The 143,609-nt window shown below is 45.3% G+C and overlaps 1 protein-coding gene across 4 annotated transcripts; it reads left to right on the forward strand.

The window, feature by feature from the left end:
* The first annotated feature begins 2,938 nt into the window (after window positions 1-2,938).
* FOXO3 (forkhead box O3) lies at window positions 2,939-117,724 on the forward strand. Of its 4 annotated transcripts, none has more exons than XM_055134327.1 (4): window positions 2,939-3,078; window positions 5,968-6,767; window positions 100,261-101,697; window positions 113,321-117,724. In XM_055134327.1, exons 2-3 carry the CDS (start codon window positions 6,135-6,137, stop codon window positions 101,659-101,661), a joined length of 2,034 nt encoding a protein of 677 aa, XP_054990302.1. In that variant the 5' UTR covers window positions 2,939-3,078; window positions 5,968-6,134; the 3' UTR covers window positions 101,662-101,697; window positions 113,321-117,724. The 4 variants fall into 4 exon arrangements, with proteins under 4 accessions (XP_054990302.1, XP_054990301.1, XP_054990303.1 ...); XM_055134326.1 differs by lacking the exon at window positions 2,939-3,078 and adding an exon at window positions 4,656-4,836; XM_055134328.1 differs by lacking the exon at window positions 2,939-3,078 and adding an exon at window positions 5,639-5,845.
* The last annotated feature ends 25,885 nt before the right edge of the window (window positions 117,725-143,609 follow it).

Here is a 143,609-nt window from a genome sequence, read left to right on the forward strand (position 1 = left end):
AGAGAGCTTGGAGGGCTGGAGCTCAGGCCTTGCAAGCAGGAGGCCTGGGTTCCATCCCTGCCACCACTTGGTCCCTTGTTGGGTGTGGGCCCCCTTTCCTTAGTGGTCTTTCTCTTTTGGATTCTACTCCTAAATGCTTTAGATTCATCATCTCCTTTAAAACAAGCCTTCCATCAAACCTCAAGGTTTTCTTGTCCTCCTGTGGTTGAGGCAGGAAGCTCAGAAGTAACAACTCAAGGCCACACAGTTGATCAGTGAAGCCATGTGACTCCCCCTCATATGGTCTTTGGTGGCTGAAACCAAACATCAAAAAGAAGTACTTCTTCAGGGTCTGCATGGTAAGTGACAACTCATAATAAGAAAATAGAGTCCTTTCCACTTTCTCTTGCCTGTGCAAATCTGAGTCAGGTGTATTTTTACTCTTTTATGGGTGGTGGTGGTGGGGATCCCTTCTTTTCCTTCTACCCCAAATGAACTGTGGAGCAATCTCTCTGGTGACTTGGGGAGACCATACCAGAAAGAGGTGAAGGGGAAGGGAGCTCCTGGAGTGGGTGGTAATGAAACATGTCTGGTGTGATGCCCCAAAGGACAAGCCAAAGATCAACTAGTACTTCGTGTTCAACAAATGTTTTCCATGTAGTAGCACAGTTCACAACAGGGAAGGCAGAGGAAGGAGGCAGAGGAAGGGACTAATGAGGTTATTAGAAGACAGGGACTAGCTACTAACCCAAATTGGCTTCTTTTTTCTTCCCTAACGCGCCACAGATTTGTGAGGAGCTTATATTGTGTGTTTCCATCCCACATTGTTCAGAGCTGCAGAGCCAAGCAAAGAGGGAAGTGAGCATCCACAGGCAGTGGGCTCAGGACCTAGGGTTTAGGGTCAGGTCAGGGGTCAGCATATGCAGTGCACCTGGGTGCAGGTAAGCTGGGTAAGGACCCAGGTGCTGAGTGTGGAACTTCAAAGGAGAGCCCTGCTGTCTCCCACCAAGCCCTGATCCTGGGATGTTTGTAGTGGGGGATCAACTTAGCTTATGATATAAACATTTTTTTAAATTAAAAAAATTGTTCCTTCAGACATGGAACAAAAATGGAGCAGTCACTCCTAATTTATCTATAGAAAAAATAATAAATGAGGACAATGTTGACCAAAACCTCTTGCAAAAAATAATGCTTTCCTTTTCCTTTTCTAACTGTCACATCTTCAGTTTTCCTCTGTTAAAAAGCCGAAATGGTGGGGAGAATAGAGAAAAATCAAGAAGTGTACAGGGGGATGGCAATGGTTCAAGTCAAGCAATTTCAGGCCAAAAGGGAACAATCATGAGGTCCAATTTGCATTTTCAAAGTTTTGCCCAGAGACAGATGGCAAAGGTAAATTCTTTGGATACTGCATACACTTACCAAGATGAATATTCAATTTTGAGAAAAAAATTGAAAAGTAATTTTTTTTGTGGGATCCATATGTGGTGCTGGGTACCTAACACTTGGTCTGATGCATGCAAGGCACATGCTTTTTTTAAAAAAAAGTTTTGGTCCTCCCTTAACTTATTTGAAGCTTACTCAACTCTCTCTCTCTCTCCATATACATGTACTTTGCATGTTTTCAAACTCTTAAATAAGGAAAAATACTGACTTCTTATACATTTTATCCGAACTTTTCTTTTTTGCAAATATTTGGACCATGTTGCCCCCCATTTCCCCACATGTTTGTTACCAAAAGGGTCACAAAGAGCTCGATTAATCCGCTGGCTCTTCCATTTCTTGGAATGCCTTTGGGATATGCTTTCTGTAAATGGACACTCAACATGTTTATAGTAAAATCTGAGGGCCCAGAGCCCAGATTCTGTAAACACATTCTTCCTGCTTCTGCAGGTCAGCCTTTAATGACAAAAGATTACTTAGAGAAAAAAAAAAGATGAATTTTTTTCAGCGTGCCATGAACGTTAAGAAACAAGCAACTGAATGTTCCTTGGCTTTTTTGCCGTCTGTCTCTTCCAGGGTGATCTGGCTTTCCCGCTGCTCTTGCAAAGCGGAGCACACACCAGGGTTCGGACTAAGCTCTACAGCCCCCTTCTCCTCCTCAGGCTCTTTAGAGAAAAGGGGTCCTCGATGACGGTCCATGCTGCCAGGCTATGAACCAACTCTGAGGTTCTCCATTAGGAGAGGAGCATGCCCAGGAAGCAGGCGCAGAGCTCCCTTGCCCAGACTTCCTCCTTCCAAAGACAACCCGAGGTAGCAGGAGCCATTTCTGATGGGCAGAGCTGTGTGCCCAGGAGACCGAGACTCAGGGCCGGGCGACGTCGGAGGGAGGGAGGGAAGGAGGGCACGAACCATGCAGGAGAGCGATGAAAGCCCACCTCGCGGCCAGGTGTGCGTGCGTGTGTGTGTGTGTATGTGTGTGTGTGTGTGGGTGTGCGCGCGCGCCAGTGAGTACGTGAGCAACGTGAAATCTGCTCCCGAGCCTCCAAGGCGGAGAGAAGCAGGTGGCTTTGTTCCCGGGATGTGACATGGGAGAGAGCGCCAGGCCGGGGCCAAAGAAGGTGGCACGCCGTGGCGGGAACCTGTCTTCGCCATTCAGGCTGGAGAGCGCGAAATTCGCCAGCGGGGTCTCGGTCCGAGACGCGCGCCGCGCAGGAAGGCCGCAGTGGAGGGGGTGGGAACGAGACAACCCCTGTGGCCAGCGATCGGCAGCTAGAAGAGAGGCCGGCCGTGGCGCAGGACCCGCCGCGTCCCCCAGCCGGCGCGGGCAGCCCCACGCGCCAGCCACTCAGCCGAGCCTCCAGCACAACATTCCATTTAAAAATAACACCCACGTGCGCTGGTAAACAAGCGCGCGCCGCAGCTGCTGCCGCCGCGCGCCCGGGGCGAGCCAGAGCCGCGCGCGCCCGCCCGCCTCCCGCACGTGTCGGCCGGCTCCGCCCGCCGCGCCCCTGCGCGCCTCAGTCTCCGCCCCTCCGACGGGCCGCCCGCTGCGCCCCCGGAGCCCGGCGGCCTCGGGGCCCTAGCGCACCCCCGGAGTGGCCGGAGCGCCCTGCGGAGCGCTCTCCAACTTTGCTCTCGCGGCGGGACTATCGCCCCAAGGTCTGCCCCCTGCCGCCCTTCCCTGTCCTCTCCCGTCCCCCTCCTCCCTGCCCCGCTTTAACTCTCCCACCGTCTGCGCGCGAAGGACGGGCTTCGGGATGGATCTCTCTCCCTCCTCGCTTCCCTTCCCTCCTTCCTGCCTTAGAATTTTACTCGATTGTTTATTATTTGCGGCGGGGCGGGGGCGGTGGGCGGAGAGGGGCGTCTGGGGCTTGGAGACTGCTGGCCGCGGCCAGTCAGCGCGCGGCGTGCCTTGACGTGTCAGCGGCGCAGCGAATGGCCGCGCGGCGCAGCGCTCCCGGGTCACGCGCGTGTGGACACAATGACATCATCTGTTTGTACGCGTCGAACTAGCTTGGTGCGGGGGCGGGGCCGTGCGTCACTTGAGTGACGGGCTCTGCGCAAAGCCCGGAGCCTGGAGTCGGGCTGTTCGGGAGGACTCCTGCAAAACGTTCTGTTGGACCTTTTTGGGTTGTGGGGGCAGTCGCGGAGCCCACTTTGGACTAAAATAGGGCCAGTAACTCGACAGGATTGAAGGAGTGGTCGGAGGAGTTATTTATGAATCAGAGCCCCGAGAGACTTCCCTGTTGCGTGTGGCATGTACTCTTTTCTCGCGCACACACGCACAGATCGTAGACGGAGGACTTGTTAAAGAGACTCCTTCTCCCCGGAACGGAGAGTCCTTTGTAAAGTTAAAAAAAAAAAGCACAACTAGCTGCTGCTATACTGTCACCAGCAGATTAGAAGTAATTTTCCATTCGGATTGTGAATTCCCGTTTCCAAAGTGTTCAAAGCCTGCTCCTGTGTTTGGGACTGGGGACTCGTGCTGTTTTGCTGAGTTAGTTGCACTCCCCAACCTCAGTGACCGTGAAATCCAGGAAAAGAGGAGCACGGTTGAGGTCGAGCGCCTAAGGCAAGAGACTCAGCGCCAAACCCTTTTGGTGCCCGATCAAAGTCCCGCGGGCACCAACATCCGTCGCGTGTCAGTAGCCCACGCCAAGGTAACCCTTGGTGGTCAGCAGCACATCGCGGGTGTGACTTGCTGTCCGGTTCTTAAGGGGGACCGGAGACACCAGGGCGGGCCCGGAGCCCGACTGCCTGGCGCGCAAGGCTTGGGGGACCCTCCCCCCTCGGGACGGCGGGGCGCCTTGCGCCGAGTTGGAGAGGCCACGCGGCTGCGCTCCGCCGGGCGTTTGAGGCGCTGCACCCCCTCGCCCCCTCTCCTCCGCCTTCCGCGCCGCGCTTTGTTGTCGTTTGGAGGCTCGCGGGAGGGAGGAGGAGCCCGGCGGCGACGGCTGCGGGAGCCCGCCGAGTCCGGCCCGCAGCCCCGCGGAGCCGGCCGCGCAGGCGCGCGTGTGAGCACATAAACACACGCGCCTACATTCACACACACACACACACAGACACACACACACACACAGACGCACGCACACCCGCTCGCTCGCTCGCTTGCCCAGGCCCGCCGCCCAGCCCTCCCCCTGGGCGGAGACCCGCCCGCCCGCCGTCAGCCTAGGTTGAGGCACCCTGCGTGTGTCTATAACTTTGTGCTGCTGCCGCGGCCGTCCTGCTCGTGGAAGGGAGGACGAGGAATGTGGAAGGCGGCGGCGGCGCGCAGGCTGACAGGCGGGTCCTCGCGCGGGCTGCGGCGGCCGGAGCGCCTCTCCTTCGCCCAGCTTGCGCGCCCCTTCTTCGCCGCGCCCCGGGCCCGAGCGGGATCGTGCGTCCTCCCGGCTCGTCCCTGAAGGGGAAGGAACCGAGGTAGGCGCCGGTGCTTGTGCAGCGAGCGGGGCGGCAGCCTTCCCCGGTGGTGACTCCGGATCTGCTTCCGAGCTGGCCCAGGCGCTTCCCTTTTTTCCCCTCCCCGTGACTCCGTGTGCGCGCCCTCCTTCTCTCCCGCTCGTGTTTTTAAAAAGGACTTGAGTGAAGGGGGGGAGGAAAAACTGTCAAGATGGCAGCAGCGGGTGCAAGGAGGTGATGAGCGTGCTGGCCGGGCTTTCCGGCGGCGGGGGAAGACTTGGCGCTGCCCGACCTGTTGGAAGATTTCTGTCCGACTTACCCCCTTCCCCCGGGCCTTCCAGGGAGAGGGCGAGAGCGGAGGGCGCCACAGCCGCGAGGGAAGCCCCCCCTGGACCTCCCCCTTCCGCCAGTGGCTACTCCTGCGGGACTCGCCCCTTGGCGACCCCGCCGAGCCCCCCGCCCCATCCCTTCTTCCCCGCCTGTCTTCCAGGCTGGTGGGTAAAGGAGGATCCGGCTGCACGGGAGCGCGTTTGCCCTCCCAGCCCGCGGGCGCAACCGGGAGGAGAGGGGCGCTTGCCCGCGCGGTACCCCGGGTCGCTCTGCAGCACTGGGGGTGGCCCGGGGAGCACTGAGGCTGCAGGGGTCGGGGAAGGGGCGAGGAGCCTGAGACGCCCCTGACTTTGGCGCCGCGGCGGGAAGCGCTGGAGCGGGCCGGAGCGAAACATAAACAAACGCACGTTCGGCTCGGGGCCCCCGCGGCGGAGCTGCGCCAGCCCGGCTGCGGCGCGTTTTAAAGGCGCGGCCCGCGCCCCTCCCCCGCCCCTCCCCCTGCCTCCCCGCCCCGCACCTCGCCCCGGGGAGACCTGCGGCCGGGGCGGCGGCAGCAGCGGCGGCGGCGACACGGAGGGGGGAGGGGGCTGCCCCGGGCCCGCCCGTCGATTCGCTCGCGGCTCCCCCACGGCCTGGCCAGGGGGCGGCGTCTGCTGCGCCAGGTTCGCGGGACGCACGTCTCCAGGTCTGCCTGCTCCGGGTAGGCGGGCGCGGTGCCGTAGGCAGCGGCGGCGGCGGCGGCGGGCGAGGACTGGCCGAGCGCGGGGCTCCAGCCCGCGGTAACCAACTCTCCTTCTCCCCCGTCTCGTGCTTCCCCCCCAGGCGGCGTCAGTAGCAGCGGCGGCGCCCCGGAGCCCCCACCCCGAGCCTTCGCGGCGCCCCCCCCGTCGCTCCCTTCCCCCCGCCGCACCCCACCCGGGCCCGAGAGGAGAGAGCGAGCGAGCCCGAGCCGCGGGCGGGCGAAGCGAGCGAGCGGGTGGGCGGCGAAGATGGCAGAGACGCCGGCCTCGCCGGCGCCGCTCTCGCCGCTCGAAGTGGAGCTGGACCCGGAGTTCGAGCCCCAGAGCCGGCCGCGCTCCTGTACGTGGCCCCTGCAGAGGCCGGAGCTCCAGGGGAGCCCGGCCAAGCCCTCGGGGGAGGCGGCCGCGGACTCCATGATCCCCGAGGAGGAGGACGATGAAGACGACGAGGACGGCGGCGGCGGCCGAGCGGGCTCGGCCATGGCGATCGGCGGCGGCGGCGGCGGCGGGAGCGTCGCGCTGAGCTGCCCCGGGTTGCTCCTGGAGGACTCGGCCCGCCTGCTGGCGCCTGGCGGCCAAGACCCCGGCGCGGGGCCAGCCTCGGCGGCGGGTGCGCTGGGCGGCGGGACACTGACGCCGCTGCAGCCCCAGCAGCCGCTGCCCCCACCGCAGCCGGGGGCGGCGGGGGGCTCGGGGCAGCCGAGGAAATGCTCGTCGCGGCGGAACGCCTGGGGAAACCTGTCCTACGCCGACCTCATCACTCGCGCCATCGAGAGCTCCCCGGACAAACGGCTCACCCTGTCCCAGATCTACGAGTGGATGGTCCGCTGCGTGCCCTACTTCAAGGATAAGGGCGACAGCAACAGCTCCGCCGGCTGGAAGGTGCGTACCCACCTGGGGCGGCCCGCCCGCCCGCCCGGCCGTTCGGGCCTCCTGCGCAGCGCGCGCCACGCGCCCCGGGATGCGTCGGAGCGCGCCCGCGGGCGCGGGGGACAGGGGCCTGGCAGCCAGGTTTCGGGGAGGCTCCTTACGACTCCCGGAGGAGGAGAACCTGGGGACTGCCTCGGGGAGCGAGGTGCCTCGGGGTGGAGTGGGAGCTTAGGTCATGGCTAGGAGAAGGGGCCGCGCGGGAAGGGAGGTAGGACGGGCGGGCCCAAGCGCGTTTGCTGGATTCTCAGGACCGCCCGGCGGAGGTAGGTACGCGGCCAACTTTGGAGTGGAAGTCTCCCAAGTGGGGGCGCGGCGGGGGGCGCTGCGGTGGACCGAGGAGGGGTGGGTCTCAGGGTGTGTTGGCTACTCGGTGCCCGGAGAAGGTGGTTGCGTGTGCTCGCGGAGCGCGGTACATTGGCACTCGCTGGAGGCGAACCACGGCCCTCGAGCCCCAAGTTTGGGGCGGGTCGCTTGTTCATTCCCAGCGGCACCCGGAGCCAGTTTGGAAGCAAGCAGCTTTGGCAAACCTTTGCCTCTTCTTCCCTGCCCGCGCTCACGTCTTTATTTCTTAGGAACGTGTTTCTGGTAAACCTGCCCCCCTGAGTTAGCCTTTCAGATATCCGGGAACCCAGAAGGACCACCTGAGTTGGTGGGGGCGGGGAGAGGGCGTGCCGGCACACCTGCTGCTCTGCGGAAGCCGGGCACTGGCTTTAGAGGGTCTGGAGAGCTTGGCGTTTCCTCCAGGCCCCTGGGAGGGAAGTTGGATAGCAGCGCCGGGGCACAATGGCTTCTCCCTACAAGTGAACCTGAGGAGAGGCGCTCTACCGGCCCATCTCCTCCTCCCCGGGCGCGGGACACGTGGTCAGGGAGAGGTGTGGAAAGGCCTATGATGTAATGACTTCCTTGCAGTTGGGCATCGGCAGAGATGAACTCCTCTGACCGTGCTGGGCTGCTGATACCCAACTGCTTCCTGGGTACCTCTTCCTCTTGGCCTCATCCCCTAAGACAGGAATGCCTCAGTACCAGGCCAGAGAGCCCTGCCAGGGGGAGATGCTATCTGTCACTTACCAGATGCTTCTACAGTGCAAGTTAGCCTTTTTCTGAGGTAGATGCTTCTTCTAACCTTTCCTTCATTGTCTTTGGGGGAGCCCTGTATCCATTCTGGATAACCAGAATCCATTCTGAGTTCCAGTATGGAATAAGAACACTTTAACCTCAGTGAGTGAACTGACCCATTGGAGAGGAACCGGTTTGTGAAAAAGCTAAAGAATTCATTGTAACTTGCTTTAGACTTCAATACTGCAAAGCACCTTTACAGACACTTTTATCATGGCCAGAATAAAATGGCCTTGGTCAGATTCTTAAGGAGTAAAATGCATGCATTGGTATTATTTCACAAATCTCAGTCATTTCCTTGAAGAAAGGTATGAACTTAATATTTGGCTTAATTTTATTGCTTTGCAAAGGAATGCCAGTTTTGTGATACGAGGACTTCTTACAGAAAGGATGAGACTTAAGTTCATTTCAGAGCAGTGCTAATATGTTACTGCACTAATGTAGTGACTTTAAAGTCTTTTTTTTTGCAGGTGATAGTGAGGGTTAGTTTATGTATAGTGTCAGGGAGGGATGAATTTATAGGATCTAAGATGATGGATATCGGTTTTGCAATATTTTTTGAGTTTTTTATGCTTGAAACTTAGTCCTGAATGTTTTGAATTTAATGCAGAGGTTCTGTTAAAAAGTTCTCTCAACTAAAAAGCTAGCAGAGGAAAGGTTTTCACTTTTTCTGGATCTTTTTTAAGATTATAAAAAAGTTCTCCGAATAACATTCTTTATGAAAATAATAAGGCTAATAAGGATTGTAACAGTTTAAGTGTTTGATTTTTCTTGAAGATTTGCTTGAGGAAGTGGTATTAACAAAAGTGTTCATGAACTGAGACTGGCTATAGCTATATTTTCATGTACGGTGTAAGACTTGAGATAGAAAATTTGGGCCCACTCACAAACTTTGTGGTGTTATGTTATAACCAGTTTTTGGTCTTAGGGGTTCCCGTTTCCTTCTCTAATTTCTCTTTAAAAATCTTAGGAAATATTGTAAATTGAAACTCTCAAGTTCTATATGTTTAATGTGGCGCACATAGTTTATGATTATTTTTACTTCAGATTTTACTCTGGTTTTGAATATCACATGGCAACTAATCCTCGAAGACAATAGAAATATAATCTAGTTAAAGGGTTTCTGTAAGATGACCTTCTTCAAAAGATGCAGCCATGCAGGAACTTCCAAATCTTTGATGATGAAGAAGGTCCTTTGAAACTGTGGCTAGTTTCATATTCTGATTATGACTAATAGCCAATCTTTTTGTGTGTCCGTGGTTAGTGGGGGTGGAAGAAGAGGGAAAAGGGAGAGGTCAGGAACTAATTGTGACCCATTTCCATGCGTCCAAGTTTCAGGAGCTGATTGCTATCATGATTAGTCATCTTGGAAGCGTGCATAAGCCTTGAAACCATGCTACTTTCATTCTGAGTTATGTATAAGGCTTTTTTAATTTCTGAAATTGCCTAGAATTCAGGATTTCCTTTTCTCACTTGTGCACCTAGACACAGTCTGTAGGGTTTACTTTGCTACTTGCATTTTGGGCCACTGCATTACGAGATATAACCACAATTTTGTAGCCCAAATTAACACTTTAATACCAGAATGAAAGAACTTAAAAAGAGGCTTAGAGAGCAGAATCACTTTCAGGGGTTTGAAGCTCTGATTGCACATTAGAATCTTCTAAAAGTTTAAAATACCAAAACCCAGGGTTTCTTAAGTGGAATAACATGTGGCTTTGCATTTTTATTTATTTATTTATTTATTTTTTAGTTCTCAGGTGATTCTGATATGCAGCCGGGTTGAGGTTTGTTTATCTAGTTCAACCCCCTCCCCCACCCCCCCTTTTTTTATAGTTGAAAAACCTAATTTTTCAAGATAATGACTTTTGTAACATCATGTGGCTAGTTGCTGTGGGATAATTAGCCTCAGTTCTAAGGTCTGTGTCCTTTATTACAGCATTTTTCTCTTTAAATTGATTTTTTTTTCACCCTCTTTTAGCAAGGAAGGAGTGGTTTTATATAAGCAGAAGTTGCTTTCCTGAAAAGCATGTTTGTCTCTCAGACTCAACTATCTTGGTGCTTTTAGCAGCAAATAGATGACTATTTCCAGACAGAGCCAGTGTAGCTCAGTTCCCACCTCTGTGAGTATTTGGGAAACAATGAAGTGATGAAGGTGGCAGGCAGTAACTACTTCAAAGCCCTAACATTGTTACAAAAAGTTAACTCTTGGTTAACTTAAATTTGTCACTTGCTGGTTGTGCCTAGGGGAAAAGTGATGGCTATCTTACAGGTTCCCTTACCTCAGGCACATTAGTAGAATTGTAGAGTCAGATGTGGTTAAAAGGGGAAAAGGTTACATTTCCTTTAACTCAGATTAAGCTTGCTTGCACTGCACCCGTGGTGGATGGTGGAACTGCTGAGTTCTCTTGGTTCCTCCTCTTCTGGGCAGACATTTGGGACTCCAGGGGTTTTGTGGTAAAGCCTGCATTTCCCCCACTTTCTTGCCTACACCCCCACACTGGCATTTCCTGTGGGTCAAAACACAATCACATTAGGTGGCCCTGAGTTTCTGTGGGCGCTTCAGAAATGTCTTGACTGTTCTGGTGCTTCACAGGCTCCTTTGGCGACCTTAATGCAGCTAGTGCCTTCTCTATACACTGCATCGAGAGGGCAGCGTTTTATCAGCAACTTTTACATTAACTTTAAAAAACATTCCTTTTTAAGTGACCAAGGCTGTTCCCTGCTGCCTTGTGATTTTGGAGCACCTTACTAAAGGGAGGAATCAGCCCTTTGCTGGGCCCAGGTTGCCAAAACACTGTTTTGTCATTTCCTTGAGCAGAACTGTCTTTGTCAGTGATTCTCAACTCATATAGTTCCCCTTTCTACAAGAGCAGTACACTAGGGGGACTGTCTTTCCTCTTTTTCAAAGCTTTGTCATCGCCCTGTGAAGTGAAGAAATTGGCCCTTTCAAAGTTTGATCTGTAAGCCCCGTGTAGATTTTTAAAAAAGAAGCAAAGTGTTTTGTTTCTGTAGGTTTATCTGCTTCTTAGAAAATGAAATGAAACTATAGCAGGCTTATTTTTAGAAGATTTTAGGAGGGTTCTATTTTAAGAGAATGACACCACAGAAGAACATTTTGTAGTTAAACTTTTTTTTAATACTCTGTGATTCTTCTGAAGACCCACAAGATGTTTTCATTTGGAAAATGTTAATGACAAAGCATTGTCTTACTGAAAAGTTGGTATTTTCTTTTGGTTTAGAAAAAGTTTAGCAGTTACCATCCACTCAGAATTAGGAAAAACGGAGAGTTAAGACTGAGGCCTTCTGGTGAGGTAGCCTACTCACCATGGCTGATAAATAAAGTTCCAGAATCTTGGAACTGGAGAGAATTGAGAAATTTATTTTGTTTCCATTGACACTCTTGCGTTCAGGGAGCAGACTTACCTATTCTTGATTCCTCATTTTTCTCAGTGCAGTCTCCTGTATCACAAACTGAGATACCTCGAGGACCCATTTTGGCTTCTTGCTACTGTGGAAGGAGCCGGGCTGCATGTCTGTAGGTGGGTTAGCTTCAATGGGTGTGAGGTGGCTTAGCTTCAGTGGGTGTGAGATGGGTTAGCGTTGGAGGATGTGAGGTGGGTTAGCATCAGAGGATGTGACAGCAAGCTGGTGCACAGCAAATGAGCAACACATCACTGAGAAATCCTTGACAGTCACTTATATCACATCTCATTTCATTCGCTCGTTGAATATTTACTGCGGACGAGCTGTGTGCAGGGCACTGACGGCAGGACTCCAGGCACGGCACTGTAACGCAGGCATATGAGAGTCCAGTTAGCCAGAGCTGACCTGCCACTGGGCGAAGACAAAAATGAACATGCAAAAATCTGTGCTTTGTGATCTCGTCCTTGTTCATGGTTTTTGCCTTTTTTTTTCCTCATCTGTACGTGTGCTTTCTTCTACGTTTTCAGCTTTCTGTAGAAAAGTTCCTGGCAAGTGGCAAAAAGTTGGTGTTGAGTTCTAGCTCGGAGCAGGTCTCTTACTTCTCTGTAGGTGGTTTTTAGCTTTCTCTGGAGGTAGAAGGTCAATGTATCCTGGCTCCTGTGGTTTCGGGCTGTTTGGGAGAAGCCGGGGCAATTGCAAATCCACCTGGATAAGCGCATCTGTGAGTACCTGGGATCGTGGGTTGTATCTCAGGTGGCCTAGATGAGGATCGGCTTCCCTCTTTGAGTGGCTGTGGTGCCTTGAGCTGTGCTGCCTCTTGCCTCATGTTTCTAAGTAAAATAGACTGTTGTCCAGCATATTAAACTGTTTCACTTTATAGGTAAGGCACAGGCCAGAAGCATGAGAGGGACTGGCTAGGGACCCTCAGCTTGAGCAGAACTAAGAATGTTGTCATCAGGAGGCCCGGCGCTGCTGCCTTCGCTGTCTGCTGCAGGCCCCTGCGGTTTCACAGCTCTTGGTGTCTGTGCTGTTGGCCTGCAGGTCTGCAAGCTCCCATTTCATTTACTCTTTCCTGCTGTTTCTTCCCTGCTTTCTAGACTGGCTCACACCAAAGTAAGGGTTAGCGTCATAGGGAAGCCTGAGGTTCAAGTGGCCTTTCATTAAGAGAAAGTTGAAAGTCTGCCCTCTGCATGCACCCTACTTTACAAAGTGGCGAGTTCTCTCTGGCAGAGTTTCCAGAGGGATTCTTCACTGTTCTTACCTACTTCTTACGGGAGCAGAGCTGCGGGTTGAAACCAGGTCTGAATGTTCTGCATTGTGTGCCATGAGCATTTAAAAAAAAAAATCTGTTCATAGGAAAATTAAAGTTATATGTGAAAGAATTAGCAAGCAGTCTTTCAGATGTCAGGGCCAGCCTGCGGGTCTGCTGGGTGTTACTGTGCCGTTAGGCTACCGATAACGTCTGTATAACCTTCCCATTCTGATGGCTTTGCTCCCTAGAGTTGGTATCTAACAATTTTATTTCTCAAACGACTTTCACCTCTGTCACAGTCTCCTCCGTTGAAAAAATTTAAGTACAATAAGCAGAGATTGAGAGAATATTGGGATGTCTTGCTCCTCTCTTGTGAAACTCGTGTGTGTGATTGGTATTTGATTTGACCTGGGCTGTTCTCACATCTACATTTTAGTCATATCTTTTGGAGGGACTTTGATTTTCATTCAGACTTTTCTCTGCAGCACGTCAGTTGTTATAGTGTAACTACACAAAGTGAAATTAATTTGGGGCTAGAGAGATAGTATAGCAAGGTTCTGTTCCCAGCATCCCAGATAGTCCCCTGAGCCTGCCAGGAGAAAACCCTGAGCACAGCTGGGTGTGGCCCCCCAAAACAAAACCAAAGTGAAACTAACTTCTTTGATAACTGTGGTCCTTTCAGTAACTTGCTGCTCCAGTGCTTGTGTGCTATGAATAAGAGAGGTGACTTTCTGAGGATTTGCCATGCCAGGATGTCCCACTGCTCTGTGGGGGGAGAGAGTTGAGTGCAGAGCAGGAGAATCTCGTGGCACATGACTGGACAAGACCACTATAGGAATCCCCTAAATGTTTTAGCTTTCCTCTCATTTGAACCCACAACACATCCACAAAGATAACTTTGGCAGTTTTCAGTAAGTAAATTTTTATGATATTTGTTTTTCCTTCAGTTACCCAGTGTAGTTTTTATTGAATGAAACTTATTGAGTGATAGTACAGCAGGCAGGGCACTTGCCTTGCACACAGCTGGCCCAGGTTCAATCTCTGGAACCCCATGTGGTCTCCCGAGTCTGCCAGGAGTGATCCTTGAGTGTAGAGCAGGAGTAAACCCTGAGCATCACCAGGTATGGCCCAAGGACAGAAACCAAAACAAAACTACACCAAACAAACCACCACCAACAAAAACCTGAAAAAAAAAAAACAACCGAAAGCAAAGAAAGATGGGGGCTGGGGACAAGGAATGAAATATGTGTTCAGGAGAGAACAGGAGCTTAAAAAGAGCAAGCTGCAAGCAGAGAGATGTAGAGGCAGGCCCGTGAGATTGTGGTCGAGAACACAGGTGTGAGTGGGCAAGCGGTTTTTATGACTTTTTGTTTATATCAAGATGTTTGCACATGTGTAGGAGAGAATTCGCATAATTTTTTTTCCTTTGCTTCTGATGTTTAGTGAAATTAATAACTGACTCCTGGAGCCGCGGAGAGTTTATTTTAAATCCAGAGCCAGCAGAGGGAGTACACAAGTCTTAAGCTCATTTTGAGTATTTCCCCCCACAAAGTTAAAGTAATACTTGACTTAACACAAAATAAAATAGATGTACAATGCTTATAAATTTTTTAGAAGGAAACTGATCTTCTAAGATACATGGACCATTTGCTATCCCCAAATGGTTCACTGTACAAAAGCACCTTTTTTTTCCCCCAAAAAAAGCACTTTTAACTGAAAGATGTCCCCTACTGATTTTCATTGTTTGGCTCCCCAGCACTAATGACATATTTATGTTTAACTTGACATAATACCACATTTTTTCTGAGTGAGTCAGGTGTCTGCTTCCATGGAAGGGTTCTGTGTTTTAGAACTGTTCTGTTTGGGATATTTGATATTGTCCTAGACTATAGTTACCCCATGGGGGAGGTTAAAAAAAAAAGAGAGAAAAATGACAACATTTTCCATTAGATTTAGTAGTCATGAATCCATTGAGAATTTTAGCTGAGGACATTTAAAATTACGTAATGCTGTGAGTTGTCATCTCCTGCCGCTTTGCCCCATATTTTGGTACTGGTGGTTTATCTTAACTTTGTTTTTCCTCCCTTCCTTTTGTTGCTGCTGTTGCAGTAACCAGGGAGCACCAGCGTGCGTTTCATTGCAGAGCTTCCCCAGGGTCCCACATCTGGTTGTGATGCTTGCACACGAGGGGTCCTACTCATTAGACTATGCTGCTCACACATGGCAGCTGACGTTCACACGCCTTCTGTTTGTTGGGGTTCCACTTCTGGCAGGGGTGCGTGCTGGGGGTCCCACACACACCTGACTGGAGATTGTACATTGTGTTGTGGCCCCTGGGTCCCAGGTAGCAGCACCAGTGGCACCTGAACTTGACACTACACATGTGGGTGGCACCACGAATGGAACTCAAGGTCTCATACTTGTATGGCAGGTGCTGTTTTGCCCTTGAGCCACTCCCAGGGTCCCATTTTTTATGGGAACTGTAGTGGGTTGGAAACTATTTCTCTAAAAGTTATGTCTTCCTAGAATCCCAGAAAGTGATCTTTTTGGAAAACCAGTTCTTTTATAGAGGTAGATAATGATCACTTGATGATGAAGGGCTAATGATTTCCTCACAAGGAGATGAGAGAACTCTCTAGATGCAAGGTGGGGAAACCTAGATAGAGGTTGAAGAAATGTAGGTTAAGTCACGGAACAGCAGGGTTTTTCCAGAAGCTTCCAGAAGGGGCCAGGCAAATTCTTTACCCAGGGCTTGGAGAGGAAGCCAGGGCCCTGCGGGCAACTTGATTTTGGACATGTAGCATCTGATTCTGTGGGAGAATGCACTTCCATTGTTTGCATCCCCTGAATTTGTGGTCATTTATTTTGGTAGCCCAAGGAAACAACATAGGTTGGAAGAGACAGGCTGGGTTGCAAATAGAGATACACCTGGTTGTGATGCTTGCAACACGTGGAGTCCTGCTCATTAGACAGGCTGTTATCGCTGAGAAATTTCTGTGTTTGGAGACAGGGTAATCAATGTGTTAGCTAGAGGAATACAGACAATGTCACTAAGAAAAATGAATTTCAGGGGGAAAAGAAGTAGAAATCTTACTTTCCTTGTCTACTTTTCAGCTATAATTGTCATTAGTGTTAAGTTCAGGTTTACAGTGTAAAGCTGTGTTGTTTTTGTACATTGAAGAATGGCCTCCAAAATAAGTCTTAACTTCCATCACCAAGGCATATTTTTCCCTTGTAATTTTTAATTTTATTTACATATGTAAATAAAAATATAAAAAAACAACTTTTAAATTTTATTTTACTCTTTGCACCCTATATGTCGGTGCTTAGGGATCACTCCTGGCAGGGATTGGGTGACCATCCATGATGCCTGGGAGTGAACCTTAATCCCTATACTATCTCTTGTATACTAATGAGGACTTTTAACATATGCTCTTTGTAACTTTAATATGTGACACAGTGTTGTTAACTGTAGTCACCATGCTTTACTTGACATTCCTGGAACTTAATTATTTTATGAGTCAAATTGGTACTTTCGTGGTTTGCCCACATCTTGCAAAGGTTTTATTTAATGAAATTAAAGTGATTAAAGTGATAATCATACAGAGACTGCTTTCTGGTCATGTTTTTTACTTCTTTTAAAAACCTGCTGAGTCCCATTCCTGAAAAGCCTAAATTCTCCTTTTGTTTCCCAGTTAGGATGCTGAACTCTCTCCCTCTCATTGCTAATGGCGTGTGTCTTGGACTTCCCCGCTTTCCATCCTTTGCCAGTATCCATTTTTTTTTTTTTAACATACATTTCCACTAATGCTTGCATTAACCCTTGCGAGTGCTGTCTGGTGTGCTTATCTTAGAGTTACAGCTGACTCAGGTGACAGCTTTGAGTGGGGTGGGAGTGGTCTTCCACCAGTGACCTCGGCTCCCTCCCTTGATTTTTGCATGAGCTCCTATTCACTTTGTAGAAATAGAATCTGTAGGTTGGAGAGATAATACAGGGATTATGGTGCTAGCCTTGCAAGGGCTTGGGTCTGATCCCCACATATGGTTGCCTAGCAAAGCCCAGAGGAATCTCTGAGCACAGAGCCAGGAGTAAACCCTGATTACCATTGAGTGTGGCTCCAAAACAAAAATAATTTTGTCATAAGCCTGTTGGTTTGGGCATTCTCATTTGATTACTGCCTCATGTGACCATCGCTTACTATGGGTCAGATACAAAGTGTACTATTTAGAACTTAATGGAGTGATAAATAGTATTTAGAAATCCTTTGGCTTGAACTGTTATCTCTGAGAAATTTCTGTGTTTGGAGACAAGGTAATCAATGTGTTAGCTAGATGAATACAGACAATGTCACTAAGAAAAATGAGTTTCAGGGGGAAAAAATTGCAAGGAATTCCTGGTAGAAGTTTGTCGGCCAAATCAGATATAGTGAAATATATTAAAAATATTTTTTGAGGTGTTTGACTTTTTGCAGTGCGGTAGCCTAAGGAGTTTAAAGGCAGACTGCCAAGACGGAAACAGAAAATGTTACATAATGCAGGTTGCTGGCCAGGTAAAATGTTTATAGGTGAAGACATTACTGCTTTTGTTTTCAAGGTAAAAAGTATGTATGAGTTCAACCTAAAATGATGATTTTAATTGGCTTTAGGAATGCAGTACTCATGTACCTTAAGATGAAATGTGGCCGGCAGGATACTAATCCTATGTGTTAGGAAACATTTCAGAACTCTCAGCTTCATATAAAGATAGGTGAGTGGGGGCTGGATAGTGTCCAGAGCAGAGGAGACTGAACCCCAGTGATAACTGTGGCCAGGCAGAGCTGGTCTGGCCGATGTTAAATGTTGCCAGGGTGGGGCCGGAGGCACTTGGCAGTAGAATGTGTCACTGGCCTCTGGGTGGGCTTTCAAAGGAGTGCTGCTCTGAGTATAAGCTTGAAGTCTAAGGAGGGCGTAGTGTTTTATTAAAAAGCTTGTTCCCATCATCTTGAAAATTGGTACTACATTAAAGAGATCAGGTGGCTAGTTGTCATTATTCATATAATTCATGTCTCAAAACTACTTTTTCTTGATGTGTCCTAATAATTGTTTTTAAAAAGATGCAGCTTTCATTATAAATTGCCTGGGTATTTTATGATGCCTGATTCCATATTTCATATTAAGCTGTGCTGATTGATAACTCGGGCTTCTTGTTCACATCCTCTCTTGCCCCCCCCCAATTGATTCAATTAAAAAAAACAAAAACTCTGATAGTTTTAATTTTCTTCTAATCCTGTAATAGTTTTATAAAATAAAGCATTTTTTTCTAGATCTTTCATAATTTAAAGCTGAGGTTTGCTATAGATATTTTAGAGTTTTTCTTTACTGTATCTGTACTGTTGTTTCTCCTGGCTTCTATTTCAAGTCAGGAATTTGTTCCTGTCAACCTTCAAGCATTTGTATCTCAGCCTATGTAGGCACTTTTTTGTAGTTGTTGTTCAGCTGTTAGAATCAGAAGAGAGTTTCTTTGTTCACTAAGTTTTTCAGTGGCACCGTAAGTACTTGCCAAGTATGTACCTATTCTGCAAGTTAACAGTACCCTAGACTAAATTTTAAGTAAAATACTTTTTTAAAGTGTTTTTTTCTTTTTAAGAAGTGAAAATTGGAGCTCTGAATTTAAGCATTCCTCTGACTTGCTTTAAAAGAGTAAGGAGTTGAGGCCAGAAAGATTGTACAGCAGGTAAGGCACTTGTGGGTTGGATCCCTGGGACTACATATGGTTGGTCCCTGAACACCACCAGGAATGAGCCAGATGTGGCCCAGATACCCTCCTCCCCAGTTAAAAAAAAATAGGGTCACTTTGATCGGGTACATCTGTGAACCTTTGTGTAACCCTGACAAACCTGGAATGGGACTTAGGAAAATGTGGACCTGATTGTTCTTGAGGTCTCCTTGCATTCCCATGGGTGTGAGTGTGCTTGCTTTGACACACTTAGACTTGGAGGCTCCTGATAGCTTCCTGGGTGAGCTTGTCTACTATTTCTTGAAATGAGTGACCTAGATCAGGCCTTCTATCTCTAACGCTGTCCAATAAAGATAGACTTACCGCCCTGTGTTGGAGTAGATGCATGTCCTCCACTGAACTGCATTGTCTCAACCAGTCCTTTTCAGTCTATCTCCCTTTCCAAGAAAGACCCTTCTTTCAGGCTGAAAGATGAGAATCTTTCCAATCCGGGGCATATTTAGGCTTTACTACACTCAATGGCATGTCACTTGCTAAGATTAAGTTCGACTGTAGGCATTTTACAGTAGCTGGCCTTTGGGGGGGGGATAGAAGGCATCTCTAAAATCAGGACTGCTTTGAGTTAATTTGTGGGCAGTTCCTACTGGATAAGGGAAATGCCATGTGTTAAATGTAGAAAGCTAATTTGTACCAGTGCAGACTAGGGTGCTTTTTATACAGATATTAAAATAACAACTTCTAAGTACTATTTGGATGGTTGGAATGTTTCCCTTTGAAGAGCAGGAGAGCTAGTCATCTGTAGGAAGGCCACCCACTGGGCGTAAATTAGGGAGGGGAACACTAGGACAAAGGTGGAGGGTGAAATGCCTCTGTTGGAAGTGGGGGAGGGGAGAGGAAATTGGGACATTGGTGGTGGGGTGGGGGTGGGGTGAGTGGGTTAGGGGACACTGTTGAAGGGATTCTTACTGGAACGTTGTAGGCCTGAAACTCAAATCACGAGTATCTTTGTAATTTAGTAACTCATGGTGATTCAATTAAAAAAAAAAAAGAAAGAAAAAAATTTTTGTCAAAACTACAGTTCTTATTTTTAAGTTGCACTTCATAATTTTCTAATCAGATTTAAAAAAGAAACTTTAGATGGAGAAATCAGTTAAAATAGTTAATGCGTCTACAATTGGCAGTCTGTTTTTTTCCTACAGTTTGCCCTGTTAAAATGAGCAAGAGAGATAATTGCATCCGGCATCTGTCTTTGTTACCTGCCCCAAGAATCCCTGCTCTGTTCATTGGCCACCAGAAAGCTGTCTTGTGTTCTTAGTGATCTGTTTTTAGTTCATCATTCTGCCTGTAGCAGTCATAAAACTGTCAAAAGTACCCTCATACCCTCCAGTTGTTACCCACATATCTGTGTTTCTCCGGAGGGAGAAAATAACTTGGTTTCGTCCCTCTGCATCACGTGATTTTTTAACTTTGAAGACTCATTTGTCAGCGTGGTTACTGGGAGGATTTTTCCAGTGACCAAGTCCTATGAGAGTTCCTTTTGAATCTCTTTCCTCCTGCCTCCTCTTTCAGAAAAACATTTACTTTTGCTCAGAGGTAAATTTTACTTTTCTAGTGCGTGTTTCCAGACTTTAAATTACTTGTCTGTGAAAAGTTAAAGCTCTCTGTTCCCAAATCCCTGTTAACTCTTTCAAAATAAATAGCACCCCTTGTTAAAAAGGCTTCCTGATAGATTCTTTGGATGGAGACCAAATCTTTGCTAAATAAGGACACTTCATTGCCCATCCAGCCCTTTCTGGGATTTGAACCTGCGGCAGCTAATAGTGGGGTAAGCTTTAGGTCACTCAGAAATGAAGAGTCTCACTTTTCGCTTTTCTAGTTGCTTCCAGGTAGTCTCACATCTTTTCTGGTAGGTCTGCTGTACATTATTGGAGGGATATGCTTCTCTTCTTTCTTTCATATTCTCTTGTGAGCTCTTTGGAACTTTCCTTGTAAGACTAGTGGTTCTCTACCCTGACCACGTTGGAGAATCACCTGGGAAACTTTGAGAATCTTTGTTCCATGTATATCCCATCATCTAGGTCAGAACCTATTTTCATGTGGGACCTGAGCATTTCTATTTTTCAAAAGTTTTAGGACATTGCAATGCACACTGGATTTGAGAATCACTGTCTTCTCTCCTCTATGGGAAGATTATAAGGTGGAGTTTGCTCCTTTGCAGTGTAGTTTGAAAGAGTACTGTCAAATTGGGTCTAAGAATATAGTTGGCTTCTAAGACAAGGGCATCATTACTTAACAGACTGTTCTAGGATCTCCTCCTCCAAATGCATGTGGTTTCTTTAAACTTTCCAGCTCCTCCACCCACCCCTTGTTTTTCTAGTCACTGCTAGACCCTAGTTAAACTTTTTTTAAAGTTTTAAGGAAATTGTAAGAAGAGATGGTGCTATTTCAAGTTTTACCTAAGACTTGAAAACTGGGATTCATATATTCCTTCTTTGTGCAACCTGATGCAGTCGAGTAGAGGGTTCCTCCATGTCTGGATGCTCTCAGCTACGAGGTCTGAAGGTATGGCCAGTAGTGAGCTTGGATAGTAGCATCGGTAGCACCTAGGAACTTGTAAGTGCAGACTTTTGGGCCCATCCCACACGTAGACCAAGTTACAAACTCTGGATCCCCAGCATTCTGGCCTCCAGGTGATTCCGTTGCAGGGCCAAGTTTGAAAACCGTGCCTGTAAGTCATTTGCTAAGCCTATGGGGATTCTCCTGGTGACAGACTGAGACTCAGTTATCAAAATTCTCATGCCATCTTGGCTTCAGAATCCTGACAAGAGTGGGAAAACACAAACAGATGTGGTATCTGTTGACATGGAACAAAGACCAGCCCCTGGAGTTTCTGGACTTCCCACAGACCCTGGTGGCAGAGAGGTGCTCTGACGAGACCCAGGCTCCATCTCCCTCCTGGAAGGCAGCAGAGAGAAGTCCCATGAGGAGGCGCAGTGGAAATCGCGTGCCTGTCCCCCAGTGTGGCAGTGGGGATCAAAGGACGCCTGTTGAGGTCGGGTTCTTAACTGCTTTGTGATCTTTCCCCAAGTTGATGCTGGTCTTTTGGGAATGCGCCTAGTTACCAGACTAGCTTCCAACAGGGGAGCAGTCACAGTGACTCACCCACAGACAGCTGTGGGACATGCGGGAGGAAGATAAGATTAAAAAGTGCTTGGTGTAATCGGTGCAAGCGGGCACGTGAACAGAGTGAGCAGAGGGGAAAGCCTGTCGTGCTGTGCCCAGAGATGAGGGTGGAGAGAGGCCGTAGGGGGAGGAGAGGGCCCCTGACCTAGCTCAGAGTCCTGGAGGCACACGGCCTTTCGGCCTCAAGGTGAAGCCAGGTAAAGATCAAAACAAGTGAGTGCAGCTTGTCATTGCATTCTGTAGTCCATTAGGCAGAGCCTCATGATCAGCTCTATCAAACATAGCTGATGGCTTTAGGAATATAAATAGTGCACAGAACAGTAGGTTGGCCAGGACTAAGAAGTTCATTTCAGGACCTCTCAGCAGCTGCTTCCAGAATGTTGCCTAAGATTCATAAATACACTTATATCTGACATTTTAAAACAAAAACAAACAAAACACCACCACCAGGAGTTGTTTGGATTACACATTCTTCCGCTGCTTGTCGAATACCTCTTGCTATAGGAAACTCTGTTTCAGATGCCAGGGTTGGGGTGCCCCCAGCTGCAGAGGGGCACACCAGTGATCTGGGCTCTTCTTGGGAGTGGGGAGGATGGGCAAGCCACTCGCCAAGATTCTGGAGAAGGATCAAGATCAAGCAGTCTCCCAGGAGCTGGAAGCTCAGAAAGTTCTCACAGTGGTGGGGGAAGTGGCACAGATGTGTCGAAGGGAACCTAAAGAGTAAGCCTTAAACACCAGAGGCAGCATTCAGAATCGGGCTCCGGGGTCTGGGGAGATGCTCCGGCTGCGGTAGATACTCTCCCTCTGGAGGGGCCTGGTTTTGCTCCTCAACACTTCGTGGGCCCCTGAGCACTGCCAAAGTGGTCCTGGTGGCTTCCAGACTTCTAGGCCTACGTGGAATCAAATCACCAGGCCCTATCTCGGGCTCAGTTGGCTGGGCATTGCAGGAATAGCCTCTAGGGCCCCCTGTGCACTGCATGGGATCCTCAGGCACCCTGAAGAATTGGACTTTGGGAGAGGCTTAGGAACTTTGAAGATCAGTGGTCAGATGTAACCTGTGAGAACTTTTGAAAACTGTGAGAAGTACCTGGATCTTGGGGGCTTTGCAAAACTGCCACTGCTCACGTGGGAAATGAACACTTGTCAGTTCACAAGCAAGAAGAGCTTGCCCACCAGCAGCCTAGGTTTGGCTGCCAGCTGAGGACCAGAGGGATTGAGTCCTTGATCCCTCTGGCCGCAGATCTGAGATAGGGGACATCAGGCTGTCTGCCTGGCTTGTCTCCTAAAGTTCCATATAGGAAAGGTGGCTTGGGTTTTTGAGTGCATGAAGCCTCAGCTCCGTCTGCAAGGGGAAAGCTTCGATGCCCTGTGCCCCTAAAAAGCAAACACTAGTAGGATGGATGTGAATGCAGGTGCTGTGTGCAGTCTAGCCTAAGGTTTGCGAAACTTTTATTTTCATGACCCAAACTAAAAGCTTCTAATAAATGTGCATTTATCATAGGTGAAGGCTTTGTGCATATTAGCTCTTCCTCTTACCAGTGAGAAAGCTGAGATACAGAGTGGGTAAATGAACTGGCCAAGACCATGTCATTGTAATCGAGCTTAGGTACCTGTCTGTGGTTACTAAATAAATCCCTCAACTGGTACACTTCTAAGTTCTAGAAGTATTATACACTGCACTGTCGTCCCATTGTTCATCGATTTTGCTCTAGCAGGCACCAATAACGTCTCCATTGTGAGACTTGTTACTGTTTTTGGCATATCGAATACGCCACCAGTAGCTTGCCAGGCTCTGCCGTGCAGGCAGGATACTCTTGGTAGCTTGCCAGACTCTCCGAGAGGGACAGAGGAATTGAATCCAGGTTGGCGTGTGCAAGGCAAACGTCCTACCCACTGTGCTATTGCTCCAGTCCAGAAGTATTATAAGTTCTAAATATTATAAGATCTAAGTTCAATCTTACAATACTGCCCCCAACCTCACTGGACTGCCATCCTATCATAATTCTTACTTTGGTTCAGAAGAAGAGAAAGGTAGAGTATTGGCCTAATTCATTAAAATAAGACTAGTAGTCTACCTGGCTTTCAGAACTCTTTCAGAACCAGTACCAGAGCATTAGTACAGTGGGTTGGTTTGATCCTTGGCATCCCCTATGGTCCCATGAGTTCTGTCAGGAGTGATTCCTGAATACAGAGTCAGGAGTAAGCCCTGAGCACCAATCGGTATGGCAAAAACCCCAAAAGCCAATAAAAACACCAAAAGCCTAAAACTATTTCAGAACCATAAGAGCAGCCTTGAGTGTTAAATTGTGGACAGGCATTCACAGTGAATATGGGGGGTGGGGGGCTTTTAAGTACTTCTGTGATGTGTAATTCTTGTTCGGGCTGGGACTCTCCAAACTGCCTGTTTTCTCCAAGGCTGCAAAGTAGATGTAAGTAATGCTCCAAGAAGAGTGACGCAGATCATATTTTGCAGATGTAGAAATGAGGCACAGAGACACTCTCACTCTGAACTGTGTCCAAACTTCCCTGCCCCTCTTTCCCCTCTGGAATTGGAGGCTTCCATCTGGTGGGCAGCCTTGTGGTGCTTCAGAAGTCCTTGGGTCATGTGGCTCTCGTTTTGTTCTTGTCCTTGAATCTGCTTCACCCTTTGGGGCCCAGGACGCTGGGTCTGATGGCTTAATCTGATCTGAAATGAGCGATGGATGTTGGGTGACAGAAGAAGGCGGCCACGTTGTGTAAGACTTGGGTTGTGCTTTGATTGGCAAAGGGCAACCTTCGAGCACAGGCCAGGGTCCAGTGAAAATATCTTGGCGGAAGCTGGAAGGTTGCGGTGTGTTGGTGACGGAACACTGGGGCAGTGGTTAGGTGGAGCCCTCACATAATTTCTTCAGCAAATATTGTTGTAGAACATGTATATGTTTTCAGTTAAGAGTAGTTAATAAGTTTGTTTTATAATGACATCAACAACAGATTCTCTTTCATTCTCCATCACAGGACAGGGCAGGAAAGGGCCGTCACAGTTCCTCACTCTGGGTGGATAAAGGAAAGCAAAGTTATGATGTGGTTCCATAGTAGTGGGCTTGGGAGGGAGGAAGTGTTTCGATGATGTCTTCTAAGGCATGCAGAATTAGAAATTTTTGCTTTGTTAGAGTGGGAGAAGAATTCAGTCTGTGACCAAAATCTTTCCCAGTCCCCAGGAATGAGAGAAAAGAAATAGGAAACTGTGTGCCATCTTTTCCCCATGATCACCCTTTCATGAAGAATGGTCTAAACCTTGCTGCCAAGACTTTTGAAAAAGAACAGGATTGTCTGGTATTTCTCATCTACATGAAAAACAAAAGCATCTCAATTTTTTTCTTTCTGGGATGAATAGTAAAGAAAAAACTCCTCAGTTCTTTAGAGAATGCACATATTCAAAATAAAAACCCAAGCCCAAACCAAACAACCAGAAACCTAAAAACAAAGGTGCTTGTATTTGGAATATTATAGGAGAGTTTTAACTATCATGTAGAGACAAAATGTTTTTTTTTTTTTTTCCACTCCTAACCTCACAGGAGAAAGAAGAAACCAGTCTTCTTTCTCTGGTGTAGCAGGGACCATTTCTTACCAAGTCACTGATCAGTGCCTAGCAGCCCAGAAGGATCATCTGGCACATCCGGTGTGGAAGCAGGCCCTGAGGGACATGATGGGTCTTGGACGACCACATGACTCCTGTGCTTAGCCAGAGATTCCCAGCCCCACACTGTCCACTGGGCTGGTTTTCATCAGGAACTCATGTGCAAATTTATATCTAGTTGAAACAACTCCGCAGCATCTCTTTCCTCAGTGATTGGCAATAATATTATTGAAAGGCTGGACGTTTTAAATGAAAGGTTTAAATTTTTAAATGAAAAATTTGTGTTTCACATGTAAACAGGACCCCTCCCCCAGCCCCTGAACTCCCCCAGCCCCCCCCACAAAAAAAAGGAATGTAAATGAGCTGTTTATAAGATAATGCATTTATGCTGCTTCCTACCTTTCTGGTAGAGTTTTGTCATACAGATGATCGTTGACTCTACTTGTAGATATGAAGGCCTGACCGGGGCTGCGTCTTTCCCTCGAGACTGTTATTGAGACATTTTCAGGCAGATTTGGGATGTATCTTAGTTCTTGCTTACAATGCAAACAAAGCAAGTCTGACTCAGAAAAAGTAGTTCAGTGCATCTCTTAAAATGTTACATGACCCCCTCCTTCCCTGCCTGCCTCCCCACCATCTGCTATGCGCTCTCTGTCAGGTGTAACTGCACACCAGGCATTCCAGTCCCTCTGCCTCTTGGCATCAGAGGCCCCCCCTAACCCCTTCAGTAACCCACTTTCCTGAACATTCTCTTGTCTGTCTCCTCTGGGCCTGAGGGATTTTTTTTCTGGGGAAGGACTAAGCCAAAGACTAAATTATTGTGCTGATAGCACGTTTGAGTTACTGAACTGAATTCTGAATGCCATCTGATTCCTTTGTTTTCTGGATGAGGACATTTATAAGGATAATAGAGAGGTAATGGACTTATCAGAAGGTACCCAGGAAGCTGGTTTTCTACCAATCATGATCTCAAGTGATACAGGACAGGCCTACATGGACCCTGGAGGATTTCTGCAGGTAATGTGACTGCACCCCATTATTGTCCTGGTCTCTTCCCTGAGGCCAGAGTGGAGATGATCTGTCCAGGGAGACTTTCCTGGGACCAGAATGCTGCCCTTGCAAACAATTGATCTTGAACTGATCAACTGATCTTGGAGGCAGCCAGATCTGGTGTGAGAGGGCCTGGGTTCACTTAAGTGCTTGTGACTTGAGGGTTCTGATTTTAACAAAGAGTTAAACTGTATGCGATGTTTTCAAGAATTAGTTCCTCTGTGCCAGAGGAGTGGGCACAGTAAACTGGATCAATGCCTTTAATTGGCAGCAATTTGCTGCTAGGGAAATTTGTAGTTCCGCCCTTCTTAATGCTGGGTAGTTAGCTTCTATGTTAGGTACCGCTTAGTAGATGTGGGTATCTTTCATTGGAAATGAAGTCCCCAAAGCAGCTTCTGTAACTGTTAAAGACAGATTGATGACGCTGAGCTCTTTTGTATGCATTGAAGAAATTTAGTGGTCTGTGCAGTTTCTTTAGCTTTGCCTCTTTCGAGTCACTTTTAATGTGACGAGATTTTAGAGTCTTGACTTGGATTATTGAGAGATTTGTGGCAAATGGGATGTCTAATGTTGTGGTGAAATAATCTGTGTGCTTTATTTTTGGCTTTTGGGCCACACCCAGTGATACCCAGAGATTACTCCAGGCTTTGCGCTCAGGAATTAACTCCTGGGATCCGTATGGGGTCTCAGGTACTAACCTCAGGTTGGTTGCATGCAAGGCAAGCGCCCACCCCTTCTACTATATAGCTTTGGCACCTGGTGCATGTTTTAAAGATAAGAGCTGTGAAAGCAAGTTACCATGGAATGAAGCTCACATGAACACAGCATTCTTGGACACATGCAGGGTTGGAAGTCAGGGTGTGGCTTGGTGGCCTCTGTGCCCTAGGACAGGGTCTGAGGCTCATCCCAGGGCTCACACCCTGTAGCCCTTTGAGAAGAGGCTGTGGCCTCATGCTGCCTGGGTCACAGTCATGACTGAGTCATTCATCTGCTTTCATCCGATCAGTATGGTGATGGTACACGGAAGACCAAGAAGGATATAGCAGTGGGCCATGACTGACTGTGTAGTGTAGCGAAAACATAGGGAGAGGCAAAAAAAAAAAAAGTTGCATTATTTCTTGGGGGAGTGTGTGCAGTTCCTGTGTACCAGTCTCCCTTGCTTGGCAGGGCCGCCTGCTGAGCTGGGTGTCCCAGCCGAGATTTCTGCCCCTTGTTATTTTTCCCTCTGATAATGAAATTTCAGACTGTACCCTGTGGTGTTGTAGTTCATCTCTTGTTGATAAAACTAATACAGTCATCAAAGAATTCCTTGCAGCCCTCAAGGAAAAGTGATTAAACATAGACCCCTCTTGATAGACTGCAGGGAACAGGGAGGAGGAATGTGCCCTTCCTTTCGCTTCGGCTTTGCTGTTTGTTCGTGGAACCATGAAAGGATACCGAGCCTGGTTTTTTTGCACCGGAGGTCACTTGGCTCTGACGTGCAGAGTGTTGCGCGAGTTCACAGTGTAGCACTGCATCAGATGGGGCACTTAGGTAGTGTTTTGATGATTTTTACCGAGAATCTTGCCATCTGGAAGAAAGTTGCATTTACTAGAATGCAGAGCCAATTTTGGATGCTACTGAGTCCAGTGTGTATTTTAAGTGGTTTAGATTTTCATTTCGCTAAAGCCTAGGAGGTTGTGGGACTAATAGAATAATAATAATGACAGCTTTTCCTGGAGGAGGCCTGAAGAGCCTTAGAAGCACACTAATGGAAGGTAAAAGGCAGGAATCTCGCTCTGCTTCATAAAGATGAAATTGAAACATGGTCGCTGGCACTGGGTCCCAAACTGTTGAAATGGGGAGTTGAACTTACCATCCATGGCTATGGTTCTTGCTTTTTCACCAAACTTTGTTCTAAGAGGCCCCCTGGCCATACAGTCTTTGCTCTTATTTCCCAGCACCCCACACCCCCGGGGGTAGGGTGGGGTGGGGCAGATTTCCTACCTGGAGTTTCAGTTCCACTGAATGTGTCCAGATCTGTGCCCGATAGATTCCACAGCTGGTCAGGGCTCACAAGGCCCCTTTGCCTGGGCTCCCGCAGCTGACCTTGGAGTTTGTAGCCCAGTGGGCAGCAGTCAGGGACCCTTACGCTTCTCACCACTTGATCAGAGTGAGGCTGGGATCTATCAGGTGAGACAGCTGAGAGCCTCTGCAAAGGCGTGTCCTGTACTTTTCTTCTGGGTTGGAAATGCCTTTTACCACCCATTGAGTGCTGCTGAGGCCATTCCGTGCACCAAGGAACATCAATTATCATATTAGTCTACAGTCTTCCAGGTTTAGCCAGAGGAATATCTAAACCACTTTATATCCACATTGGATTCAGTGTCATCACATTTGCCTTCTCCAGAGTGAGAGGTGTGCTGTTCCCGGCTTCTGTGCTTTTTGTTCTGGCACTACCCTTGCACATCCTTTAAGGAAGGGGCTTGGGAGAGGTAAGGGGCACCTGTCTAAGTTCTGCTTCCCGCGCCCTTTGCTTCCCACCTTCTCAGAAGGCCCCTCACTTTATTTTTGCTTCTAAAACCCAAAATAGATCTGCCATTCCTGGCTGGTCTCAAGCCAGCTTTCCTAAAGATGTTAATTTCAAATTTGTGTGTGTTTATGGGTCTCTTATGCCAGAGTGACAAATTACAGAAATATATGCAGCGTGAATGGAAGAAACCTCAGGGTAAAGGACAATATAGTACTTGACAGGTGCTCGAGTTAGGTCACAAATTTGGCTCTTGGGTTTCAGAGCAGCTGAAGCAAAAGGGACATAAGAACAGATTCCAGGTTTGTAATTGCTTTTAAGTTAAAACAGATTAGTTTTACAGTGGAAACATGGCCTTTTCTGTTACCGAGAGGCCATTTCTCTCAGGCCTGCGTAAAGAGAACACTGGTTTAATAGATAGCAGTCTCGTGCTTGACATTTGGTTCTCTTAAGGCCCACTTGTTGGAACTTTCTTAGTTTGATGTATTTGTGTCTGTCTAGCACTGCATATACTTCACTGACATACCAGGCATTTGGTGAGCTGTGAATGGTACCAGATTTCAGACATGACTGGGGCTGAAATCTCGACGTGGTAATAGCCAGGTTTCTTTGAAAGGTTTTTAGAACAGTCCATGGGAGAAGAGGGAGAAAGGTTGGAAAGCAGGAATGAGAAGAGGTTTGAGTAGCTTGTAGCAGCGCCTCAGCAGAAGTGTCTGTGGGCTGTGGCCAAGGCCAGGAGCTGCTTTGTAGTTGGCGTCAACCTATGTGCTGGGCATTCTCTAGCCTCCCGTAGCCCTGGGTCTCCCGAGGCAGGCACCGTGGAAGGGGCTCGGGAGTCACGCAGGGAGCTGTATTAACACTTAGTCAACACCATCCTCAGCAGTCTTAAAGGTAAGGACGATTCCTTTTCAGTTGCTGCAGAAATTAAGACTCAGCTGGATCTGGCTCCTGAGTGTGAGACTGTTGGTGCAACGGGCTCTTAGAGCTTCTACAGACCAGGTGTGCAGTGCCCACCCTCTGCCCACTTCCGCCTCTTGCCTAGATGAGGCACCCAGTTTTCAACAGTTGCCCATGGCCAGAGTAAGCTTTCAGGTGGCAGGTAAAGGAAGGGTTCCTGACACTGTGTGCTTGCAGCTCTGCGCAGAGCTGGTCTCAGAAGTGCTTAACAGAGCTGGTTACATGGAGCCCATTAGAGGTGGGATAGTTGGGGGTAGGGTGGTCAGATAGTACATGGGAGCTCTTTGCCCACCCATGGCACCTCTATGAAATCATTTCATACAACTGTGTGTGTGTATACACGCATGCATGTGCGTGAGCTGTGGGGTTCCCTTTGAGGTGGAAGCAGTGCTCTGTGCTCTGTGCTGTCCTTCTTGTTTTTTCTCCTCTCTCTGTTCGGCGTGTCCGAGTTTCTGCAGACAGATGAGGCATTGTTTGAAGTACAATGTACGCCTGCTTTTGCGTTGTCATCAGAAACCCTTGATGAAACATTTAGTTTCTCTCTGAAGTTCTCTGGACTTGGTCTACTTGCCTGCTGGTACATTTGGTTCTGGAGCCTAGGACACAGCTATTTTTATAGAAAACTTAAGCATTTAAGTTTGAGATGTACTTTGAGATGACTTGGTTTAGTATTTCTGATATTACAAATGGGCAGACAGGGCTCTGCCCTCCTCTCTTCTGATCTGTCCCACTGCCACCTGTTTGCTGTAAGGCAATAGGGAACCTGTCTTCTAAGTAAGGTTCTGCCTAAAACCAAATTTTTGGTTTCAGATCTCCCAAGCCATGGCTCAGGGGCTCCCAAGGCCACTCTGTGTGTTCCTTAACCAAGTGGGCCAGTGATTGTGCTGAGAGTGTAAGGGTGCAGTACCATGCAAGGCCTGGGGTGCCAGAGACCACCTGGGCCAACTCAGCAGTGCTCAGGGACCCCCAGGCTGCCCCTGGCGGCGCTTGGTGGAGTGAGTATGGGATGCCAGGGATTGAAATGGGCTCTGACACATGCCTTGCATATGCTTTATTTCTCAGACCCTAGAAGTTTTTCTCCTGCAGTACTAGGACTCTAACCCAGATCTCCTGTATGCAGGGCATGCACTTTACCGCTGAACCAGCAGCCCCTGAAAATAAGGTAATTTTTAGGGGTACTTTTGACAGAGTTCAAAGTATTTGTGTGGGACAGGAGGGATAGTGGGTAAAGGTGCTAGACTTGCACATGAATGACCTGGTCACTCCCCCGACATCCCGTCTGGTGCTCTGAGCACTATCAGGAGTAATTCCTGGAGCCCAGAGCCAGAAGTAACCCCTGAGCATCACCAGATTGGTCCCAAAACAAGACAAATAGTTTTTTGTGGCAGTGTGGTAACACATTAATTTACTCCATTACTACATTCTTAATGTGTTCTGTTTCATTCTTTGTAAATTCATCTGTCCAACAGAGGTAGAGATAATACGGTGTCTTGTTTTTTAAGTTAAATTTCTTTTGGTCTGTTCTTTGGAATACTTAAAATTCTTGTTTTCCTCTGCCCTTGGGCTTCTGTTTTGCTAGTGTACTCATTCATTTGACTGGACCAATGACTGATGCAACACTTTTTTTGAAGCTATACGAAAAATTAAGATCAACAAAAGGAAAGACAAAGTGAGGTGGTAGTTCTTGTCTAATGAGCTACCACATTTTTATAAGGAATAGCTCTCTGGGGCCCAAGTGATAGTACAGTGGGTGGGCATTTACCTTGTATGTGGCCGACCTGCATTTAATCCCTAGCATCCCATATGGTCCCTCAAACACCACCAGGAGTAATTCCTGTGTGCAGAGCCAGGAGTAACCCCTGAGCACTGCTGGGTGTGGCCCCAAAACAAAACAAAACCCTTTCAGAAATTTAGTCATTGTCCGAATGCATGCACATGCCAGAAAGCTTTCTAGAACCTATCTGGTGAACACTACTTCTACTTCTTATCTCATCCCTTGCTCCTCAAACTTCAGTTCCCCACCCCCAGCCATGGCAGGCGCTAAGAAGCAGCTTAAAATATCAAGACATTGAGCCTCTCTTTGTGGTGAGTCAAGATGCGGGGTCCTGCTGGCTGCGAAGCCATGTTCCAGGCCTCCCAGAGTGCGGTAGGCTGGGAAAACAAAATACAGCTTGACTGGGCCTTGCCCTCACACTCAAAGCCTCAGCAGGATGCTTTCTGCTGTGCTGGGATGATTTTCTGCATCTTGGAAAAAAATAAAAGCATGGTGTTTGTTCTGGTGCAACTAGAAAATGGGAAAGCTTGCAGGATTACCATGTTTGATAGGAAGTGATGATAACTATCTTAGTGCCTTAACATTGATTACATGATCTTAGCGCCATAGTAGAACATCTAAAACCTGACATTCCTGAGGTTCTCCCTGAGACAGACTTGTTGAACCCAGAGATACAGACTTTCAGTTATTCAGTCAATCAGCATGGGTTGCCATGTGTCGCTTAGATGTGATAGTCAGTAATTTTGTAAATCAACAAAAAGCTCATTTAAAGACAGTGGTGATGGTTGCAGAAAATTGCAATTAGCAGTTGCATAGTCAAAAATGATTAAAATGTATATTTTATGCATATTTTACCCTAATTAAAAAAATAAAAAAGCCAAACCTGTTTTGGTCTGTGGAAGTGGTGGGGGTAGTTTAATCCAGATCTGTTTGGGGGCCCCAAAGTGGATGGCATCATGGTGCCTACTATTCCCCATGCAACTCTTTCCTGTGAATTAGCCACATTTCTTCAGAAAATTAGGGTTCTTTTGGGGGGTGGGGTGGCGGAAAGGAAATCTTAATGGTAGTAAAAGAAATCAGGCTGTACTTAAATGGGCCTCTGTCAGGTTTCTCCTGGTCAAACACATCCCACATTTTGGAGCTCCGTGACCCAAGTGCTGTGGGCCTGAGTCAGCTGCTCTGGGGCACAGAGATGTGGGCAGGACCTGGACCCTGTTAACTTCCTCTCCCAGTGCCCAGGGCTGTTAGTACCAGGGAGGACCTTGTTCTGTACCAGCATTTCTGCCCGTGTCTCCTCTGGGCCCTTTCACTCCTGTCCTGGAAAATGCTTCTTGGGTGAGATGGGCTTTTGTTCTTAGAGTGCAGGCTGGATTCCCGACCATGCACACTTTCCCAGATTCCAGTGCAGGCTTGCAGGCCCATTCCCCTCCAGGCTCGCCCACCCAAGGAGGGGGAGCCTCCTGTCTGACTTTCCTTGGGCGGAGGCAAGTAGGAACTAGAGGAGGAGTTAGGCAGGGGGTGTGGTCTTGCCGGAGCTGGGTGCCTAAGAAGCTCAGTTTCTGCCTCGGATATTTGGGAAAGCTGGGCTTTCTTCAGATACAGGAAATTTCAGGGGCTTTTGGATTCCTTAATACTGTCGGATGCAGATTCTAAGGCTGTCTTCTAATTGCAAGTGTGTAAAAAAAAAAAACCAAAACTGTTTTGTACTGAATTTTTAGTCAAGCTTAAGTGACTTTGCATTTCCGTGTATGATCAAAACAAATGTTGTTGTCCAGGGTAAAACTTAAGCAAAAGCAGGCATTAATTTTTTTAGAAAAGCAGGTATTAAATTTTTTCAAGGGAACTTTTCATCTTCTAGAGAATATTCTTAATCAAAGGATTCCCCTCCTCCATATAATAAATTACAGTAGGGCTGGGAGAGAGCTCAGAGGCTCACGTGCGTGCTCTGCATTCAGGATCCTAGATTCAATCTTGAGCACCACATAGTTCCCTGAGCACCACCAAAAACCCACCCAGGAGCATCATGCTGGGAGTAACCCATGAAACCTCCGCTTCCAGGAGTGACCCAGACACCACACACAAAAGACAGAAACCCTTAAACAATAGTAGTTACTTAAAAACAGGAATGTAGTTGCATAAAAATAACTATAAAGACTAGAATCATGAACAGGATTTAATTTAAATCTTTTTCTTGGGTGGGTCATCATACTTGGTCATGCTCTCTACTTATTCCTGGTTCTGCACTCAGGAATTACTCCTGGCAGTGCTTGGGGACCAAATGGGATACCAGGGATGGAACCTGGGTCAGCCCCATTCCAGGCAAAAGCCCTATCTACTGTAGTATCTTTCTGCCCCTAAAACCTTTCTTTTTTTTTTTCTTTCCTTTTTTTTTTCTTTTAGGAGATAATAGAGGAGAAATAACACCCAAAAGAATTATTTAGTACCTGCAATGGTCAAGAATTAAGAATGAAGGGCGGGGGTGGGGTGGGGTGGGGGGATGGGAGGAATACTGGGACCATTGGTGGTGGAGAATAGGCACTGGTGGAGGGATGGGTACTCGATAATTGTATGACTGAAACATAAGCACAAAAGTTTGTAAGTCTGTAACTGTATCACAGTGATTCATTGGAAAAAAAATAAGAATGGAAAACTGAGTATTGTGCTCACAATTTCTTTTATGGTTAATTTTTTTTTCTTATTTTAGTTTTGGAATCCTCCTTTTCTAAGAGCTATCAGACAGGAAGGAATATTCGAGCTTGTTTTTGGCCTGCCACTTCATTTACTAGAAGGATAAACTGAGGTCCAGAACTTGTAATGGTCTCAGCTTAACCAAGTAGTTGGTTAAGGTTTGTAATGATTATTCTCAATAGAGGCTGCATTGTGCTGCCACATGCTTTGGACACGTTTATAAAGAATTGTTTGGGGCAAAGGTGGTATATTGGAGGCTGAGAATAAAAACTTTTTGGCTTCTGCGCTATCAATATTTCTCATTTCCCAGCATTTCCCAGCCGTGGTGTGGCAGGGACTGACCAGAAGTTCTGAACCTTAGCCTTCATCTTCCTTCCCAGCAGTGGGATAAGGATGGCCTCTGCGCCTCACAGAACACTGCCTCCTTGCTCCAGAGGAGCTGTTGTCTTGAAGCTAAGTTCCACCAAGGAGAAGGGGGACATACTTTAGATCTGTCAGTATTTCCCAAAGTGGGTTCCCTTGGGAACCGGAGTGATTTTTTTTTTTTGCATGGTTTGGACTATTAGATTAAATACAATTTATTTATTTATATATATGTGTGTATCTTTTTAAATTTTATATATGTATCTTTTTTAAAAAAAGCTGGTGTCTTCAAGGCAATCCCATCTAGGCTGCAATTCCATCTCATTACTTTGGTTGTTAGGTTGCTCAAGAGTCAGCACGAAATCCCAGATTCTGGCTAATTAGGCAAAAGCAGGGCCGGAGCGATAGCACAGCGGGTAGGGCGTTTGCCTTGCATGCGGCCGACCCGGGTTCGATCCCCGGCATCCCATATGGTCCCCCAAGCACTGCCAGGAGTAATTCCTGAGTGCAAAGCCAGGAGTAACCCCTGAGCATCGCTGGGTGTGACCCAAAAAGCAAAAATAAATAAATAAATAAATAAAGCAATATAAAAAATATATTAAAAATATTAAGAATATTTTAAAAAAATCAGGCAAAAGCAGAAGGATGGGAACCAAATTAAACCGTTCTCCTGAAGTTCACTTTTGGGTCAGGCGTTCAGGAAGCAGCACATAAAAATGTGCTTGGATACAGTTTCCTCATAGTTTTTCAGCAGCTTGAAATAACATCTTGAGCTGGCAGTAAACAAAAATCTCGGGTTATCGTTTTTCTTTCCATCTGACTGAACAAGTTATTGTATAGGAAGGTGAAACAAAATTAAACTTTGTGTTTCTGATTTTTTTTTGTTTGTTTTTGAGTCACACCCTGTGGTGCTCAAGGCTTACTCCTGGCTCTATGCTGAGGGGTCACTCCTGGCAGGCCTCTGGACCATATGGGGTACTGGGGATTGAACCTGGGTCAGATCTGTGCTAGACGAGCAACTTACCCGCCGTACCTGACATTTGGGACCCACACTTTCCACTTAAAATTTTAGTTACCTTGAAAGAAGAAATTATATTCTTAAATAGCTGAGTTTTAAGTTTAACCATTGTCACCTTAAAAAGTATGGAAAATCGTGCTTTCATACAAAGTGGATATTACTTAGCAAAATAAAAAAAGGAACTGGAGATATAGTATAGTGGGTAAGACAGCCGTTTCCTTACAAACCGCTGATCTTCGCACCACATATGGGTCACTGAGCAGAGAAGTAAGCCCTGAGCATGGCCAGGTATGGCCCCCAAATCAACAACCCCTCAATTCCTAAGACAGTAACACAACTTTGGGCCAAATAGATAGTATAGTGGGTAGGGAATTTGACTTGCAAGCAGCCATCCTGAGTTAGATCCCTGGCACCATATAAGCCAGTAAGTAGTAAGCCCTGAGCACTTCTGGGTTTGCTCCCTCTGCAACCCACCGACTCACCCAACCCCCCCAAATATAAAAAACCAATTGATTCGTGAATGAAATTCATAAAAATGCCAAATGCTGGAGAAAAGGACATGCTGTACAATTTACATTTTTTATGATGTTTTTAGAAAAGACCAAACGTTGGGGGTTAGAGCAATAGCACAGTGGGTAGGGCATTTGCCTTGCACGCGGCCGACCCAGGTTCGATTTCCAGCATCCCATATGGTCCCCTGAGCACTGCCAGGAGTAATTCCTGAGTGTAAAGCCAGGAGTAACGCCTGTGCGATGCCAGGTGTGACCCAAAAAAGGAAAAAAAAAAAAGACCAAACGAACCCCTGGTGACTGAAAGTAGACCAACAGCTGCCTGAGACTTAGGAGGTGGGAGATTAGCTGCAAAAAAGGGCACCAGGGACTAATGTTGGCTGGATGAAATGGTCTCTATTTGTTGTGGTAGTGGTTACCCTGGAATCTATATGGCTGGAGCCCATTTAATTGTGCTTTAAATGAGTACTTTTTGGGGCTGGGGTATGTAAATTGTACCCCTCTAGAGTTTATTTTAAAAGAAAAAAGCATTTCTAAAAGATGATGGTTGGAATTTCTTTGAGTAACTTGAGCAAATAGTACATTTTAGCCAGGTTTTAAGTAAACAAAGTCCTTTCACATTTCTTTGCTCCTTCCTTTAGTCAAGGAATTTACCCAAGAGCCTTTTCATCACCTCTGCTTTCCTTCTCATTTTAACAAGAGCAGTTCTTTCCTTCCAGGAACTTAGGTTCTTTGCTAGTGAAGCAAAGATGGATTTGAAATTTTTCCTAGATTATTTTTCAAGTAGGAATTCTGGAAGTGGGGGGCAGTGGGAGTGCAGTGAGAGATTGCGTGTGTGTGTGCGCGTGTGTGCATGCGTGTGTCTGTGTGTGTGTGTGTGTGTGTATTGGGGGGCATCTGTTCCCTAGGTCACTGTGCTGGGCTCCTCACACCTGCCTAATCTTCTGTGTGAAGATGAAAAGAAAGGATTGGATTTTGCTTTAGGCGTTTTCTAGTTGAGGCTTATGGGTGCACGCTTGTGGCTTTGGGAGCTCTGAGAAGCCTTTTTGTCAAGAGGGTGGTGAAAATGGTTGGTGCAGGCAGTATTTCAGCGGCTGTGGGAGGAGTAGGATTCTCAGCTTTCATTGCACTCTAGTTTTTAATCTCAGGCTCAATACCATTAGAAATGAGAGAGGCTATTTTCCTATATGTCCACAGAGAAATGGATGCATGCTTAGGAATGTATAATTCAGTGGGTCACTTGAACATCTAGATATTTGGGTATGTTGTTTGTGTTTAAAAAGTACAAGGCCTCCATGAACAAAGTTAGCTTCTAAGAAGGAACTGCGGGTCTGGAGCAATAGCACAGCGGCTAGGGCGTTTGCCTTGCACACGGCCGACCCGGGATCGATTCCCAGCATATCCCATATGGTCCCCTGAGTGCAAAGCCAGGAGTAACCCCTGTGTATCGCCAGGTGTGACCCCAAAAAAGCAAAACAAACAAACAAACAAACAAAAACAACAACAAAACCTAGCTTTCTCTTTATATACAGCTTCTGGCAGCTGGCTTTGGTACAAAACTTTTTTTTCTTAGAATGGATGATAACACATTATAGTAACAAGATGTTCTTTTATTTCCTAGTTTTATCAGAAGATGTTGATTGTGAAATAGGGTGTGCAGATATTTTAGCTCTTACTGTTTTTAAATAGATGAGCTTGAAAGAGTGAGAAAAGGTTATGTCATAAGATTAACTGTGCCTAAGGAAAACTAAATAATAGGAGTGGGGAGAGAGAAAAGTAAATATTTTTCTCTTTGCTGTGTATTTTCTTTGGACATATTGCTTTTATGTTTGTGTTGTGTTTTTTGCTAACTTTTGACGTATCTTAGAGCTATTTAAAATAGGGGAGTCAATGGCATGAGGGCTGGCAGTTCCTATTCTTCCCACTTTTGTTTTTCTCCTCCCCAAAAAGTTGTTGGCAGGTTAATTTCAAATGGTGGGAAGAGGGCAGCTCGGATTTTTAGATGGTTTGTTTTAGATGATTTTTAAGTTTGTTTGCAAATGAAGGACAGGTCATTTTTTAAGATCTTAGAGAAGAGCTTCTTTCTTTTCTCCTTCCTTTTCTCCGAGTTGTCAACTCTCTGAAACTCTCTCAGCGTCCTAAGATTTGTAAGTAGAATAAAACAAAACTGTTCGGTTGCTCAGGTTTTGGTTCTTGTTACCAGAATTGAGTGTGACCAGTCCACATTCTGTGTGGCCTTCTGCCTCCGAGGCCTTCAGCCCTCCCGGCCTTCAGCCCTCCCTTCCTTCCGCCCCACCTCTGCCTCCTTTGCTTCTGCTTCTCTCTAACATTGTTGCTCTTCTGTAGACTTGGACGAAGTCATTATGTATTCCTGCCTTTTAAGCTTCAAAAATATAAATGGCAGATCTAAGCTCTGCCTACCCAGGAGGTCCCTGGGCCCTGGGAGTTGCAGTGAGCAAGGCACTGTGGGTCTAGACCCCCAGAGCTGTCTTGGGTTTGTCCAGTCTGGCAGATCTTAAGTTTCTTGCTGGCTTCCTTGGAGAGCAAGAATGGGCTGTACCTGAGCAACGCATTGTGGGGAGGCGCACCACTCCTGTGCTTGCAGAACCTGTGTGTACTGGATCCATATGAGTGATTTAGGTGGAGATGTTTGGGATCTGGGATGTTCTCATGGTGCTTCCCTAAATGGCAATGGCAAGAACTAAAGGTTCAGTTTATCCTTTTGGTATTTTAATGTTGGACTCAAGGAGAGAATTTTTCTCCACTAGAGGTGTGCCTTGCACTCTTCCCAATTCCTCCCTCCCTGCATTTTTGCTGGGTTTTGCAAAAAAAAAAAAAAAAAAAATCCTTGTCAAGTCACACATCTTTTTGAGGCCACAAATCTCTAACTTATTTTGTGCTTTTATGAGAGGTATGAGCATACAGTGCTTTGAGGTAGTGATGTTGAATGGAAATTGAGTTTTCAGGAATCTTGGAAGGATATCTGAAGGTGGAGATGGCCTGGAAAATGCATTTTATTTTAATCACCCCCTTTCCAATTCCTTAATAACTTGAATATAACTAATGGCACAGAAAAACTTTGGTGCTTATTACACTGAATTCACTTGCCAAGTTGTGTTTTTTTATATATTTATATAAATGTAATTTTATAATTATACAAAATTACATTTTCATTACAAATTTAATAAAAACTGTGGGTGAATGGGTCCTTTCTGCATGTTGTGAAACATTCTCTGTCTTAGAAGTTTGTCTCTGTAGGGAAGGCAAGTTTGCTCAGACAAATCTTTAAGGTAGAAAGATCTTATTTACTTATTTACTCTGTAAGAGAAAGGACTAATGAAAGCAGAAAACTACAGAATTTACTTTTTTATGTCTCACGGCCTTTGTGTGTGTGTGTGTGTGTGTGTGTGTGTGTGTGTGTGTGTGTGTGTTTTGTGTTTGTTCTTGTTTTGAGGCCACACCCATCAGTGTCAGGGCTTACTCCTGAATTTTGGCAGGATTCAGGGAACCATATGGGATGCCGAGATTGAACCCAGGTCAGTCTCATGCAAGACAAACACCCTGCCTGCTATACTATTACTCCAACTCCTCGTGCCTAGTATTTTAAGATAAACCTTATTTTCTGTTTTAAATAATTGTTGCTTAAGGAACAATTATTTAAGTTTATAGGCAAACTATCATTTTATCTAGTTGGTGATGAGCTTCATAATCATTGTATCACTGTATTACTGTCATCCCGTTGCTCAGAGATTTGCTTGAGCGGGCACCAGTAATGTCTCCATTGTGAAATTGATTTTGAATTAATGGTCCCAATTAGAGATTATTATTATTATTTTTTTTTTGCTTTTTGGGTCACACCCAGCGATGCTCAGGGGTTACTCCTGGCTTTGCACTCAGGAATTGCTCCTGGCGGTGCTTGGGGGACCATATGGGATGCCGGGGATCAAACCCGGGTCGGCCGCATGCAAGGCAAACGCCCTACCCACCGTGATATCGCTCCGGCCCCAGAGATTATTTTTTGAGATTCAAAAAAAAAAAATTAACACTGGCAGCCTGGTCCCCATCATTCTGTCACTGTCTAGAGCCCATTTCTTTCTTCTGTCTTTCTTGTTTAAAATTAACATTTTTTTTCTACCCCAGATGTTCCCCTCCCCAGATTTACAGTGTCGGTATATATTAGCATAAAGGTCATATGCCTTTCATTCACTACATTTCTCTTCTCCAGTTTACTGTCCCTTAGCATTGAAAACATTTTTGTGATGTCATTTTGCTGTTATTTACCAGTGATTTTGAGGAGTGATGTATCCCTTTGAGAAAGTTGCCCTGCCTATCCGCAGAAAAATGTGGTTGCATAAGGCATTTTGCATGTGATTTACATATGATTTCAGAGACTTAACAGGCTTTTTTAATACCCTCAGTTTTATAAAAACATGCAAGGGGCCAGGGAGCTGGCTCAGAGGGCTAGAGTGCCTGTCAGCCCCGGTCCCTGGGCCTTCCTCCAACCCCACAGCCTTCCTGGTTCCACCAGACTGGTCCAGGGTGGTCCAGAGAAGTATCCACTCCTAAGTTTGGATATTGGACTGGCAGCCCTGTTGACCCAGTGTTGCCAGGAGTGTACCTCCTCTCCCCTCATAACATTACTTGGGCAGCCCCTCCCCGCTCCCCAAATGCTCAAGGGAAAAGGAGGACTATAGACCTGGAAATATGGGGGTGGGGTGGGGAATGGTAGGTTACTTGAAAAGTTATGCACTTGAGGTTGGAGAGATAGCACAGGGGTAAACACACTTGATTTGCATGTGGTCAGCCCAGGTTTGATCTTTGATACCTTGTATGGTCCCCCAAGTACTACCAGGAGTGATCCCTAAACATAGAGCCAGGAATAATCCCCAGTAAGGGTGTGGCCTTATTCCCTTCCACTCTCTCCCCTGAAAAAATTTATGGATGTAGGAGTGATGAATCTCTGATATTTATCGGACATAGAAATGGTGAGAAAATTTAGAGGAAAGAAGCAGTTAAGTGTGTACTTAGCATTGGTGATGTTCTGTATACGGGAACCTGTCACTGTCATCCTGTTGCTCATCGATTTGTTTGAGCGGGTACCAGTAACGTCTCTCATTGAGAGGCTTATTGTTATTATTTTTGGCATATCCAATACACACGGGTAGCTTGCCAGGCTGTGCCGAGAGGGCTCGATACTCTCAGTAGCTTGCCAGGCTCTCTGAGAGGGGCGGAGGAATAGAACTCGGGTCGGCTGCATGAAAGGCGAACGCCCAACCGCTGTGCTATCGCTCCAGCCCGCATTGGCGATACACTTTAAAAATATGAAGACTCTAGAACACTAACCTATTCACACATTCTATGTTTAAAAAGATCTGGGTTTAAATTAGTTAGAAAAAACTTAGTACACAGTCATTCTTAAGGCTTAATAATGTGTGTGTCCTAGAATTGAAATCCCTAAAAAATCCTGCAGTAAAGAAACGAATTTCACATTAGTCAAACCCAGCATCCAAAAAGGGATACGATTTTGAAAAATGTTATCAGAACACAGTTTTGGAAATGAAATGCTAAACTAGATAAACTAGTCCTTATCAGCTTTTAGAGTAGAACGTTTGGACCACAGCCTGACCTGCCAAAATCACAAATCCCAAAGTATTAGAAAAGTTCCCTCCGGAGCTGGTGGCAGCTCTGTGAGGACATAGCTTGGTCTTGCAGTTGTGTTGCCTTTCCTATCAAAGGGAAAGTACCTTAGCATGGGGGGTGTTTTTGGCCTGTGTGGAGGCACATCCAGTTTGAAGGTGACATTCTTTGTTTCCAGGAGAAAGAAAGTCTCCCACTGAGCCATTAGGAACAAGGTCACGCTGGAGATTTAGCCTTTGGATATCTCTGTCCCATTAAATCCATAAATCCACGCCATTTGGGAATAGGGAATAGGCTTGGTTACCTGAACAAAAGCATGATTTAGAATGTGAAAGCCATTTTTCTTTTCCGTTGTGTGTGAGGATACTCATCTAAGAGAAATTGCTTTCTGTTCTACAAGATGATTATGCAATTTTTAATTGGACCAGGAGATCTCTGTGCGCCTGTGGTATTCAGAACCATTCTGGATAATGACTAAGTGACATTATGGATTCCGTGGGCTAAATGGAGACTGGTAGCATAGGGCAATGGGGCACTTTAGTTTCACATTGAATTTTTATTAGTTTCTTGAACGCAGCCTTCTCTTGCCTAGATAGATAGACTATGTTTTAATACGTCTGAAGGATTTTTAGTTCATCTGGAAGATGGTTTGTACTTAGACTTGGTGTAACCAAGTCCAGCCACAGGGTGTATAGTAGCTAGAGAGCTATTTCAGGACTAAACCTTGTGTTTCCTCTAATTTTTAATAAGCACTTAGGGCTGCCTGACTCCTGAGACATATCACCGAGTCCGTCGCATGCCACCTACGAAAGAGCTACTAAAGAGCTACTAAAATTAGAATTCATGCTTTGGGTCTTTTAAATTAGTGATTTTCTTCCTTTTCTGAAACTACTTAACAGTCAGCCATATTTGTTAAATAATGGCCACTGTGCCCTTAAGTAGACTTTGTGAATGCTTAGACAACTGAAGGAAAAAAAAAAACAAACAAAAATCCAAATTCTCCTGATGAAGTTTGGAGTTTTCCCAGTCATTGGGTGGGATTCACATATTTTGCTTTAAATAGTTGATTCCTTGGCAGTTCATCCTATACAATATCATAGGTTTTCTGCTTTAATTCTTATCCTCTTTCCTGTGACTCTTCTCTCTGCTGCTGCCCCTAATTTAGGGAAGGACCCTATAATTTAGGAAAGAGTCCCTTCCCCCCATGCTCTCTTCTTGGTTGAAAGCAGTCCTTTGGCTTTAGAATTGTGTCCTTGGCTACTTTCTTCATGTTGTCTCATGCCTCCTTGGCCGCAGGAGAGAGAAATGGGGCGCTGAATTCTGCTGACTGGTTACCACCCAGCTCTGCTGATTGATATGGGCTTTTGTAGGGTGTGGGGTGACAGGGGATTACCAAGCAGTTGCAGAATGATAGACTGAACAGAGGCAACCACAAGCAGGATGCATCTCCTCAGAGGAGAGCTTTGGGCACTCGGACTGTCACTCCAAACCAGTCGTCCATGCTGGGGACAGGGACATGCTGGAGCTGTCTTGTGAACAGAGCCCCTGACTACAGTCAGAGAGAAGTTGGGTTCCGGATTTATTGTGATGTGGTGGAGGGAGGAGTGTTCCCCAGTTCATATTGATTGACTTACTGGAAATTCAACATCATGGAAACAAATTTAGGGAAAGAATTCTAAATATGTTCTGGGAATGCTCCCATTCATTGAATTGGTTTGGCAGACAGGCAGTGAGAAATGCCACCCAGATTTACGTAGCAAGAGGCTGACAGACGATTGTATGATTTCCTGGTACTGAGACCTGTGGTGATTGGAGATTTTCTACCTGTGGTAGGGCCCTCCTTCTCCAACCCTTTCCACAACCCCTAATTCTGCATTCTCATGATTTCCTGGAAGAGGTTTCTCTAATTCTTGTCTGTTCTTATTCTTCCTTTTTTCCTTTTCTTTATTATTATTTTTTCTTTTTGGGTCACACCTGGCAATGCACAGGGGTTACCTCCTGGCTTTGCACTCAGGAGTTACTCCTGGCGGTGCTCAGGGGACCATATGGGATGCTGAGAATCGAACCCGGGTCGGCCGTGTGCAAGGCAAATGCCCTACCCGCTGTGCTATTGCTCCAGCCCCCTTTTTTTTTTTTTACCTTTTCTTTACTTTTTTTTTTTTTTTTTAAGGATTGTTGGGCCCGAGAGAATTCAGTGGAATGAGCATGTACTTTTCCTGTGGGGGGCCTGGGTTCCAGCCCCAACACTGCACGGTCCCCTTACTGGCAACAGCTTCTAAGCAAAAAACCAGGACTAGCCCCTGAGTTCCACTAATAAGGAATGAATAAAAAAGATAAAGGATTACTAACATAAGAAAAGTGATATGAATCGAGTTTAGAAAATTGGGTGAGAGATACTTGCCTGTTTCTAGGTCAGAATAATTTTGAGAGAGTAGATTGTTTTTTTATTCCCTGCCCTTCATCTTCTGCTCTTATTCTATTTGATATGTCAGTGATTGTTCTGATTGAAATAGGTTTGAGAGTATACTTTAAGAACAAAACCTTTAAGGGATATACATGATAACCTTCCAGTACCTGTACTGCAGGCCATAACGCAAAAGGAAAGAGAGAGACAAAGAAAAGTGCCTGCCGTGGAGACAGGCTTGGGGTGGTGGTGGGAGAGAAACTGGGGACATTGGTGGTGGGAAATGTACCCTGGAGAAGTGATGGGTGTTGGAACGTTGTTTGACTGAAATAAAACCCAATCATGAAAAACTTTGCAACTGTGTATCTCATGGTGATTTGATTAAAAAGAAATTAAAACTTTTTGGATTGGGATGTTTGTGTAATCCAATTTTTAAGGAACAATAGTTTGTTTGGCTTAGATTTTGAGTACATTCAATTCTTACTTGACCCACACCCAGTGTTTGACCTGGGAAGTGGCAGACATTAAGATGATGAATTTTCATAATGCTTCCCATAACTCTGCACACAGCATGTCCTTATCCTAGGATTTGTTGGGAATATTGTGCTTCCACAAAGATACTTTGGATCTCTTCCCTCATCATCAGCCACAGAAGACTTTCCCAGGTTTGACATGCCAATCTTTGACTGCAGGTACATGGATTTCATCTTTCTAAAGCTCGTCTGCCATCCTTTAGAACAAACAGTACATTAAAATCTGACTCAGAAACTTCAAAGTGATGTAGAATAAGTATCTGAGAAACACAGTTCCCAGCCATCAGATGCAGACGTTTCTGTTAAGGGCTCTCTCATTTCTTCAGATATTAGCCATCTCTTTTCATTTACTCTTTACTGTGAATGTGGACTTGTCCTGTCTCAAATGTCCTTCCAGAATATGGAGCCGTATTTCGGCAAGAAAACAACCAGGTGGTTGGTTGTTGACTTGAAGATCCATCTGACTTTGTAACACCTCTCTCTCTCTCTGGGCAAGGTGGAGTTTCAGTTGAGTACCAGTTGCCCCTCGATAGTCCTGTCTTCCCAGATTTCTGAGGAGTAAGCCATTATAATTAGAGCACAACTGATGGGACTGGAGAGATACCACAGGGGTTAAGGTGCTTGCCTTGCATGTGGTTGACTCAGGTTCAGTACCTGGTACCACATCTGGTCCCCTGAGCCATCAGGAGTAAACTCCAAACAATACCAGGTGTGGCCCACCCCTTTCACCGGTAAATAAAACTTGAAGCCATCCTCTAACAAAGCATAGGAAGACAAAATTATTTCTTCTTTTTCTTTTTCTTCTTTTCTTTCTCTTCCTCCTCCTCTTCCTCTTCCTCCTCCTTTTCTTCCTCCTCTTCCTCCTCCTCTTCTCCTTCTTCTTCTTCCTCCTCCTCTTCTTCCCTTTCCTCCTTCCTCCCCCTCCTCCTTCCTCTCCTTCCTGCCTTCTCCTTTCTCCCTTCTCCTCCTCCTCCTCTCTATTTTCTGTTGTAAAAGTCTTTTAACTCAGAACCAGCAGTGTGTGAAAGTCGCCATTTCTGTTGACCTTGTCAAACACAGAGCATTGTTATGTTCTGAAAAGGAAGGAGGGGCAGTCAGGGAGCTCCCTTGAAGGGCTGAAGGGTGTGCCTTGCATGGGCATAGCCTAAGGTTTGATCCCTACCACAGCCTGGGCTTCTGAGCACTGCCATGGGTAGCCCTAGTGTCCACAGCATCACTAGGCTGACAGCACTGCACCACTAGACCCTGCAGTGAAGCAGCAGGCAAGATACTGCGATGAGACACCACTGGAGAGACCACCTCCTCTATCCATTTTCCCCCTTGGAAAATCTTCAAAAAAGGAAGATAATTATGAAGATCCTGTTTTTGCATGATGCTTGAGGACCTGCCGTGGTGGTTTGATTAGAGCCTTAGAGGATTTGGTATGAGATGACAGAGCTGCAAGAAGTAGTTATGAGTTTACCTGTTCTTATTTGCCATCTCTTTTAACATACCTCGTATTTATTGAGAGGAAGCAGACAAAAATGTTGTTGTGCTTTTTTTTTTTTTAATAGCTTTGCCCACACAGCCTTTCTTTAACCAAGTTTCCCTTCAGCAGTAGAATGGCCCTGGAATCTATTAACTTTATTGTAGCTCAGAGTTTTGTTCTATTTTTAAACTAAAAATTTCTCTGGTGCTCTTATTTTTTATTTAATAAGTAGTAGATTTGTAATTATCGTATAATACCTATTGGCCTGGGAACTCTTAGAATAGTTTTGTAAGTATAAAATGAACCAGGATTGGTAACTTAATCTACTTTAAAAGAATATAGTATTGAGGATGAGCAAATGCAGATAGTAGCATCAAACTTTGCAATGACTATGACTTAAATGGTCACATTTGATTCTGAGTCATGAGGAGACAAATAGCATCTTGTAAAATTAGTTTTTTGAGGAAATGGAAAGGTGCTTGGAGAGAGGAAACCATGTATTTCAAACAATCTAGACTTTTTTGCGTGTAAATGTTTTAGGAAAGATTTATTTAAGAAAATCTAGAATTATGGTTGGTATTAAGTAATAAAGAGAAACTAAAAGATAACCATTATCTAGTAGTATCTTATGTTCTTGGTGAAAATTGTTGGGTTCCTTTTCCCCTTTCAGTGACAGTTGCATTCTTGTGGCTTACTAAACTTTGTTGAGTGTAAGAACTTACCGTGTGTGTGTGTGTGTGTGTGTGTGTGTGTGTGTATTTCTGGATACTTGCTTTCATCTCAAGTTGGTGAATAGTCCTGTTCTAAAATTATTAAAGTGTGGAGGCTTTTAATTTTTTTGACACCGACCCATAATGGGGAAGGTAATATAGATTCTCATTTATTGTTCATTATTGTGTTAGATCAAAAAGAAATAATAATCATTTCTTGTTAGAACTGTAAGTTAGCCAAATGGCCTAGAACAGCCAGCTAGGATACCTCAGCCTCTTCCAAGTGTTTTAGGGCTGATTGTTGTTGCCTTTTTTGCTATTTAGGTTTGGACTTTAATTTTTTTTTTTTTTTTTTTTTTTAGTATCTGGAGATTTGTCTTAGCTATGTTTCCTTCTCTTGAAGATGCCCCCATTTGTCACATGTATCATGAACGAGTGATGATTTTGTGACAGGGCTCACCTTCAGTAGTTCAGTGAAGAAGAGGGTAAAAGGTATGAAAGAGAAACAATTCTTCTGTTTCACAGATTTTTCTTTCACATTATTCTATGCTTAATAACCTTCTGGCTATTCTAATCTTTATTAATATTTTTGTAATCTTAATTTTTTTCTTCCATTTTATTTATTGATCTAAATTTAATCACTGATTTACAAAGTCACAAAGTTATTCACGATTAGTTTTCAGGTGTACAGTGTTCCAACACTAATTCCTTCAATAGTGTGTCTGCTTCCTGGGGCTGGAGAAGTAGCACAGCGGGTAGGGCTATTGCCTTGCATGTGGCCGAGCCAGGTTTGATTCCCAGCATCCCATATGGTCCCCTGAACACTGCCAGGGGGTAATTCCTGAGTGCAGAGCCGGGAGTAACCCCTGTGCATTGCCGGGTGTGACCCAAAAAGCCAAAAATAAAAGGTGTGTCTGCTTCCCTTACACCAGTTCTCCCAGCAGCTCTCCACCCCCCACCCCCATCCCCTTACCAGCCTTCCTCTGCGGCAGGCCCTTTTTTCTTTTTTTCCTTTTAGGCACCTGGTTTATAATGCTGCCAATGATAGGACATCATGCATGACATGTTCCCTCCTTTTAGCACCCAATCTCCTCTATTTTTAAGCTTAAGATATTACATAGGCCCAAATAAAGTTTTCATGTAAGATGAAGTGTCCAGTCATTTTTTATTATGGCTATCCGTAGTAGGTTTACTGCTATTTGAAAACACTTATTGTATCAGGTACTGTACTCTAGCTCTGTTGTTCAGTGTTTCTAAACCTGCTAGAAGTTACTGTTTTCTCCAAAATAAATAAATAAGTAAAAGGAACCAGGCTTAGAATAAGTAAAATCTTGTAAGTTAGAGCAAGTAAAATTTTGCCCAAAATTTCTAGTTGATAGGAAAATGGGACTTCAAGTAAAATGATCACAGTTTCACAGGATAGTTCAGGGGTGATTAGAATTACCCATTAAGGAGAGGATTTGTTTTGAGTTTTTCTGTTTCAGCACAGTGACTCTTGGGACATTGGAAATGTTGCTTGAAATTGAGATAGAAGAGCAAATTAGAAAACTGGGTTGGAGGAAGAAGTCATAAAATGCAATTATTTTGTAAAATGTGATTTCACATCACTCAAAAGACTATAAACAAGAAAATTGTAATAGGATGAAGTGGGACTTATTTGATACCTTGTAAACTTGTCACTGGTAAAATTTCTTGAAAATTTTAATGTAAGAGTTTAAATCAAGACAATGTGTGTGCCACAAGATAACTTGAGTGTGGCACAAAATGATTGCATATTTAAAATCAGTGGGACAGAATCAGAAAACAACGGATGTGATACTATCAGTTAAAAGATTGGAGTTCTGTTCAGAGGAAGGCTAAACACTCTTTTTCTTGTTACTGGCAATGTTCTTCTAATAACTAATTGCTGCTCTTGCCTAGAAATTAAGAAATGCTGGAGATGAGGGAAGCTTTTTTAAAAAACAAATTCCCCAGTATATTCCCCCTTTGTTTTCACCACAAACTGGGCCCTGGCTCCTCTGCTCAAGGGCGGTACATTGGCACATCTTGTCTGGCGGGCAGTGTTTTCTGCATAGTAATCCAGTCTTGACCATCTTGACATTTCTTCCCTTGCCCTAAACTCTTAGGGTTCTTGACACACAGTGGCAGTGCCCCTGGGTAGGACAAATATCAAAATGTGAAAAGTGAGGGGCAGGGAACATCTCAATTTGATAGGTTACTTTTCTGCCTGCTGTGAATAAGGGAACCCTGTTAAAAACTTTGTTCTGAGGCTGCCTTGTACAGGGAGGTTCTGAAAGCCTGAGAGCCAGCCCACGTTTAGTCAGTGCTTCGCCAGCCTGGCCTACTTTGACTGTGGGCTTAGTGATGCCAAGGAAGAAGTTTTTATTTGTTCAGTGCTTCTTGATGCCTGCTATATGCCAGACACTGGAACATGTTTTCTTGAGCAGTGGATGATGCTGAAAGAACTAATCTTACTCATCCCCATTTCTCAGAGCAGCACCGCGGCATTTGGAGAGTTAGTAGCAGGTTAGCATTTTCCAAGGACCTTAGTTTATAGAATGCCAGAATAGAAAGTTAACGTAGAACTTTTGGTGTAGTTCCCTCATTTTCTTCCTTAGGCATATTGTAGAAATTCATCTGCGTGCTCTCGGCCTCAAGATAAACTCACATTTCTTTAGCTTCACCGTATCACTGTATCACTGTCGTTCTGTTGTTCATTGATTTGCTCGAGTGAGCTCCAGTAACATCTCCATTCATCCCTGTCTCGTTCAGGGTCAGGGGAATGAGGCCCATTATTGTTAACTCTTTTTGGCATATTGAATACACCATGGGTAGCTTATTATTCTTTAGCTTATTAATTTTTATTTTATTTAGTTATGTTTTGGGGACATTTTGGCGGTGCTCAGGGGTTACTCCTGACTCTGTGTTCAGGGGTCACCTGTGGGGGTATCTCTGGGAATCAGACCTGGTCCTCCTGTACCCAAAGCGTATGTTGCTCCAGTCCAGTGCTCCATCTGCACAGCCCAAATTTCTCTATTTCATACTTACATGTTTGTCCTCATATGCAGAATCATCTTTAGAATGTTCAAGTCAAAATTTCTACTTTAGTCCCCGGGAAAAGTGGTGCTTGGGTAAATTGACAGACCTCTTAAAGATGATTGAGAGCTGGCTCTCACAGATCTATTTTCTGGTGTTTTACTTCTCCCAGAGTCATATCCTAACTGGGAATTCTTCCCCCTCTCCTCCCTCCCCCCCCAGGGAAATGGAACATGGACTAGCTTAGAGACAAAGTCCACAAGGTACTCAAAGAACCTTTCAGAACTTGTTGGGTAAAAGAACCCCCAACCCTTTTCTGATGCCACTGTGGTTTCTCTATCAAATGGAATCCAGGAACAAGAATACCTTGGAAACCGAATCAGGAAACCAAAGACCTCACCTGCTAGCCAGTTCCATGGGCTCTGAACAAAGTGTGCCATCGGGGTACTTTTTAGCTGCCTTTGTATTTATTTGAAAACCATTACAGTGTATTTGTAAGCAGAGAACAATTTAAAAGTATTCTTTGGCCTTGATATTTGTATAGGGTTTAACATTTCTAATAGTTCTTCAAAAATTTTGAAGAGAAACATGTTATTCTCAGAAATATAAAAAGTCCAAAATTTTTCTTCACTCCTATTCTTCTTGGGTCATTAAATGCTCTGAATTCCCTGGATGGATTAGCTCCAACCTCTGGTTAGGTGCTTAAGCTGTTGTTAATGCTAGCAGTCCAGAGCCCTTCCTTCTGTTAAGACACAGACTTAGCTGAGTGCTTCTGCTGTTAGGAAGGTTAGTTAGCCAGACCTCAGAATTTTATATTACTTGGTTATAATCCAAATAGACCATCACTAGAGGCCATGCTACGAAAGAGGTTCTTGGAGGTTAGTGTTCAAACCTTAAATCTTTATGATCAGTCTGCTATCATTCATAATCAATAAAGTGATTGTAGGCCAAGTAAATGGATTATCTCTAAGCCTTCCTATTTTTATTCTTTCCCTGAACTGGATGGTGAATAGTCATGTCTGTTCCAAATGCTTTTGTTTCTGAGTCTTCTTAGGAATCAAAGAGATCCCAGGAGTTGTCTTCAGCGTAGGTAGGAATGGTTCTGCTGAGTGGCAGTAAATCTATATGGAGCACCCGTGGGACTGAGGTATTTGTGTTTCTAGGTCAGTCCCATGAGCCCATGGAGTGACCTCTCTGTTGAAGGCAATGGTGTTCATACCTGTGGCTTCCCACCCGCCCCTTCAGTGCCACTGTCCTTACTGGTCCTTCAGGTGTGCCGAGGAACCTTCGCTGCTGCCCCAGGGCTGCGTGCCACCTAGGTCACAGTCCTTCCATTAAACTCAGGAGGTGTGCCTGTTGAGTTTTACAAAAGAGCACATGTACACACCTATGTACATTTTGGGAAAGAAGAATATTGGGGAAACTTTATATGAGCTTCTTGCAGTTTTGATCATATACACTGGAGCTCTTTATTTTAGTGACATGTAGAGATTTTACTGGGGCTGAAATGATAGTACAGTGGATAGGGTCCTTCCTTGCCTGATTGTGGCTGACCTGGGTTCGATCCTGGCACCTATGTGGTCCCTTACGCCCACCAGGTGTGGTCCCTGAGTGCAGAGCCAGGAGTAAGCCCTGAACACTGCAGTGATTAACCCCCCAAGCAAAGCAAAACAAAAGCATTTTTCTGCTCTTTGTTTTGTGTGTTTGTTTACTATACATGTATAGATTCTGTAGCAAGTATTTTAAATAACTCCTTCCACAGCGCAGAAATTAGGTGGATTTGTAACTCATTTAACCATTTCCCTGCTGGGAGAGCCTTGGCTTTTTACCCTTTTAATATTCTTCTATTTGTATAGATAAGATTTTTGTACTATTAAAAGGATTAGCTCTTTGTACTTCTATAAGTCTCTGAGGTATTCTCACCATGGACTCTTGACCGAGAAATCACAGTAAACTCAGGGAGGTTTGCCCCACAAGGAACTGGATAGAATCAAGAGAGGAGAGGGAGGATTCAGTGTGCATAAGTCTGTACAAATGAGAGTCACGAGACAGCACTGTTCAGCCTTTTCACCTTTGTGCTCTGTGTCAAAGAGGAAAAAGAATAGAGAAAGATCTGGGATGTGTGTGTGTGTTGAGTGTTGAGAGAGAGAACACATTTGAATTCTGTGGCTTTTTCAAGTAGATTAAAGGGGTTGGGCAGAATTTGAAGCATAAAAGTATAAACTAGTCAGAAGACAATTGACAGGTTTTTCGAATTTTTTAATATTTTCTTTTTCTTGACCTTTATATTTCTTTGTACTGTTTGTTTCTGTCCCACTTCTCCCCACCTTCTCCCAATTTGTGACCTAGAAAGGATGGAGACTTTCTTTAAAGTTTTGCAGTTTAAGCATTTGGGTAGTTTTGCAGTGAAATAAAGTTCTCTCAGAAATTTTAAAAAAAAATTATCGTAACTACTTTGAGATTCACCTGTAGACAAAATGTAATAAAATGTCTTGAATTATCCCTCCCTCTCCTCTCCTCCTCTCCCCTTTTCATCCTCCCTTCATCCTTCCCTCTTTCTCTCTTTCCCCTAGCGGTAGTCAGGGGCTGCTTTTGGCTCTGTACTGGGGATTGTACCTGGGCCTCCTCATGCAAAACATGTAATCCAATTTAGTGAACTATCTCTTCAGCCTTGAGTTGTATAATTTGAATACAATTAAACTTATCAATTTAAATGTAAAATTTGAATTTTGATAAATGTCTACAGTTGTGTAGCTAATGCTGCTGTCAAGATATAAAGCATTTCAAATGTTCTCTTGGGTGCTTTTTCCTTTTACAAGCTTCCCCACCCACAACCACCACCCTTACTGGCCTGTGGCAGCGTCTGAGCTGCTTTTGCCTTTTCTAGAATTTCATATAAATGGAATCGTACTGTATGTGGTCCTTTGTGTTCGCTTTTTCACTTAGCACTTTCAGTTAGCATCTGTCTTTATCAGTGCTTTTAATTGCTAAGAAATAGTTCATTTTACCAATATTCTCTGATTTAAAAATAGCAATTATTTTATCCATTCACCTGTAGATCATTTGAGTTCTTATGACTGAATAGTCGCATTTAAAACTTGGGGGGAATATGTTTGTTTGGGAACCATAACATAGCAGCTGTGCTGGGACTTACTCTTACGTCTGAGCTCAGAAATCATTCCTGGCAGTGCCATATGTAGTGCAGGGGATCAAACCCAGGTCTGGCACATGCAAGACAAGTGTCCTACCTGCTATACTATCTCTCCAGATCCCCACAGTCCCCCCCCACCTTTTTAAAAAAAAAAAAATTCTGGGAGTAAATGCCTAGAAATAGGATTGCTGGGTCATCTGGATCATAGTTCAGTATATTTTTATTTTAAAAACCTGCCAAATTAACAACGTATGAGTTCTAGTTATAAAGCACACTCTTCAACATAGATAATTGTTATTTTGCATTTATTCATTGTAGCATGTACTGAGTGTAATAGTAGATACTTCACAATTGTAATTTGCGATTATTAATGTTAAACATTTTTTTATTCATTGTTCTAATTTGGTCAAAGATCTTAAAATATTTTGTCTTTTTAATAAATAGTAATATTTGTGATCCAACTACTAAGTTTCTTATGTTTTCTGAATACAGTTCTTTTGGAAATAAATTTTGCAAATTTTTTGAAACTTTATATGGATTGTATACTCATTTTCTTAAATATCTTTTGAAGAGCAAGCTTTTAGCTTTGGCCAAGGTTAATTTGTACACTGTTTCAAGAAACTTGTCTAATTCGAAGTCACAGTGATTTTTTTCTTACATTTTTTTTCCAGCAAGCTGTACAGTTTTATTTTTTTAATTTTTCATTAAGTTGTACAATTTTAGCTCTTTAATTTTAATCTGATTCATCTGGAGTTAATTTGAATATAGCACTGTCGTAGCACTGTCATCCGGTTGTTTATCGATTTGCTTGAGCGGGCACCAGTAATGTCTCCATTGTGAGACTTCTTGTTTTTTTGGCATATTGAATGCACCATGGGTAGCTTGCCAGGCTCTGCCATGCGGGCGGGATACTCTTGGTAGCTTGCCGGGCTCTCCAAGAGGGATGGAGGAATCGAACCCAGGTCGGCTGCATAGGAGACAAACACCCTGCCCGCTGTGCTATGGCTCCAGTCCAATTTGAGTATATTATTTATTTATCTGTTGGAACTATCCAATACCTAAGTATATTTTTGGGGGGGTCTGCTCTGTCCTGTTCATCTGCATAAATTTTTTCATGCAGGTTTTTAATTGTAGCCTTTATAATAATTTTGAAATCCGGGTCTTCCCCTTTATTACCTTTAAAAAATTACTGAAACTGTTCCAAGTCCAGTCTCCTTTAATTTTCTTTGACATTGTTTTGTATGTTTCAGATGTTTTAAATGATAGTTGAATTTCCAATGGTTTAATTTTAGTGTATAGAAAGAACAGTGGGCTTTTTCTATACACTAAAAATGTAGTGACCTCATCTTTTGTGACTTTCAGTTCACAGGTTAGTTCTACTGTCTTTTGAGTAGATTTCTTAGAAATTTCTTCTTTGATGATCATGTCTATGGAGAGTTTTATGTTACTCTTTTATTTATGCATATGTGTGTATTTTTATTTCTTTTTCATTATTTTACTGTTTGGGAACTTGAAAACATTATTAAATAGAGGTGGTTAGTGTAAAGGTCCTTCCTTTCCTTGTTTTGCAATCTTAAGGATATGTTTAATGCATATACCTTTTTCGGTGTGTTGAAGTTTCTTTTATTAGGACAAATGTTTGTTAAATAAAATTTTTCCTTTTTAAAAATTATCAACAGATATTGAATTTTACTAGATGCTTTTCCCATTTTTATTAATATTATTATATGGTTTTTATGTTTTAGGCTTTTCTTTGGGGAGGGGGTGCGATTTCGGCCATACCCAGCTGTGCTCAGGGCTTAACTCCTAAAGAGTCTTTTGGAAATAAATTTTGCAAGTTTTTTTAAACTTTATATGGATTGTATATTCATTTTTCTCAGTGATCACTTTTGGCAATGGTGCTGGGGAATCAAACCAGGTGTCTTACCTGCTGTATTGTTTCTCTGATCCTTAGTTTTTAATAATGAAACACATTGGTTTTGTTTTTTTTCCCAGTGTTAAAAGAATCTTGCCTTCCTGGGTTGAATTCCTTTTGGTCAGGATGAGCTCTCTCTCATAGGAGACAAACACCCTGCCCGCTAGATAGTTTGTTCAACATTCTGTTAAGGCCTTTTTTATCACTTCATGATGTATATTTTATCTGTGTGTTTCTTAAACTGTCTGGCTTTTGGTATCAGAGAAATGATGGACTCGGAATGGGTTGAAAAGTGTTTCCCTTCTCTGCTTTCTGGTCGAATTGTATAATCTCTTGCCTAGATTATTGCGTGGAATTCAATAGCAAATCCTTCAGATCCTGGAATGTTCTTTATGAAGTGTTTCTTTTGGTTTGTTTTTGGGGGGCCACCAACCAGCTATGCTCAGGACTTACCCCTGGCTCTGTGCATAGGAATCGCTCCTTTTGGGCCCAGGAGACTATGTCGGGTGCTGGGGATTGAACCCAGGTCAGCAATGTGCGAGGCAAGCGCCCTACCCACTATACTATTGCTCCAGCCCTTTATGAGGCTTTTAACTACTAATTCATTTTATGTAATAAATGTAGAGCTTTTATTGATGTTCCTTTTTTTCTTTCTTTCTTGAGTTTTGATAGATAAAATGTGTACTTTTTAAAAAAATTAATTTTGGTGCTTGGGCCACATCTGGCAATGTTCAGGGGTTATTCCTGGTTCTGTGCTCAGGAATTGCTTTTAGCAGTGATTGAAGGACCTATACCGGATGCAGGAGATTGAGCCTTGGTTGTCTGCAGTGCAAGGCAAACCTACCTGCTGAACTATCTCTTCTAGCCCATTTGAAAGAGAAACTCAATTGCCAATTTCATGAACAAAAAGGTTTTATAATGCTTCCTTTGAATCCTTTTGGTACATGTTGGTTTGTTGTGGTTTTGTTTTCATTTCCTAATGTTGATCATTTGCTTCATCTCTTAGTAGTCTTAAACTTTAAAAGCCTTATTGATCTTTTCAAAGAGTCAACAATTGGTATTAGGGATTTTTTTCCCACAACTTCTTGTGTTTTAACTTTATTCATTGTTATTTTTCCTTTTCTGTATTGCGATTTTAGTTTGGTAAATTAAGATGGAAGCTTAGATTATTTCTGCTTTCCTAATGAGTTTTAAATACTGCAATTGTTCTGCTAACTTTGCTTGTTTTACCTGTGACTTCTTTGACAGTTTATTTCAGAGTGAAATAGGCCATAAAAGTGAAAATATAGGTTGAGGGTATGTTTCTATTAAAAGAGTAATCACTTTTCAAGAAGGTTCAAAGAGAACAAATATTTCTCTATTTACTGATGCAGATAAATTTCTTGCTCTAAAATAAACTTAGATGGGCATCTAATATTCTTTATACTTAATGAACTTCTTCAACATGTCTTAGTGATGCTCTGACAAGTGAATCCACTCAGCTTTCTTTTGTCTGAAAAAACCTTACTTTTTGCTTTTGAAAGATGTTTTTGCTCGGTGTTCAATTCTAAGTCGATAGCTTTCCCCTTCCTTTGTTATTACTGTCTTATGCCTTATGTAACTTTTTGCAAATAATTGCCTTTTCATTCTGTACGTATTCTATTTAATTTACCATCTCCGCTACCTCAGGCTGCTTTAAATTTTTAAAGCACTAGTTTTCATGTTATTTTGTGATTATATGTATTCTATTTAGGATTGTTAAATTTTTTTGAATTCTTGGGATTACAGCTTTCAGTGACTAAAAAAAATTGCTATTATATTTTCTTTTGTCTGACTTTCTCCACTTTTGAGTTAAATTATGGTAGACATCTCAGTGTTGCCCCACAGATTACTGATAATCTGATCACACACCCAGACGTACGCAGATGCCCGTAGGCAGCATCACTTATATTACCCAGAAAAGTGCAACACAATCTAGTGTTCAGTTGATGAGTGGAAAGAAAAAAGATAATGCTTTCTTCAATGGATACCATCCACACACTTCTGCATGCTAGGTTTTGTTATAGTTCTTTAAAAAGTGCTCAGCTTGGGGCTGGAGCCATAGTACCTCAGATTGGGCACTTGCCAGGTTTGTTCCCTAGCAACCCATACGGTCTCCTGAGTCCTGTAATCCATGAGTACAGAGCCAGAAGCAAGCCTTGAGCACTGCCTGGTGTGGCCCCCTAAAAACAAAACAAATGTGGTTGGCTTGCTTCCAAAGTGTGTAAAATTGCTAGGAGTCATGGCATTTTGAATTTAGCTTGAGGGTTTGCTGGGGAGGATCCAGAGCAGCCATTACTTTGGGGATGATTTAGTGTTAGGAGTAAGATGTGATGCTCCGTGCTTTGTGTCTTATGAATAACTTACACTCTTCGCTGGTAGACACATGAACTCTTCTTAGCTCTGTGGAAGAGGCTTCTTTGACCCACTGCTTTCCTGTTCTTTTCTCCCCATCTGTCCCATCAAATAAGCGCAGATCAGAACTCAGCCTCAGACTTCACTGGGCCTCACAGCGGCTCTTCCCATCCCCTGGCTGCTGTTCTACTGGTTCTGGTTGACAAGACCTCTGAAACGAAGACTGATTTCTGCTGTTTCAGCCCAGTGACTGCTGTATTCCCAGTTCTCCCTCCTGGGTGCTATGACTTAGAAACTGCCTCCTGGCGTTATGTTTGCGGCCTCCTTGGCTGGACTCACTTGTTTCCCTTTTTAAGAGTCAAATCTTCTGTTGCCTAGGTCCAAATACAATTGCTTTATATTACTCTGTTCAGTTTTCTGCTATTATTTTTTTTTTACAACCCTAATTAATGTGATGTTAGTGCCAGAATCTGCTATTGTAGTAGATTTTTAAAGCAGAACCTGTTAGAAAAAAAAAAAGTTTTACTATGGGGCTGGAGCAGGAAGCATTTTGCCTGTCCATGTAGAGATGTGGCACTCGAACTTCCTAACTTAAGGCATTTGTTATTTTAAGAAGAGATACCTGAACTGCCTGTACTACTCACTGTTTGAATAATTGCCGCTTTTTAAATGCTGTAGCTTGCTCTTCAAGTCTTGGTTCTCTCATGAACATGGATCTGGCTTGCTTATTTCCACTCCGGAGAGGCCTGTGTTCTCTCTCAAACGTGGAGATCGCTCTTTCTCTCCCTTCTTATCTTTCTAAGTAAGTTTCAATAAAAACTGTTTTGCTTCACCAAAATAAATACTAACCAGTGCTTTATCCTCTGCCAGGCATTGCTGCTGCTTAGTTCTTAATTCCTTCTTCCTTTCTCTCTTTTGTTTTTGGTTTTGGTTTTTGGACCACACCTGGTGGTGCTCACACTTAGTCATGCAAGACAAGTACCTTACCCACTGTATCTCTCTGGCCCCTCCTTACTCTTCCTAACAGTTGGAGTATGCCCAGCAAATGAAATAAAAATAATTTTCCTACTCTGGTTGTCAGTTGGATTCTTGGGTTTATCTCTCAAGCCTTGACATTCAGAAACTGGAAGTAGAATAGTATATATTCTAAGCTGTAAAGTTAATTTTATTTCTTCACTGACCATCTGTTTATTTGCATCCAAGAATAACAAAATTTTCATGGCCATATCTGTATTATTTAATTACATAAAATAATGGGCTGAACCCTGCTTGCCCCACTTTTGAAACAGTTCCTCCTATAGGCTCTTGAGGTTGGAAACTAATACCTCTGATTAAGAATAAGGACAGACCTACATAAGCATATGTTGTATTGCTGTATCTGAAGTCATGAGGGTGTGATTAATGGTCCTTAAGAGTTTTAATTTGGCGTGTCTTGCTCCTAAATCTCACTTAAGCTTGGTTGCAAAGCCTGACAAATGAGTCTTCATACATGCCAAGCTAAGACATGTCACCGCCTTCTTGGGGCGTCATTTCCTAAACCTGCCTAGGTTCCTACAGGTTAAATTACAGGACTGAACTTGCGTGGAGTCTGTGGGAATCTCCCAGATCATTCTTAGAGCAAAATAGTTAAATAACATTCCTTGCCTGAGAGGGTGATTCATTTCACAAGCCAATACTAACAGGGTCCTCTGTTAGAGCTTTATATTAATGAAATCCTTTCATTGTATCTTTGAGGTCAGAGAAACAGAAAGTGCTGGTTTTGAGGAGCCCCCAAAATACAAACATTGGCGATGGATTCCTTAACACATTTAACAGCACATAAGTTTCTGTATGTCCTCTTCCTTAAATAAGATATAGGCAGTTTCTTTAACAGGAAAATACAGAGTGGTAAGTTCCAGTTTATTCCATGTGGAATATAGATGCTTCTCCTAGAAACTCAAGCTACCTTTCCATTTGGGGGAGCGGGAGATTGTTGGGCCACACCCATTGGTACTCAGTGGCTGGACCTGGCTCTGTGCTCAGGAAATCAGTCACCACTGGCGGTCCTGGGGTGACCATATGTTGCCTAGGGGGAATCAGACTAGGGCCAGCCACATGTAAGACAAGCATCTTACCTCCTGCACTGCCTGCCAGGCCCTGACAAGTGAGTCTTCATACATGATCTACCTGCTCTTTCAGGCTAGGGTGTTTGTGTATTTCTCCTTTGGAGATTTTGAAGGGTCGTGTGTATTTCAGATCAGATGCAGGTGGAACTGAGTTGCTTGTGTTGTGAAACAATACTTCTGATTCTAACATGAAGACCAACTTAAGCTATTTAGCTGGAAATATTTATAGAATTTTGTTTTTTAGTTGCAGCTGTTTGCAGCGTACTATTGCATATTTCAAGTTACAGCTTTTAATCGGGGTGCAAGTAAAGAACAAAATTTTACTTGGTAAAACTTGCTTTCTTTGATGTAGAGTGTATCTGGTGTCTTTATTGCATGCTGTTTTATTACAGACACCAGCAAATGTTTCTTTCTTAGTGCCCATGGTCTCCCACAAGATCTGAGGAATCTTGAATGAATGATACCACCAAAAAAATATTTAAATGCTTTTTTTTTTCTTTTTGGGTCACTCCCAGAAATGCTCAGGATTTACTCCTGGCTTTGCACTCAGGAATATCTCTTGGCAGTGCTGGGGGAACCATATGGGATGCCGGGGATCAAACCCAGGTCTGCTGAGTGCAAGGCAAACGCCCTACTCGCTGTGCTATCGCTCCAGCTCCAGCCCCTTAAATACTTATTAAAATGTCCCTTGCTTATACCCCTACTTCCATGAAAAATTGAGAGGATAACTAATATCTTAGTTGTTCAAGTTGGATAATTTTATTGAAAGGGAGAAAAAAAAATCTGTGTTCTTGTGAAATTGGGAGTTTATGAAACAAGATGGAGAAAAACGAGCATGTGTAATTGGGCATATCCTGTACTGTGTAGTGAATCACCAAGCTAGTGAACTGGCCTCTAAGCACTTTGGAAACCAGGTTTTGAATGGCTTGCTCAGCCTGAAAACCTCCTGCCCAGGAGGAGCAGTGGGTGATACAGGCTGTTTTCCGTGGGGGACATGAATGAACAGGCAGACTTGATAACGACTACTTGTGTAGTTGCAAAGGCAACAGATGCCATCAGGACAAACCAGGGCCTTCCACAAGCCTTTTTGCTGTTCAGAATTTAGTTAGACCACATCCAGTGCTACTCAGGAGCCACTCAGTGATTTTGGGTCACTCCTGGGGATGCTGAAGGGAACAACATTCCTGTATGTTTGCTCCAGCTCTTGCAACCATTTTTCCACACTATATTGCATCCCATAATATTTTTTATTATTATTATTATTATTATTATTATTATTTTGCTTTTGGGGTCATACCCGGTGATGCACAGAGGTTACTCCTGTCTCTGCACTCAGGAATTACTCCTGGCAGTGTTCAGGGGATGATATGGGTGCTGGGAATAGAACCCAGGTCAGCCGTGTGCAAGGCAAATGTCCTACCCACTGTACTGTCGCTCCAGCCCCCCCCCCCCCCCATTGTCATTTTTAAGGCCACAGTGGAGTCTTGTTTGGAATACTCTCCCACTTTCCAAAAGGCATCGTCTAGAGAAAAGAATGAAGTATTTTGTACATGATATATCTCAGGTACTAGAGTGAAAGATCACTGGCACAAATCTTTCAGGTTCACTTGTTTCTCTTCAGTATGAACCCACTGATGGCTCATTAGAATGAAAGCAAGTGAAAAAGTTAAGATTGAAACCTACAACCAGATTTCAGTGTCCACTTACTGTTGCTATGAACTCAAACAGCCTTTTCACATGTTCATATAATGCAGTGCAGCAGGGTATATCTATGTGCGGTTTTGTTGAAAGTGGGTACCTAACTTCTCTAGCCTCTCAGGAATCTGTGACTGCTGGGTGAAGGTCACCCTTGAAGAACTGGGTGCCGTCATGAAAAGAAAGTTGAAGCTAGCTTTTTGGATTTGGGGCTGTAACTAGTGTTGTTTGGGGTTTACTTCTGACTGAGGGCAGGACTGGGGTTGGGGATGGATCGCTCCTGGCGCTCAGGGAATTGGGGGGCTGGCAATGCGACTGGGCCCTTCTGCACTCGCTCAGCCCCTTAAGCGCTCTCTCCAGCCCAGAATTTAATTAAACCACATTCAGATGTGAGCCATCAGTGGCATGTGCCAGCATCTATGTGTTTAGGAAAACCTTTGATTTCCTTATGAACAAAAGTATTTCTAGTAGCTAGTTAGGCTGCATTGAGAAATGGGACTTGTTAAAGAACTTATTTATTGCCTTGAGAGCTCTTGCTTTTCTCCTTGACCAACACCCATTCTTGACTTCCTTTGAGAAACCCTAGAGATTTCCCATCCTTTTACACTGAACTTAGTACTGCTGTGGTGTCATGGTCTGGAGCTCAACTTTGCACAGAGCTTATAAATGAATCTGGGCTAAAAGGAATCTGTATTCGGATTGCACCCCTCCACTTACAGCACTGTGATGTTGGGCAAGTCATGCAGTCTCTTCAAAACTCTTTTTTTCCTTTGCTGCAGAATGGGTAATATCCATATATTACAGGGCTGTTGTACGGATTAAAAGAGATAATGGCTGTGAAGTGTCTTGCATAGAGCTTGGTACATTATAAGCTTCCAATAAACCTTAGCTGTTGCTATTAGGGGCTGGTGATGCTGATGCACATATAATCTTTGCTTCTCCCAGCTGATGGTTAGCAAGTTGAGGACTGGAACCTCGGTTTATCCTTTGGTATAGCATCTGGAGTCCCAGAATAATACTTCTGGTTGTTTTTATAGTGTGGTTCCGAGTAACAAATACTTTACACTGTAGACTTGTGTCTCCTTTTTCTCAGTTTTTCTATAGGGAACATCATAAACGAGTTCAGGGCACCCAGATACAACTCTTAGGCAGCAGTGCTGCAATGTTTGGCTTTGTCTTGGCCATATTCAGTTTCACCTTCGGTCATGGATGCTGATGAGATTCATTCTTTCTGAGGGTCTGTAAGTTTTCTTCCATTAATGGAGACTTGAATTCCATTCTGTGTCCCTACGTGTATGGGGAAGGAAAAAATTCTAGTCTCGAGCTGTAAGCAGTGTATGTATTGGCTTTTTTATTCCTGTTTTGTGTTTTCTCCTGGGAGCTCACTCCAGTCTCCTCTCCTGGACTCAGCTGGACCAGAAAGGCTAAGCCCTTTCCATGTGATCAGATCTTTGTGCTTCTAGCAAAGATTAATTCACTCCAAAGGTTTGCTATGTTTTTTTGCCACTGATTTCTCTTCTCTCTTAGAGATTGATTGGGATTGGCAAAGGTGTAATGTGCAGACCTGATATCTTGAGCCTGTGGTTCTCAACATGGATGGATATGTGTGCATACCGTGTGTATCTGTGTGTGAATGTGTGCACATGCGTGCATGCCTTTTCCCGTCCTCTCCACAGGAGAGTTAGGCAATTGTCAGAGGCCAGGAATGCTGCTGAATATACTTTAATGCATGGGACAAATCTGCACCACACTCCCAACAGAGAATTACCTGGTCCAGAATGCTAGAAGTGCCAAAGCTGAGAAACCATGCATGAAGCTAGACAAGACCACAGAGCATTTTGCAACTTGTTGGGAGAAAATTGGGGAAGTCTTTAGCTTGTGCGAGTCCAGACCAGTGTTCGCTCCTGCAAGCAGGCAGTGTCTGGTGTCAGAAGCAGGTGCAGGGAGGACTTGTGGGTCTAGTCTCCGCGGGTATGCAATTGTAGCAGGCCTCCTGACGGGTGTAATCCCAGGTTCTCTCTGACTTGCTGGAATGCAGGTAGTGCAGAGGCTGCTGAATCTCCCCTCTCGGAGCTCAGGGGCACTGGAAAGAGAGAGGCAGCTTTCTGTCTTCTCTGAGTTGTCTGCTCAAGTCAGTTGGGACAAGATAGAGGAGGCACAATGGCTCCTGTCCAGAGTAATTTCTCCCTGGAAATTGTCCTGCAGAGCAGAGTTCTTGCCCTTTCAAGGGAACACCAAGGGTAGGTTTAGTGGAGTGTATATCTTTCCTTTCCTGCTTGGATACTTTTGGTGGAGGTTTTAAGTTTTCCAACATCGCCCCATCCCCCACCCCCCAGTCCCATGTGTTGAGGCGCACCTGCCTGCTGCTCGGGTGGAGTCTGCGCGGATGGAGCAGCAACTGGCTTCCTTGCTGCTGATCTCTCTGTCTCCCACGTGGATCCCTGTGCCTTACTCCTGGACTCTAAGCCAGGGTGGTGGCAGCACCTGCAGACGTCTGTGAAGTGACTCATGGGTGTCTGAGCACTGCAGCTTTCTGAATGCTGCAGCTCCCATTTGGGCGTTGTCTTCAGAGGCGAGCTTCTATGGAGATCAGGCATCATGCCTGGGTGGCCTCTTCAAGAGCACTGGAAGTGTTTTTCAGGGCTGGAGTGATACTACAGCAGGTAGGGAGTTTTGCTTTGCACACAGCCAACCTAGGTTTGGTCCCCAGCATCCCATGTGGTCCTCTGAGCACTTCCAGGAGTGATACCTGACTGCAGAGCTAGGAGTAACCCCTGAGCATCGCCGGGTGTGGCCCCTGAAACCAAACCAAACCAAAACAAAAAGCATTAGGCGATGTCAGATCACAGTGTCCCTGGTTTGCCCAGGAACTTGAGACTCATCTGAAGGTTTGGGCCTCCCGAGAGTAATGGAGGTGCAGCCACGCCTCCCGTCTTGTTCTGAAGAGACGATTAGGATCAACTAATGCTTAAAAATCTTCCAAGTTTACTCTAGAAAGATACACTTTCTGGGCACAGTTCCAGGGAAGCACAAGTGGGGATTCGTCTCTATAATTATATTTCAAGATGTAAAGGGTAAGGGGAAGAATTTTCAAGTTTTTAGATCCATAGGTTGCTGGCTTAATGAATGGTGGCAGGAAATAAAACGATGAGTCTGGGATTAGTATACTTCTTAGAAAATATTGTAGTCATAGGACCTGTCTTCTGTGAACTTGAAAAGAAGAATAGAAGTCACCACCTAAACCACAAAAAGTTCAAGTTACTTATTGCCTTTGATAAAGCCTTAGATGTACGGTGGTTTTCATCCCTTTCACACCTGTGAACTGCTGCTGTCCACGGAACAGAGATCAAAATTTACTTGTTTTTGTATTTCTTCAGCTACTTTTCTGTACCTAAAGTGGAGGTCAACAAAGTTGCGGGTACCCTCCTCAGCAGAATGAAAATGGGAGCTGGTGTTTCTCATATCTGTAACATTAACATCTTTAAACACTCAAGACTAAAAACTTCGCTCACTATACCGCCAGGAGTAATTCCTGAGTGCAGAGCCAGGAGTAACCCCTGTGCATCTCTGGGTGTAACCCAAATAGCAAAAAACAAAAACAAAAACAATTTGCTCTCTAAGCACATGCCCTATGCAGAGGACTAAACATTTTATGTGGTATTACTTGAAGCAGGCATGTTGACAAGACTTCGACCTAGCATTGTAGTTATAGTTTAAAAAAATTTTTTTTGTTACCTGTGAAAGGTTTGATTCCTTACCATTTACTTTTAGTTGAGCTTGTTCAATTATTTAATTATAAAAAAAAGATTGAAGCAAGTTTGTTTGCTCATTAGACATCTGGTCTCTGCTTTTCTTTTTTTTTTTTTTTTTTGCTTTTTGGGTCACAACCAGCGATGCTCAGGGGTTACTCCTGGCTCTGCACTCAGGAATTACTCCTGGCGGTGCTTGGGGGACCATATGGGATGCCAGGGATTGAACCCGGGTCGGCCGCGTGCAAGGCAAACACCCTACCCGCTGTGCTATCGCTCCGGCCCCAAGGTCTCTGCTTTTCTATACTAACAATTTCATCCGTTAGCCTTTCATTGGAGAGCTAACAAAGAGCATAGATTGCTCAAGCAGTATAGTTAGAGCAACATTTGGAATATATGAGATAACTTGTCTGCAGTGTAGTAATCATTTGCACTTATTTATAAATAAATAAATAAATATTTATTTATTTATTTATTTATTTATTTATTGCTTTTTGGGTCACACCTGGTGATGCACAGGGGTTACTCCTGTCTCTGCACTCAGGAATTACTCCTGGCGGTGCTCAGGGGCCCATATGGGATGCTGGGAATCCCGGGTTGGCCATGTGCAAGGCAAACACCCTACCCACACCCACTGTGCTATGACTCCAGCCCTACATTTTTTTTTAAAGTTTTTATTTTATTGAATCACTGTGAAAAAAATTATAAAGCTTTCAGGTTTAAATCTCAGTCATAAACTGATTAAACCCCCATCCCTTCACCAATGCACATGTTCCACCACCAAGAACCCCAATATACCCCCTCCCACCCACCTCCCACCTAAGTAGCTAATGATCTTCACTTTATTCTCTCTATACTTTGAATGCATTCAATATTTCAATAGAGAACTCACTGTTATTGTTTGGAATTTTCCTCCAAAAATCAGGCCTGCTGAAAAGGCATCATTTAATAATTTCTTTTCATTGCTGAGAGTGAAGACTCTGAGTTCTTGGGTTTTGGGTTTCTGATATTTTCACTCAGTTCACAGTCTAGATGCATTTCTGCAGGAAGCCGCTCTGGGTGCCAAAATGGGTTAGAAGACCTCTCGATCATGGTCTTTAGGAGCAGAGGGTCCCTACATTTTAATTTTTAATTTTAATAAATCAGAGTGAATTACAATCAAAGGACTGTATACCAGTGACCCACAGTTCTCACTCACCACTCCTTCTCCTTAGCAAAATCTTTTGTTAAAAATTTATTTACTATAGTTAGGATCACATGCTTACACTATTGCTTTGACTTTTATAATTTTGATGTGTATGATTTATCTCATTTCTACATCACTGAAATATTCAAGACCCTGACCAATGCTCTTATAGTAATTCTCTTTTTTTTCTTTTTTTTTTTTTTTTAAGTTTTTTGTTCACTCCTGAACTCCTGAAAGTTCTTGAAGGGTACCATGAGGTGCCAAGGATCAAGTCTCCTCCTCCTGCGTGCAAAGCATGCTCTTTAGCTCTTTGAACTATCTCTCTGACCTTAAATATTACCCTTTACAAGGTGTAATGGTTAAAAAAAAAAAAAAAAGATATGGTGAAAGAAATTCTTTCTCTAAAACTAAAGAGATGCCTAGTCTGGGAAGGCATGGGGAGAAGAACTGAAGGGCAGTTGCCCAGAGTGTTCTGGTTAGATTTTCTCTCTCCTGTGACTCAACTTTGGTGTGATGGAAATGCAGAGTGGAGTCAGAAGGCTTGCACCCAGTGCCACTCTGCCAGCTTCCAGCATCGTCAGCGCTCGATTACCTTGTCTTTCAAATTGAAACACTGTTTTGTGCTGAGGTTTAATGGGGTCATGGCACGCTGAGATACTGCCTTGAGCCTGCCCCAGGTATTCGGTATGTTACGCTTCATACCTCCTCGGAAGGGAAACCAGAATGTCTAAATTCAGCTGGTGTGTTGCATAAGCTTATCTATCTGGTTTTCCCTTTAGTTCTTCTTAGGTAGACAGGGACTAGGAGAGAGGAAGCTGCTTTCTTTGAGGAGAGGAATTACTCTCAAGCTATTAAGTGCAGGCACCAGCCTCAATATCAACCTGCACCTCCAGAAAATGTTCGCTTGATCTAGTATACTCTTTTGAAAATGGCTAATGGGGGCTTGAGAGATAACACAGGGTTAAGGCAAATATCTTGCACCCCGCAGTAACCAGTTTAAATCCCTGGCACCGCATGTGGTCTCTAGAGCACTGCCAGGTGTCACTCTTGAACACAGAGCCAGGAATAATAGCCCCTGAACACTGCTGTCCCCCTGCTCCCCCCATCCCCAAAGCTAACATTTTAATATTTGGAATTTAGAAAGTTTGCTGTGTGAAGAATTCATTTATTCCTAGTTTTCTTGTTTTCCCACATACGAGGTAGACCAGTAAGCATAGCGAATTGACCTGGATAGTATTTAAATCATTTCACAGTGAGATTTCCCAAGATACTAGTTTTTTTCTTTGAAGTGCCAGAGTTTGTTGGTGGTGGTGCTAGACCTGATAACATGGTACTCTGTGCTCTCTGGTGCGGTGGTTTTCTGGAATATCTCTCATGACCGTAAGGCAAAAGCCTTGCTCATGTTCCTAGATTCTTTCCTAATGACTTGAGCATATTTATTAGATAAATAGACAAACAGATCATTGACATCTGAGATTACAAGTAAATGTATAGGCAGGAGGGAAAGATAAAATCGGTACACTACAGTAAGATTCAGGTAATTTTTTGTTGGTGGTGATCCCCATGAATTACTCATTTTAAAAAAAAACAGCTATTTTGCATTTTTCTGAGAGAAATGCCCTTTGAAGGTAATGTTGTTAATCATGAATCTGAACATTTTGGTTCTTCAGTTGGCCATGATAGTATATTAGAATTGTAGGTTATTTTTTAAAAATAAAAAAAAATTTTTTTTATATGGACTCTGAGACAACCTTGAACCAGATATTTCAAACTAGTGAGCTGTTTAGAAGTTTCACCTGTGAGCTGAGCCTTAAACGAGGAACCAGGTTTTTGCTGTTTTGGGGTCTCCCAAGTGGTGTTCGGGAGGTGGGCAGGTGTGGTGGGGAGGGACATGGACCAGGAGGGGGGTCCACCAGGGATTTTCAGTGCAAGGGCCTGCAGATATGATGCTACTTGGGTCCAGCCACCCCAGCAGATACCCGGGTGACCCTAGTTGCCACACTCAGCCGTGCTAGGGAAGGGGCCTCCAGGACGACACTTGGTGTTGCTTGGGGACCAGATGGTTCCAAGAATTGACCTAGGTTGGGTGCATAGCAGGCCTGTGTCCTAACCACCACTACACTGTCTCCTGTTTGGTCCCAAGGACTTGAGCTTCTTAGAAGGCTGGATGAGCCCCGTGAGGGCAGAGAACAAGTGCCTCGATTTCTTTTTTTTTTTTTTTCTCCTTTTTTTTTTTTTGATTGAATCACCATGAACTATAGTTACAAAACTTTCATGTTTGAGTTTCAGTCACACAGTGATTAAACACCCATTCCTCCACCAGTGTACATTTTCTACCAACAGTGTCCCCAGTCTCCCTCCCTCCTCCCCCCCCACCGATGCTGCCCCACCCCTCCCCCTCCCTCTATAGCAGACAATTTCCCTCTTACTCTCTCTCTACTTTGGGGCATTATGATTTGCAATACAGATACTGAGAGGCCATCATGTTTGGTCCTTTATCTACTTTCAGCACATGTCTCCCATCCCGAGTGATCCCTCAACCACCATTGACTTAGTGATCCCTTCTCTATCCCAGCTGCCTTCTCCCCCAGCTCACTTTTCCTCCCCAGTCCCAGCCCCTCCCAGAGACCTGGTGTGGCATGGTGCACTCCATAAATAGTGGTCAGAGGAATAGATGGCTGAGCAGGGAGAAGGCTGGGAAGTGTACATAGGGGAACAGGGCTGTAAAGCAGCTAGGCTGGAGCTACGAATGAGCGCCTCCCAGAAGCCTGGTCCATGCAGTAGTACACCTGACTCGGCCATTTCTCATGACTCAGCCTTAGCTGACTCACCCAAGCCAGTGGTGAGTGGGATACAAGAAGGCGTGCCTGTCCTCCAAGAGCTTGCAGTCTCTTTAGAGAAATGATGGCCTTAAACAATAGAAAAGTCACCCACAAATGCAGCTTGTGTGTCGCTCGGGGATCCTGAGCACTGAGGCTTGGAGCCTAAGTGTCTGGGTTGAGCTTCTTTTTTGTGTTTCTCAGCTATGTGACCTTGGACAACTGACATAATGACACCATCTCATAATATTCTCTACCTCAGAGGGTTGTTGTGAGGATTAAATGAGTCAATATTTGCTTATATTCTGTATGAGGAATCATTCAGCACTTTGAGGCTTAAAGTGCCCAGACTGTAATTGGACAGATAGCAAGTGCTATATATTGTCTTAGGAGGCAGAATCTACTAAGCTTCAGTGAGAGGGTTTAGTGCAACCCAGTCTGTAAAGTTCCCAGCCTGACCCTGGCAGAGTCCAGTTGGACCACATTGAGCTGACATTTTCCTCTTTCTCTTGGTCTGAGTTCAGTTCTCCTTCCGTAAGCGATGTGGCAAGAGAGAATGTGCCTTACCAGTCTTTTGCTTTGGGTTTCAGGATCTACTTTTTAGTTAAGAGTATGTGTTTGTTACCAGGCTTGTCCCCTGACAAAGATAATAACATATTTCACCCTTTGCACCCTTCTCCAAGAGCCCTGAATGATCTTGATGAAGATCAATCGGGAAGTCCCTGGCTTGCATAATTAATTTATTAATGAAGATAAAGTGTGAGCTCAGCAGGGGCTTTCTAGTGACTCAGCCATGGTAACTTATTTCTACATTTTTGCCCCTCCCACACATGAGATCTAGCAGGGACAGGACTATGTGTGGCCCTTTGAAAGGAATGCCACTTGGGGCTGGGGGAAGGGCAGGGAGAGCTCCGTCTGACTGCGGACTTCTCTTGTAGGTCCCCTGACTTTTCATCCAAAACAGGACAGGTAGGAGGAAGGAACTTCAGCAGTGCTCTCGGCAGGTTCAGTGATGTTGGGCATGAACCCACAGCAGCTGCTGGTTTCAGTTACGAAGTGGTGTTATCCTCTGCCCTGGACACCCCCGCGTCCTCTACTGGCACTGATCAGGAGATACAGAGGGTGGTAGTAAGACTTGTTCAACCTAAGGAGTGTTGTGACCTTCTAGTGACCTAGAGCTTCAGAATTGCGATGCAGGTGGGGAGGTGAGTAAGGTGGTGTGATGGGTTAAGAGTGTGGGCTTCAGAATCCTATAGACCTGGTTCCTGGGGAACCTGGGGTTGGGGTACAGACTCTTCACCTCTCTGCCCAGATTTCTTACAAATTTAATGCCATTTGAAGATTAAAATTGGGTTATGCATCTCAAGTGCTGCTTAGCATACGTTCCTAGCAAAAAAAATAAAACTCAACCTATTGCTGGTGGTGGTGGTAGTTGCGGTAGTAATTGTTGGCAACAATCCGGTGCTGAGGAGGCAGGTAGAAGAGAAGGTGGTGGCATTCTCAAGAGGGAGAGAGTTGAGTGCCTTTGGGTTGTTGAAGAACCCGTGGAAAGCCTTTTTCAGCCCAGATCTGCGGGAAAGGGAAGCAGAATTGAGAACGAGGGTTCTGTGGTTATCCGGACCTCCTTCCTGTGGGTCTCCAAAATCTGTCACCGTGGAATCCTTTGGGAGAGGGGGAAAATTTGCCAGTCTAGCTGAGAGTGATTTGGTAGTTGGCAGTGTCATCTAGGGGAGAGGTTTTTGTGCTTAGTATTTCTCTTCTTACTATGTCTCCATTATAATTTTCCTTAATAACATTGCAAAGCAAGAAATAATAGTGTTACATTCAAATATTGTCTTTTCAGAAGGGATGAAAATGGGATGGGGAAAGTAGAAACTTCAGTTAAGTTGTATTTTTGCTCCATAGTTAAACCTCTCAGCAGTAATACTTTATAATGCATATTTCCCCCAATGCTGTTTTGTAGACTGGGAATATATCTCAGCAGTAGTAAGCACACTTGCCCTCATGTGTGAGGACCTAGTTTTGATACTCCACACTAAAAGACCAAAATAAAGCATTGAAAAAAAAAATTTTTTTTTTTAATGCAGAGCTGGGAAATGTGGCTCATGTGGGCATATATGTGAGGCTTTGATCCCTGCATCCCATTCGCAGCTTTCCCATTCCCCTGTCCCTGTGTCCTCCCGCACTGCTATTGTGGTCACTCAACAATGAAAGTGTTTTAGGGCTGGGGTTGTGACGCTGTGGTAAAGTGCTTGTCTTGGGTTGTGGAAGGCTTAGGTTTCAGTCTGTGGCACCACTCCAACTAATTTTAAAAGTCATTTTAAAAACTTGCTGTGAGGGACCAGAGAGATAGTACAATGGTTAAGGTGTTTGTTTTGCACATAGCTGATCCCCCTTCCATTCTCGGCACTGCATATGGTCCCCAAAGCCCCACCAGGAGTGATCCCTGAGTCGTAGATAAGCCTTGAGCATAGCTGGGTATGGCCTACAAACAAACAAACAAACAAACAAAAATTGTCATGCAAAAAAAATCGGAGGTTCAGAAGTTGAGAGGATATTGTCAACACTAATCAAGAAATTGCTTCTTTTGCTTCATTTATTCTCCTCCTATGTTGAGAATTTAAAGCAATTCTTAAGTCTGTTTTTTCAGGTCATAACTTGGAAAGATGGCTAGGTGTATCACGTGACTGGAGTGCCATCACCACCACTTTGCATACTATATTTTACTGGCATTCTCTAATGCTCAATGAATAACTATCAGTGGTGTTAAAATGTTTTTTACAGTTATTTTGTTAGAACCCAGTGTCCACATATGGCATTGGCTTTATGTCTCTTGTCATCACAATTGGCCCCAAGCTCCCCTTCCTCTTTTCCTTTTCCGTGCCATTGATTGGCTGTTGCAGAAACTGGGTCAGTCATCCTGCACAATGTCCCACATTCTGGATGTCTATTTTTCTGTGGTTGTTACCTTGATCCTCTGTTGCTTGGGTTTCCTCAGGCTGGAAATGTTCTCTTGAGGCTTGCTTAGATGCAGGGTCGACCTTTTTAGTTGCCCAGCACAGTGGTGTCCTTCACACCAGGAGAGGCCTCCTTGTAGCTCATGAAGTGCAAGTCTTATTTAGAGCACTGAACTTGGCACTCTGGAGGCTACCGAGCTGAACAAAGTGCATTCCCAGCTCTCTAAATCTCTTTTTGAATCTGACTGTGACCAGCAGCATGACAGAGAAGAAGGAAAGGGTGGCCAGTGACCAGGAAATTGAGCATTTGCCAGTTTGCATGCCTCGTATTATGAGAAGAAGCCTTTGACGTTTCAGTACTTGGCTCCCATTTGATAGTGGCTGTTCTCTGGAACATTTTGTTCCGTGTAATTCTTGGAGCACCTAGCCCACCGTGTATTGCATTCTTGGAGGCACTGTAATGCTGCCGAGCTGCCTCTTTGTGCAGCTGGGTCAGGCTTGGACCTGCAGGCTTCCCTGTGGCTGCCCATATCTAGTCAGTGAGACACAGAGCAAATAAAGTGCAGGGGAGGAGAATTGGCGCCTCGGTGGACTGCACGCCCACTGGTGTCCACGTTCTGTAAATGGAAAGGTCCAGCACACAGCCCTGACAGAGGGTATGAAAAAACTCAGGCAGTAGTTGGAATTTCTAAACTTAGTACTTCTTTTTCCCCCAGCTTTTGGAAAGACTTTACTAAGAGGTTTCTACTTTATCAAGAATGAAACTATAACTTTAAAATTGTTCATGTGGCCTTTCTAAGACAATTTAAAAAAAAAAAGTGAAGTGCTGTCTGCTCCGTGTTAGTTTTTATTTTAACCCTTCTGTTCTATCCAGTCCCTCACCCTTGTAATTTTTTGTTTTACACAAGAAAATGACATTTCAACTGGAAAATATGCTCTCAATTGATGGTTCATAAGTTAGGAACTTAAATCCTTCTGTAGATCAAAAATAAAAAGCGCTGGGGCTGGAGAGATAGCACAGCGGGTAGGGCATTTGCCTTGCACGCGGCCGACCCGGGTTCAAATCCCAGCATCCCATATGGTCCCCTGAGCACGGCCAGGGGTAATTCCTGAGTGCAGAGCCAGGAGTAACCCCTATGCATCGCCAGGTGTGACCCAAAAAGCCAAAAAAAAAAAAAAATAAAAAAAAAAAAATAAAAAGCGCTTGGAGTATCTTTTTCACAGATGTGAGAATTTAGTGTGGTGTTGGGTACTCAGTGTTCCAGAAATACTGATTGACTAGAGTGAGATGTTGAGGCAATAGCATTTACTCTTGTTTAGAAATTGCAAGTAATATGATCACAGTGAAAAGACTTTAGTGCTCTTTGAATAAGTGACTTGGTGCAGTGGATGAGAGAGAAAGGGAAGGAGGTCATGGCAAATAAAAGAAAAGGATTTCTCTGCCAATTTTTAAGGATTGTATAAAGAACACGTGTGTGTATACATATATATTTACACCTTGAAAAACTGCTGAGTAGAATTCTGAATTTCATTTTTGAAAGAAAAATGACATTTTTTCCTTAACAACCAAATTCTGTTATAAATGACCGAAAATTATTAGGGACCAAGCTTTGATGCATTTACTGCTTGAAGGTCAACTACTTAGGTCATTAAATTCTGCCCCCTTTTGTGTATGCAGTACAATGAGCTCTTTGATACAGCAATACCACATTCTCAAAATGAAGGAAGGTCACATGTTTGGGGGGAATTAAGAGCGTGATCTCCTTTTTGGTTCCCTGTTTTAAGTGGTTGTTGAGGGGAAAGCTGAGCTAATGAATGGCTTCTGTCTACCTTTGTACTACTTCTTTTTTTTTTTTTTTTTGCACAAAAGTCAATTTAATTGTAGCCCCTTAAAAGGGAAAGTTGAATGTCATGCAGCTGAGAACCAATTGCCCAGAGCAGTTACAAACAACCTTCAGTGTGGCTTAGTTACTCAGATTTTTATCACATACTTGCTGGAAGAGTTTGAATTGCTTTCAAACATTTCTCAAGTATATGGCTTCTGTACATTCACTGGAAATTGGACTTTTGTCTTGGGAGGCAGTTCGGGTAGTTCTGTGGGCCTTGGATCCAGTCTACCGGCGTCCGTGGCTCCATTTATCGGCAATTTGACCTTGGGAAAAACATTTAACTGAACTGTGAACAGTTTCCTCATCTGTCAAATGAATTAATAGTGCAACCAGAGGCATGAAAAAATAACAAAGTTTGCTACAAAGAAAGCACTTGGTAAAGCATTAACAACTACTGTTACATGTGTATGTGTAAATGTGTTGAGAGATGCATGTAGTTCCAGTATGGAGTATATGAAGGAGAGTGAGATAAGAGTTCTTTCTAGGTGCTAAGAGATGTTTTCTTGAGCATTTCAAGTATCCAGAGACAAGCTGGGTTTGAACTGGGTTTGAAAGGGAGTGGGGCTTGGACAGGGTCCTGCCTCAGAGCCACTGGGAAAGGGAAGCTCGTCCTTGGAACTGGACCCACCAAAGCTGGTATTCCTTGCAGCCTTGTTGAATGTTGACTAAGGGTTGGAGCTTTCAGTATTAGAGTGGTTGAAACCAAGTTGTATTTGAATATTTTTTTCTCTTCTACCTAGGAAGAAAAAACAACCCCAGTAGAAACTGAACCTTGAAGTTTAGCATGTATGGAATTTGTTTCAGAATAATTTTTGAAAGAAATTTTTAAAAAATAGTCTTCACTATTTGTAAAGAGTAAAGTGTAAAGAGGGTTGGGAGGTCGGAGGGGAAGAGTGAATAGAGGCTAGATAAAATTATACACAATGATCGTAGGATGGGATAATCATTATAAGAGGGTTTTAGAACATTCTACTTTTGCATATACTTGAAACATGAGAATGCTTTTGTTTTTAAAAGAAATTAAATTGCAAGTTACACAACCTAAAGACAGTGTGTTACCATTTATGTAAATTTGAAAACGTGAGGAACCAGAGAGATGGTACAGTGGGTAGGGCACTTGCCTTGCACACACTCCTGACCTGGGCTCGATCCTCAGTATTCCACATGTTCCCCGAGCCTGCCAGTAGTAATACCTGAGCAGCAAGCCAGGAGTAACTCCTGAGCATTGATTGCCAGGTGAGGCCCACAAACAAAAACATGAAAAACTATTATGTATTGTCTATATGTACATAATACGTGTCAAAAGCTTTTAAACAATATATAGACATAGTAAATCCTAACTTTAGAGTATTGGTTACCAGAGAGGATGATGAAGAGAAGTGGTAATGAGCAAGAGCTCCGCAAAGTGTTTTATCTGTATCTGTAAGGTGTTCTTTTTTTTTTTATTTTTTAAAAAAGGTATTTAAAGTGAACATGACAAAATACAAAGATCTGTTTAACTTGAGTAGTTTATCCCATGAGCATTCATCATGTTTTATTATTTCTTTTTGTTCTATTTAAAATAAATATTGAAAATAAATAAATAAAATAAAATAAATATTGAAGTATGGGCTGGAGAGAGAGTACAGCAGGTAAGCCTTGCTTGTGGCTGATCTGGGTTTGATCTCCAGCACTGCATATGGTCCCTCCAACCCCTACCTGGCCCACCAGGAGTAAGCCCTGGGGACTGTCAGGTATGACCTCAGATGCAAAATTGCCATCAGAGGGGCCCATCTCATTGTGGGGGGCGGGGGTGGCTGAGGAAAGGCCAGCCTCTGGTGTCCTTATGTGATGGGGGAGGGGAGGGCCTCAGGCAGTTGCCTTGGCAATTAGCCTTCTCTGAGTATGTTGACCTGGTACCTTTATCAGAAGGTTGGAGCTCAGTTATGAGGGTGCCAGTAACGGCAAGTGTTTGAAGACTCAAAAAAGCAAGATTTTTCAAAAAAGCAACACTTCTGCATATGATTTAATATCTGTGACCCCTCAGTGAGAGAGATAAAGCCTCAGTTTGCAGGGAAGACTTAGTTCTGAGCTGAGGCCTGAGTCTTGACATCCCTATGCTGCCTGGCCTAATTCTGGGAAGGGGGATACAGAGATGGGAGTACCTGCTTGTGCTCAGGCTCCTTCTCTGAGGGAATTGATCTGTTTATAGATGTTGGGACAGTACACACATGCAAAACATTAACTTGGTCTCTTGGGGTCTTCAAATATGTTTTCTTTGGGGGGCCAGAGTGATAACATAGAGGGTAGAGCAGTTTGCCTTGCACGCAGCCAACCTGGGTTCAGTCCCTGGCATCCCATATGGTCCCCTGAGCCCCACCAGGAGTAATCCCTGAGTGCCAAGCCAGGAGTAACTCCTGAGCATTGCTGGGTGTGACCCCACAACCCCCCCCTGCACCCCCTACCCCTTTGCACACACACCAAAAAATATACTCTCTGGTATTTTTATTCACCAACCTCTCAACGGGAAATTACTGTTTCCTATGGCTCAACCTTCATTTAAGCAAGGAATGGATAAACCCTACAAGCCTCCTAGAATAAACATTCCATGAATAGAACAGACTGTTGCACTGCCGGAGCTGAGGGGATAGGGTATCCTGAGGCTGGAGCCAGCGGCGCAGGTCCTGTCTGTGCACTGGTGTTCTAGAATGTGAGGAAAGAGACAAAGACCAGCCCTTTATGGCCGTGAGCCCTGGGGCCCGGCCGCCCCTCTAAGCAGGACATGCTCTGGAACGCGTGGAGATTAGTCCGATGGGCTCACCGAGAAGGGCCTCCCTGCGGCATGTGCCAGGTCAGAAACCACAGGAAGCTCAAGCTGCAGCGCCCTGAGTGGCCTTCTCCAGGACGGCCTGCCTGTGACTCTTAGTCTGCTCCAGACTTGTTCGCGGTCCCTGGAAGGATTTCAGAGGCCACCAGACCCAGGTGCCACACTCAGCTCTGTACACTCTTCTGTTTGAATCTCGGCTGCTCTGAGTGAGCGACTCTGGGAATAGACCCAGAGACCTTCTGACATGCAGGAGCGGAGTGGGGGAGAGGTGTTAACTTCCACACAGTGTTGGGGTGTCTGGGTATAGGGCAGGGATCCCCTTTTTTGCCCCTGGTTGCCTTTGTGCTTTATCTTATTGAGTGACTTTTTAAACTGTCCTTTAGTAATATTTTTCCCCAAAGCAGGAAAAAAGTGAATTTTAGTATTAACGCTTAAGAGCACACAGAATGGAGAGGTGTCACCACCACCACTTCTGGTTCCGATTTTTAATTTCCCTTAATGCTTTCAAAGCACCACTTGAACAAAACTTTACATTCGAGTTTGGTGAGCTTCATGTAAGCGTGTAAACAAGTAGCTTCTCCACGCCGCTGGGTTCAGTCACACAGCATAGAAGACAGAAAGCTGCCCACAAGCCGGGCAGTGGGCTTTCTCCTGGAGCCCAACTCCTTGGATTAAAAGGATTGAACTCCAGTCCTTGATTCTCCCCCAGAACAGCAAGTGCAAAGCTGATTACTAACATGATCGTGTAATTGGCCTCTCGATGCTTTTGTGGCTGTGTATGAGTAACAGAAGAAGAGTTAAGCCTGTGTGGATTCACTGTCCGTACGAGACTCCTGATCCACACAGAGAGTCGGGGGTTCTGAGCTGTGCTTCTCTAACGGCTCTCTGCGCATCTCCCTCCTTTCCTTTCCTCTGAATCCTCCTCCTCTTGTGAAAGTCAGCCGCAACGTACTTTCCACTGATCTTTCTGTTTCCTCTCAGGGAGGTTTTCAGTTTTCTCCTAGGACAAATATTTTCTTCATTAAAAAAATATTGTTCTCTTTCTCCAGTTGACTGATTGTAATGTCCAAGTTTTCTGACATATTTCTGGAAGTAGCCATTTATCAAAGAGAGCATCCTGACATCCTGAGAGTTAATAAAAATTTAATTCGTTAAGTAAATACGTGTCCAGCGGCCAGTCAGTGGAACAGGACAGAAAATTGTTTTTGAATTTGTCAAACGAATGTACTTAGACGACACAACCAAAACCAAAATACATCAAACTGTCAGCAATGGTTAGGTTTGAGTAGCAGCTTTTCATCCTGTTTCCAAAATTTTTCAGTGGTGTTATTACAGGCAAACCTTGGAGATACCATGAGTCTGTTCCAGCTGCTGCAGTAAAGCAACTATTACAGTATAGCAAATCACATGAAATTTTTTGTTTCAGTGCCAGGAGGTTAATGTTAACTATACTGTCTTATCTCCCCCCACTCCCTTCTTTTTTAGTCATTGTGAAATAAGAAAGTTACTCATGTTTAGGTGTCAGACATACAGTGCTCTCGCACCAAACACCAGTCCCTTCACCAGTGCCCATTTTTCTCCACTAATGTTTCCAGTTTCCTCCCACCCACCAGCTTGCCTCTATGACAGGCATTTTAAAAAATAAATGTTAGGTGCTGTGGTTTACAGTATTGTTACTGATACCAATTTCCAACACCCTCTATCCCCCCACTCTGACTCGGAGTGACTACTTCCCTTTACTGTTGCACTCTTAAAAGACAGAAAAAGACAATAAAGAAGTAAAATAAAAGAGAAGACAATAATCTTCCACCTAAAAATATTGCACATGCAATGAAAAATACTTGATGACTAAACTATGCTAATCAGCATTTGTGCCTTCAGCAAATAGTAATCTTTGTGCTGAAAAGAAGTGTCTGGGCTGGAGAGATTCTATAGGGATTTGGCTACATGCTATCCATTTGTCCAACCAAGGTTTGCTCCAAGCACCACACAGCTTCCCCGGCATTTCTGGGTATGGCTTGGAGGTCCCTGTGAGAGTGAGGCTGATGGTCTTCAGTACCAAGGGCCTGAGCAGTATAGCATCCTTGGGCCCTAGTATTAGTCCAGCAGTCCAATTGATTATTAGGGAGAGTGACCCCAAAGCCCCCCCTCCGAAAAAGTAAAACTGCACCCACACAATATAAAGCTCAACAAAAGTGCACTGCAGCACTAATTATGCACACTGGTATTCTATCCCGAGCCCCACACCCCTGTAGCATTAGTGCCTGTGTGGAACAGGGGAGGGGGAAGGAAGAGCGAGGTAGATGCAGACCTAAGACCCCAGAGGTTTTCAGGGAGCTGTGGAGCAGGAGGAAAGATCTTGCGTGGAAAAGAGGCTTGGAATTTCTACCTTCCTCTCTAACCATGTTGATTTGCTCTGCGTATCAAAGTTTCCTTAAGATCTCACCAGGAAAGGAATTTCATTGAATAGAAAGGTTGGGAAAACCACAGGTTGTATAGGAGAGAAGGAGCTTGGGCCTAAGCCAGGGAAGGTCTAACTAGCAGCATTTGCATTGATACTTAGTCACGTGTGGGTCCTTTACAGCTCTGATGTTTTAGGATCTTTGAGGATTCTGTTCAGGTGTTGCTGGAGCTGCAGGAGGGAGGGGGCTGTGATTCCAGCTGGGCAGTTCCCAAGGCTCCTGGGGACCTCAGACTAGTAGCAGGCCTCCTGCTGTGGAAACTTGTTGTCTTCCTTGCAGTTTGCTTCCTGCTAGCAGTGTGTGGTTAGGATGGGGAATCCTGACATCAGTTTGCTCCTCTGATCTGAAAAGGGAGGACTGGAGGGGCAGTGGTGTGTGTGTGTTGTGTGTGTGTGGGGGGGGTCCTTCCAATGTACCTCTGAGAGCCACCTGTGGGAGGCCCAGAATCTGCTTTGTTTTGTACGCAAAACTATAGCTTGTCAGGCTTAAACTCTTGGGGAAAGAAGCAAAAGTCCACTGCTTGCCACACTATTCAGGCATGGGGGAAAGTATTATCTCTTTGTTGATAAAAGTATATGATGGAGTAAGTAGAGCTGAGAACCCTGTTTGTCAGTCGCAGGGCATGTACCAGAAGAAAAAGCCAGATGAGAGTGTCTGGTATCTTGTATCTTGTATCTTGTCTTGTATCTTGTACCTTGCACTCAGAAAGTATTCCCTGGAATTAGCATCCCCTCTTAAAGCACGGGTGCAGCTCTTAACTGAGTCATCCAAAGGACAAGTTGATCTCAGCCTTGTTTCCAGCAGGCCTGGGTTAGCTCTCAGGTGAAGTTTAAACACTACCTTCTCTCCTAGCCTCCTCCCTCAAATTGAACCTGCAACCACCTCGGCACCATCTCTTTATAGTTAATTTGAATAATTGTGGACTACCTCCTCCAGGAAAGGATATCAATTTTACATGGACACAAACTGGATGATGGTAATTTTGTGTTTGATTCTGTTTCTGTAGCATAAAGCTATAGTTGTACTAAGTAATCATTAAGTACATGCATTAGTACATGCGTTACGTGCCCCACTGCATGCATTACTATTCATCATTAAGAGTGTAGTAAGAGTGGAAAAGTGACTCAATTGGTCTCAGAATTTTGCACTCTGTTTTGTGGAAGAATTGTCCTACAAAGATAATGCACTTGTGCTTTTATGATCTTGAAACTTTTTGTTTGACATCATTGCCATCTGTGTAAACTTTTTAGCATCCATTATATAACAGGTTTAGAACTTCTTTTTTTTTTTTTTTTTGGTTTTTGGGTCACACCTGGCAATGCACAGGGGTTACTCCTGGCTCTGCACTCAGGAATCACCCCCGGCGGTGCTCAGGGGACCATATGGGATGCTGGGATTTGAACCCGGGTCGGCCGCGTGCAAGGCAAACGCCCTACCCGCTGTGCTATCGCTCCAGCCCCAACAGGTTTAGAACTTTTGAACAATTTGGGATTTTTGATTCTTCACAATTTCATGAGTACAATTAGTAGGTATTTAGCAATACTTTGTAGACCACCTTTTTTAAAAAAAAATCCGGTTTGTATGCTTTTACCTTTGCATGTTGGGTTTTGCTGCAGAGCTTATGGATCATGGTAATTCATAAAGTAAGGCTGGAGATGTGACTCAGTGGTAGAGTATGTGCCATATGTATGAGGTCCTGGGCTCTGTCCTTGGCAGCTGAATGTGTGCACATGCACATGTGCCCGTGCATGCATACACACATACACACACACACACATACACACACACATTAGTTTATTCAACAGATATCCTGACAAATTACTTGCTAGGTACTATTTTAGGTATTAAATTCTTAGTTGCTACATATTAAAAACAAAAACTATTTCAGTGTGACTGGATTGTTTTAATTTGGATTTCCTGATGATGCCTTTTGTTTAAAACTATTGATTTATATTCTCACTCATGTTTCTAAACCACTCATATAAATGTCTTTAAGAATAATAAATTTTGGTAAACATGGCACATTAAATATTGGTAACTTGGTCTTCTCCCAGTGAGGACTTAACTTAAAGAACTTCTACAGTTTTCACTAACCAGTTTGAGTGCTGGTTAATTGATTTCTGAAATTTCGTCGCATTCCAAAATTCTGTCTTAATGTCCTGTGCCATATTTCTCCTATATTAAACTTCCTGTGCCATTTTTCTTCTGTATTAAGTAGAATAATGAAATTTAGGTTATCAACCAGACAATGTGGTGATGGCTAATTGATAACAGATTTAGGGTGTAATTTCCCTTAATCCATTTTGGGACATGTATTTAGTGGCTCATTGTTCCCATAGCACACAGGACAGAGAATGAGGATTGCACAAGCAGCTGTTAGGACTTAGAATAATTTGAATATGATCATAGTTGCACTCTAAATTACTGACCTCACCGAGGAAATCCTGAAACTTAGCTCTGAACTTGCATTGTTCATGACAATTGCTGGAGTAGTCACAAGTTGGATTGTCTAAACTCCGTCTAGGTGAGTAGCACAGAATCCAATTAGTGACCCTATAATGTTAATTCATCCCCAGCTACTCCTGCGGCCTTGGCTTTTGTTGCTGTGGCATGTTTGTGCCGGATCTTTTATATACAGATTGAACTCATTAATAAGATCCAAACTACAGTGTATATTTCACAGGATGCCATACCGAATCTCGGCTGCATAGCTGCAGAGTTTCTTTGTGTTCTCCACTCAGTCCAAAGAGACTGAGTCACGAAATGTTCGTTTCCCTGTCTTTTACTGATGTCTCTGAGGGCTCTACTGTAATAGGAATCTTATTGCACCCGAATTTTTCATATTTTTATTTTTTGTATGTTATACCAGTGATAACTTAATTTTCATTGATTTTTATAATTTTACAGTATAAGTGAATTCTTTACCCAGAGCCAGCCTGACCTCTGTTGACTCGAGTGTACTCTTAACTGACTGGAGGCTTAAAGGATGAGGAAGGGGCAAGGGAATGACCTGACTCAGCCACTCAGAACCATTTCTTGCTTCTGTTACTTGTTTCAAGTCATCTCAGATCTCGAGCTCACTCTTTCACTCACTCACCTTACGGTGATTCTCACCCCCCGGGTGCATGTTCAGGGCCTGTCTTGAGGACTCTTCCTGCTGCCTGAGCTGCTTCTCTGGGCCCTGTGCTCAGGGTCTCCCGTGCACCTGGGGGTGGTGTCCTAGCCAGCTGGGTGTCTGTGGCCTTGACCCGAACGGACCCCCCACCTTCGCTCCTCGCTCTCAGGTCCCCGTGCCTGCTGCGTGTCAGGCGTTCTCGCTCTCGTCAGGGGTGGATTCCTTGCAGGTGGGGAGGAGGCAGGAGGAATGGTAGTGGGGTAGCAGGGTCTTTCTAAAGACAGGATGAGTGGACCTTAGAGGAAATCCTTAGCTGCTCTCCTTTGTTTGTGTTTGGTTGTGTTCCTAGTTATGGAACAAAGGAATGGTTCTCCAGCACCACAACAGTCTCATGTCATTACCCCCCATTCCTTCTGGCTGAGCAGTACAATGATTGGACACATTCAGTGTGTATCCTCTTAGCTTTACCCCTAAGTAGAGCCCACTGAGGGGCCTGGCTTAGAGCTTAACTGCACAATGTAGAACAAGGGATGGGGAACAGTAAGACCTTACTTTGGTTTAGAGTCAGCAGTGTTTGCCCGGGGTGGGGGTGGGGGGCAAAGAGAAGAGAGGAGGGAACGGGGGAGGGCAGAGCCGGAGAGAGGAGAGAGAAGAGAGGGGACCAGCCCGTAGAAAGTCTTTTTCTCCAGGGCCAGCTTGACCTTTTCAGACTCTGTGTACACTGAACTGGAAGGGCTGATCTGTGCCGTGTCTCTGTGGCCTAATGAAGGCTGCCCATCTCATGTTCTCTCGTGGGGACGTAGCCTTTGTGTGAGGCTCAAGGTCCAGGCTGGTGCCAGGCCCTGTGCACACACCCTGCATCTCATTTCCCCTCTCCCAGAGGCCTTTCTCTCTGTGTTGTTGGGGCCCTAGATCCTCAGCTCGTGCGTGGGCTTAGGCAGGTTTCTTCAACCTTTAGATTTGTTGTGAAGGCTCCACAGAGCGGTAATAGTGCCTTCATTGCTCAAGCATGCTTTGACTATAGTATGTGCTCAAGGAAGGAGAGCTTTTTTTTTTAACTGATTAATTATCCCTTGCTAGCATCTTCCCTGGCTTCTGCCCCTGATAATTGTGATAACACTTCTGTCACCAATGCCACCAGTAATAACCTTTCTGTTTCCAGAGTTCCCATTCACTTTTCCACTCTTCATTTCCTCCTCTCTCTGTGTCATTGGCTACCCTTCTGCCATGTGGCAGCCCTTTGTACCTCCAAGGGAGGCTTGGGAATTTAATCTCTTCTGGACATTAATATACCTAGCTAAAAATCAACTGATAGCTTCAAGCAATTAATCCAAGTATTTATATTTCCACAATTAACAAAAATTAACCTGATTCTTAATTTAAAACAAAACTCTCAAGCTGGAGTAATGATCCAGAGGTTAAGTTTGCCTTGCACGTGGCCAATCCTGGCTCAGTCCCCAAAACACATACAAGATACAGTTCCTCAAGTGATCACTGCCAGGAGTGATCCCTGAGCACAGAGCCAGGAATGCCTCCTGAGCATAACCAGGTATGACTCCCCCCCCTCCACACACACACACACACACACACACACACACACACACACACACACACCCTCCATTCCTCCTCTCCACCCCAAAAGCAGCAAGAAACAAGAAAACAAAATATTCTAGTGGCTAAGAGATAGTCCAAGGTAAGGTGCTTGCACTCTGGTTCAATTCCTGGCACCACGTATGGTCCTCTGAGTTCCACAGGCTCAGAGCCGATTACCACTACTACCGCGTACCCAGCTTCCCCTCCCAGTATCAATAAGAGAAAAAGTTCTCTCGTATTTCAATTAAGTAGCCCATTTAAAGTATGAAATAAGTGTGTGTGTCAGTGTATGTGTTTGTGTCTGTGTGTCTGTACACGGGCCATATCTGACTGTGCTCAGAGCTTACTCCTAACTCTGCACTGTGGTCACTCCTAGCAGGACTCAGGGGACCATATGCTGTGCCGGGGATTATGAATAAAGTGAATAATATCCATATTTTGAAATATTCTAAATTCTAAGTTTTCTGAAGTTTTAAGACAGACTGTATGTTTAAATATAACTATTTACTGTGTGTTTACTGTGATTTTAGTGCTGACCATGGCAAAGGAGAACCTGGGGAAAAAGAGTGTGCACTTGCTTAGTACTGGATTTTATTGCAGATTCAATTAACGTTGTTTAGCATGGTCTACTACACGGTAGAAAAGAAAGGGGAAATCCATTTTTTCCCTCAGGAAAATATTAGTGAAATTTTCATGGATCACTATAGAAAATGAAAGATGTGATTATTTTTTCTTTGGCTTTTTAACTCTTCCCAGTAGCCCTTGAGATGGTCCCAGATGACTTCTCTGGGCTTTTTTTTTTTTTTTTTTTTTTTTTTTTTGCTTTTTGGGTCACACCCAGTGATGCTTAGGGGCTACTCCTGGCTTTGCACTCAGGAATTACTCCTGGCAGTGCTGGGGGGACCATATGGGATGCCGGGGATCGAACCCGGGTCGGCCGCGTGCAAGGCAAACGCCCTACCCGCTGTGCTATCGCTCCGGCCCCTTCTCTGGGCTTTTGTATACCGCATCACACCCTGAAAATGTCTTAATAACCAGTACTAAGCATAGTGCCACATAAACAGATAAAGAAAGATGCTAGGAAATACAGAAAAGCTATAGGACTTTTATAAAACGAACACATGAGGGAGAGCTGGAGAGATTGCTCACTGGCCGGGGCACATATATTGCATGGGGGAGGCCCGTGCTAGATCCGGGCACTGCTTGATCCCCTGAACACCACCAGGAGTGAGCTCCAAGTGCCTCTGGGTGTGGTCTAAAAGCAGACCAAATGTTCAAGTGGTAACTTAATTTAAAACTTAATTTTTTTCTATTTTTAGATCTCTTTAGACTTAAACCAAGTAAATATTCTCTAGTAAGAACAACTCACTATAGTTCAAACTGGTGTTTTTAAATGACAGTGTTAGCCAGATTCTTTTGGCAGCTGCTCTAAATGGAAAGCACTAAGAATTGATAACTTGCAAGTTACTGCTTAATAGATCATTTTTCATTCAGCCCTAGCCACCCAGTGTGGGCCGTGGCAGCTGTATGGTGTTAGTATCTGGTCCCTGTACAGGCATTTGCTACCCAAGTGGAGTGCATTGATTCTGGTTTAATTCTGGATGTCCACAAATACCATCACAGCAAATTAATGTAATTTTCTGATTGACATAAAGAATAACCAAAGAAAGCTTGCTATGTTTGGTGGCCAAAATACCACACAGTTTGAGTCGATTAGGCCTGCTGGCCCATTTTATAGCTCTCTATAATTGATAATTATTTCTCAAAGAGTGCTTTATTTGACCATGTGGCAGTGGTCCAGTACTATTCCAGGGACATGGGACGTGTCAGTGCATGTGAACCTACTTCATTTCCCATTGCCAATAGAAGTGGTACATTATCCACAGGGAAAAGAGAGGGAAAAGAAAATAACTAATTTCCTATGTACCAGACATGTCTGGTTTAAATTAGAGACTATGGAGCTTGAAATCTTGTAAGGTTTTTCTGTTTTTATAGTAGAGGCTCCTGGTTCATATTTAATAACCTAGAAAATTGACCCTCTTCTTCTGGAAACTTGGGGAGAGCATGTAAATGTGCATGTGCATGTTTGCTCCTGGTTTACAGGAGCTGTGTATTCTGTCTTCCCATTTGCAGGTCTAAAACTGCTAAGTACCATTAGAGGAACGAAGAAAATGTTTGTGGGAGAGCTACCGAGTAAGGAGGGGGAATTCTGAGTTTCTGCAGAAATGACACTTCAGGGGCTGCTCTTGCAGCCAGAGAAGGATGAAAAAATATTTCCATGGGGGTGAAGTTTGGGTAGCCCACCGACAACATGGGCAAATTCACGAGACGTTTTTCCCTCTGAGAACAGCACCAGAGTGCCCTAACGGAGCAATGGGTCCTGCAGAAACTCAGCCATCATCAAGGGAGCTCTGCTTGTTATAGGATGGGAAGTGGAGGGGGGTGGCCAGTGGTTAGAGAGATGGGGGAGAGTTGGACTCTTGCATCTGGGAAGAGGAAGACAAGCAGAAACTCAGGTGAACTGCAGCTAACTCAGCTCTGCTTTAAACTAGCAAACCACGGCATTGAGCAACAGCTGCAGAGGACAGTGTCTGAGGGCAAGGGAGCCCTGCAGTGACAGGGAGGGTTGCTTTCTCCCACTCCTCCCTTCTGGGGGTGGTCTGTTTTCTTAAGGGCCTATGGGCTCTTCAGCAGAACATTCCAGTTGCTGGAGGGGTGGGGGGGCAGAGAGAGGAGGGGAGGGGAGGGAGGGGAGCGAAGGGGAGAGGAGAGGGTGAGGGAGAGGGAAGAGGGAAGAGGGAGAGAGAAACCGCACACCTCCCTTGTATATTTCCCTTTTTCACACCATCCCATTACTTTGTACTCCATCCCATTTGTGGGGAAGAAGAGAGAAAAAAGTTGGCACAAGGGCAACTAAATGCCTGGTTTCATCTTTCGCAGTCCAGGAAATGTTGGCTATTCAAAATCTACAGCAGGGGCCTGGCAGGAACTGCAGCCATGTGAGATTGAACCCGACGGGTCACCAGACTCTAGAGCCAGAGGCAGAGGAGGAATGCCTCAAGTGCGTGCATTGTGCAGCAGGCTCTCCCTGTCTCTGTGCACCAGATGGGAGCCTGGTTCCTGGTTCCTGGGCATGGAGAGAGTACTGTTACCAGAAGAACCCTGAACCTGTTGGGTTCAGAGACCCGTTTGGCAGAAAGCATGCTTGCCCACTGCTCTTGAGGACTTGTCGTTCCAAGGCCATCCTCAGTGCAGTGATTGCATCCTTGAGACCAGGACCAAAGGCTGTCAGTGTTTCTCTTGCAGAACGTGCACAAACAATAGACACCCGTGGGGAATTGTCTTCCAACCTGTAGAGTTAACCATCTAGGAAGCTTGTGTGACTTCATTTCTGTCCACAAATCAGCATCAGGCCTCAGTTGTCTTTGCTTGGAAAGGCCGCTGAGTTCATAGCTGTTAGATAGGATCCAATGAACTTGTGTCTGGAGAAACAGCTAGTACCAGGTAATACTGTTTGTGTGATACTTAAGAATTGGAAGCTACCTTCTAATGATTTCATACATACGAAGGTGCCTTGACGGGAGGTGTTTTTCTGCACTTGTCTTAATGGCAAGGGATTAATCTCAGCTGTCCTTAATGCTTGGTAAGTTTGAGAGAGAGAAAGCCATTACTCTGTGATGCACTCACCACAGTGCTCTTAACACTTGGATGATCTAAGGGCAAAGAAAGGGCTGTTGACAGTCTCAGGAGGCCCGGATGATGGGCTCCAGGGAATTAGGGGAGAGCATTGAAAGGCTGACCTACTGAGTCAGACTCTATCAAAGAGGCAGCTGTAAGGCCACCTGGGATCCTTGGGCCACTAGGAGCTCAGGTGCGGGGACCAGTGAGCCTCTGTACTCTGACACCTGGTTAAGGAGTGAGCGCTTAACCTCTCTTCCGTACTGATGAACTCTTCAAGTTTATGTGACTGACAAGGACTTGCTTCTGCTTTGGGATGACAGGTGCTTCCTAGTGGTGTTTTTATTTCCAAGTGCTGCCTAGCAGTGCACATGAGGTAGATTAGAGTCTGGTACATATTTATACTAAAATTGTACTATCCTTTCACAGCCTTAAGAAACACTAATTTATCCCAGACCCCTTGAGCCAACTTCATTCATCATAGACTGAGGCGTGGTGCTGATATTTCCATGTGGGAACATCCCCACTTTCCCATGAAAATGCACTGGTATCTGAATCGCTTCAGGTTTAGTTGGTGAAAATTCTCCTTTCCTTCTCTGATCATTTTCTGTAGACTGTTGAGCTGCCTGGGGCTCACACGTGTGCTTGACACCCAAGAGAATCCTGAAATAAATGGCCGATTCACTCAGCATTTAACAGTTTCATTAGATTGGTCGCTGACCACTTTTGCATCCTGTGGTTTTAAGGAAGAAGAAATCTTGCAAAACCAGTGCAGGAAAATGCTGCCTAGGCATGTGAGGAGAGAGAAGCAGCCCTTTGGAATCACTCCTTTATTAGCTGACTTTTACTGGTTTGTGGAAGAGGAAGTGCGGCCTGCGTGCCAGTCACTGTGCTGAATTGTCGGATGGACTCTCTTTCCACAAAGAAAGCATCCAGTGGTGGTTTCATGGCAGTGGCTAACGAGATATTCTGTAAGGTCGCATTGCATAACATCCAACTTATTTTCTCTGCTGCTTTCTCTCATAGCACCTTGATTTTTGGTGACTGTTAGAATAATTAGCACTGACACTTGGCAGATAGCCTGCTTCCCAGTGCTTGTATGCTTGTCTGTTTTGTAAATACCGGCCCCAACTTTTTCCTTTCCTAGCTGAAAAATTTGCCTCCACCCCTGCCAGTCTCCCCAGGGTGTGGGCCCGTGCATAGCTGTGTGACTGTGCCCACACGTTGGCATATATTTCAGAATTACCGAAAAGAACTCCGTTGCTCTTGAAATAACAAGACAAAAAAGAGCAGTTTTGCTGAGCCCTAACATCTGAAAAGAACTGGAAGCAGTCGATGTTTGTATATGTGATGCTACAGCCAGGGAATTTCATGTGAAGGCAGGGATTGTAAACTCAGAACAGAAAAGCAGTTTTCCTGGATTTCAGATGTCAAACTCTCAAGCTGTTTAACTCACCCACTCAGCACCTCCACATACATCCCTTTAATTTGCTTGCATTGTCAGTGATTTCTGTTTCTGCAGGTTTGGATGCCAAAAGACAAATAATAAAATAGCGCACATCTGCAGCCTGAGAGCTGCCTCCTTCCAGAGTTTTTGATTGAGGTTAAACAGAAGCATCTCGGTCATGTTGTCAGTTGGCAGGCAAAAAAGCATCATATTTTTTAAATTCACATAGTTTTAAAGCAAGCTAATTTTTTTTTCTGGCTCAATAGTAAACTAATTACGTGTTTTAAATAGTATAGAGCTGAGTCCATGTTTCAAATTAAACCTCTGTAATAGCAAGGTCCGGGTCAGAGCAGACATTTGCCTGATGCCTCTGGCTTGGGGACCCTTAGTTTGGTGCCAGCGTTGGAGGGCCTGCTTGAGCCTGTCTGGGACGGCGGGTATTGTTAGTTTGACTCAGTTGGGCTGATGCTCCACAAGCACAGAGGCCACCAGCTGGGCCATCCAGGAAGACCTGGGCACTTAACTGCTGGTCGGCTAGGTGGGTTTCTAAAAGTAGAGATCGCAGTTTAAGGGCAGGCCAGATGTTGGAGTCCCTTTGGTGTGTGTCTGTCATTTGTAAAAATGATCAAGTTCTAACAAGGTTTACTTCGTAACTGGTTCTTTTTCTCCCTCTCCTCTCTTTTTTATGACCCCAGACCATGTGCAGAAACTGAGGTTTGACTCAGGTTTCCATATCTTTGAAGCTTTATTTTTGTTGGTCACCAGTTAATGGTGCTCTGGTGACCTAAGAGAGAATCACATTGTGAAGTTGAGAGCTTTATGATTTGTTTTGTTTTCTTCTTTTTTCTTTTTTTTTTTCTCCTCCCCTTCCCACCTGTTTTTGTTAGCCTTAGGCTTGCTTTCTAGCACCATCACCTACCAGACAAGTTATTTAACTTTTTTAGCACTTTAGTTTTCCTTCCACCAGGCGTGTTGTGGAAAGAAATGAGATTAGATTTGTCAAGCACAGAGCATTAGCTGTCAGACAACACATGTGTTACATTCCATAGGATTGCTGGTGAAGCTGACCTCTGTTTGAAGAATCACCTGTTACCTTAACCATGCTTGCTTGCTTGGTAGGGTCCTTGAATAAGGTGTGTCATCTGTCGTTTTGAATGTGCCTCTGAAGGCCTCAGACCAGCTGCATTTCTATGTAGCAGGGACCTCTGGCCTCCCAAGACAACTATGGAATCAGTCCCCTCACCCTGGATGGACGCTTGGTCAGTTCTCCAGCTCAGTGTTTCACCAAGTAGCAAACTAATGGTCATTGTGTCCTTACTATCCCTTATTGTAGAGCATCTCAAGCCTCCGTGTATTTACTCTATCATCTTATTTTTGGGAATTGGGTTGAGTCATTGAAGTTGATATACCCAAGGGTGAGATTTATCAACTTTAAAGCAGTATTGAATGTTTCATGTGTTATAATAGATGCTTGTATCCAGCTTCTCTGGTGAGCAGTGGCTATTGCACTGGCGTGGGGTAGGTCCCGTCCCCTCCCCCCCATCAATTGAAGTACTATTGATGATTTTATAACGATTTCATTTTAAAGTACATTTCTGTATTTGTTCTGTGGTTGCTACCCCCTTTTTTGCTATCACTGATTAAAGCAATATTTTTGGAGCACCTTCTAGATACCATGCCCATGCTAAATGCTAACTAAGACAATATGTTTTCGAGACAGACTTCTGTTTCTTGAATAGGCAAACCAAAGTAATGGGTGGATGACAGAAGGGAAGGGGGGGCAGGGAATACTCTTTGCACTTCCCATACTCCTTTCTTTGATTGGGATGCTCACTCAGATCCTGGGACTAGTGCTCTTATTCCTGGTGGTATGGCATCCAGCTTAGCTGCTGCTGCCAAGCTGATTGGATTCAGGTGTGTGCTGTGCCTTAGGTTCTCTGTGTCTTCTGTGAGCAAAGACCGGTCCTCCAGCCCTTTCAGCCCTGACTTAACCTTGTACTGAACTTCTGCCCTCATCACTTATCTAACCACATGAAAGTATTCTGATTTTCTGATGTATTTCTGAACTCTAACCTTATATTTTTCATGCCCTCTTCTAGTTTTTGATTTGTGTGTGTGTGTGTGTGTGGATTTTGTGTCACACCTGGGGATGCTCAGGGATAACTCCTGGTGGGCTCAGGGTGCCATATGTCGTGCTGGAGATCAAACCTAGGTTAGTCACATGCATAGCAAGTGCCTTGCCCACTGTACTATTCTCTCCAGCCCCCTCGAATGCCCCTTTATTCTATTCATTACCTCCTACACCGAGCTGCAAACTGGAAAAACGTGCAATTTTTTTTTAATCTAGTGAAAATTATGGTAATAAAACTAATCAGTTGTCTTTGTTCTGCTATGCAGAGTCAGTTTCAAGAATCCTCTCATTTTGGAGGCTCTTAACCCCTTGTGCATTCATTTCTTTAGACTGTGCATGATCTTCCAAGGGAATACAAGTTTTCTGTGGTCTGGGGTGGATGGAGCCAGCAGATTCGGTCACTGCAGGGAAGCAGTTTGGAGAGTGAGCCCGAAGCCAGATGCTGCAGCTTTTGCCTGCTTCTGGGATTGACATTCTCAAGACTCTGGGACTGCTGCGTGCCCTTTGCTGCTGCTTCCTCAGTCTGGGGGGAGGAAGGCAGGGGGTGTGGGGGGCAGGGCGGGGTGCTGCAGGCAGTGGGTGTGGGCAGAGCTGCAAGGCCGCCAGGGTTCTCTGTGTGCCGGAAGTGCAGGTTTGGCTGTGGGGAATGGAATGTTCCCTCTTGCCCTCCAAGAGCAGAAACAGCTGTGGAAGGAAGAACTTGAAAAGAAGACTAAGTGGAAAAAAAAATAATAATAAATTAATAGGAAAATAAACACAGTAGAGAGCCCAACATAACTGTAATAGAGGAGTGGGCTCTTTTTGTTGTGCTGTAAGAGCACTTTAGTTTAGGATTTCTTTTTCAATTCTGGGCAGCACAAGCTGTCTACCTTTCATTTCTTAAGGAAACCTTGTACGTCTCGTTTTGCTTGGATAGGAAATGGGTTGATTAAGGTGGCCACCAGATTCTTCTTCTTTTTCTTATTCGTTGTGTTGTCCCTCTTAATAAAGCTGGTGAACCCTTAAAACAAAAATTTGTTTTTTCAAAGGACATCTCTGTGGGTAGAGGATTGTCAGCACATAGAACGGGAAATCTAGTTTCTGGCTGGAAATTTAATCCATCAGCCAAGTTCCCAAAAATATTTATTTTAGAACACTGTCTTTTAAAAATAAGTCCCATAATAGTTTAAACTTTCAGTGCTTCAGACAGGGGTAAAAAAAAGTGGGACAAGCCTGGAACTTATCTTGTTCATCACGGTGGCTTGCGCAATCCTCTCTGTGAGCGGTTATTGAAGTTTCCTTCTCGGGTCTGAAAAGGCTTGTTTGGCTATTACAGTTGGTGTTCCCTGTAGTCAGAAATAAATGGTTCTGCTTTCAGGGCTATTTTATGCTATCATACTTCCTGTACTTGCTTTTGAATGACACCTTAGTCCCAAAGCAGATCAAATCAAGTGGGAGAAGGTAGGCAAAGCCTCGATTCTGGCAGTGTCTGAGAGGAGACGGCAGCCTGCTGGCGCCCCCTGCGGTGATGGCACTGGTTGGCCTCGGGCAGGTCCAGCCAGGGATCTTCCCACTGAGGATAATGATGTGTGTTTTGCAGGGTCAAGAGATAAGAAACAGCTTGTGATTGTTATTAGCATTCTTGAGGCTATCTGAATCTGTACTTTGGAGATCAGGGAAGTTCCTTAAGTAATACTTTGCTGTATTCTTAACAGTGGAAAGCTAATAAGTACCTCTGGGTTGGGGTATGGCTTTTTCTGTGGTTATTTTTACCCCATCTGTCTTTTTTTGGTCTTTGGTTTCAAGGATAGCACTCTCGAAAGAGGGATTGTATGAGAGCACATGCTAGCTCAGGGAGACTTCTGCAGCTGACAAGGGTTGCCAAGCCCATACGTAACTTCTCCAGCTGAAGTCAGTAACTAGTTTTTATATTTATTTATTTATTTATTTATTTATTTATTTATTTATTTATTTATTTATTTATTGCTTTTTGAGTCACACCCAGCAATGCACAGGGGTTACTCCTGGCTTTTGCACTCAGGAATTACTCCTGGTGGTGCTCAGGGGACCATATGGGATGCTGGGAATTGAACCTGGGTTAGCGGCGCGCAAGGCAAACGCCCTACCCACTGTACTATCACTCTGGCCCCAGTAACTAGTTTTTCTTGTGGCGAGAGTGTTAAAGACTTTCCATGAGCTGTTCAAGGTTAAGGACTTTCATCTCCCCTCCTCCCCCACAACTCCAACCCCTAAGAAAAATGAGCTACAGTGATGAGATATATGTTGTGTTCTTCATTTACTCTTTGCTTTCAATCATAGCTTTAACCTCTGACCCCAATGTGGTTTACTTATAGTGGAAATTTAGACCTCAAGACTGTTCACTGGGCTGTGCTACCCAGCCTGGGAAGACAGGGATGCCACCAGCCTGGGATCCACTTGGGTGGGGGAATAGTGCAGAGGGTCTCATTATTAATCACACATTAGAGTACTCTGTGGGGCTTCAGGACTGAGCCTCTGTGAGCCCTTCCCCGTGCCATTCAAATAATAATCTTCATGAGAAGAGTGTGAGGGGCTCACATCTCCCCAGGGGTGAAGAACTCAAGAAACAGCAAATGCTAAGGTCGTAGAGAAAGCATAGGGGTTAGAGCACATGACTTGCATGTGGCTGACCTCAGTTCAGTCCCCCAGCATTATAGAGCCCCTCAGCAATGCAGATGGTCCTACCTTGAAGGAAAAAAAAGAGAAAAGTTAGGTTCTTGTTTGAATAAAAGCTTCCCAGACCTGTATCGTTATGCCTCTTTGCTGTTCTGTACAGTCCCTTGGTTCACTCTAGGACAATGGCATAACCTTTTTTTTTTTTTTTTAAGCTGGAGCAGAGGCATTATGTTAGAATCCAGGCAACTGACAGTTTTATTCTGAATTGTCAGTGCCCACCAGCCTGGGTCTTGAGACCTTATGGAAATACTGGTCCTGTGTCTGTGGTTGATGACCCCCTAGGAATGATGCAGCTGGGACAGAGTTATCCCAGCAGCTCCTTCATAAGGACCAGGAAAGCTAGCTGAAATCTGCCTGGTACAAAGCAGAAGGTCTAGGCTTGGGAGTTGACAAACCATAACTCATTCTGTTTGCTTTTCAGACAAGGGAGGTTTTTTTGTTTGTTTGTTTGTTTGTTTGTTTGTTTTTTAAGGAGAATCCCTCTATTTTTAAAAGACAGAGGCCTTTAAGAGTTAAATTACACAACTCCCTTTTTATTTTTAAAGTCAGTGGATTCCTTGTTGCTGTTGCTAAGAAAGATAAATTGATACCACATGTTGCTTCCAGACAAAACCCTCTCTGTGTTCCAGGGGAAGCACATGCAGCTGGTGTCTGGGTTAGTGGACAGTCTCCACAAGGTAAACATGGTTTGGGAGGGACTGAAGTGGACACTGGGTAGCAGCCGTTCAAAGAAGTGATCAGTTACTTCTGATTGGCACAGCACCTTTGAAATGCTTTTAAGAGTGAAATCTTTTCCTGGAAGGACCCGCCCTCTCACCTTCTGGCTTGACGTATGATGCTCAGAAACAGTAAGTGAACGTTTGTGCAGTCACTGCTTTCGTGTGTGAGATCTGACAGTTGAGACACTCTTTGTGCCTGGCAGCCGATGTATATTTTGCGTGCGCAAATACTCCATTTCCTCTTCCCCACCATCGAGGGTCAGGCAGAGAGGGCACTTTTCATTCCCTTGCCCCCAAGTCTGTGCACAGGCCAAAGGCCAGGCCCGAAATTCTGACTGGAACCTGGTCAGCATCAAAGCATTCGAGCTTCCTTCAGGACCGTGCTGCTTTCCCTCCATTGACACCTTCCGTCGCACGTGTGTGTTATCTGCTTCGTAGAAAATTACAGGGATCCTTTGGCAGCATGTTCCGGCAGCTTCTTCCCAACACTCCATCTGTTTGGAGTCTATCTGTACCTATTTATTGGTGTATGTGTACTTAGTGGATTGTGGACAGGATCGCATTAGCAACAAATGTAGCTGGCACAAAAAACTGTCTTCAGTATAGCGAGAATAATGACCAGAGTCTAATCAGTATAGTTGTCATTGTTCTCGTGTCTTTGCAGCCCCACTGCTTTGCCTCCTTGAAGGATCAGGCCACTAACTGCAACAGCACAACATGGATGGCCAGTTCCAGCTGTTCCATCTAAAGGGTTTTTCTCTGAGTGCAGGGCTTGCTCCTTTATGGAAAAGAGATGATTGATATAAAAATCAGCAAAAGAATATTCTTATCTCTGATCTCTCTGCAGGCACATTGTGATCAAGTTGCTCTAAAGGCTCTGCCCAGTGTGGGGCGCCGGGGAAGTGACAGTGCCCCCAACAATAAGCTTTTAAAATTTCTTCCTTAAGATATTTGCTTTCCTGTAATTCGTCAGCCGCTTGATTTCTTTGTAATGAATTTAACCAGAATGACTCACGTGGTTTAGGGTTGGCATGGTCAGAGCTTCTTGGCTTTTTAGCCAGTAGATAGCATACTGGCCTGAGCTCTAACAGTGGCAGGCCTGGAGGGTAATATTTACCTTATCACCATAGCCCGAAGGAAAGAACATCCCCAGTTCTTCTGCCAGTTAGGACTGGCCTATCTCAAAAGGTATTGCCAAAAGTATATTTAGTTGTATAGAAAAGTCACTGTAGTTCTAGCAGACTATTCCTGCTCTACCCTCAGTTTCCAATGTCCAAAGTAATGTGAAACTAGAAAGTTAGACTAATAAGACAGTATATGATTTGCCTTGCCCCCAAGTCTGTGCACAGGCCAAAGGAAAACCAGACTATTTTTAATAGTAGTTTTATACTTTAAAATAGAGTACATCGAGAATGAATTTACAGAGCCTAATGTTGTCTTTCGATAACAAGCTTAAACTAAAACAGGAAGTGTATCTTGCAATTGTCTTATCTGTTGCTATAAACCACCTTTCTTCATTCTTGGGATTGAGGTGTGAGGGAGATGCAGTGTGCTGAAATCTTAGAGAAATCTCACCACCGTCAGCATCTGTTATCTGTAAAGGTATGAGGAAACATTGCTGTTCTGATATTTTATCTGGCATTTTACACACACACACACACACACACACACACACACACACACATACACACACAAACAAATACACACACACACACACTCTGCCAACAGCTGGATAGAGAAACTAGTAATTAGAATCAGGACTTGTGAAGAAAACAGCAGACTATATTATTGGCTTCTGACATTGGCCCGTAAGAGGGAAGGCATTTGAGCTGGATATGGACAGAGGGGCCTTGGGTCTTGATTTTTGTTAATGCCCCACCTTCAGATTATGGATTTTATAAATGGAAGGCTAACCTTTACGGATTGAAGTTTGTTGAGATAATTGGGAATTATGAGGATTAAAAAAAAGTTCTTGGGTTGTCTTCATAATAGAACTGGAGAAAGTATTAAACTACAGAGTAGGATATACATCTTTAGGAATGTATTTCAGTGCAAGTAACCTCTAAAATGATTGTTGATAAAGATCCAGCTCCAAAATTTGTCCTAGTCTTCCACTAAGTGGTTTGTTTGGGTTTTGTTTTGGAACTGAGAGCAGTTGGCATTGGTGTGATACCACCTGCCCTTTCTCAGAATGATGCAGTGTTAGCCAGCCTGCTCAGGGAACAACGCACACTTCCCTTGAATAAGTTTTGCCCTTCTGAAAGGGAGGCTTTCTGTAAGTTTTTGCTTTGATTTAACTTTAGGAAAAGTTCACTCAAATTATTACCCCTACTTCATGAACAAAAGTCTAGTATGAGATTGTGCTTTTGTATTAGTTCTCGAATGTTTCTTAGAGATATTGTCACCATAGATAAATGATCATTTCTGAATAGTATTCTCAGCTTGTGCCTTCAGAATATGATAATATGATGTGGCTACTGATAACCACTTTACAGGTTAGTCTTGAGGGTTAGAGATGCAAAATCTAACACCTGTGCCCTGGAAACCACCTGCACTGCTTCCAGTCGGTTTTATCCCCTCTGCCTGGCAAGTGGCCCTATGCCCGCTCCCCGTGGCTCTGGTCCTCAATGAGGGTATTTCCGCTCCATTACCATGTACCCTTACAGAGGCTTAAATACGGTCTCCAAATTTTAACCACTGAAACTTGTAATTTATAAAATTATATACATGCATTGGGCTTTAGAGTTATAGTTGACTATTGGAAAACAAAACTGAGGTATTTCGGAAGTCTTTAAAATGTTTCTCAGTTTGGAACTGGTGAAACTATCAAATCATTAAAAAGATATTATTTATTAAATGATTTGTAAAGGAGAGGGTAATTGTGAGCAGTGTTGTTAATTGTGGATGCTTATGCAAACTCTCCAAAATCTAGAGCAAAGGAAGCTGCCCATGAAAGCGGTCCTTAGGCTAGTGTCCATTTTGCTCCAGGACATTTTGCTTCAGGACCCCCCCCTTTCTTTCTGAGCCAAGAACCTTGATTTGTTTTTACTTTTTATATCTTTTTTATATTTTTAAATTTAAAATTATTTTTAATTTTGTCTTTATTTTGTATGATGTCTAGTTATCATATACTAAGATGTACAGTAGAACCACCTTCTGAACCCTGCAGTATGAGTATTAAGAACATACGTTGTAGCTGTTTTATACAAGAGTGTTACTAGCGGAGGTTTGGGAGCCTGACCTGGCAGTGCTTTGGGATCATTCCTGGTGATGCTCCAGGGCCATTTATATGGTACCAGGGATGAAATTGAGATCACTCACATGCAGAGCAATACTTTACAAAGTATTTTACTTTGTAAAGAAGTGTAATTTCTGGACCACTGGTAGAGTAGCATTGTTCTTTTGTAAGAATGAAAGGGAAGCAAGATTTCTGAGTAGCATTTTCTCATTAGATACTCAGCGTGTTCCCTGTTTTCCGTTCTCATGTGCATCTTTATTGTAGAGCTACCAGCTCTTTGTTGTTGCTGTTGTTTTGTTTGGGGGCCTTAGTGATGCTCAGGGATTACTCCCTGCTCTGTGCTCAGGGATCACTCTTGGCTGTGCTGAACTGGCACCTGCTACATGCAAGGTAAAAGCCTAAACCCCACTACTATCTGTGCAACCCCAAGTGGCCAGCCTGTGACCTATTTCTGAGTGCTTACTGCCCAGCCAAAGCTGTGGGCCTTGCTTGTGTGAGAACATACCTAGGAAACAGTTGAGTATTTTGGTTATTTGCTTATGGCAAAAATCCTGCTGACTTTATGTGTTTAAAACTCGTTTTTCTGGAGCACGTGTATCATATCTTCTGCATAAACACAGTTGGTGATTCCCGATATGTTTTAAGCTATGGTAACTTTCAGGCTTGTTCTTTTTTCATATTACAGTATCAGGCTACATATATTTGTCTTTAACTTGGAAAAAAAGAGAAGCTAAACAACTTCGTTTGGTCAGTGGATCAGATGTTATGGATAAGGAGGCAGCACTCCTCTTCCACTGCACCTGTGGTATTCGACAGAGTAGAACGCGCCCCCTCTGGGCGGTCAGCTCTCTGCTCGAGGACACCGGGCTCTGTATACAAACTCCCAGACTCTGGAGCAGATCTGGCTCCTGAAGCATATCATCATAAATCATCCTTCCATCATCCCTGTCAAGGAGGGAGGGTTTGGATGCTATTATGACCATAATGAAGATGGAGAGTTGAAGTTGTTGCAGGCACATTAAAAGATTTTCTCAAGCTTTGTTCGTGACAGAGATGTGAAACTGGAACTGGGTTATCCTGTCAACCGGGCTTACCTACCAAGTCCATAGGATTCTCACATATAATGGGTGCAATCATTAGGATTTGGGGGATTTTTTTACCCTATTATTTTTCTTGAACGCATATTTTAGTGTAGGATGGTCTTAGATTTATATAAAACTTGCAAAACTAGTACAGAGAGTTCTCATACACCTAACTTCGTCTCTCCTGTTAATGTTTTATATATATTTGTTTGGTATGTTTGTCTCAAGTAATGAATCAATGTCAATACATATTTGCATTAACTAAAACCCATCCTTTTTTCACATTTATTTTTTTATATAATGTTCATTTCTGTTCCAACATTTTTCCCAGGACACCCTATCACATCCACTCATCACGCTTCCATTGGCTCTTCACAGACACTTTTTTTTTTTACTTTTTAGGTCACACCCGGCCATGCACAGGGGTTACTTCTGGCTCTGTGCTCAGGAATTACTCCTGGTGGTGCTCAGGGGACCATATGGGAAGCTGGGATTTGAACCCGGGTCGGCCGCTTGCAAAGCAAACGCCCTACCCGCTGTACTATCGCTCCAGCCCACCTCACAGACACTTTTGAGGAACACTGGACAATAATTTTGTAATTGTTCCCAACCAGGAATTTATGGGTTGTTTTTGTCATGATGGTAGGATTTGGAAGGAAGACAGATAAAACTGCCGTTTCATCATGTCATGTTAAGGGAACATGTCAACATGGTTTAGTCCTGTTGATACTGCTCTGATCATATGGATAAGTTCATGTTTGTCAGTGCTGCAGGGGTCAAGTTTCTGTTTCTCCATAGTCTACTTTTTGGAGGTTACTATGCTCAGAGTAACTGTGCATTAGAAAGGAGTATCTGTGTAAATTTACAACCTTCTTAATGAGAGTCCTGCCTACTTACAGTAACTTACTAAATTCTGTTCTGTCCTTTTCCTGTTTTCCTAATACTTGCCAGAGAGGTGTGAAATTAAGGCAGGAGGGAGTGGAATGCTGGAAAGGTTAGGTAAAAATCCACACCCGTCTTAAGTTCATGGGCATGATTAAGAAAAGGTAGGCACTGCCTTGATACTAGCAGAGGCGGAAACCCTAGGAAAGTGACGTCTTGGGCGGTTTCATACCCTTAAGAGAACCAAGAAGACTTTCACCAAGAGCAAGAAGAGAACAGTGCGATAGTAAGTATAACTGTGAACCTCAGGAAGGACAACAAAACCCAAGAGCTTGGGAAAACAATTGTCAGTGAGCTTATAGAGTCCCACATCCTCTTGCCTGTGAAACCATCTCCCACTTTCTGGCTGTGGAACCTACTATTAACATGTTCTCGTTTAATTCTTAGTCTAGAGGTCCATGTGTTTGTTGATTTTTTTTTTTTTTTAATAAAGCCTTTGGAATTGACCTTTAAGAAAACAAGTCCTGGGGCTGGAGCAATAGCACAGCATTTGCTTCGCACACGGCTGACCCGGTTTCGATTCCCAGCATCCCATATAGTCTCCCGAGCACTGCCAGGAGTAATCCTGAGTGCATAAGCCAGGAGTAACCCCTGAATAACACATCACTGGGCGTGATCCAAAAGCAAAAAAAAAAAAAAAAAAAGGAAAACAAGTCCTTTCTGGTTAGTTCATGTTGGTGCTGGGATTTGTACCTCTGTGGCTCATGTTTGCATTTCCCCTTCTCTCTCTGCAGAACTCCATTCGGCACAACCTGTCTCTGCACAGCCGCTTCATGCGCGTGCAGAATGAGGGCACCGGCAAGAGCTCCTGGTGGATCATCAACCCCGACGGGGGGAAGAGCGGGAAGGCGCCCCGACGGAGGGCCGTCTCCATGGACAACAGCAACAAGTACACAAAGAGCCGTGGCCGTGCAGCTAAGAAGAAGGCGGCCTTGCAGACAGCGCCTGAGTCCGCCGACGACAGTCCCTCTCAGCTCGCCAAGTGGCCCGGCAGCCCCACGTCACGCAGCAGCGATGAGCTGGATGCGTGGACCGACTTCCGCTCTCGTACCAACTCCAACGCCAGCACAGTCAGTGGCCGCCTTTCGCCCATCTTGGCGAGCACAGAGTTGGATGACGTCCAGGACGACGACGCGCCGCTCTCCCCCATGCTCTACAGCAACTCGGCCAGCCTCTCGCCCTCAGTGAGCAAACCGTGCACCGTGGAGCTGCCGCGGCTCACCGACATGGCGGGCACCATGAATCTGAATGACGGGCTGGCAGACAACCTCATGGACGACCTGCTGGACAACATCACGCTCCCGTCGTCTCAGCCGTCGCCCCCGGGAGGGCTCATGCAGCGGAGCTCCAGCTTTCCCTACACCGCCAAGGGCTCAGGTCTGGGCTCCCCGACCAGCTCCTTCAACAGCACCGTGTTCGGACCCTCGGCTCTGAATTCCCTGCGCCAGTCTCCCATGCAGACCATCCAAGAGAACAAGCCAGCGACCTTTTCCTCCATGTCACATTATGGCAACCAGACACTCCAGGACCTGCTCACGTCGGACTCCCTCAGCCACAGCGATGTCATGATGACTCAGTCGGACCCCCTGATGTCTCAGGCCAGCACCGCCGTGTCCGCCCAGAACTCCCGACGCAATGTGATGCTTCGCAGTGACCCCATGATGTCCTTTGCTGCCCAGCCGAACCAGGGGAGTTTGGTCAATCAGAACTTGCTCCACCACCAGCACCCGACTCAGGGCGCACTCGGTGGAGGCCGTGCCTTGTCGAATTCTGTCAGCAACATGGGCTTGAGCGACTCCAGCAGCCTCGGGTCAGCCAAACACCAGCAGCAGTCTCCTGTCAGCCAGTCTATGCAAACCCTCTCGGACTCTCTCTCAGGCTCTTCCTTGTACTCCACTAGTGCAAACCTTCCCGTGATGGGCCATGAGAGGTTCCCCAGCGATTTGGACCTGGACATGTTCAATGGCAGCTTGGAATGTGACATGGAGTCCATTATCCGCAGCGAACTCATGGACGCCGATGGGTTGGATTTTAACTTTGATTCCCTCATCTCCACACAGAACGTTGTTGGTTTGAACGTGGGGAACTTCTCTGGTGCTAAGCAGGCCTCATCTCAGAGCTGGGTACCAGGCTGAAGGATCGCTGAGGAAAGGGGGAAGTGGGCAAAGCAGGTCAGTGCCCATTGCTATGGCATAATAGTTAAGATGATGTGGGTGACTGGGTGGGGGTGAGGAGGTGGGTGTCTGCCATCTACTTCCTTCCAACTCTTTGCTATTTTGGGAAATTAAGAACCACAGAGCCAGGGTGCATGAGAAACCATTGCTTCCAGCTAGTTCATCCCAACTGTTTTTTTCACCTGCAGAACAAAAAGGGTGTCTGGTGTCCCTCCATGCAATTTGCTGACAGCCTGGGAATTTCATTGCCAGTAAAAAGAACGCATTGACCCTCATCCAGAGGTTTTATTCCTTAGTATCCGGTTATCCACCCTGACCTATGACACAGATCCCCCTCCTTAATAGCTGAGGAGGATTAGAGGGGAAGGAAGAGAGCAGGGGGTGAGGGACTTAAGCAGCATAAACATCGAGGTTAAGGACCCCAGTCAACAGATTTTTCTCAGACTCTTAGACCCAACACATTGTCCATCTTTTCATGTTTTCTCCAGCTCTTTTCTCAGTAGAGATTTGCAGGTACTTTCAATTTTCCTGTAGAATGTATATTCTGGACTCTTTCACACAGGAATATTTCCACCAGATGCAGGATCAGTTACATTCTTTGCCTTAGTACTAAATATCTTCATTATTTAACAAAGTATCTAAAAGAATTTAGCAGAAGACAGAAGTTTTTATTCATAAGGCACTTAAGTGCTCCTTATTCTCTACCTTATAAATGATACCAGGTTTGAAACACGGCATGGACCATGAATGGTGAAAACATTTTTAAAACAGCGGGCTTGTTCTAATACCTAGGAGCCAGAAGTCAAGCAACATGACGAGGTTTGCAGAGAAGAAATCGTAATTGGGATCACAAGTTGAGGGGCTTAGGTTTACATCTCTCTGGCTGCTCTGAGGAGTGTGTCACTTAGTCTCTAAGTCTAGTCTCTTTGTCTCTAAGCCTCAATTTTCTAGTTTTATAAAATGAGGATAATAGTCCTTGTTACTTCACAAGGTTGTTGCAAGAATCAAATGCACAAAAGTATGTGAAAGTAGCTTTGTAAAAGTGGAGAAGGCTGAAATGAGTAGCATATAATTAGGTAAACAGACTGACAGATGGGGAAGCAGAGAGCCCAGGGAGATTAAGGACTTTGCTCAGGGTCACACACCAGATCCAGAATCCATCTTTCTCGGGCAGCTTGAACCTTCATGTTTCTTCCTAAATTTCGAGTGTTTGGAATGGAGTCAAAGTAGCAGATAATGCGGGAGCTTACCCTGAAACTCTCTTTAAGAAGTGTGTTGAACTCCAGGTCTTCTGATAAGAATAGGTTTGCACCCCACACCTGCCCCTATTCAAGGGCTCTTCTGTGTGGCTTTTTAAAAAGATTTCTAAATCTCAGCAAGCTCTGCTCACCCTTCTTTTCATGGTATAAAAGAAAAACGGGATTCAGAGCCACAGAAACCGGAGCCTTTTGGACCCTCTGCCCCCATGAAGGAATGACAAGGGTCTCTTACAGCGAGCCCCAGCCCCAGCTCTGGGGAGCCTAGAAAGGGGAATGTGAAGAGTCTGTGTGCCCGGGCTTCTCAGCTCTCCCAGGCAAAAGCTGCCTCTAATGGAGCCCTCATGTCTGTTTTCAGTCTTTAATAGCCCTTGAGATGATGAAAAGACTGTAATGGAAGCTAAATAGGGCAACCTGCGTCCTTGCCAGTCACAACCATAGTCAAACTCTAACTGGTGTGGACTTGCCTTGAGAAAGGGAGGCATTTGGCTTTTAGAAGAATAAATGATTTATCTTCTTTGAGGAAGAGGAATGTGATCTGTGGCTGCTACAGACACAATTAAGTTTTCATTTGGGAAAACGAAAGTTTTGAGAAGGCTACGTTCTGGATATTTCCAAGTTCAGAAGAAAATGTGCTATCGATTTTATTGATTTTTTTTTTCCAAATGGAAGTTTCTGATTTAATCATGTATGGCAGACAATTTGTATGTGTGATTCTGAAAGATGGTACAACAATATGGGAGATTGAATTCAGGTTTTTTTTTTTTAAGTGTTTAATGATCAGATTGCTAAGAAATAATTACTTTGGGGAAGAATGTATTTTATTATTATGGCCTGTTAGAAATCTTGGGCCATTTAATCGCCTTTTTCTCAGAACAGTTTGAGGGAGGTTGTTTTGATTAAGTTATCTCTATAGTTTAAAAAAAAATATGCAAAGTCACCAACTTTTCTTGGCAGCAAATGAGTTGGGTATGACCAAAACATCCTCAAAGACAAGGGCGGAGGGGGCAGGCTCTGGTTTCTGGGTGTAAGATTACCATTTTGCTTTGGAATGAATTATTCCTCGAAAGAGCCAGGGGCAGGTGGCCTGAAGTATAGTCTTTGCTTTTAAACTAGTGGCTCTCACTTCATTGACGATGTGCTCTGAATTCACTGAACAGGCCTGCAGGTATAATCTGAGTCCTCTCGTCTTCCAAAGTGCGCTCCTGTGCTTCCCAGGAGTTCAGTAATGTCTTGCTTGGTTTGGCCTTTTCCTCCACCCCCCGACCCCTTTCAGCCAGTAGCTGTCGTGTGCTCTAGACTCCCTTCGGGGCTTGCTCACTGAAGGTCCATGACCCTGAATTGGAGCCTGTGTGTTGTGGACTTAATGGAGCGATTCATTTCTGCCCAGTTAACACAGTTTTGCTGGAGAGCTGTGTTTGGGGACTTCTCTGGGAAGCTGGGAGTTTCACCTGTCATTCACTTTAGACCACGCGTAAAATCCTTTGACCTATGGTCTGTCTATAAAAGGAAAAATAAATAACCATACCTTTTAATGAGAGCCAGCTCCTGGGGTATGAAGGGCACTGTCTTCTCCTAAGCCCACAAAAGACCTGGTGCCCTAGCTACAGAGTGGCAGAAGGGAAGTTGATGAGTCTTTAGTGATGGCTCCTCCCAAAGAGCTTTACCTCAGCATTACTCCCACTGTTGTTTGGCATCAAAAGATGCCTCTACTTACTAGTTACGCATTTTCATCTTTGGGGGCTCATAAGAAAGTCGCCCATTATTGAGTTTTGTTTCACCTTCTTTATGATAAGGGTGGGAAAACTAGGAAAGGCCTGGAAGGAAGAAGACTTTTCTGTCACTGACCACATCACTATGAATTTCTCTTAACTACACCACTAATAAGTTTCTTTTAAAATTAGCACAAGAGATCATTGAACAGACTGAGTATGTGCTTTGTATGTGAGAGTTTGAGTCTGGGTTCTAGTCCTGACACCTCATGGTCCCCCAGTACTACCAGGAGCAATTACCCACCTCCCCCTGCCTGCTGCCACCCCACTCCACCCCCCACCCCCATCTCCAGTACTTAACCAGGAATAGCCCCTGGGTACCGCTGGGTATAGCCCCCAAACCAAACTTTCCTAACTCTTAAAAGAAGTCAGGATCATAGATTCTGTTTATTAATTTGTTTAGGTTTGGGCAGTGCTCAGGGCTTACTCCTGGCTCTCCACTCAGGAATCACTCCTGGCAATTCTCGGGGGACTATATGGGGTACAGGGGATTGAACTCAGGTTGGCTACATGCAAAGCAAGCACCCTACCCGCTGTACTATCACTCTAGCCCCCTGGATCATAGATTTTTAAAGGTTGTGTAGTACATAGAAATTTAAACCTGACACTTACTGTTCTGTTGGGAAATGACTTCAATAAAAAGACAGATGTTAATATGCAGTTAGAAAGAAACAGGGGTGTAGTACGAGGAAAGAGCAGTGTCCAGTGTGGAGGCAGACTTTGAAAGGAATACATCTCTGATGCTTGGGCACCCGGGCACCCATGGTTGAGTGCATCTTTAAATATAGGTGATTGGTGCCACTTTTTCTTTGATGTGGATATTTCTGTTTTGGAGGATGCAGCGTATGACAAATGTGAATCTCTGTGTCGTCCATGGAAGCTTGAGTCTCTTCCTTACACTCACGACTCTGGTTCTTTTACTCCATCCTCAAGTTCCCTGCATCTCTGCAGGGCTTTTTTTCTTGCCTTTAGAAAAGCCTGAGATCTGCACTCGTGCTCACAGAACTGCTTGGTTTGTGTTGTGAGCAGCGAAGGAGAGTGAACACAGCTGTGGAAAGGGGCTTCATGGCTGAGCTGGTGCAGCCCATACGCCCCTCCCTTCCCCTCGGAAGTTGACTCGCTGTACCCTGGCTGCTCTTGCAGGCCCGCAGGCTTCGTGGCACCCTGGCCTTCTGGTCAGCCACCAAGCACAGGGACAGAGCCTAAGTGGCTCTCAACGATGAGCAAGTTTGTTTATCAGTGGCCTTCGGAAGGTCTTTCCTGACCATACTTTAGGAGGAGCATATCTCTCCAGCCCAGAAATCAGAGCTTTAAAGACTCAGAACCCTCTCCTCTACCCCGCCACCCCGCATACCCGCATAGGCATTCCCAGTCTAGACCTTGTCTACAGCAGTGCTTTCTGGCTGTATTCAAGGAAGATTAGGCCTTGTTCAAACAGGTGGAGAGCATGACTTGGGTATGTGAGGTCCTGAGTTTGATCCCCAGCACCACATGTTCACTCTCCCCAGCACTGCCTGCCGTGGCCCCGGCAAGCCCCAGCACCATTGGGTCCGAGAAACAGCACATCCCCTGCCACTGAACATCTAATCTCAGGCCAGTCAGGCCAGGCACCCCCAGATTGCTGGAAGTGTCCCCAGGGCCTCCTTGCCTGGTAGGAGTCCCCTCCCCATCTTGCCCATCCGCCACCAGAATATTAAGCCCTGGCGAATGTGAGTAGGTCTCAAGTGCTTCCAGGATGCTGTCACTCTTAACGGGGTTTAGTGTTTGGCAAAGGGGAAGAGAGGAGAACTCCAGACGGGTGCGGGCTGCTGCTTCCATTCAACCAGAATGTCATGGGCACCTGTCCCGTGTCTCAGCTTCTAGGCTACACAGTCTATCAAGAAAATTTAATTTTTCTGGCAGGCAAATTCCATGTTTAACAACAGTACTCTTAAAATAGATGCCCCTCGTGTGATTTGACTCAAAAACTTTGCCTTTAAGGAGTTCTGCACATCAGTGCTGGCAGTTTCTAGTCAGTGGTCTCCCAATTCGGAGCTCTGGGGTTCTATGCCGGGGAGGCCGTGGTTTGGGAGTTTTGAGGAAAGGAGAGCCTGGGGAAGGCGGGCCTGTGGGGACTGCCTGGGCTGTGTGTCTGATTCACGGGCAGGCCCGGGCAGTGTGGCTCAGCCTGGCCCCTGTCCGCTGAGCAAGGGGGCCTGTGGGGATTAGGAGCAGGTGGACATGCAGGAGCCTGGAGAGAGTTACAACACCCTGCAAGGGGTTTTGCCTCTGTGGTTTTCTGAAGGAAGGTCAGGAATTTTACATTCTGTTCTGTGTTGTTTGAGGCTCTGCGAATCTTTAAGAAAATGGTAAATCTCTGCAAGCTTCAATGGTGACTTAATTCATGTTGTCCTTCTACCACATCAACTGCCATGTCTGATTATGAAGGAACAAAGAATCATAAGTAACATATCTCCTGCCCCAATCCAAAGACAGAAATAGGACCGTGTTGGGGGGTTGGGGGGGCAGTCTCGGGATTTTGCTCCTGGCTCTGAACTTAGGGAACATTCCTGGTGGTGCTCTTAGGACCATATGAGATGCCAAAAATAGAACCCAGGTCATCCATGTGCAAGGCAAGCTCCCTACACCCTATACTATCTCCTCTTTTTTTTTTTCAAGCACAGCTTTTTTGGAGCCCTCTTTCACACATACCACTTTTTATATTATTTTTATTATAAAATGTATATAGATGAAGAAACCACACTAAAAGTTATTGCTAACAACTGCTACATATGTCTAACACATATATTACAAAAGTAACTATTATGTCCTACATATGATCTATTTAAAGATAAACATTCTTGCCACCAACACTTGAACTAAGAATTAAAATTTTCCACTCCAAAAAACTCTGCTCCCAGTAATCATTACAATCTCTTCCTTCCTCCCCAAATTAAACTGATTTTTTTTATATTCAGCTCCTCTATGTGCTTATTGCTTAAAATGCACTTGCTTTGATACACTCTGAAATTGGACAATCTATTCATGTTATCTTTATAGTCTTAAAGCTATAGTTCTTCCTCCACTCCTGTTTTCATTTGACCTGTTGGATAATCCAGGTTGTTAACATGCATCAAGTTTCCTGTACTATTCACTTCAGCAGTTGCTGATTCTTATCTTGCAGATCAGCAAATCTTCTGTCTCTGTGTCTTATGCATATGAGAATCATGAGTTTTGATTAGATTCATATTCACTTGACAAAACCATATATAGAGCGTGTTCTTTCATCAGAAAAGATGCATTGCTTCAATGTGTGTTTGTGTGTGTAATGCTTTCCATAGAAGTAGAACTTGGGGAGTTTTTGTGTTTTGATTTTCTGTCTTTAATTTCTCTCCTCTCCTCCCCTCCCCTCCCCTCCCCTCCCTTCCGTCCCCTCCCCCTCCCCTCCCCTCCCCTCCCCTGCCATACCTGGCAGTGCTCAGAACTTAATCTTGGCTCTGCGCTCAGGGATCACTCTTAGTGGGACTCAGGAACCATTTGTGGTTCTAGGGATTAAACCTGGTCGACCACACGTGAGATGGTTGCCCTACCCGGTGTACGTTGCTCCTACTCCAGACTAGGATGTTCTGCAGTTAAGCTCATGTTAACATTGCGTAATCCCTGTCCCTGTCGTTCAAGCCACAGAGAAGTAGGCACCTTGCTGCGGGCCATGCCTGTTGTTTGGTGCTGGGACGGTTTGTCCTCTGCTTGGGCGGCTTCTGTGCGAGCACAGCATGTGGCTGGTTGGAAGAGCCGCTCACATGGAGTCCGGGGTGGGGGGGCCTCTAGGGGGGTGTCACCAGTCCTCAAGGACAGGCTTCAGCTGCCACCAAAAAGGCCCAGGGAGTGCTCAGAGACGGCAGACAGGAGTCCTTCCAAGCTTTTACCCACACTGCTCTTTTTTTTTTTAAGTAGTGTGCATAGATGAGTCTTTTCAGTGCCTTCCTGAGGGTCCTCTTTGCCATGAAAAGCTTATTCAAAACCCTCCTGGAGCATCTTCATCCCTTCAAGTAACTGAGCCACTGCTGTCGGGCAGCCGGGGACTGAGGGCCGTGTGCTGTGGAAGCTGGGCTTTGCTTTCGGGAGGCTCCTCACCTGAACACCTCTGACCTGGCCAGCACTTACACACCTGTCCTTTCCCTCGGCCACTGCTCACCATCTGAAATGGCTACTTGGCAACACCTGCCAAGATGTCTTTTATAGAACGACCTCTTCTGAGTCCTCTTCGGTAGTTCAGGGGCAGGAGCGGCTTAGAAATCTGATGCAGAGGGCTGCCTTTCCAGGGGTGAGGCCCACCAGGGACCGTCTCACTGGTTCTTGTGCACATTTATAAGTTCTCTAGATCACCCATTCCAACCTCACGGAGAATTAGATTAATTCTAATTAATCTAATACATTAAATGTAGCTGCCATATTTTACTTTCCCACCTGAGCTGTTTTGAGCTGTCCTACTGTCATTTTAATGTTATAAACTAAAGGGGGGCAGGGGTGGGGTCCGGAAAGATAGAACAGGGGTTAAGGCACTAGCCTTGCACATGGCTGGCCCTTGTTCCAACCTTCGAATTGCACATGGTCCTCTGAGCGCCGCCAGGAGTGATCCTTGAGCATAGCTGGGTATGGCAGTCTTGGTGGATATAGGCAGATGGTTGTAGCTTATGTGGGACCAGGGGCAGGGGTCCCTTAGATTCTTCTGGGATAAAGTTCAGGGGGTAGTAAGTGAAGCAAAGATGGTGGGGTTTCTTCTGTGCGTTCATGCTCTGAACCCCACACTTTTCATGAGACTTCCCAGAGTGAATGTCTGTTCATCATTCCCTTTCCTGTGCTCAGTGTTTCATAGTCCCCACCTTACAGGGGGAAGCGGTGTGTGTGTGTGTGTGTGTGTGTGTGTGTGTGTGTGTGTGTCTGTCTGTGTGTCTGTGTGTCTGTGTGTCTGTGTGTCTGTGTGTATCTGGCTTCTATTAAGAGTGAAGTCAGGTGGTGCTCAAGTAGCCTTGCTATGGGGACCACCCTTCCATGTCCTTTCATCTGGGAGGATCTGGATGTCAGGGTGTCATTGAACCTGCCTTCTCTTTCCTCCCGTCTCCTTTCCATAAGGGTCTTGATCTTTTTCCTCTGTGCTGGAAAGATGAAAAGCCACTGTGAAGCCCAAATCTGTCACGGGGGAGCCAGGTGGTGGGTGGGCAGCAGCAGGCACATTTACGTTTCATTCCAGATAAAAGTTGATTGGGGTGCTTGCATTTGCTGTAGCCTTTTTCTTTTTTGGAGGCGTTGCCCTGTCTTAGCACATCATGTGATTTCGTGGTGATAATTAGGCAGAAACTTGTCTTCCCTACAGATGCCAAGATTACAGAGAGACTTACTCTCACCAGAGACCAGATGACAGCATCCAGAGATATTTTTAGAAAGAGCCTCATCATTTGGTCTCCCCATTTCATTTTCCTTGCAAGAACAGCCTGATTTCTTGCTGATGTGTTGGGGTGCGTTGTTGGGGGAGGGGGGTTCTCTCTCATATCCGGAAAGTTCCTGGTGGGATGGGACAGTGCTGACATAGTTTTAGTGTTCATTGGCTGGTTGAACTTGTTGATAAGAGGTGGCTATAACCCCTTTCAGTGGTATTGCTGCCGCCTCCTCCTCCTCCTCCTCCTCCTCCTCTCCTCCTCCTCCTCCTCCTCCTCCTCCTCCTCCTCCTCCCCCTCCCCCCCTCCCTCTCCTCCCTCTCCTCCCTCTCCTCCCTCTCCTCCCTCTCCTCCCTCTCCTCCCTCTCCTCCCTCTCCTCCCTCTCCCCCCCCCCCCACGGTTAGGTAATAGGTTACCCATGGAGAGAATGGCAGGGCTGCCCAAAAGATGTGAAATATGCGTCCACGCTGAGTATCTGGCCGTGTCGGCTGACCTTCCCTCTCAGCCCTGACCGAGTCCCCCGAGAACCCTTAGATCCGGGCAAATGATATGCCGCTCTCCTTCGGGTGGGCTCAGTTTCCATCGCTGCATCTCCCTGCTTGGCACTCTGACGCCCTCCTCCGAGGATGACTGTGCTGCTCCCCCCACCCTCCGCTTCCTTGATGTTCTCTCACTCTTCACCGTCTGCTTTCCATCCCTCACAGAGGAAACGCGTTGTTCTCTGAAGTTGGGGGGTGGGGAGGGTTGAAACGAAATGTGTCCACATGAGAGTGACCTCGAGACCCTGGACTCTACTGACAGCCTCCAGACATAGAGCCCCTTCCTGACCAGGCAGGGGGCAGTCCAAGACAGAGTACTGCCGCTGACCCCACTTTTTGGTCTGCAGAAAGGCCAGAAGTACTGGGGGCTTCCTGCCCCTGGGGCTCTGCCAGGGTGCCTAGGTGCCTCCTTCTCCTTGGTGCTGACCAGCCCCCTCATTAGCAAGCTGCCTGCTGGGCCTGTACTTGGGGAATGAAGCATGTCCCCTTCCTGGCAGGCACTGGTTTCCGTGGCTAAATAATTAACACCACAGGGAGCCGGGGGGGGGGGGGGGGGGGGGGATGGGACCTGAATTAGGTAATACTGACAGCTCCTCCCTGGGCTCCTACAGTAGGTCAGGTCTGGGACTTGGGGACTCCAGTCCCTTGATGACTCATTGCATAGTGATGTTAGATTGTGGTTTGTTCTGGTAATTGTAAAGGAAAAAACCAGATCCCCTTCCCAGGAAGCGCACCAGAACCCCTGTCTCTTCATACCGCCAAGGGCCCAGGTAGAAGTCAGGATCACAGTGTGGACTCTGGCGGGCTGAATTTCCTCATGGATACCACCAAGGTCTTTGGTCTTTGCACTTTTCCTCCCTCTGAAATCTATAAACTGTCCTTCTGTAGTGCAGGGTGATAATATTTGAAGCAGAAACTACCACCCAGAAAGCCAAGGATGCCAGATCTGGGATGTAGAGACCTCTTTCCCTCTTGTCATTGTCCCTGCCTTCCTGTCAGAAAATTTCCCTTCTTCTCTGGGGAGCTGTACCCAGGGTAGACAGGACCATGGGAATGTAACCTTATAAGTGCTAAACCCTGAGGTCTTAGTGGAGATGGTAACAAAAGGTAAGATGCCAGCCAGCCCAGCCACAGGAGAGATTGAAGTCACAAGCACATATTGTCAAAATTCCAGATTACCATTTGATAATTTCTCCTCTGCCGAGGGAGGGAGGGAGGTGCAGGCGTCCGTGCAGGCCTGTGTGTGCGTGAGAGTGAGCGGGAGCACGCGTGAGTGTGTCTGCGCTCACTTACTGATGCATTTTTCATTACTTGTTCACCTTATCTGGTGAGTTCATGTTGCTTCATTACCACTTTTCTATCCATTGCTTGGCTTACAGCCATTTTCCCCTACCTCGACAGTCAACACTCTTTCCTTCTCTCCCTCCTCTCTTCCCCACCCCTCTCTCTGCTCTTCCCTGACCCCCAAACAAAAGATCCTCTGTCTTGAGGCCCATCTTGTCAGCTCCTTTAGCTCCATTTCTGGGAGTGTACTTTTCATTTTAATTCTCTGAACTCTTCTGGGTTCTGTGGCCACACGTAGTCTGGTACAGCTTACATACATTCAGATATTCTGAGAAAGAAATTTTGTGCTATTACCTTCGGAGATTATTGGAGACAGGATAATAGTAATGATGTTCATTGTTAACGGGATGGTTTATGGGAGAGTTTTTGGCTGTGTGTGTTACATATTTTTCTGCAGATTTTTAATGTAAAAATCTAGATCCTGGGGACAGGGAGATAGAGGGCTGGAGTACTTATCATGTATGCACCCCCAGTTCAATGCCTGGCCCCCCCCAGTGCTGCCAGGTAGAGCGAGCCTTGGAGGGACCCGGCACCACTTGAAGCTTAGCCTCAGCACATCACGTGTGCAAGCATTAGTCTTTGTGTCCTCATTAGCCAAGTATTAACAGGAGCAGGCTCTGTCCCCTTTTGAGCGTTGCTTAGGAGACCCCACCCCTCAAAAAACTTAGATGGTCAACTTAGAAAAGATTTGCTCCTTTATAGGGGAGGAATTCAAAATGACCCCTACCCACCAGTACAGGCGTGAGCTTTGGTGGAAGGGGGTTATTTTTGTGTGCTCCCCTAGTGGAGTATTCTGGAAAAGGCTGGTTAGTCCTCAGAGCCAGTGGGGGATAACCAGAAAAGTGTGTGCTCCCCTTCAGGTCCCCTCCTGCCCTGCTCCAGCATGGAAACCCTATCTCCTGGGAAACCCTTCAGTTGAAAGGTTTAGAGAAGCATCTCTGCTGCCCTGGAACATCCTCCCTGCAAAGGGCCCCCGTCACCACCCCATCCTACCCCTCACCCTTCTTGGTTAACCTCCCAGGATTAACCCCTCTTCCTTTTAGGCTTTGCAGCACCTGCATCCTGGCTCCAATACAGACAGAGGTTTCGGTGGGCTCCACATCCTGGGAGGTCCACCTTTGAGACCAGTGTGGGCATGTGCAGGCAGGTCTGCCTTCCTGCCAGGCCCTCTGGCTGGGCGGGGGGGCCAGGAGGTGAGGCCCAGAAGCCACACACGGGCCGCCATCCCCTCCCAGCCCTGTTGCTTTGTGAATGTCCTTTACTCACGTCTGGTTTTCTTGTCTCCTTCTTTTAGACCCTCAAACTGACACAAGACCTACAGAGAAAACCCTTTGCCAAATCTGCTCTCAGCAAGTGGACAGTGATACCGTTTACAGCTTAACACCTTTGTGACTCCCGCGCCATTCCCTAGCCCAGCAAAGACTGTTAACGGCCCCTGACCCCGGGTGAAGCACTTAGCCCTGGAACAGAACTTTCTCTAAAGTATGCAAAACCTTCCTTGTACGGGGTGACGAGCCAGCCACCTGCCCGCGAAGGACCACCACTGTAGAGCATCCTGCGCGCCCCGTGTCTCCAGGCCTCAGCGGCCCATGGGATATTTTTAAGTGCTGTTCTGTGTTTGTTTTCCTTTGCTTTCTGGATTTTTCACATGCATTAACTTGCAGTATTCTTCTGTTGAAATGTTAGCCATTCTTCCCCTGCAAGTTTTTAAAACCAGAAGGAAAAGGTTGTACCAGTGGCCATTCTGGCTGGGGGCATCACACGTGTTTGAGCCCATAGAACTCTTATAAATCAAAACATCACATAAGTCAGAGAGGGGGGTTTCGCCTGGGGTTGGGTAGCAAGAAGTCCTTATCTTAAAAAAAAAAAAAAATAGAAACAGTGGCACAGTTGTCTGCATACGCACGCCAGTCCAGGATGAACCCCACGGAGGGCACTTCCACAGAGCCCAGCACCGTTAACCCGGCCACTTCTCAGTTCTGAGGTGGTGGTTGGGCCTATGGCCTCCTATCTATATCCTGTTTGGGGTGAGAAGTTAGCACCTTTGGGGGAAAAAAAGCAATCAGCTCAGCTGTCTACTCATTGCCAAATGCCATGAAAAGAGTTTAGTTTTGGGAGGAAAGGAACAGAAAGAGAAAGGTAGTCCAGTTTTGCTTTACAGAAGACATGAATATCCAGGGAAGGCTCCGCCTGCAGTGAGACGTGTGTGCAAAGTGGAGGGGCTGCCGAGGGCGTCTGGGCCTCCCTGGTCCCCTGACTTCGAGCCCTAGTTGGTCCAGCCTGGCTGCTGGGAGCTGCTGTACCTCCCGGTGCGGCTGAGCGAGAGGCAGCGGCCGCCTGCAGAGATGTGATAGGAGCTCAGATTGGGTGGCCCCTCATGGGCCGCCTTGGAAGGATCAGATAGGGCGGTTTGTTTTCCCGCTTCTCTAGATTTCGTTTTGTTTTCCCTAAAGTTATGGTGCTGTCTAGGTGCTTTTCTGTTTAACCTGGAGCATGAGATTAGTTCCTCCCCCAACTGTTTTTTCTTTTCCTTTTTAGCAGACAGTGCAGTCGGGGACACCTTCAGTACCTATGAGACTGGCATAGCGACACTCGATTATTAGCACAGTGTATGCATACTTCTCCAAAGTGATTGATGAAGACGTTTTTTTTTCCTCTGCATAAATAAAAAGCATTAGGCAGATAAATGTATAAATATATTTTATCATGTACAGTACGAAAACAGACCCTCCTGCATGGGCGTTAGGAACCCTCACCAGTGTCTCAGCCCCGTGCTCCCTGCATGAGCCTTCGCTGACCCCACAGTGAGCACTGACTCCCTCCCACCAACAGGGACGGGCCACCTGCGCCTCCCCCAGCCCCCGCCTGCGGCATTTACCACCTGCCACCGGGGCCCCTCATGCACCCCTGCTTTCCGATCCTTCTGGGCCCAAGGTGGGTGGCCACCACAGCTCCCAGCGTAGTGAAAGTTCATTCAGTATCATCCTGCGTCTCTGCCCCTTGCCGGGGCCATGCTATTTGTGTGACAGCCCCGTTGACTCCACCTCGCCTTTCACCGACTGTAAATCATCGTGCAGTTGTGGTTATGGTAGACCTATAGCCTGTCGCCTTTTCCAAACAGCTACAAGTTTATAAACTTCATTTTTAAAATATGTATGATTTTTAAAAGATGTATTCTCTTCACCACGGTCTGCTTGTCGGCGAGACAAGATTCTGCTAAGTCTCCCTTGATCTCCTCTGAGGCATGCTGTACCCCAGAACTCTCTGTGGTGGTGACCCCACCCCTCACAGCTGCCTCTCAGGGCTCCAGGGAGTGCTGGGGGGACCTGCGGGGTGGGCTTAAGTGCAGAGAATTGAAGCACATCTCTTCTGAGCACGGGTCGACGGGTAGACTGGCAGTAACTTCTCACCTTGGCAGTGTTTGAGGTGGCGGGAATTCCTTTGGGAGTAAGAAAGGGGACCCTCAAATGTGCTTCCACTTTGAAATGTGGGGTTCCTGTTATCTGGTTGACTCCCCACCCCCACACGCAGTATGTGTTGGATTTCAGGTAGAATGTTTTACAGAGTGTTCTAGAACCCGTATATGACTTAACCTAAGGCAGCTGAGGGAGGGGCATAGGGGCTCGGAGGAGCAAGTGGAGAGAGAGAAGGTAAGGCGAGGGGGACGCTTGGGGCAGGGGGGGATTATAATAACACAGGTCTCCCCAGTGTTGGGGGCTGAGTGAGGGCAAAGTAATGAATAAGCATCTGCCCAGAAGGGGGTCGGACAAAAAACTAAACTGTCTGGATCTGCCACCCCTTCACAGCACTCAGTCCCCATTAGGGACAGGCTCCCTTGGACTGAGGAGTCACTGCACCCTCCCCCTAGCACCCTTTCTCTTCTGTGTGGTGGAGCTCCCTGAGGTGGGGGCAGCCTGTGCTCTCCTGCCCGGCGCCCCCTGTCCCCTCATGGAGCACACAGGAGGTGGGGACTGGCGGCTAGAATGTTTGCATTACAAAAGAACTGGCCCAAGCTACCCTCTAGCTTCTAAAGAAGCTGCTCTCTGGACACTTTCTCCCCCCTCCCCCCAAGCCCTGCACCCCCTTCTGACAGGAAATTAGAAAGAAGAGTCACTAATGTTGAGCATATTCCCTGGGCTGAGGCTCTGCTGTTCCCTCCCTCCTGGTTCCAGAACCGGGTACCTTTAACCAAAGTTAGCAAAGAGCTTTATCACAAGCCCTCACTGGCCTGGTGTGGGACAGCCCCCCGCCCCCCGACCTCCAGCCTAGACCAGCAGACCCTGTTGACTGTGAATTCCCCCAAGGTCCATCAGGTCTCCTGTTTCCCGAGACATCGAGACATCGTGCGTACAGGGATGCTGCATTGTGCGTGGCCCCTGCCCGTCCTGACACAGTGCTTAGCACCAGGAAGTTCAGGCTTGGGGTCCTCCCAGGATTGGAGGGGCACACAGACTCTGCCTCTGCCCAGGGAGCACCCCCATACAGAAGGCGACTTGCCTGTCTGGGAAAGACTCTCCAGGGGAAGCAGGAGGCTGCCCAGGCCAGGTCACCTGCTGCCGTTGCTGTCACCCCTCCTCCTTCTGAGAGCAGAAACCAAACCTGACAGCGCTGAGCCCCTTTTCCTGCTGTCTATGGGGAGCAGTGGATGATTAGGTATACTTTTTTAAAAAATTATTCTTTAAGAAGCAATGTTTTTGGGTTTTTTTTTTTTTCGGTTGTTTTTTCTTTCTGTAGACATACAATCACTGGCAAAGAGGTACGAAAAAGCCAGCTCCTTTGGCAAACTGGGGCAGAGAGGCCCACGAGGAAAAGTAAAATCCTTGTGAAAACCATGTCTGAGAACAGACTGTTAAAGCAGATGCCCTAGGCACGGGACCGCTTTGGTTTATATTTGGTCTGACTCGTTAGTGGGGAACTTATTATGCAGTTTGAGTGAATGAAATAATTTCCCTCTTGTTTAGTTTTAGTTTTCCGTATTTTTTTTTCCTTTGATGAATGATTGGTTGCAAAGCCTTTGCCACACTCCAGAAATATTTGCGTGGCTGCTTGAAAAAAAAAAAAGAATCTGTGTGACCACCTATTTCTCTAAAATTATCTCATTGCCTGGCAGTCAGTCTTCGCTCATATACTTCTTCTAGCACATGATGTACACGTGAAATAGAAACAAATATGAAAGAGGACCAGAAAAATTAGTTGATATTAAAAACAAAGTACCTTGTGCATTTTGGCTTCACATGTTGCACATTTTTTAAGAAAAAAGGTTGCATGATGGGAAAAAAGTCTGTATACAGTATCTGTAAAACTGTCTTCCCTATTTCAGTTTCTTGGTCACACCCCATACAGACTAGAATTGACATGGTGCATGGCCATATCCCAACACCGGAGAGGCAAGCACTTAATCTGTTGGTTTGAAGCACCCCATCCTTTCTTTCCAAGTGAACACTATCATCTTGCATTCTAACTGAGGATTTTGTCTAACCATTTGACTTGCCATGAATTAACTCTTCCACCTTTTTTTCCCCTCCAGATTTAAAACCGGTTTGAGTTGCGCATCTCCCCCCTTTCCAAATGAAGTAGAGATGCAGCCCTTCCTTTCCTAGGTGTTTGTAGATACTGCCTTGTGTACGCCATTTAAAACCGTAATCTAGTTTGTAAAAGCGATGGTGACGCATGTAAATAAAGCATCAATGACACTCTATCTTACTCCGAGAAGTTTTTGTTCTCCCCTTTGGTTTGGCACCGAGCGTGGCGTGGAATAGCTGAGTTCATGTCAAGATCATCCTGTGGGCTGACCTCCTGGGTGGAAAGAGCACAAAGATCTCAGGGTGAATCTGAGGAATGCTGTCTCTGGTTCCCTTTTCCTTTATGTGACAGCCAGAGGATGAATTATAAGCAGGTTGACAGCATCATTTCTGGGGGTTGATCGTCAGCTTTGCATTCACTAGGTGATGTTGACCAAGAGGAGCTTTCTGCCTTTAGATGCTCTTCACTGAGTGCCAGGCTTGGATGTGTTCAGTAAGGACTCAAATGAGTCCAAGAAATAACTTCACCTCCTGCATTTTGAGAGTCGTTCACAATATTTCAGGCTCTTGGGGTTAGCTGCATAATTGCTCACACTCTATACTTTTCCAGATCTCAAATAGTCTCAGTTAAGATTTAGAATCTTAAGAGGTCCACCTTATTGTAATACTCCTGGTAGCCCAGGTTATATGTGTGGTTTTAATACACATGATATACAAAATTTCTCAGGCTGAGGCTGAGAATTGCAGAGAGGGTCCCCGGGGCCTCCCAAGCCTCATATGGGACACTCAGAATTGTAAGAGAGGATCTTGTGGATGACTCAGTGGTCTAAAAATGCCTGCTTTGCAGCCATGAGATCGTGAGTCTAAGATCTGTAAGAGAGTTAGTGTGTGGGCCAGAAAGATAGGACTGGGGCTAAGGTGCTTGTCTTGCTTGCAGCCAACTCTGGTTTAATCCCCAGCAACACATACGGTTCCCCTGAGCACCACCAGGAGTGAGTCCTGAGCACAGGGCCAAGAGTAACCTCTGAGCACCACCAGAAGAAGAAAAGAAAAAATGAAGAAGAGAGGGTGACGTGTAGTTCTACCTAGCATCAGTCACAAAGCATTTTTGCCTCCCTGAAGATAAACTGGAGACACCAGCATCTCAGTCCCACTCAGGGAATAGGAATCTTCATGCCACCTCTGAGTCCTGATGCCCACAGCACCTACTGTGTGTTGGGTGCTATGTTTGTCCTGGGGATGTTGGCCTACAGGGGCTCAGATTGCAACCTAAGGCCTGTGGGCCTGCCTTCCTGAGAGAATGAACGCTCTGAATTGCCAGTCAGGCTGGCACAGAGGTCCAGAGGAACTAGAGCAGAAAGGAAGAAATGGGTCAGGCTTTCTTGCCCAGTACAGAATCTCAGGAGGCAGAAAAGGTGAGAACATAGCCTGGCAATAGTGCAGAGTGGGCTCATTTGAGGCAAGAAGCTGGCAGGGAAAGAAAGCAGGCTGCCAGGACGTTCGGACCAAGTGCTGTAGGTATGGGTGCTGCTGGGGCCGTGGGGAGGGTGTGGGGCCTGTCTTGGACCATGCCGGGCTCTGGCAATACCAAGGGAAATGGATCCCTGAAGGAGGTGGTTGACGGAGTGAGAATTCGTGTCAATCCAGGTCTGCTTTCCCCGCACGACGTGATGGCCCACTGGGAGGACACTGGCTGCAGACCTCTCCCAGCCACATGCAAGGGCCAAGGGAACAGCTCCCTACCCCTGTCACTTGCCAGCCAAGTCTTGGGGTCAGAGACAAGGAACTTGGGCATTCAACCCTTCGCCTTGTATAATGTTTTGATTTAACATATTCCTATAATGAAGGAATATGTTACTTCTATAAAGGTAAAGTTTATAAACTGGAGAACTGAGGGGAAGAGGTTGCTTTGGAGACTTCCTTCTGAAGCAAACGGAGTAAGGGAGAAGGCACTGGGGCTTAGACATGGGGACTAGAGGGAACATCGAGGGTGAATAGTGTTCTTGCAAAATGTGTCTTCCATTTAGGATTTCCATAATCTATTTGCATCTTGAATATCACAGGAGACACCTCATCAAAACAAAGGAGTAGGCCTCTATTAAGGCATAATGAGAGCAATTTATATATGTAGAAAATGCTCGTTCCAAATGCACTCTTACAAGTGCAATTATCTGTTTTTCTGACATTAGCAACATGTTGATGTAAGAAAAAGCAGGAGCAGAATAAAAATAGTTATGTGCCAGTGTCAAGTGGCTAGGGAAAGGTGCTAAACTCTCAAATGCAAAAGTGAAGTGTCTCCTTTATCCTGGACACTTCAAGCCTCAAGACTGTTCCCGTGGCACCATAATTTAGTTTGAACTGTGTCCCAGTCACTCCCTCCAAATTCAACATCAGAGACATCGACACTCCCTGCAAAGCTCCAGCTGACAAGAGCCCTAAGAACTGGCCTTCTAGAGACAGCTCCATAGGCTGAGCGCACTTTAGCATGTAGGAGCCCCAAGGTCCGTCCCTGATACCACATGTTTCCCCAACACTGCTGGGGGGTGGTCCCCAAGCCCAAAGCAAACACCAAGCAACCAAACAAAATAACTTTGGCTTTCCCAGTCAGGGAGGGGGACCTCTTCCCCTAGATGCCTGGTGGGTAACTCCATGAGAAGGGGGTTTTCATCCTAGTGTGTCCCCACAATAGTATTGTTGCATTTTTTTGTCAAAATCATTTTTATTCTTCCATCTTCACTTTTTTCACTATTTTTAAATAGTTTGAGATAATACATGCACATAATTCAAAAATTAGAAAATATATACGTCCATACTGGAATTGGCTTTCTGCCCATCTGTGACCTCCACAACCTCCTTCCTCCCCACCTCAGAATGTCTCCATAATGCCTTGTGCATGCACAAGCAACAAAACTAGTCTTTATTCCCCCTCTTCTATGGAACAAAGTCTATTTACATCTTGTTTAATACCTTGCTTTCTTGATGATTTTCTCACACAGGGAATGAGACAATTTGTATAGCTGCATAGTATCCAATCATATTACCATAATCTGGTCTGTCCTAAATCTCTCTCACAAAACCAGACACAGGATTATTTCTAAGTGTTTGGATTATCTGCAGCCCTGTGGTGGTAATGGCCTTAAAGATAGATCTTTCATGCTATGCATGCTATTAGTGCCCATGCATGGAATTACTGAGCCAATCTGTCTAATAAATATGCTTGCTTGTACCTTTGATGGGTCCATTGACCCTCAGGGAGCCAGTTCACACCATTACCAATATATGAGAACCCCTGTTTTCTACCAGCCTCTATTTTTATTTGTGTGTCTGCAGGGTTGTGTTTGGGGCCCACACTCGGTGCTCAGGGCCCACACCTGGCTCTGTTCACTCCTGGTGTTGCTCAGAACATCCTGTGCAGTTCCAGGCATAAAGTGGCTCAGCTGCAGATAAGGCAAGTACCTTAATCCCGGTTCTGTCTCTTGGCGTCTGTTAATAATATTCTGAAAATTAAATTGCAAATCTGTTTCTTCCACCCCCCCTCTAAGCTTTGTAACTTTAAGCCTTTCTCTAATGGAATGAGGGCTGGTAAGGGTGGGGGCATAAGGGAGAGAGTTAGCGGGTAGACCGAAGGCCTGGCAGCTGTGAGGAAGAAAGAAGGAGCTCTGGGCGCCCGCCATGGACCGCCCCTGTGCTGGTACTCGGAGGAGTCAGGCTGCCAACCTGTCCATCCGGTCTGGCCACCGGCTCCACCCCTCACGCCACCAGCCTGGACCGCCCAACCTTGGGTCAGCAGCTGTGCCCTCACAGCTGCGCTCCCTCACCTCCCAGAATTCCAGAGGGGAGCTGTCACCCCAAGGAAACAAGTCTGGTCTCTTTGGCACTAAACCACACACCTAGACCTATTCATAGCCCGATTGCACAAGCAGCTGGAGGCCAGCCGGCTGGGCAGGGAGGTTGCTGTGCCTGACCAGCTGGGGCCCGGGGCAAACCCTGCAGCTTTCTGAGTAGCCGGGCAAGGCTTCCTGGGGCTTCACTCAAGGGTCTGGTTGGCTTCTCCCAAGTCGGGGTGGTGGGAGGGGGGAGACTTGTGTTTATACAGGAAAAGCTCTACTACCCTCCCACCTTGCAGCCGACATGGGCTGAGAGGGATGTCAGAAAGACTGAGCAGAGCCAGGAGTTCCAAAGACGCCTTTGATGTCTCTGGGGAGCCCTGTGGCAGAAGGAACGGAATCTGGGGCTGGATTTAAACCCAGTCCTGCCTTTCCCTAGATGAAGGAGGATGCACATTCCACGGCTCAGTCTTCCTGTGCATGGAATGGGAACCCACTGCACTACCGTTCTGAAGATCAAGAAAGTGGGTGCCCAGGAAGGGTCCACCCCAGCCCACCCCAGCCCCGCAGCTTGTGTACAACCGTTGCTTGAGGAAGGGCCCTCCTCTCTCTTCCCCACTTCCTGGCCCACCGGCATGGGGAGGGGAGTGTGTTATCATATAAAAACACAAAACCAGACGTGACGAATGAACAAGCCCCAGCCGTATAATTAAATTGTATGGTGGTTAGGGCTAAAAGGCAGCCCATTTGTAAGGTTTTTCTCTTCTCCCTCCCTTTGATGTGCTTTGGGATCCGTGGGCAGTGGCTGCATTCCTGGCCCTGTCCTCCCTGCTGTGGGCAACAGAACAATGGTTCCTCTCATGGGCCACTCAAACACTGTGGCCAGAGAGCATTGGAAGTGTCACTTTTCAGGGCTGGAGAGATAGGATTTGGGGTGCTTGCCCTGCACACAGCCGCCCCAGTTAAAGCCCCAGCACTACATTATGGTCCCCTGAATCCTGCCAAGAATGATCCCTGAGCACAGAGTCAGGAGTAAGCCCTGACCACAGCTGGGTGTGGCCCAATACCCCCCCAATTATAATAATAATAATAAAGGCTGAAAAAACAGCCATGTGTGAGGGTGTGGTGACTAGTTGTAAGGCCCAGGTAGAGGAAGTGAGGGTGTAGACTGAGGGTGTAACAGAGGCCTGTGAACTGGTCCTCACTAACTTTAGGTGTCTGTCTGTTTCCTGGGGTTCATATTAAAACTTCACTTTACCATACTTACGAGGAGTAGAGGTTATATAGACAAAGGTGGGTAAAAAGTCTTTGTCTCAACAGCTGCTTATTAAGGGTCTGCAATATGTCAGCACTGTGTTAGAGTTAGTGCTTAGATGCAGAATATCAAAAGAGGAAAGGAAGGGGCTGGAGAGATAGTATAGCAGGCAAGATGTTTGCCTTGCATGCAGCTTACCCTAGTTTGATTCTTGGTCCCCACCCACTGCCAGGAGTCACTCCTGAGCACAGAGCCAGGACCAGCACCATGGGGTGTAACCACCCACCCACCCCAAAAAAGAGAGAAAATGGGCAAATTTTTCTGCCTATGTAGCCTCAGATTAAGTTACTTAATTCCCTGCACCTCTTTTCTTATTACTAAAATAGAAATAATCCTAATAATCTACCTCACCATGCTCTGTTTCATACTGTGAAACATCCTTTCATAGTATGCTCTCATTGAATATCTCTGAAGGTTTTTGGAAATGGCAACTTGAAGCAAAGCAACATATAATAAAACCAAGTTCTCTAATAAGGTCATTGTGTTCCATATCCACTGGCACTTCTTTCTTCTAGTCAACTTTATTACCAAACTATTTGGAGTGAGGCTGGAGAGATAGTACAGGGTTAAGGTGCTTGTCTTACACATAGCCAACCTGGGTTCAATCCTTGAGACCACATATGGCCCCACCCAAAGCACCGCCAGGAATGACACTGAGCCAGGAATAGTTCCTGAGCACCATGGGCTATGGCTCAACACCCCCTGTCCCACCCCCTAAAAACACTTGAAGTAAAATGACAGTATTTGTGAATCTGCTGTTGCTGGTATAGTGAGTGGCTGATAAGCAGTTCTATTTATTAATATGTTGGGTTGCTCCATGAATCATAGATTAGAGCCTTTGTAATCAGGCTTCTAAAACCTAGGCACGGTGCCCTATCTAAATACAGAAGACAGCATGGTTTTCAAAACGTGGCCCTTGGATCCTGGGTCTCTCCAGATTCCAGGGGTCCCTTCCAGCTGTGCTGAACTGGGGCTTGAAGCACACAGACTTTTGAAATACCATCTTCCCTGGTTCTAAGGTTCACTAAAGTCTGGTCAACTCTGGAGGTAAGACATAAAAGTATGCCTTGGCTCAGAGGCCCCCTCTGAAAATACCCGCACCTCAGTTCCTAGAACTGGGAATAGTATGTTAGGTCCAGCAGAGACAGAAGGAGGAATTCAGGCACTGGAGAATGGAACCAGGGGAGTCTCTGCTCTTGTCACCACAAAAGGCTCAGGCGGGGCCAGACCTGGACTGTGTCTGATTCTTCCTGGCTTTGGTGACAAGATGGGCCACAATGGGAAAGTGAGGGGGGCAGTGTGTGAAAGGAGAAAAGACAAGGGAACAGTCTCACGTCCCCTCAGAAGGAGCACAGCCTTGAGCCTATCTCCTCGAGAGACCCATTTCAGACTCCCCCGCCGCCTAAGAGTCTTGCAGTAACAGGCTTGGGCATCTCACACGCCCAGATTTGTGGCAGTCTGTGATGTAAAACAGTGACCAGAAGCCGCATGCTGGACGCAGCTGATCCCTGAGGAGTGCCCTTGGCTGCAGGGAGTCAGCTGCCCCTTCAAGACCTGTTCTCATGGCCTGTCAGCTACTTGTTCCTTCTAATGATGTTCTGGTGCTCAGACAGACCAGCTGTGGTGCAAGACACGGTCCTTCGGGGCTCACAGAGTCTAGGGCCTGCCCAAGGGCCAACTCATCACCAATTCAGAGGGGATGAAGGCCCTGAATATGGTCCCACTGGTTCTTCTCAGAACCCTGAGGCAGGACCCCTTGCCAAGAGAGGGCCTCTTCTCCATACACGCATTCTTGGGGTCCACAGCCAAGCAAGATTCCCAGGATTCCAGCTCCCCAGCCACTTCCTACTCCGCACCCCAACACCCCCTCACACACACACCACTCCTTCAGTTCCCAGTCTCCTTGGCTCTGCCATCTGCCTCCCTCCCCTCCTCAGCCCTACTTTGACAAGGGGTGACAGGCAACGTGCATTTCCTCCTGATTTTCTCATAAATATTTTCAAAATGTAGACAATTTGAAGGAATGGTGACACACATCCAGATTCAACAATTCCTTTATTGGTTTTGGGGAGCCCATCAGTGATTCTCTGCCAACCAGGGCTGTTGGTCCTTTGCAAGGGCCAGAGGATGTGCTGCTGCTGAGGGCCTGTGGGGTTGGGGAAAACTTAGCCTCCTCACTAATACTGGAGACCCCCAGGGCTACACCTGGCAGTGCTTGGGGGGTGCCAGAGCTGAACCCAGCAAGGTTTGAGGGACCATGTGATATCACTGATTGAACCCGGATTGAGAAAATACCAGGCATGTGCCCTAATTGCTTTTCTCCCAGCTCCTCAGTAATTCTGTATTGGGGCCACATCTGGAGGTGCTGGAGGTGGGGTAACTACTTACTTGGTGCTCAAGGACTATACAGTGTCGGCATTGGGACCCAGGCATCTCATGTTCAGAACATGCACTGGGCCATCAAGCTCTCTGACCCAATTCACTGATTCTCCATAATTCCATCTTTGCGTTCTCTCTCACATATAGACAGAGGTATGTAGGTAGTGTTTGTAGTTGCCAAATATTTTTTAAAGTTTAACCATGAAATCACTTCAACTCTGAGTAATTGAGCTCCATCTTTCAAGTCTCCTACTGTCCCCACAAGCAAGCAAAGTAAAGATAGTATCAGCTCCATCTTGCACATGAACAAATTTGAAGGGAGGGGCCAGAACGATAGTACAGCAGGTAGGGCACTTGCTTTTCACACAGTCAACAGGATCAATTCTCGGCACCCTATATGATCTCCTGACCTCCACCAGGAGTGATCCCTGAGTGCAGAACCAGGAGTAAGCCCCGAGCACTGCCCATGTGGCCCCAAACAAATAAATAAAACAAAACAGCAACAACAAAAAAGAATCTGAAGGAAAGAATTTGCACTACTAAAACATGAAATGACTATTACAGAAAGAAAATTAAAGCAATCACCCATGGTGCAGAGCTTGGATCCAGCAAGCTGACTCTCCAACCATGGTCAGTGCTGGACCCAAGCTCTGCACCTTATTCACAGCTCTCTTCTGGGAGTGGTTCTGAGCACAGAATCATGTCATTCCCCATGGACATGCACATTCTTTCTGTGCAAAAACTCCGATAGAGACAAAATTTCATATTCCCCCTCCCACCGCTCTCCCCTGAAGATCAAAGTTACTGCTTCCCAAGAGGTTGGGTAAATGCCGTGAGGCCAGGTTCCCGGAAAAGATGCTGAAGACTGGAGCCCAGAGGCACAGATCATTAAGGCTGACAAGCCCAAGGCCTCTGGGATGCAGGTAAGTCCTCAGCGCATCTTTAGTGTGTCTCTGACTGCCCTCCTGCCCTCATTGCTACCAAGCAGGGAACAAGCAAATTGTCCCCATTTTACTAACATGAAAAGAGGCCTGCTTACAAAAGATGTTAATTCCTAGAGAGATAACTCAAATGCTTTAGCATATGCACGCAGGAGGTCTGGTTTCAATTCCCATCACCACATGGGCCCCTGAGCACCACCAGGGGTGGCCCAACTTCTCCCACCTCCCCTAATTTTTTTAATGCCCAACTAATATTTTGTCTTGATGTTGGGTCAGTGCCCAGCAGTACTATGGGTCTTCTCCTGGCCCTGTGCTTGGTGCAGAGGTCTGGATGAAACCCACAGTATTTCTAAAGCGTGTGTCTGTACAGGAAATGCCTGTTCCTTTCCCCAAGGCAGTGATGACTACCTGGGGAAGGTGCTAAAAATTCAAGGACTTGGCCCAAGATCAGCTATTTGCAGGTTTTTTTACACCCGGGCAGTGCCCTGCAGGCTAGTCATCTTGAACTACTGCCCTGGGTGAGCTGAATCCTTGGATCAGAGGCAAACCACAGTCCGAGTTATAAACTAGCCTTTCAGGTTATTTTGGTCTAGGTGGTTAACAGTCCAACGTGAAGACTACAATTAGACCTCTCTTCATTATTTGGGAATTTGGGCCAGAGAGAAAGGTCAGGGGTTAAGGGGTTTGCCCCGCATGTATCTGACTCTGGTTCTATCCCTTGGACTGCATATGGTCCCTGGGAGTGAGCCCTGAGTACTTCCGGCCGCCCCACTTTCCAAAAAATAGCCCACTTTTGCTCCATTGCCATCTATTAAGCAATAGCATTATTCCTAAAAAGCCACATGCCCAGCATAACCAAATGGGTCAGACAGTGGGTGCGTACTGCTGGAAGGGTGTGCTAGTAAACTCTTTCTTCACACAGGAGTGCCACGAGCCTTCAGTCTGTTGAAACTGCTGCCTCTGCCAAATGCAATAAAGACAAATCATGATAAAGTGTGTGTGTGTGGGGGGGGTGTTCTATATGGACTGCACCACTTTACACACCCTGTCATACTCCTCCATACCACACAAAATCATGCTTGGTCATGCCTACAACATTGCCTGCTATATTGCTATCTATTCTTATGATCCGTTTATAAAAATGCCCGAAGAATCTATTTTTTAATGCTTAGAAATATTTTTTAGGGGCTGCACTACCTAGTGTGGTCTCCAAAAACAAAAAGAAGAAGAAAAAAAGCAAACATTAAAAAATGTTACATAAAATAGAATTTATTCTTTAACTACTTGAAATCTTATAAACACCATCAGAATCAAGATAAGAACAGTTTTATTACCCATCCACCCTTCAAAAACCTTCTATGTACTACCTCTGTCTACTGAAATCCTTCCCGACTTCTTACCCCTGGTAAGTTTCCATTCCTATTATTTTCCCTTTTCCAAAATGCCACACAAGGACTGGAGAAATAGCACAGCAGGTACTTGCTTTGTACACAGCCAATTTGGGTTTGATCTCCAGCACCACAAATGGTCCTCTGAGCACTGTAAGGTGTGATCCCTGTGCACAGAGCTAGAAGTAAGTCCTGAGCACATCCAGCTGTCAAAATAACAAAATAACAAATAACAAAATAATCAAAATAACAAAATAACAACAAAAATGCCATAAGATGGAATGATATGATATAGAACCCCTGCCATTTGGTCTCTCTTAGTACTGCAGAGTAATATTACACTCTCTGGATTCTCTGTGATTGCTTGCCCAAGTCTTTTTTTTTTCCTTTTTTGGGTCACACCTGGTGATGCACAGGGGTAACTCCTGGCTCTGCACTCAGGAATTACTTCTGGCAGTGCTCAGGGGGCCATATGGGATACTGGGTATCAATCCCAGGTTGGCCACATGCAAGGCAAACACCCTACCCGCTGTGCTATTGCCCCAGCCCCTGTTTGCCCAAGTCTTAGTGAAGAGCATTGAAGTTGTTCCTAGGCTTTGGTAATAAACTCAATAATTTCAATTTTATGAACAGATTCTTTTCCATGGAAAAAACAAGTCTTGCACTATGCTAGTGTGATGGGAGGTGCTGGTGATGGGCTGGTGATAGGCTGGTGAAAGTGGAGTCTCTGACTTCTACCAATGGCTTACTGAGCCAGGCTCAAAGAAGACCTGCACTTGTCATTTAAGTGAATCTTACCATTTTCCAGAAATCATGAACAATAACAGCCTTCCATGAGGCCCCAGAGCCTGTTTCTCACTAATGAAATAAAATGTCTTTGGGGCCAGAAAGATAGTACAGTGGGTATCACACTTGGTCTTGCAGGTGACCGACCAGGGATCCATCCCCAGCACCCAATATAGTTCCCCAAACCCACCCCTGAGGACAGAGTCAGGAGTAAGCTCTGAACACCACTGGGTATGCGGCCCTACTCCCCCCCTAAAAAGAAACATCTTACAGCATCAGCCCTCAAACTCACACTGAAGCTGTCTGAATGTGCTTCTTGTTTTAGGATGGCAGCAAGGGAGGCCCCAAGCAGTATTACCCTCTAGTTTACTCTTCCCCAACTATTTGCTATTCCAGCAGGTCCAAGGGAAGAGAAAGGAGGACATTTTTACTCGTGCTATTTTGAAGGTAAATATGGAGCTTGAGGAAACCAAGACTTGTCAAAAGTCAGGCTTAGGTAAAATAAAACGGATGCTTTTCTCAACCCAGAGCTTTCTGGGTTTACATTTTAATTTATTTTTTATTTTATTTTATTTTGCTTTTTGGATCACACCCTGTGATGCACAGGGGTTACTCCTGGCTCTGTAGTCAGGAATTACCCTTGGCAGTGCTCAGGGGACCATATGGGATGCTGGGAATCGAACCCGGGTCGGCCGAGTACAAGGCAAACGCCCTACCCACTGTGCTATTGCTCCAGCCCCTCTGGGTTTGCATTTTTAAAATGTCTCCAGATGGAAAGACCAAGTGTGGTGAACATCTCTTTCCTCTACTTTGAGACTCAAATCCTGCTCAGAATTGAATGGTAGTGATGTAGGCAGGTAGGTGGAAAGAACCCAGGGCAACAGAATTCCTGGGAAGTAATAAAACCAATAGCCCTGAAGCTGCCAAAAGCTCATTTTGCAGACACAGGAACTAAGGCGTGATAAGACTTCACCTGGTGTCAACAGACCCAGAGAAGGCTGAAACCCAACCAACCCCCTTTGCTCTGAGAGAAGCTCTAGCAGGAACAAAGGCCAAGGAAAGGAATTTCAAAGACCATGGACCACCCCCAACTCTACTCCCTGAGCAACCACGCTAGCAATGGACTCTGACCTAGCTAAAGTGGGGTGGCCTTATAAAAGCCACCTTGAACAAAGGAACATGCGCATATCAACATATCCCGAGCCCATGTGCTGCTTGTGCCCATGTCGCCAAGCACGTGTGGAGCCCAAGCATATGTGTTGCCTGTATCTCCCCTCTTGAAATGTGTACTGGGGTTCTCTCCGTCTCTGGAGAAGCCCGTGTTCTCTCTTGAGCATGTTAATCTCTCTTCTTTTATTCTCCCTCTTTCCCCTTCCTAAAAGCCTCCGTATAAAATTTGTTTTACTTGGGGCCGGAGCGATAGCACAGCGGGTAGGGCGTTTGCCTTGCACGCGGCCGACCCGGGTTCGATCCCCGGCATCCCATATGGTCCCCCAAGCACCGCCAGGAGTAATTCCTGAGTGCAAAGCCAGGAGTAACTCCTGAGCATCGCTGGGTGTGACCCAAAAAGAAAAAAAAAAAAATTTGTTTTACTTCACTGTTCGTCTACTGAATTTCTTTTCTGTGAGACAGGACAAATACCCGTGAGGCCTGGGTAAGGCCTAGGTTTTTCTCTCATCAGTCTTAGCCTTCCCAGGTGGTCCCAGGGTGGCAGAGGTGGATTGGGAGAAAGTGGCTGTCTCTCTCTCCCCTGTCTCACATAAGCCACCCACGGGCCCACCTATTTCAGTAGGGTGGGCAAAAGGGACTGGGGCTGAGATGAGCCGAGGCCTAATACCTGCTGATCTCAACCCATTTATAGGATGTGTTCCCATATATAGGATTTGTGAATCAGCCTCTGCCTCTTTTCTTTTCATCGCTCATTCACACCCAGCGATGCACAGGGGTTACTCCTGGCTCATTCACTCAGGAATTACTCCTGGCCTGTCGGTGCTTGGGGGGACCATATGGGATGCTAGGAATTGAACCCTGATAGGCTGAGTGCAAGGCAAACGCCCTACCCACTGTGCTATCGCTCCCAGCCCCTGCCTCTTAGCAGTACTGTTGTAGAGAAGAGGGAACCTCAGCATAGTGAGGCCTGTGGGATACTCAACAAACAGGATTTGGGTTAGTAGGTGAGCCTGTAGTGAACTCTCAGCCACCATTAACTGTGTGGTGGGTATCCAGCTCCTCAGGGCTCAGGCATTTGGGGAGCCTCCTTTGTTGTCTGGCAGCAAAGGAGGAAACTAAGGGGTTAAGGAGGAAGCCTGGAAGCCAGCCCAGCTGGGGACCATTAACTCCTACTGAGGGGCCTGGTGAGAAGGAGCCTCAGCTGTGCTGAGGGGTCTCTTTCCCCCAGGAAACTTGGCTTTTCTTTATCCAGAACTCAGCTTTACACCATCCCTTGCGCAGTAAATACCCAGCCGGTCCTGCTGGGGCAATGTTGCTGTTGAAGTTCAGCCAAAGAGGTTAAGAAACAGGATCTTCCAAATGGGGACGCTGTGGTTTGGCCTCCCAGAGTCTCCACAAACACAGTTGGGGGTTGAGATGGTTACCACAGGGTGGGGCTGAGGAGGGGGGAGTGGAGTTGCTCTTTGGGCACCCCACTCCCTCGCCTCTTCTCAGCTGCTGCCGGCTCAGCTGTGGCCCACAGAGGGGCCTGTGTCAGAAGCATTCATGGAGCCACAGGAGCTGCAGAGCTGCGTCTTGAAACACCCGAGGTTCCCCACAGACACATGAGACACACCAGAGAGGCTGTGTAGGTCTGAGGAAGGCCTGATCGTCCACCACCTTGTGTATATGAAGACCTCCATGACTAACAGGACACTGAGGTGCCTTCAGCCCTCTCCTCTGTCCTGTATCCCCTCCCGGGACACACTGATTTGTCACTATCTGTGTGCTTGACTGAGCTCCCACACTGTGCCCTCCACGTGCAGCTGTGGCACCAGCTTGAAAACCATCGATAGAGTGAAAGGATGAATCTGAAGAGACACCATCTCTTCAGATCTTCCAAAATGAGCTGGGGGAATCTTTCCTGAGAAGAGGCTGCAGGGGGCAGGTAAGAGACCCCATTCCTGCCCTTTGAACTTATTTCCTTCCAGTGTCTCCTTCCTTTTGAGCCTAATTATCCCCTCTGAAGGAGTGAGTGCAAAATCCCAGACATCTGTGACATTTGCTTTCAACACCACCATGGACATCAGAGGCCTGAGTCCTGGTCTACTGTCTCCCTGAGTGGACACAGACTTGTGGCAGGCGGAACCCATTTATTTAGCTTGTTCTCACTCATGGTTTCACGCACTCTGGTGCTGAGCCATGTGCTCGTGACCCTCTAACGCCAATTTAGTCCTGACAGCTCCCCAGAGAAGGCTGAAAAGAAACACAAACACTTCAGTCAAGCAAGAAGAGGGGAGTTTATAGGGTCCCCATCCCTGGAGCTGCAACCCCCTGTGTGAGAGGGACGGTGAAATATCACCCAAATGGTCCCAAACTAAGGATGGTTCAAGGCGATGATTTTTCACTCCTGATGGGGTAGAAGCCATCACGTTCAGTAGCAGCCACACTTCACTATTTCTTTACTTCTCCCAATGCCCTCAACTCAGCTTCATGCTGTTGGCGACTGCCAGTGCTGGGCAGAGGCAGAAGCCAGAGTCCCCAGGCAGTCGCACAATCCCAGGGGTCAGCGCCCCTCCCCAGTGAGTTGTGGGGGCTTTGAGGGAAGATGACATTTGGCATTCTCACATCCCATCATGTATACAAAATGCATGTCTGCGTCTGAGACATTCAACTTACACTGAGTTGTAAATCAGGTGTCCTGTTAGATTACTTTGCCCAGCTGGAGGCGAATGTGAGTGTTCAGGGGGTGCAGTGCTTCTCAGCCATGTTCCATCTGCTGTCCCCTTTCCTTCTTTTGCCCCCTGCCACTCCCGACCTACCAGTTGGCCTCTAGTCTGGTTCCGTGCACCCCCACCCCTACCCCCAGCAATCGATGCAATTTTCACCTGTGGTCAGCCCCTTTGAAATATTCTGGGAGTTTCTGGGGATCCATGTGTCCTGGTGGGTTAAGCTACATCTGACGGTCTTTTAACTTTGGGCAGATTCCATGTATGCTGGGTTTATTCACTGCAACCCCACCATGAATTGGGAAAGACCCCTAGTATGAGAAGATCTAGAAGAGGAGAGTAATCAAGGATTGCCCAGATGGTGATGCTAATGAGACTCTAGACTGTCCCCAGATCTCTGGTCCCTGTGCCCAGTACTTTGCTCTCTCTTAGGCATGGAGCTGGACAGGGACCTTGAGCTGAGCCAGTTAGTACCGCTAAGTCTTGATTATGGACCTAACTGAGTTGTGTCGTGCTTGTGCCTGCCTAGAGAAAGACACAAGTGACAGCCAGAGCTCAATGTCCTTAGCCTCCTGGGTCTTTGGAATCTCATTCAGGGGGGCACCCAGCAGATTGAGACAGAATACCTGTTAGAGGCAGGGGTCACTGTCACTGTCACTGTCATCCTATTGCTCATCGATTTGCTCGAGCAGGCTCCAGTAACGTCTCCATTGTGAGACTTGTTGTTACTGTTTTTGGCTTATTGAATACACCACGGGAAGCTTGCGAGGCTCTGCTATGCGGGCGGGATACTCTCGGTAGCTTGCTGGGTTCTCTGAGAGGGGCGGAGGAATCGAACCTGTGCAAGGCAAACGCCCTACTCGCTGGGCTATCGCTTCAGCAGGTAGGGTGGAGGCAGGGGTAGCATGGCAATTAGAACTAGGAGGGATGGAATAACCCATCCGCTCCCAACCTCCCTCTCCCCAAAGTGTACTTCTAAGCATATGCACCCCTGAGCGTCCTTGGGTTCCCTCCCACACCCTACAGCCCTTCCACATTGGTAGGACACAGCGGGCGGTGGGACAAGTGTCACAGCTCAGGCCAGAGAGAGGAATCCTGGGCCTTCGCTATTTTCAGAACTCAAATTGAAGCCCATGGTTTATTTCCTCAGCACTTAATTAGACTCCAGTGCCATGCGGAGCTGCCTCCTTCCCGCCCACCAGCGAATCCTGACCAGTGGGTTCGGGAGTTGACGCCATGTTCCAGGCGGGAGGGCTGGGGCCTGGGGTATTTTTACATATGGGAGGCTGTGGAGAACAAAACCACTTGGACCCCAGCCAGGAGCCCAAGTCAGTTGGGAGAACTAGAGAGCAGGAAAACTGTTATATCATCCTTCCTTCTTTGAACTGTATCGTAAATCTGCTAGACAGGATATGGGGTGGAGCTTGAGGCTGTGGTGGGGGGTTGGGCTACCACCACTCAGAGAGGGCCCTGCCCTGAGGTGGGCGGGGGGGGGGGGCGGTTGCGTGTGGAGGGCAGAGTGGGGTTCTTCACATGAGGTTGGGGCAGCTGAGTGTTCTCACTCTGTGGGTTCAGAGGGTCCTGTGTCAGGAGGGGAGGGTGTGACCTGTTGCATGTGCCTGAGGTGGTATTTCTGCTGCAGCGTCTCCAATGAACACCATGCTTCCAAATGCAGTTTTCAGATCTGGAAGGAAAGTTGGTCCTGTTTAATGAGAGTGCAGGGGACTCAAGAGGAAAAAAAAATGATCTGCAACCACACAACTAATGAGAACAGGAAGTGGATCTGGAGGCTTTCTTACTCCTAACATGAATGTCCACCAGTTTTCCCTCTTCTCATTGATCTTTCTTGCGCTGCGTGGAGACATAAGTCTTACATGACAGAAATGAAGATTAAGCATAAAATGCAAACACATTTGGGTGAAGTGACTCATCAATTCAATTCACCTTAAGAGTAAAAATAATTATTGAATACCTAACCAAGAAGACATGCGGGTAAGCAGAAGGCCCTGCTCTTGGGAAAAGGATTCATTTTGGGTTTTGTCTTGGAGCCAGGCCTGGCCATGCTAGGGGGCTACTCCTGGCTCTGTGCTTAGTGGACCATGCAGGGCAGGGGATGGAACTGGGATTGGCAAAATCCTTTTAACTTTGGCAGGGGATTTTTATGGCACCTATTCATTTCATCATCTTAGTCTTTGCGCTTCTGGGGGGTGGGGGGGGATAAGGAAGGCAGGGAGTTGAGATCAGATTCCTCCAGGGAGGAGTGAAAACCGGAAACTTGACTTTATATGTTTTGCACTGTTTCCCCCAAACATGTCTAGACATAAACCTTATGAGCTCATTAGTGTTCTGTGAAACTTGGGCTCACCCATGGAACCAAGAAACAGTGATGTTTTCTGCCTCTTCCTTCCCTACTCAACACTCGTGAGACTGCCTTTGAAGCAAGGAAGCTGATAGATAAGAATCGTTGTCTTTACACAGGACTGAACTCAACTGTCAGTGGAATAATAACCATAACCTGCATTTATTTTCCCAAGTACCTCACTAGCATCATTACAAGTCATCTTGACGACTGTCATCAGCTTCATCATCATCATCATCTCATCATCTGCATTTAACTATGAGGATATCAAAGGACAGAGAGGTTAAATAATCTCTTTCTTTCTCTTCCCTTCCCACATTTCTTTTCATGTTGCAAAGTCTGGGGTCCTATATGGGGTGCAGAGATCTCACTTACAGACCTGGAAATTATACTGGGAGGTATGAGGGAGGTGAAAATCCATTATTTGGTGTCTGCTAGAGACAATTCTGGATTCTTGATACTGGGGACAGTTGACATTACTACTTCACCTCATACCTCCAGTTAACTTTACTCAATATTCTAAACATTTCCTCACCTCCAGCAGGAAGCTCATAAATGGAGGGAAAGCATATTCAGTGTTACTCAGTTTTAGTCTTTTGCTGTCAACTAACCTTGTTAGTAGTTGTCACTGGGAAAAGAGTAATAGGGAAGCAGCTCTGATATGTCTCATTAATCAAAATTATTTACATTTTTTAAAGCTCTTATTTTACCTCCCACCCCATCTTAGAAGGATTCTTTGGGGTTGAGAAAGCTAAATAGACAGGCCTAAGGCCTGTAGTTTGGAGAGTGAATTTCTCATAGAAAGAAGCCACCTTGTTATATTCTCACGATTTTGATTGGGCCAAGACCCGAAGAACACTTCAGCACTGAGTGAACCCCAGGCTCCCTGGCTCCCAGTGGAGATTGCAGTGAAGTCCCCCTTTGACCTGCACTGACCTACTTTTCCATTACCAGGGTGATGTTTCTCCAATCATTTTCTTTACATGCAGTGGATGTTCATGATATTTCCCTCACTGTGCAAGCCCACCTTTCCCCTTGAGAACATGTGCAAGTTCCCTGGAAAACTACCTGAGTATGTAGAGACTTACATTACCTTGGCTCTGCTGGCCACAAAACCAGATTTTCATTTCCTCCCTTTAAAGTTTGAGTTACAGCATATGATGGTAAACAGGCTTCCTAACTTAATTGCTTCTTTGCCAATAAAACCCCTCTTTTTATCAGGAAAAATTTTTAATTGATTGAGACTCTGTGATTTATAATACTGTTAATAATGGTTTCTCATGCACATAATTCCAACACCATCCCATCACCAGTGTACCTACATCCCTCCCCAAAGGACCCCAATGTCACTCTCTTTCAGAACCTCTCCCCACCAAATCAATTTGTTGTCTTTGGACTTTTATTGTAACCTTTCACGAAAGATATCCTATATATGAAAGAGATTATTATGTATCTAACCCTTTCTTTCTGACTTCACTTAACATGATATCCTCTGTTTCCATACACGTTGCTGCAAATTGCATGATTTTGTTAATTTTTAGAGCTGCACGGTATTCCATTTTGTACCTATACCTCAACTTCTTTTTTTATTTCTGGGTCAGACTTGGTGCACAAGACTACATACTTCTGGCTCTGTACTCAGGGATCACTTCTGGCAGAGCTTATGGGACAATATGGGGTGTCAGGGATCAAGCTCGGGTGTGCTGTTTGTGCAAGGTAATCATTCTATCCACTGTTCTATCTCTCCAGCCCTGATACTATAACTTCCTCATTCATTCAATCATATTTAGACATTTGGACTGTTTCCATATCCTGGGCTAAGTGTGGTGATGAATATAGGAGTGCATCTATTCAACTGAAGCAATGTTTTTGTATTTTGAGGAACAAAAGGGAGAATAAAGTCCCTCTTCTCTGTTTACTTGTTCCTGTGCCTTTTTAGATGACACTTGCTTATTACCTTTTTGCTAGTACATTCCTATACCTAAGTGATTGTCAGATTTTTGCTTGTTCGTTTCATTATTTTGTTGTTTTCCTTAGTGAAGTTCTGGTTATATTTGTTGAATCATGTTACCTTTTGGGGCCAAATAGATAGTATAGAGGTTAAGGTGACTGCCTTCATGAAGTTGACCCAAGATCAATCCCCAGTACCACATGGTCCCCTGAGCATCACTGGGTATAGCCCAAAAGACAAAACAAAATCCATTCATGTTATTTGTCACATAAGATCCATGTTTGAGGAAAATTGTATTTATTTTGTTAGTTTTGGGGTCACATCTGGCAGTGGTCAGGAGTTATTCCTGGATAAGGCTCAGGGGACCATGTATGGCACCTCAAGGAACCTGTTACTTGGGTTGGCCATGTGCAAGGCAAATGCCTTACCCACTCACTGTACTATCTCTCCAACCCTGCAAGACACCTTTGGAAAAATTCTTTGACAGCACTACTCTCTCATTGTTCCAGTAAAAGAATCAATAATAGTTATTAGTACTGTCAATATACTAAGATATTGCTTGAAAACTAGTATGCAATACACAATGCATCGATCATTTTGTTACCCTGAGATTTTTCATGGTAGCAGCTGGTACAAACTTTTAAAGCAAAAATTCCTGGAGAGGAAGAGTCAAGGTTGAGAAAATGAAACATCACTTATTATCAATTCATTCAGGAGAAATTCTGCTTCTAATTATGATGTATTGTTTGTATCAGACCAATTTTCCAAACAAGAACAACTAGGAAATATCCTCTTTTGGGGGAGGGGCTGGAATGATAGCACAGCGGGTAGGGCACTTGCCTTGCACACGGCCGACCCGGGTTCGATTCCCAGAATCCCATATGGTCCCCTGAGCAGCGCCAGGGGTAATTCCTGAGTGCAGAGCCAGGAGTGACCCCTGTGCATCACTAAGTGTGACCCGAAAAGAAAAAAAAATATATCCTCTTTTTTGGAGGTCATACCAAGCTTTCTTCAGTGCTTACTCCTGCCTTTTGTGCTCAGGGATCACTCCTGAGGGTGCTCAGGGGACCCATAATGGTATTAGCCTGCATACACTAGCTCTGGTTTGAACTATAGTACCAGCTTTGTGAAGATTGTCTAGGTGCTACAGAAAAAGAAAAGGGGGTGACTTGGCAGTGGCAGCACGTCTCAAGTGCCAGGAGTGTTAGGCTACAAATTAGCTGAGCAGGACAGTTGGCAGATTCTCAGACTTGAGGACACAGAAGTCAGGATTCCAGACCTTCTAGGGAAGTGGCCCAAGTAAACATCCCAGGTTTTCCAATGGAAATATTAAAAGATTATTACACCTGATAGCAACACCAGCCTGAAACTAGCCTGAAAGTAGACCCGTACTCATGGAGCCAGGAAACCACCCTGAAGCTGTACAATTCCAGGTTAGATTAAGGAGCTACTCTAGCCAGCTTCCTACCAGAAGCAAAGAAAATTTTCTCTAGGAGAAGATAATGTCATTAAGAGCCTCCAGTTATCCTGTAACTTTTCACGTACTGTACCTGGCATTAAAAACAGCAGCAGGGAAAGGTGCTTGCCTTGTCTGTGGCTGACCCAGCTCCAATCCCTGATAGCCCATACAGTCTCTCCCAGGAGTAAGCTCTGAGCGGAGAGCTTAGTTTGTGCCAAAAGAAAGCAAATAAAAAAAGCTCTGAGCAAAGCCACGTGTGGCTCCAAAAGAAAACAAATAAGCCCAAACAGACATACCAAGAAAAGGACCAGATAAATAAAAACTAAGAGGGAAAAAAAAGCTTTCTTTAAACTCACACATTGAATCTTTTTTTTTTAATCAAATTAAACCTCTAGAACTGAAATTAAGAATTTGATAGAAGCAGATTAAAACATTTAAAACCCAGATTAGTCTAGTCGCAACAGAAGAGATGATCATGAATTTGAATACAGGCCAGAAGAAACTTAAGTGAACTTCACTATAATTAGGGCAAGATAAAAAGCATAAGGAAAACAAAACAAATCTCACATCTCAAAAAAAAATAGAAGATACTTAGTGTGAATTTGAGTAATCAGAGTCCTGGAAGGAAAGAAAGAGACCCTCTAGCATAGTAACATTTGAAAAGAAAATGTTTGCATATGTATTCAAGGGTGCATTTGGGCCACACCCAGCAGTGCTCAGGGGTTGTCTGGCTCATGCTCAGGCTGAACCTGGGCAGTGCTCTGGGTACCATCTGTGGTGCTGGGTATTCAAATTAGGGTCTCAGCTGCTGATGTTACATGCAAGGCAACTGTCTTACCCACTGTGCTATCTTTCAGACCCTTACCTGAGTATTTAAAATCTGACAACAAAAGTAGCTCCTATAAAAATGAACAACTTAAGGAACTGAAGAGACAGGACTACAGGTAGAGCTATTGATCCAGTTCAATCCCTGATACCCTGTGTTTAATCCCTGATATGTTGTATGGTCTCTTGAGCCCTTCCAGGAGTGAACCCTGGGTGCAGAGTCAGGAGTAAGCCTTGAGCACTATAGAATTTGGTCCAAAAAATAAAACAAACAGGAAATAAAAAATATAAACAAAAATAGCTTAAGATACTTAGAGTATATACACAGCAACAACAACAATTACAAAACAGGTAGAAAAAAGAAGTTGAAAGTATTCTAATATCCTTATCATTACCCAGGAACTGAAAAATAGCTATTAAACGTATATTGGACTCTAATAAGATAACCAATAAAAGGATAATAATAGAATTAATAATTAACTGTTCATAGAAGGGATGGATTAATACAAATATTAATTGAAATAAAGGTAGCACTGTAGCACTGTCATCCCATTGTTCATCGATTTGCTCAAGCGGGCACCAGTAATGTCTCCATTATGAGATTTGTTGTTACTGTTTTTGGCATATCGAATATACCATGTGGAGCTTGCCAGACTCTGCCGTGCGGGAAGGATCTCTTGGTAGCTTGCCGGACTCTCTGAGAGGGACAGAGGAATCGAACCCGGGTGGGCTGCATGCAAGGCAAACGCCCTACCCGCTGTACTATCGCTCCAGTCCTTTTGCAACCTTAAATAAGTTAAAGACATTCTTTTCAGGGCATGGGTTTGAGCCACACCTGGTCATGGTAAGGATCACTCCTGGCAGTGTTTTGGGGGACAGCATGTGGTACTGGAAATCAAACTGGATGGTCTGCATGCAAGGCAATAGTGCATGGTAATTGTGGCATTTACCACACCCTTGTCTGTACTGGGTATTATGTCTAATTTGGTGGCAAATGATGACACACATTGAATTGTTTGATCTTTACCAGTGCTAACTAAAGAGACAAGAAAGTTATCCCGACATTAATTATGTAAATTTTCTTTAAACTTGCATGCTTTAGTATCAGTGAGGCGAAATAGTTTTATCCTACTGTGTGTGTGAACTAGCTATAGTGCCCATGTTGTAAGATGTCTGGTATAGCCTTTGTCTTTCTAACCCATTCCTAAGAGCTCTTTATAGATGTCATTCTTTCATCAGTTTTATTTGCTGTGCATATTTCCCCAGTTTGACATACGCCTTTTAATTTGGGCTATTTTTTGACAGATGAACATTTTCCATTTTTATGTAATCATTAGCTGTCGATCTTTTTCTTTATTAAAGTAAAGGTAAGGAGGGACAATAAAATTGAATAATTATAAGATGAGAAGACAAATGAGAAATAGTAGAACTAAGCCCAAATATGTTAGTAAATATTAAATCTAAACAGACTAAAAAACAAAGGTGGGCAGACTGGATAGAAATATACAAAAATGTTGGCATACAGAAAAAGTAAAAGAAAGGAAAATATGTTTCTAATTAAGTTATCAATATCAAATTAATGTTTGAGGCCAAGAAGCTTTATAAGAGATAGAATTACATATTATAAGATTAAAATGTCAATCCATATAAAGGGTTAATAACCCTTTACCAATAACATATTCCAAAATATGCAGTTTTCATTTTTTTTAGTTGGGGCATACTCGACTATGTTTAGGTCTTACTCTTATGTCTGTGCTCAGGGATCACTGTGGTGGTATTTGGGGGACCATATGCAGTTCTGGGGATAGAATTAGGCTCAATCTCATGCAAAGCAAGCTTCTTAGCTCCTATTTTATCTCTCTGCTTCCCTCTAAATTTTTTGAAGCAAAAGTTGACAGACAAGAAGTAAATAAAAAAAATACACTTTGTCCTGTAATAATCCACAATTATAATGGAAGGTTTTAAGCATACTTTCTTTTCTCTCATTAGCATCTTCTGTTTGTTTCAGGACCCTACTCAGCTGTGCTTAGGCAATGGGGATGGTTACTCCTGTCTCTGTGCTTAAGGATTATTCCTGGCAGTACCTGGTGAACCATTTGCAGTGCTGGGGATCAAATCAAAAATGACTGCATGCAAGGCAAGCACTGTAAGCCCAGTACTGTCTCTCTAGCTTTTATGACAAGGAATCCCATCAACTTGTCCAGGAGGCCACAATTTATACCTATGTCTTCAGACTTTTCCTGACACAAGTTAACTTAGTTCACCCTGCTGGTTCCTCCTCTGGCATTTGGCCTATTTGTACCAAAATGCGTATCATGGCCAGTGTTTCCCATCTATGTGCAGTTTCCCTTCATGATTGTTTCCTTACTAACCCTTATAGACAGGTTCAGGGCATATCAGATCTATTTGTAGGGCAGACTTCTGCGTCTGCACAGAAAAAGGCAATACAGTGTGGCTGTGGGAGCTCCCCAAACCATCTCTATAGCCCTGGAAGCCTCTCTCGCTGTAACCACCTCCAATTCCAAGCAGAACTTCAGGAAGTGTAATTGAAGGAAGCAGGGGGCTGGAGCCATAGCACAGTGGGTAGGGTGTTTGCCTTGCACGTGGCCAAACCGAGTTCAATTCCCAGCATCCCATATGGCCCCCCAAGCACCGCCAGGAGTAATTCCTGAGTGCATGAGCCAACAGTTACCCCTGTGCATCACCCCGGTGTGATGCAAAAAAAAAAAGAAGAAGCAAATTGTGTGGTGAAGTTGTCAATGCCTATTCCTTCCTTCCTTCCTTCTTTCTCTCTTTCTCCTCTTTCTCCTCTTTCTCCTCTTTCTCCTCTTTCTTTCTTTCTTTCTTTCTTTCTTTCTTTCTTTCTTTCTTTCTTTCTTTCTTTTTTTTTCTTTTTTTTTTTAATTTTTTTTTTTTTTTTTTTTTTTTTTTTTTGCTTTTTGGGTCACACCTGGCGATGCACAGGGGTTACTCCTGGCTCTGCACTCAGGAATCACCCCTGGCCGTGCTCAGGGGACCATATGGGATGCTGGGATTCGAACCCGGGTGCAGCCGCGTGCAAGGCAAACGCCCTACCCGCTGTGCTATCGCTCCAGCCCCATCTTTCTTTCTTTCTTTCTTTCTTTCTTTCTTTCTTTCTTTCTTTCTTTCTTTCTTTCTTTCTTTCTTTCTTTCTTTCTTTCTTTCTTTCTTTCTTTCTTTCTTTCTTTCTTCTCTTCCTTCCTTCCTTCCTTCCTTCCTTCCTTCTTCCTTTCTTTCTTTCTTTCTTTCTTTCTTTCTTTCTTTCTTTCTTTCTTTCTTTCTTTCTTTCTTTCCTTTCTTCTTTCTTCTTTCTTTCTTTCTTTCTTTGCTTTTTGGGTCACACCCAGCGATGCTCAGGGGTTACTCCTGGCTCTGTACTCAGGAATTACTCGGGGGACCATATGGGATGCCGGGGATCGAACCCGGGTCGGCCGCGTGCAAGGCAAACGCCCTACCCGCCTGTGCTATCGCCTCCGGCCCTCTTTACTTTCTTTCTTTCTTTCTTTCTTCTCTTTCTTTCCTTTCTTTCTTTCTTTCTTTCTTTCTTTCTTTCTTTCTTTCTTCTTTCTTTCTTTCTTATCTTTCTTTCTTTCCTTCTTCCTTTCCTTCCTTCCTTCCTTCCTACCTTCCTTCCTTCCTTCCTTCCTTCCTTCCTTCCTTCCTTCCTTCTTCCTTTCTTTCTTTCTTTCTTTCTTTCTTTCTCTTCTTTCTTTGCTTTTTGGGTCACACCCAGCGATGCTCAGGGGTTACTCCTGGCTCTGTACTCAGGAATTACTCCTGGCGGTGCTTGGGGGAGCCATATGGGATGCCGGGGATCGAACCGCGGTCGCGCCGCGTGCAAGGCAAACGCCCTACCCGCTGTGCTATCGCTCCGGCCCTCTTTCTTTCTTTCTATCTTTCTTTCTTTCTTTCTTTCTTTCTTTCTTTCTTTCTTTCTTTCTTCTTTCTTTCTTTTCTATCCTTTCTTTCTTTCTTTCTTTTCCTTTCTTTCTTTCTTTCCTTCCTTCCTTCTTCCTTCCTTCCTATCCTTCCTTCCTTCCTTATCTTTCTTTCTTTCTTTCTTTCATTTCTTCTCTTTCTTTCTTCTTCTTCTATCTTTCTTTCTTCTATCTTCTTCTAATCATTCTAACTTCTACTTTCTTCTTCTTCTTCTTCTTTCATTCTTTCTTTCTCTCCCTCCTCTGGAGTTGAGTGACCTGACTTGTCTCTAATCTGCGAGGGCACCTACTTCTCCTTTGCCCTATAGTCATAGGCCACCCAGGGCTTGCTGGACTGTGAGTGACAGAGTCCACAGCTGGAGGGGAAACCCCAGGAGGTTAACTGAGTTACTCACTTCCCTTGAGCTCTCAGAACGAAGGTGAGGTGCAGCCTTTCTGCTCCGCCAGGCCAGACGGGTCCAATTTGATATTACTGTTGTTGTTATGTGTGTTTGGGGGCACACAACTTTGTGATGCTCAGGACTAGCTCCTGGCCCTGTGCTCAGAGATCACTCTTGGCTCTGTTGTACATGTATGGGAGCCGGGCAGGGGTGGGGATTGTTTGTGTGTGTGGGAAATATACATAGATATACATAGTGCCTGGGATCGAACCAGCATGGCCACATGCAAGGCAAACACTTGAGCCCCTGTATCATCTCTCTGACTTGGGGAATACTGTATTAACCTGGAGCAATGAACAACATCAAAATACTGACATAAAGTGTTCAGAGCATCTGCATGACAGTTATATAAGCACTGTTATCCCCAAACTGTTGAAACTATCTGCAACCAGTATACAGGATAATGAAATCACAGCAGCTAGCACTTCTGTACATTTCTCTGACCATTCACTGTGCATGATTCTTTCCTTCCATCCACCCCAGACTAATGGCATGGTTCTTAGCTACTAATCCACTTGATAGATGTGGAGACTGAAGCATAGCTGGGGCCTTAT

Source organism: Sorex araneus, chromosome 4 (genome assembly GCF_027595985.1).
Source record: "Sorex araneus isolate mSorAra2 chromosome 4, mSorAra2.pri, whole genome shotgun sequence".
Lineage (NCBI taxonomy): Eukaryota > Metazoa > Chordata > Mammalia > Eulipotyphla > Soricidae > Sorex > Sorex araneus.

What these genes read in the sequence shown, in the direction of transcription:
- FOXO3 (XM_055134327.1), top strand. Translation starts at nt 6,135, where the DNA reads ATGGCAGAGACGCCGGCCTCGCCGGCGCCGCTCTCGCCGCTCGAAGTG. An exon ending in ACAGCTCCGCCGGCTGGAAG is followed by an intron (nt 6,768 to 100,260) that starts GTGCGTACCCAC and finishes CTCTCTCTGCAG; the next exon opens with AACTCCATTCGGCACAACCT.